Source organism: Pristiophorus japonicus, chromosome 3 (genome assembly GCF_044704955.1).
Source record: "Pristiophorus japonicus isolate sPriJap1 chromosome 3, sPriJap1.hap1, whole genome shotgun sequence".
Taxonomy (NCBI): Eukaryota; Metazoa; Chordata; class Chondrichthyes; family Pristiophoridae; genus Pristiophorus; species Pristiophorus japonicus.
The window spans coordinates 314510740-314654918 of NC_091979.1; the positions used below are offsets into that span (position 1 = coordinate 314510740).

The following is a 144179-nucleotide window of genomic DNA, read 5'->3' on the forward strand; positions in this document are numbered from 1 at the left end:
ATCTGCCATGTATTTGCCCACTCACCTAACCTGTCCAAGTCACCCTGCAGCCTCTTAGCGTCCTCCTCACAGCTCACACCGCCACCCAGTTTAGTGTCATACGCAAACTTGGAGATATTACACTCAATTCCTTCATCCAAATCGTTAATGTATATTGTAAAGAGCTGAGGTCCCAGCACTGAGCTCTGCGGCACCCCACTAGTAACTGCCTGCCATTCTGAAAAGGACCCATTTATCCCGACTCTCTGCTTCCTGATTGCCAACCAGTTCTCTATCCACGTCAGTACATTACCCCCAATACCATGCGCTTTGATTTTGTACACCAATCTCTTGTGCGGGACCTTGTCAAAAGCCTTTTGAAAGTCCAAATACACCACATCCACTGGTTCTCCCTTGTCCACTCTACTAGTTACATCCTCAAAAAATTCCAGAAGATTCATCAAGCATGACTTGTCAACCCTTTCATAAATCCATGCTGACTCGGTCCGATCCTGTCACTGCTTTCAAAATGGGCTGCTATTTCATCCTTAATGATTGATTCCAACATTTTCCCCACTACTGATGTCAGGCTAACCGGTCTATAATTACCCGCTTTCTCTCTCCCTCCTTTTTTAAAAAGTGGCATTACATTAGCTACCCTCCAGTCCATTGGAACTGATCCAGAGTCGATAGATTGTTGGAAAATGATTACCAATGCATCCACTATTTCTAGGGCCACTTCCTTAAGTACTATCAGGGGATTTATCAGCCTTTAATCGCATCAATTTCCCGAACACAATTTCCCGCTTAATAAGGATATCTTTCAGTTCCTCATTCTCACTAAACCCACTGTCCCCTAGTACATTCAGAAGGTTATTGGTATCTTCCTTTGTGAAGACAGAACCGAAGTATTGGTTCAACTGGTCTGCCATTTCTTTGTTCCCCATTATAAATTCACCTGAATCCGACTGCAAGGGACCTACGTTTGTCTTTACTAATCTTTTTCTCTTCACATATTTATAGAAGCTTTTGCAGTAAGTTTTTATGTTCCCTGCGAGCTTCCTCTCGTACTCTATTTTCCCCCTCTTAATTAAACCCTTTGTCCTCCTCTGTTGAATTCTAAATTTCTCCCAGTCCTCAGGTTTCTTGCTTTTTCTAGCCAATTTATATGCCTCTTCCTTGGTTTTAACACTATCCTTAATTTTCCTTGTTAGCCATGGTTGAGCCATCTTCCCCATTTTATTTTTACTCCAGACAGGGATGTACAATTGCTGAAGTTCATCCATGTGATCTTTAAATGTTTGCCATTGCTTATCCACCGTCAACCCTTTAAGTATCCTCTGCCAGTCTATTCTAGCCAATTCACACCTCATACCGTCGAAGTTACCTTTCCTTAAGTTCAGGACCCTAGTTTCTGAATTAACTTTGTCACTCTCCATCTTAATAAGGAATTCTACCATATTATGGTCACTTTTCCCCAAAGGGCCTTGCACAACAAGATTGCTAATTAGTCCCTTCTCATTACACATCACCCAGTCTAGGATGGCCAGCTCCCTGGTTGGTTCCTTGACATATTGGTTTAGAAAACCATCCCTAATACACTCCAGGAAATCCTCCTCCACCGCATTGCTACCAGTTAGGTTTGCCCAATCTATATGTAGATTAAAGTCGCCCATGATTACTGCTGTACCTTTATTGCATACATCCCTTATTTCTTGTTTGATGCTGTCCCCAACCGCACTACCACTATCTGGTGGTCTATACACAATTCCCACTAGCGTTTTCTGCCTTTTGGAATTCCGCAGCTCCACCCATACCGATTCCACATCATCCAGGCTAATGTCCTTCCTTACAATTGCATTGATTTCCTCTTTAACCAGCAATGCCACCCCACCTCCTTTTCCTTTCTGTCTATCCTTCCTAAATGTTGAATACCCTTGGATGTTGAGTTCCCAGCCTTGGTCACCCTGGAGCCATGTCTCCGTGATGCCAATCACATCGTATCCATTAACTGCTATCTGCGCAGTTAATTCATCCACCTTATTCCGAATACGCCTCACATTGAGGCACAGAGCCTTCAGGCTTGTCTTTTTAACACACTTTGCCCCTTTTGAATCTTGCTGTAATGTGGCCCCTTTTTTATTTTTGCCTTGGGTTTCTCTGCCCTCCACTTTTACTATTCCCCTTTCTATCTTTTGCTTCTGCCCCCCTTCTATTTCCCTCTGTCTCCCTGCATAGGTTCCCATCCTCCTGCCATATTAGTTTAACTCCTCCCCAACAGTACCAGCAAACTACTCCTGCACCTATTTTCTATGTTTCTATGATACATAGGATATGGGTTTGAAGCTCTGCACTGGGTCAAACAGGATGATAGGGAGGGAGCTTCAAAAGAGCAGCAATTTTGGCAGGGACCAATGAAAGGCTGAGGTCTTCATAACGTTCACTTTGAGAAAAGTTGCATAGAAAAAGAATGTTTGCATGAAATCTAATCAAAATAGAGGACCCTATCTCCCGTACAAAGGCTGGACTCTTCCATTTATATTAGCAGGGGGAAATGGGGCAAAACACTGAGAAATGTAGCACTACAGTGCCACTAAACAATGAGTGCGTCTTTCGCAAACTTCAAGTTTTGAGATTTAAATTTGTGTGCGAGAGACTGAGAACGGTGAATGCACAAGTACAACTTGCTTTAGGATAACACGGAAGTATGAACTCTATTGTTCCTCAGGCCCCTGTTTTATTCTCGACCCCAGCAAAGCACCTTTTAACTTTCTGGATCCTTGCTCAAGACAAGTATTTCAAAAGCAGCCTTGTTTCTTCACTTTTCCAAATGGCTGAGTAACTGGTTTCCTGTGTCTCCAGCAGCCGGCAATGACGTGGCTGGGTGTTAATATGCAGATGCATGGCTCTGGGGCTGGTAAGAAGGCAATGCTACGTGTCTGGGTGATTTAAAAAGCATTCGTAGCCTCCACCTCTACCCAGTCTCTTCCATCAAGACAGTCAGAGAGAGAGCGAGAGAGGGAGACCCGATCTCAAGCTTCCACATCTCAACATGTCAGGCAGCAAGGAGCCGAACACGGTAAGGCAAGGGGCGCAGTTCTGCATCGAAGTTGCAGTTCAGAGTCCGATGGCACGGAGCGGGTCCCGAGCGAACGCTCAGCTGTCAATTCTTAAACTTGAGTTCTGGTGAAAGTAGCAGCTTAAGATCATTGGAATGGAGTGACTATCCGTGCAGCACCGGTTACTGGTCGTCAGGCATGCCAGGTATTGACGGCACTCCAGCAGGCAGCGGCAGTCTGCTTCTGGTTATTTATGCCGAGAGCAGGCACAGGAAAGAGAAAAAGAGCAACTTTGAAAGGATATATATATATTAGCATAGCAGACGTGTTAATATAAATATATATAAGCACAATGTGAATATATACATAAGGATAGTATAAATGTGAATATATATTTCCACAGCAGAATAGTGTTAATGTGAATATTAATTTAAGTATAGCAGAATAGTGTAAATGTGAATATTAATTTAAGTATAGCAGAATAGTGTAAATGTGAGTATATATATATATATATATATATATTCATATAGCCACAGCAGATTAGTGTTAATATGAATATATATTTAAGTATAGCAGAATAGTGTAAATCTGAGTATATATATATTCATATAGCCACAGCAGATTAGTGTTAATATGAATATAAATTTAAGTATAGCAGAATAGTGTTAATGTGAGTGTGCACACAAACGGAACAGTATTCATTTACATTGCAAGGATTTTTTTTAAAGCACTTAATATTGTATGAATTTTTCAGTACAGCCAATGATCTGAATAGGTGGGTATTTTAGAGATTATGTAGGTGTTCATTACCTAGGGCTGACATAGTTGACACAAAGCTGCTCTTTTCAATACGCTCTAAGTACAGTATGTTCTTGTCTGAACTATGTAGGGTGTCACTTGTATGCCCATGCTGAGTGCAACAAACATTGATTGTGCATTATGAATAGTGGGTCATTCATGAATGCAAACTTTCACAGTGCTGTATGAAATCAGACCTATTCCCCAGTGATGCTGGTTCTTTTGGTATTTCCTTCCATGAATACTAAATAGAGATTGGCTGATGGCGAACTACCACCTGACATGGGACTCACGGAGGGGAAAAAAATGAAGAAACTACAAAAACCTATTGTTTTTAAAGGGAGGTACTGACGGTTGTTACAGTACGTGAATGTGGACAGTGTGACATTGTGGTGAAGCAGACAGACCTTCTGTCTGGTGAAAAACATCTGTAAAAAAAAAGTTTGCCCATTTACATGCAATGCACTATTCATATCTACAATCCTAACGTATTCTAGACGTTTCTTTAGTGCATTGCATCAGTCTACAGTTGAAATGTGTCTGCAATGTTTCCTTTCCAACTTACCTTGGTTGGAGTGAGGAAAATATGTTTTAATACAGCCACAATGAGGCTTTAACATCATTGAAGAGAATTTTCCATGTCATGATAAAACATTTCTGAGTCAGGCAAAGATGTTGACTTAATATGGCTTTTAACCTCCTTGATCAACTTTAATGCTGAATTAGAGAAGAACTCTCTTTCATTATGAGTTGGTCTTTTCAATTTAAACAGCGATATGAAATGAGCAAAATTGCTGAAATCTCTTTATTTTGATCCATCTATTTTTCACACGTTGCTGTAATACTATCAGATGATTGGAAGGAACAGTTTTAGAGCAGGTTAGTGTTCTTTTGCTCAGTTGGGTATCTGACATAGAGAGAAGCCGATCATCACCTTGCTTAAATGTCACCAAACTAAGCAACTGAAAATTTCAGCATAACACACTGAAATGGACATTTATAAACATATGCACAAATTATATCAAGACACTTAATGGGGCAATACATAAATAACGAAATCCATTGAATATTGAAAATTATAGTCCAACATTAACTGAAAAATCTTACTAATCTGTTTGAGTCTCTGCTTTTTTTTAACGTGTGGTGACCATTGCACACCAGCCACCACATGGGCTTGACAGAGCTAGGTCTTGGTCCAGTGGCAAGGGTTAACCAAGACGACTGGAGACCTGCTCTGCTGCACGGGCCTAGCGCGCACACATATCGCAGTGTGGGCTGGCCCGTGCTGCCCCTGGGCCCTCGCCTCTTCTGGGCTCCGTACCCTCATCTGCCGCACCTCCGCCATGATCCCTCGCCGCTCCTCCACCATAAACATTCACCGCATCTCGCCACAAACACTCGCCGCTCATCCGCCCCGACCTTCCCACTCCCCTGTACCTGTACTTTTAAGCTTTGGCCATGAACTGTCGATATAAAAGTTAACTCAGACACCTTTGATCCAGAAAAATTAAGCACAGAAGGAGGCCATTCGGCCCGTCGAGTCCATGCCGGCTCTCTGCAAGAGTGTCTCAGCTAGTCCCGCTCCCCCACCCTTTCCCCATAGCCCTGCAGTTATTTTTCTTTCAGGTGCTTAACTAACTCCCATTTTCAAGCAGTGATTGAGTCTGCCTCCACCGCCCTTTCAGGCAGTGCATTCCAGATCCTAACCACTCGCTGTGTACAAAAGTTTTTTCTTAAGCCTTTGGTTCTTTTGCCAATCACCTTAAATCTGTGTCTCGAACCTTCTGCCAATGGGAACAGTTTCTCTCTACCTACTCTGTCCAGAGCCCTCATGATTTTGAACACCTCTATCAAATCTCCTCTCAATCCTCTCTGCTCCAGGGAGAACAAACCCAGCTTCTCCAGTCTATCCACGCAACTGAAGTACCTCATCCCTGGAATCATTCGTGGGAATCTTTTCTGCACCCTCTCTAAGGCCTTCACATCCTTCCTAAAGTGGGGTGCCCAGAATTGGACACAATACTCGAGGTGAGGCTGAACCAGTGTTTTGTACAGGTTCATCATAATTTCCACTCTTTTACACTCTCTACCTCAATTCATGAAACCAAGGATCCTGTAAGCTTTTTTAACTGCTTTCTCAACCTGCCCTGCCCTGAAACGATTTGTACACACCCCTGGGTCTCTCTGTTCATGCACCCCCTTTAGGATTGCACACTTTAGTTTATACTTCCTCTCCTCATTCTTTCTACCAAAATGTATCACTTCACACTTTTCGGCATTAAATTTCATCTGCCACGTAGCTGACCGTTCCACCTTTGTCCTCCTGAAGTCTATCACTATCCTCCTCGCTATTCACTATACTTCCAAGTTCTGTGTCATCTGCAAATTTTGAAATTGTACCCTGTACACCCACATCCAGTCATTAATATATATCAAGGAAAGCAGTGGTCCTAGTACCGACTCCTGCGGAACACCACTGTATGTGGCCGATGTTCAGCCAGGCCTCCGCCCGCCCAAGTGCCATCTAAAATGCCGCCGATGGCCGCCAAGGTACCAGACGGTATTTTGAGCGGGATATTCAGGAAGAAGGCCCCTCGAAGGTCGGCCGGCGGCAAATGGAAGACTACGCCGCCAATCTGGGCGGCAGCGGGCGGGAGGTCGCATTCTCGGCGACAGAGGCGCTTGCCGCCCGAGGATGGAGTCGGGCCCACGGAGGGTCGAAGACCTGGAAAAAAAAACAACAGCAAAAAAAGAAAAAAAAAGTATCGGAAGACCTTCAGGGGACCCCACACAGGTAAGTCGCTGTTGAAAAAAAAGTATTACAATGTTCACTTACCTTTTTTTTTCAGCTTCTTCATGCTCACCGTCGGGGACAGACCAGCCTCCAGCCAGCGGTCCGCCCCCGTTCTGTCGCCGAGTCCCGCCCACAGGAATCTGGGAGCTCGGCGGACGGGAGGTCAGTTGCGCCACTCAGCGGGCGGTTCCCGGCAGCTCGCCCCTCCCGCCCGCTCCAGCCCACCCCGAAAGTGGCACTGGGCGGATCTTCAGGAGGAATGTCAGCGGGAGTGGGCGGCAGTCAGCGACAGCGGGCGGTGAGGTGCTGAAAATCGGCCCCCATACCTTTCTCCAATCTGAAAAACAAACGTTCACCACTACTCTCTGTTTACTGCCACTTAAGCCAATTTTGTATCCATGCTGCCACTGTCCCTTTTATTCCATGGCCTTCAAGTTTGCTGGCAAGCCTGTTATGTGGCACATTACCAAACACCTTTTGGAAGTCCATGTACACCACGTCAACTGCATTGCTCTCATCAATCCTCTCTGTTAACGCATCAAAGAACACAATCAAGTTGGTTAAACATGATTTGCCTTTAACAAATCCGTGCTGGCTTTCCCTAATTAATCCATACTAGTCCAAGAGACTGTTAATTTTGTCCCTGATTATTGTTTCTAAAAACTTCTCTATTACCGATGTTAAACTGACCTGCCTATAGTTGCTAGGTTTATCGTTACACACTTTTTTGAATAAGGATGTAACATTTGCAATTCTCTCGTCCTCTGGCACCACCCCCGTTCCTAAGGAGGATTGGAAGATTATGGCCAGTACCTCCACGTTTTCTTCTTTCACTTTCCTCAGTGTCCTAGGGTGCATCCCATCCGGTCTTATCAACTTGTCAACTTAAGTACAGCCAACCTTTCTAATACCTCATCTTTATCAATTCTTATCCCATCCAATATCTCCTCTACCTCTTTCTTTACTATGTTTATGGCAGCATCTTCTCCCTTGGTGAAGACAGATGTAAAGTACTCATTTAGTACCTCAGCCATACCCTCTACCCTCTACCTCTATGCATAGGTCTCCTGTTTGGTCACTAATCAGCCCCACCCCTCCTTTTACTACCTGTTTACTACTTATATGATTAAAAATGGATTCCTTTTATGTTGGCTGCCATTCTACTCTCATATCCTCTCTTTGCCCATTTTTTTTTTCACATCTCCTCTGAACTTTCAATATTTAACCTGATTCTCACATGTATTCTCGACCTGACATCTGTCATACGCGCTCTTTTTCTGCTTCATCGTACTCTCTATCTCTTTCATCCTCAAGGGAGCTCTGACTTTAATTGCCCTACCTTTCCCCCCAGTGGAAATGTACCTCAACTGTACCCGAACTATTTCCTCTTTAAAGGCAGCCCATTGTTCTACTACAGTTTTGCCTGTCAATCTTTGATTCCAGTTTACCCGGGCCAGATCCCTCCTCAACCCACTGAAATTTGCCGTCCTCCAATTACATATTTTAACTCTGGATTGCACCCTGTCCTTTCCCATAGCTTATCTAAACCTTATGATACTATAATCACTGTTCCCTAAATGTTCCCCTACTGACACTTGGCTCCACTTGACCCACTTCATTCCCCAGAACCAGATCCAACAATGCCTCCTTCCTCATTGGGCCAGAAACATACTGATCAAGAAAGTGCTCCTGATCACACCAGATATTCTTCCCCCTCTCTGCCCTTTACACTATTATTATCCAAGTCTATATTAGCATAGTTGAAGTCCCCCATTATCACTGATCTATAGTTCTTGCATCTCTCTGTAATTTCTCTGCAAATTTTCTCCTCCATATTTTTCCCGCTAGTTGGTAGCCGAGAGAATACACCTTGTAGTGTAATGGCACCTCTAATATTTCTTAACTCTAACCAAATAGATTTAGTCCTTCACTCCTCCCGGACATCCTCTCTCTCCAGCACTGTAACATTCTCCTTAAAAATACTACTACACCACTTCCTATCTTTCCTTCCCTATCTTTCCTGAATACTCTATAACCAGGAATATTTAATACCCAATCTTGCCCTTTTTTGAGCCAGGTTTCTGTTATTGCCACTGACATCATATTCCCATGTGGCTATTTGCACCTGCAGCTCGCCAACCTTGTTTAATATGCCTTGTGCATTCACATACATACACTGTAAACCTATCAGACCATCCTGTGTTCTCCCTTAGTCTGGCCCCAACTAATACCTTACTATTTCTTGCTTTAGTGCTATCCGTCTCTCCCAATCCTTTGTGCCCTTTGTTTCATCCTTTCTAATGCACCAACCTGATGCCCATCCCTCTGCCAGCTTTGTTTAAACCCTCCCCAAAAGCACTAGCAAATCTCCCCGCGAGGATATTGTTACCGGCTCTGTTGAGGTACAACCCGTCTGGCCTGTGCAGGTCCCACCTTCCCCAGAACCGGCCCCAATGCCCCAGGAATCTGAAGCCCTCCCTCATGCACCATCTCTCCAGCCACGCATTCCTATGCTCTATCTTCCTATTTCTATACTCACTCGCGCGTGGCACCGGGAGTAATCCAGAGATTATTACCTTTGGGGTCCTGCTTTTTAATCTTTTTCCTAGCTCCCTTAAATCTACCTGCAGGACCTCATCCTTTCTAACTATGTTGTTGGTACCAAAATGGACCACGACCTCTGGCTGCTCCCCCTTCCCCCTCAGAATGTTCTGCAGCCGCTCAGTGACATCCTTAACCCTGGCACCAGATGATGTACATTAAGTGCGTTAACAACCTTAACAAATGGTGCCCTCTAATATTACAAAAATGCAGTGTTACTAGGTTCTTGTTACATTGCAAGACTTGAAAGATAGGCATACAATTGTAGACAATCTGAAGAGACTTTAGTAAAAGGAGGCCGACCCAAAGGTTAGCAGATCAGGTTGTGTAATTATAATGTTCAGCAAGCTCCTGCAAACAGCAATGAGTTGAATGACCAGTTACAATTTGTTTTTAAAGAGGTAAATTTTGACCATCCCTCCTCTGCTCTTCTCCACGGGATCGTTTACATCCACCTGATCAGGCAGACAGATCTTCAGTTTAACATCTTATTCAAAGGGACAGCATCTCCAACAATGCATTACTGCCTTAGGCCTAGTTTTGTGCTCAAGTACCTGGAGTGTGATTTAAACCCATGATCTTCTGATTTAGAATTGAGAGTGGTACCACTGAGCCAAGCTAATATCGTTTAATATATTTCCCAAATTTTAAAGGGGACAGACAGACAGATTCTTTAAATTTTTTGATCCAGACATGCTTACAGATTTAGTGATATACAATAAAAGCGCAGCGATGTAATTAAGGGACAACATCATAGAGTACAACAAGATTAGCAGCTAAAAATAAAGAACATTTTTAGTCTATCGGTTTCCTGTACAGATACAGATAAATTACAGGGTAGTTTAAGATTCACAAAGATATTAACAAAACTCTTTCAAATTGGTCACCGAGATTATTGTTCAAAATTAACTTCCAAAGTTCAGTAACTTGCAATAGGGAACATGAAGATTGCGAAATTATTTTCGGTTGGACAGAGAAGCATTGTAATCAGAGTTTCAAATCAAAAGTTTTTGCCACACGTTTGTTCACACATTGCATTAGCTCGATGGATGCAGTTCTCAACTTGGGCTAAGCATTATAATAAATGTTGTAACGTTCCAATTGAATATTTAGTTTGTTGACAACATTGTCAGTTCTTTTACAGCAATTCCGGCTTCTGGGCAATTCCCTCGTCCACCCCAGCTGGCCAATGTCACATGATGATCTGGCCCAGGGGGCTTGATGTTCGAATTTTGTGTTTTTGGGGTGATAATGACGGCGGATTGGGGAAAGTTAGCGGCCGGGAATAGTTTGCGCTTTAGTATCGAAGTTTGGGCAGCTGGTCCCTGCGTCAGGGGGCGCGGTGCCAAGGGAGGTGCTGTACACCTCTCTTGGCCTAAGGATGGGAAACTCCCGAGCTAAAGAGCCGGGCCGGGAACGCTCCGAGAGAGACCTGGGGGCTGGGGGGGGTGCGTAAATGAAAAAAACACAAAAACATTCCTAAAACATTGCCCACGGCACCGCAACATAAATTGCACAAAAATTTAAAACAAAAAACACTCGCACTTACTTTTGTAGTACATTGCCTTCCTCTCTGCCGCCGGCATGGCTGGACCGCTCTGATTTCCCAAGCGGTCATTGCGGGCGCACTTCCAGGCGGACGGTTCGGGCAAAAACTCAAAACATGCGCCAGTGTCGCAACCAGGGACGTTGCACACGCCCCCCTGCAGCGCTTCCCGGAGGATCGCGGCGGGACGCTGGAGACCTCACCGGTGCCTTTCACACCGTTCCAGGGGGGAAACCCGGAGCGCAAAGGACCGGAAAATCCAGCCCCGCTTGACACAGCTCATGTCAATCGGAAGATCGCCCAATAGCCTGATAAAACCTGCCCTGGGAATCCACCTCTCGAATCGGAATTGAAATTTCCAGCTGGTTCAGTGCCACAACACTTAACATATTTAGTTGCTGGGTTTATCTTTACGTAAAATGATGTTAACCGATTTGAGCTAAGGCATCAACAGCCAAGTACAAGTAAAACTTCTTAAAGAAAAAGGTTAGAATATATTAAAGTTATATTTTTGGAAGGCCATAACATTGCCACATAAGACTTCTTCGGAGCTCTCTGGTACCAATTTTTAAAAGTTACACTAAATGTTGGAGTTGTACTGAGAAAGGTAAGTCACACTCTATACAAAACAGGTGTGCTGTCAGTAAAAGCCCAACCACCAAGAGACTCTTTTTTGAATATTGCGAGTAATCTAAAGCCGCAAGATTTAGTTATTACAAATAAATACAGTTTCTTTTCTTTTTCCCCGTTGCTATTCTTTCTGTGGTAGATGACAAATCTTTTTAATGTGTAGTGTGAGGCATTTTTCTTCTTGATGTCCAACTGCTTTATGTCACTGAATAAAACTCTACCTATAATCATAGAACGGTTACAGCACGGCAGGAGGCCATTTGGCCTGACGGGTCCATGCCGGCTCTCAGCTCTCACTAGTCGGCTAGTCTTACTCCCCTGCCCTTTCCCCATATCCCAGGTGACAATGACCTGGGTGCTAGTTCACAAGGAGACATATATATTCATGCAGCTTCTTGTGCCCAGATGTCAACTTTGCCAGCCCAAAGTTTTCTCACCTGTATACTTACATTTCCCAGACTACTTCAGATAAGCTACTATCTACCAAATGCTCCAGATCAATATGAGAAACTGCAGAATTCACTTCCAAGATTAGTGGAAACGATGTCAATATTCAAGATTAAATTGGATAAGCGGTTGAAGTCACATGGGGACAGGGAATGTGACTAGAACTATTTTCTCACAACACAGGCTGATTGGGCTGAATGGCCTCTTTCAATGTTGTAACTTCGAAGTATTGATATACCTGGTCTGCAAACTCCTATCTGCCTTGCTCACCATAGCTTTCCTTTCAAATAAATTTAAGGGCGAGGACACAGCAGCAGGATCCATGTCATTACATGATCTTGATGGTGCACTGGTCCTCTGCATTAATTAGTTGAAAATTGGATGAAATGCAAACTAAAGTAAGACAAGAATCTTTATTATATCTTCCTTTGAACAATTAGTAAATGGGTACCAAAAATTGACCATTATTAGAACTCCAGTGCATTACTGAGGGAGTGCTGCACTGTCGGAGGTGCCGTCTTTCGGGTGAGACGTTAAGTCTGCTCTCTAAGATGGCCGTAAAAGATCCCATGACCCTATTTCGAAAAAAAGCAGGGGTTTATCCCTGGTGTCCTAGCCAATATTTATCCCTCAATCAACATCACAAAAACAGATTATCTGGTCATTATCATATTGCTGTTTGTGGGAGCTTGTTGTACGCAAATTGGCTGGTGCATTTCCGACATTCATCATAGGCAGTCCCTCAAAACGAGGATGACTTGCTTCCACGCCGAAAAGGGATGAGTTCACAGATGTTTCAATGATGGACCTAATATTCCAGATCCAGAACTACATCCTGAAGGGTGGAAGATGCCTGTCCATGGATTTTTTTAACGTGGGGTGACCGTTGCACACCAGCCACCACACGGGCTTGACAGAGCTAGGTCTTGGTCCAGTAGCAAGGATTAACCAGGACGACTGGAGACCAGCTTTGCTGCACGGACCTAGTGCGCACACATATCGCAGTGTGGGCTGGCCCGTGCTGCCCCTGGGCCCTCGCCTCTTCTGGGCCTCGAACTCACACCTCTCCTGGGCCCCGATCATATCCCTCTACGAACTCTTGCCACTCCTTCGCCCCGACATCGCTGCTCCTGCTGTACCTGCTCGCACTGCAATCAGCCGTCGCCCTCCTACATTACAACAGTGACAACACGTCAAAAGCACTTCATTGGCTGTAAACCGCTTTGGGACATCCTGAGATATTGAAAGGCGCTATATAAATAAATGCAAGTTCTTTTCATCAACCCATGTAAGGCATTACAGAAGGAAAAGTTGTTAAATTCAGGGCGCGTTTATTTGTAACACCTAAAGCTCTTATTGGGTCCCCTTGATCACAAGACCTGATTGCTGATTGGTCCCCTTGAAGGATAAGCCCCACCCAGAAGTTTCTCTGGAATGTGGAATTAGAACCGCCCTGCCTCTGTAATCAGTGACACTGCCAAGTGTAATTCGAGCCATTCTGACTGCCGACTCCAGACGGAAGAGCGCAATTGGCATAGACAGGACTCATTCTCATGGATTAAGATTTTCTTCCACACCCAAACAAGTTACTTCCCCCATCCCCCACTGCCCGAGAACCTGACCTTCTCCCCTCCAAGTTTCTGCCATGCTCCCCCCACCCCCTGGGTTCCTGACCTTCTCTCCCTGCCCGAGTTCCTCCACCACGGATTCATGATGATCTCCCCCTCCCCACTCCCCGCAACAGGTTCTTGACCTAACCCACCACCCCAACCCCCCCGACCCCCCTCGCCATAGATGGGGCATTGTGTATGGGTCACGGATTGTTAACGGGTTTATTGGGTATGAAGTGAATAGTGACAGTGTTATGACTTCCAGATTTCGTCCACTCCAATGATGTCACTTTCCACACACGCAACGAGCTTTCCGAGATATCAACCAGGTGTAGGGGGAGGAAAGGGAGATCGTTGTGGTGTTAGAAGAGCGTGATCCATCTTACAATCTGGATCATGTTCACGCTCTCATTCCGCCCTCCCTTTAGATCTGGACCACGATCTTCCCCACCCCCACCGTGCTCTCCATTCTCTTTACCCCCATCCCCCACCACTGAGTTCCTGACCTCCTCTCCCTGAGTTCCCTCTCTCTCTCTCTCTCTCTCTCTCTCTCTTTCTCTTTCTCTCTCTGCCCCAGTCTCTCTCTCTCTGGCCCAGTCCCCCTCTCGCTCTCTCTGCCCCAGTCTCTCTCTCTCTGCCCCAGTCGCTCTCTCTGCCCCAATCTCTCTCTCTCTCCCTGTCTCTCTCTCTGCCCCAGTCAGTCTCTCTCTCTCTCTCTCTGCCCCGTCTCTCTCTCAATCTCTCTGCCCCAGTCCCCCTCTCTCTCTCTGCCCCAGTCCCTCTCTCTGTCCCAGTCTCTCTTTCTCTCTCTCTGCCCCAGTCTCTCTCGCTCTCTCTCTCTCTCTCTCCCTCTCCCTCTCTCTGCCCCAGTCTCTCTCTCTCTCTCTCCCTCTGCCCCAGTCTCTCTCTCTCTCGCTCTCTGCCCCAGTCTCTCCTCTCTCTCTCTGCCCCAGTCTCTCTCTCCCTCTCTCTGCCCCACTCTCTTTCTCTCTCTCTGCCCCAGTCTCTCACTCTCTCTTCCTCAGTCTCTCTCTCTGCCCCAGTTTCTATCTCTCTCTCTATCTCTCTCTCTCTCGCTGCCCAACTCTCTCTCTCTCTCTCTCTCTCTCTCTCTGCCCCAGTCTCTCTCTCTGCCCCAGTCTCTCTCTCGCTCTCTTCCCCAGTCTCTCTTTCTCTCTCTTTGCCCCTTTCCCTCTCTCTCTCTCTGCCCCAGTCTCTGTCTCTCTCTCTCTGCCCCACTTTCTCTCTCTCTCTGCCCCAGTGTCTCTCTCTCTCTGTCCCAGTGTCTCTCTCTCTCGTGCTCTCTCTCTCTCTGCCGCAGTCTCTCTCTCTCTTTCTCTCTCTGCCTCAGTCTCTCTCTCCCTCTGCCCCAGTCTCTCTCTCTCTCTCTCTGCCCCTGTCTCTCTCTCACTTCCCCAGTCTCTCTCTCTCTCTCTCTCTCTCTCTCTCTCTGCCCCAGTCTCTCTCTCTCACTCTCTCTCTGCCCCAGTCTCTCTCTCTCTCCCTGCCCCAGTCTCTCTCTCTCTCTGCCCCAGTCTCTCTCTCTCACTCTCTCTCTGCCCCAGTCTCTCTCTCTCTCCCTGCACCAGTCTCTCTCTCTCTCTCTGCCCCAGTCTCTCTCTCTCACTCTCTCTCTTTGCCTCAGTCTCTCTCTCGCTCTGCCCCAGCCTCTCTCTCTCTCTCTGCCCCAGTCACTCTCTCTCTCTGCCCCAGTCTCTCTCTCTCTCTCTCTCTGCCCCAGTCTCTCTCTCTCACTCTCTCTCTGCCCCAGTCTCTCTCTCTTTACCTCAGTCTCTCTCTCGCTCTGCCTCAGTCTCTCTCCCTCTCTTTGCCCCAGTCTCTCTCTCTCTCTCTCTGCCCCAGTCTCTCTCTCTCACTCTCTCTCTGCCCCAGTCTCTCTCTTTTTACCTCAGTCTCTCTCTCGCTCTGCCTCAGTCTCTCTCCCTCTCTTTGCCCCAGTCTCTCTCTCTGCCTCAGCCTCTCACTCTCTCTGCCCCAGTCTCACTCTCTGCCCCAGTCTCTCTCTCTCTCTGGCCCAGTCTCTCTCTCTCTCTCTGCTCCAGTCTCTCTCTCTCTCTCTCTCTCTCTCTCTCTCTCTCTCTGCCCCAGTCTCTCTCTTTCTCTCTCTGCCTCAGTCTCTCTCTCCCTCTGCCCCGTCTCTCTCTCTCTCTCTCTCTCTCTGCCTCAGTCTCTCTCTCCCTCTGCCCCCGTCTCTCTCTCTCTCTGCCCCAGTCTCTCTCTCTCTCCCTGCACCAGTCTCTCTCTCTCTCTCTGCCCCAGTCTCTCTCTCTCACTCTATCTCTGCCCCAGGCTCTCTCGCTTTGCCTCAGTCTCTCTCTCTCACTCTCTCTTTGCCCCAGTCTCTCTCTCTTTGCCTCAGTCTCTCTCTGCTCCAGTCTCTCTTTCTCTCCCTCTCCCCAGTCTCTCTCAGAAGGACACTGTGATATATTCACAGAGCACAGCACACACAGCTTCCTAACATGGCAGGCAGCTCTCTTGGAAGCCTCCGGAATCTGCCTGATTCTGTTTATTATTAACTCTGCAGGTGCAGTACACAATACGTCCACATCCACAGTGTGGAGTTACAAACATTACAAGCTTACAGACATTACACTTCTCCATCCTTAATGAAGAAGTTATTATGACAAACATCATACATAACTTTCATGTTTATACATAATACAGGATATAAACTTATTTTTTTTTCCATATTTACAAATTTAACTTTACCACTTGTTTTCTGTTTCGAAGAGGATGCCTTCGCTCTCGAACAAAACCAAACATGGTGTCGATTTCACACTCATTCGAGGGTCATCCTGAGGAACATTTTTCTCCACGGAATTTCCTTGATTTTCATTTGAACTCGCTCTAACTTCAGGCTCTTTGTTTTCCTGACTCGGACTCAGACTTTCATTCTGATTCTCTCCTGGATGTGTTTCCAGTACATTGGATTTAGGATTTGCTACTGGTGTGTCAAAACTATCTGATGAGTCAGAAATAATTGAATCATTCCCACCTTCAACTCCTTCCATGTCTGTAGGTAAAATATGATCAATATGAACAAACCTAACCTGTTCATTATCAAACATCATTACCAAGTATGTGCAAGGACCACATATCTTCACCACTCTTCCTGGTAACCACTTTAACCATTTATGGTGATGGTTCTTCACTCTCACCTTCTGGTTTAATTTCACACTTCTCTCTTTTACTCTACCTCTATCATGATTCTCTTTCTGTCTTAATTGTGTCTCTTCTACGGACTGTGCCAAATTTGGCTTTAACAATGAGAATCTGGTTCGTGGCTGTCGTTTGAGAAACAACTCTGCTGGTGTTCTACCAGTAGTTGTATGAGGAGTATTTCAATATGTAATCAAAAAATTAGCCAATTTCTGATCCAATGACAACTGTCGTTTCCTTGGATTTGGATCTAACATTTGTTTTATGAGGGCACGTTTTACAATTTATACAGTGCGCTCTGCTGCACCATTCAAAGCAGGGTGGTATGGTGGAACCTTGGTGTGTTTCACACCATTTTTCCTCGTGAATTGTGCAAATTCTTCTGAACAAAATTGTGGTCCATTATCCGAAACAATCTCTTCAGGGAGGCCAAATGAAGAAAATAATTTTCGTAAAATGTCCAATGTTGTTATTTTCCACGTTGGAAACACCTCAAACCCACTTCGAATGGCTATTAATCACAATGAACAATTGTTGTCCTTCTAACTCAGCAAAATCAATATGTAGCCTTTGCCACACCCTGGGAGGCCATTTCCATGGCTGTAATGGTACTGGTGATGGTTGCTTGCTTACCGATTGACATGTCGTACACTGACTCACGATGTACTCTATATCTTTATCAAGACCTGGCCACCATAAATAACTGCGTGCAAAACTCTTGATCAAGCACATTCCCAGATGCTGATCATGGAGGTCTCCTAATAATTTGGACCTGAATTTATTTGGTATACCCACTCTTGCACCCCACATGATACAATCTTTATCAACTGATAATTCATTCCTACGGACGAAGAATGGATGTGTGTCTTTGTCTGTTACCTGGTTTGGCCAATCATTTACAATATACTCATACACCTTTGACATCACTGGGTCATGTTTGGTTGCTCTACCAATCTCTTCAGCTGTGACTGGTAGTTCATCAATGTATGAAAAATAAAACACTTCTTCCCTATCAGGTGTAACTTGTGATGGGGAAGGCAATCTAGACAATGCATCAGCATTTCTGTGATTAGCTGATCGTCTGTATTCAATATCATATGTATATGCTGACAAAATCAAAGCTCATCTCTGCATTCGGGCTGCAGCTAATGTTGGAACTGGGGACTTTGGATGGAGGATTGCTGTTCGGGGCTTATGGTCCGTAATGATGGTAAACGTACGACCATACAAGTATTTGTGAAACTTCTTGACCCAAAAAATTAATGCCAAAGCTTCCCTTTCAATTTGCGCATAATTACTCTCACTGGTACTGCGAGTGCGTGAAGCTCCTCCCCACTACTTAATACATGAGAGATTACTGCCCAACTCCATATGGAGAGGCATCCCATGCTAGCTTAATCTCCTTAGATATGTCATAGTGAAATAACATGGTGCTCTCTACCAATTTGCTTTTACACTCTTTGAATGCTGTATCGCATTCTATTGACCACTTCCAATGGACCTGTTTTTTCAAAAGTTCATTCAGTGGATGTAATACTGTTGCCAAAATTGGTAGAAACTTCCCATAATAGTTCAAAAGACCCAAGAATGAACGAAGGTCAGTGACATTCCTGGGAGTGGGTGCATTTCTAATTGCATCTAATTTTTCCATGGTCGCATGTAAACCATCTTTGTCTACTCTGTACCCTAAGTACTCCACTGAGTTTTTAAATAACTCACACTTATGAGCAGACACTCGTACTCTGTGCTTCACTAGCTGTTTGAGGACTTCATTCAATATGTTATTATGAATTTGCCTATTTGTTGCTGAAATTAGTATGTCATCCAAATAACATACTACCCCTTCAATACCTTGCAAAATCTGGTTCATCACCCCTTGGAATATGACAGGGGCGGAAGACACTCCGAATGGTAGCCTATTAAATTGATATAGACCTAGATGAGTATTTATAGTCAAGCATGACTTGGACTCCTCATCTAGTTCAAGCTGTAAGTAGGCATTCGTAAGATCCAGTTTTGAGAAGATCTGACCACCTGTCAGTGTTGTGAACAAATCTTCTATATTCAGCAATGTATTGGGGACATTACCCTCTAGAACCTGGTTTACGGTTACCTTATAATCACCACACAATCTTACCTTACCGTCAGACTTAGATACAACAACAATGGGTGTAGCCCAATTACATCAATCTATCTTACAAATAATGTTCTCAGTCTCTAGTCTTTTGAGTTCTTACTCAACTTTCTCCTTGAGTGCATATGGTATGGAACGTGGCTTGTAGTAAACCGATCTAGCGTCCTCTGTACCCTGACACTCACCTTGAAGCCTTGGATCAGACTGCCCGTTTCGCAGAACACCTTCGGATGCTTCTTGATAACCTCATCCGTTGATGAAAATCTCACTTCCACACAGAAAATCTTACTCCAATCCAGCTTCAGTGAGCTCAACCAATTTCTTCCTGGTAAGGCAGACTTGTCTCCTTTCACTACTATTAGAGGCAAGTTCTGAAATTGATCTTTATATTTCACTGGTACGTTGATACGACCTACCGCAAGAATTTTCTCTCCCGAGTAGCCTCGCAGCTCTTTCTTGGATTTCTCCAGTTGAAAATAACGCAATTTGTCGCGGTACAGAGACTCCGGTACTACACTCACGGATGCACCCGTGTTGATTTCCATTGGTATCTTGAATCCCGCAACATCTATGTAGATTTTGATGCTTTACGAATCGCTGTCCGTTAACCTCGTGCTCCTGATGACATGTAACTCTAACATCTCTTCGTCCTGTTGTTCTTCCATGCTATGTAGTCTCTTGGGATTTCTACTCATAGCTTTGAACGCTGGACTCATAGCTTTAAAAACTGGTTTACCCTTCAGTCGGCATGTCTTCGCAAGATGCCCAGTCTTTCTGCAGAAGAAACACTCTGCCTTCACGTATGGACAACTTTGAGCAATGTGTTGTCCCAGACACCTATAGCACGACTTCGACGCTCTGTTAGAATTTCCAGTTTCTCAGACTTTGGGCCCCCACCATCTTTTACTTTGAACCTGCAGGTGATTTACCTCGGTTGACTGACGACCATAATTATTATTTAATTCTCGGGAATATTGTTCGGCCATGCCCATCGACCTCGCTGTCTGACAAGCAATCTCAAAAGTCAAGTCATCCGTCGTCAATAACTTCCTTCTGATCGCATAATTTTTCACCCCACAAACAAAATGATCCCCTAATGCTCGGTTTTGAAAGTTTCCAAAATTACAGTGCATCGATAGCTTTTTTAATGCTTCGATGTAATCACTGATACTTTCAGCAGTCTTTTGATTCCGAATCCCGAAATGATAGCTTTCAGCAATTTCTAACGGTTTGGGGTTATAATACTGCTCCAGCTTCGTTAAAATCTCCTTAAGCGTTGTGTCCTTTGGCTCGTCAGGCACAAGCAGATTTACAAGGGTTTTGTACAATGCCAGACCTGCCTCCGATAAGAAGATCGCTTTCTTATATTCCAACACAGCCCGGTTCTGGACTGCATTGTCTGGAACTTCGATTATGTTATTTGCAGTGAAATACATTTCTAGCCAATCCACATACGCTTTAAAACGTTCCCGGTCATGTCTATATTCCCCCAAATGTCCGATTACACCTGCCATTTTAATCTCTAGCTGTTCACACCATGTGCTGTATTTTACCTCGGATTTTGTAGCTTTTTTCCAAAGACAGAAACTTCCAAAGTCTCTCTGTCAGCTGGCTGAATCCTTCCCCAACAAAATTTAAGCTTTAAATCATCCGAAAAATCCCATCTCATCGCCAAATATGATATATTCACAGAGCACAGCACACACAGCTTCCTACCATGGCAGGCAGCTCTCTCGGAAGCCTGTGGAATCTGCCTGGTTCTGTTTATTATTAACTCTGCAGTTGAAGTACACAATACGTCCACATCCACAGTGTGGAGCTGCAAACATTACAAGCTTACAGACATTACAGACACAAAAATATTCGTGCAAATAATAACTCCATGAAATTCATGCCAACAGACGTATGAAGAGATCTGTGTTCCCTCCCCCAAGTGTTCACAATCCACGAGTCTTGACTTTCCATAGAAAATTGAAATTTTTGCATTGGAAATACTAAATCATGACCAATGTGGCTCCACATTATTCATGACTTCTAACTCAAGTGAGGTCTCTTTCCTCAATGGAAAGAATCCCAAGTGATGAATACAGAAAAAGCTCGAGGAGCAACACCTTATCTTTCGTTTAGACACTTTACAGCCTTCTGGACTCAACACTGGGTTCAACAATTTCAGATCATAACCTCTGCCCTGATTGTTTTTCCTGTTTTTTTTCTCTTTTCCATGGCAACTGTTGATGATTCTGCCATCCCCAATTACACCCTATCTAGAATCATCTTTTGTTTATTAACTTGCCCAATTACCATCTCCTTTTGCTTTGTCGCTTGGGGGCCGCAATTTAACCTCCCAATAAAGCCTCGGCGGCCATGCGGCAGTGTCGAATGGCCGCCGATTTTTCGTCGAATGTCCGCCGCTCACAAAATTATCCTATGGGGCAGTGACCATATCCGCCTCGCTCCCCCCATTTTCGCCCCGCTGCTGCCGAAGCCTCCTAAGTGCGTCATCAAAGCGTGCACCGCCCCGGAAGCGAAATTCAGCTGAGAAAGTCTTCCGGCCAGTGCCGCCCCGACAGTGTTTTCTGTCAGTGCACTGTGTTTGAAATGGCAGTGTATCTGCCGTTAAAGGGGAGGGCGCATCACCAGGGCCACCATCTTATTTTTTTTTGTCGGCCGAATTATGCCCAATTATGCCCCCGGGTTTGGCCAGGCCGCCAACAGGCAGCCTGGCACCCTCTCTTGGCGCTGATGACCGACAGAGGCAGACTCTTCGTCCCGCCTCCATTTCCGCCCGCCATTATGACAGTCGTTCCGTTTCTGCCCCCACTTCTGCCCCCATTATGACACCCTCTCTTGGGTGCTAGGCTGCTGGCCTGGCCGAAGCCCTCCCTGATGGCCCAGTGGACCTAACTTAAAAAGATGCAGAGCTTGCAGCTGGCCTCCCCTTTAACTAAAGGGGAGAAACGTTGTGACGCGCCAGCGCGATGATGTCACCAGTCCAGTGCTGATGACTGACAGCAGCGGAGACTTCGCCCGCCTCCATTTCCGCCCGCCATTATGACAGTCGTTCCGTTGCTGCCCCCACTTCTGCCCCCATTATGACCAACTTTCACCCCGCTCGAAAAAAAAAGGACAAAGAGCTGAATTTCGCAAGGTGGGCCACCGCATCCATTGCAGTGGCCAAACCACATCAAAAACAGTAGGTGCAACCCGTTTCTGTCAGGGGTGAATTTTGCTCCCTTGATCTCTTCTGCCTTCCATCCTGCCACAGATCTTCCCTTTTGTCTTTTCCTCCCCTCTGCCCATTCCCTGCCCCTACACTTGCTTAAAAACCTCTTACATCTCATACTTTTTCCAGTTGACCAAGGGTCATGGACCTGAAACGTTGACTCTGTTTCTCTCTTCACAGATGCTGCCTGACCTGCTGAGTATTTCAGCATTTTCTGTTTTTATTTATGATGAATACAGGGGTCCTCTTTTTAACCTTAACGGCAGCAGATTTACACAACACTGAACAGGGCTTGAGTAAAGTGAGTTTACAAAATCCGTTGAACGTGCGGGGTGAACAGTGAAAGAATTCAGTATTGCACAGTATTGGATTGCAGCGAAGGCTGAGAGCGTCTGCAGTCAATATATTTTTTTTAAGTTTTTCAAACACTGCTTTACTGTTTCACACACCTGGCACACCATAGTGTCAAACTGTTTTAAAATTATAGCAGCAGCAAGCTCTGCCAACAGGAACTGTTAGTGAAGTCATTGCTGCAGTTCTAGCTGATGCTGTAAAGAGGGGAATACCTCCACAGTTGGGTATTTTTTTTTTTACAAATGGAAGTTTTATAAAGTTCCTCACTGACATTTTCTGCTGGTTGTTTTTCCTGGAAGATTCAGTTTGAAAATTTTGCCCACAACTGAAGTTGTGACTCAACCGGCACAGAGATTTCCAAATGTAAATGACCCAGATCACCCATATTATCCTCAATACTGGTCTGCAAAGCTCTGCTCTTATAAGAACATGACGGGACTAAATTTTGCAACAGGCTCTTTAATTAAAGCCCTGAGTCGTTTAATGCCTGTTAAATCTGGGAGCCTTTGTCCATGCAAGAAAGAAAGAAGACAGAATGACTTGCATTTACATCGCACCTTTTACTACTACTGGCCCTCTCAAAGCGTTTTACAGGCACTGAAGTACTTTTGGAGTGTAGTCACTATTCTACTGTGGCAAACGCGGCAGCCAATTTGCGCACAGCAACTCCCACAAACAGCAATGTGATAATGACCAGCTAAATCTTTTTTTTTATTATGTTGATTGAGGGATAAATAATGGCCAGGGCACTGCTCTTCTTCGAAATACTGCCATGGAATCTTTTATGTCTGCCTGAGAGAGCAGATGGGGCCTCGGTTTAACGTCTCATCCAAAAGACGGCATCTCCGACAGTGCAGTCTCGATGAGTCAAAAGGATGCGGGTTCAAGCCCCAATTCCTACACTTGAGTACATAATCTAGACTGGCATTCCAGTGCCGTACTGAGGGAGTGCTACACTGTTGATAGGTGCTGTCTTTCAGATGAGAAATTAAACCAGGTGGTTCTCTCTCAGATGGATGTAAAAAATCCCATGGCACCATTTTGAAGAAGAGCAAGTGAGTTCGTCCTGGCTGATATTTATCCCTTAACCAATATCAAAAACAGATTATTTGAGAGCATAAGAAATAGGAGCAGGTTTAGACCATATGCCCTCTCGAGCATGCAATAAGGTCATGGCTGAACTTCTACATCAACTCCACGTTCTCACCCTATCTCCATATCCCTTGATTCCCCTAGTGCCCTAAAATTTATCGACCTCAGTCTTGAATAGTCTCATCAACTGAGCAGCCAAAGCCCTCTGGGGTAGTTAATTACAAAGATTCACAACTCTTTGAGTGAAGAAATTTCTCCTCATCCCAGTCTTAAATGGCCAACCCCTTACCTGAGACAATGACCCCTAGTTCCAGACTCTCCAGCCAGGGGAAACATCTCATTATCTTGTTGCTGTTTGTGGGACCTTGCTGTGCGCAAATTCACTGCTGTGTTTCCCTACATTACAACAGTAGCTACATTTCAAATGTACTTCATTGGCTGTAAAGCGCTTTAGGCCATCCCGAGCTCATGAAATGAGCTATTATAAATACAAGTCTTTCTTTATCAGTAGGAAAGTTTGCTCTTTTCCTCTAATTTTTCATAATGTCTCCCCCTAATTTCTACCAATTCTTCCATTTCTGCCCATCTCTCCAGATTTCTCTCTTCAAAGCTATTTCTCTGCAATTAGTGTTCCCAAAAAAATAATGAATGATGGTCAGTTCTTCAGCTGTAACTGTGACATGCTGGGAAAAATAAATCTGGGAATTTAGTCAGCGGATTTTCATTTTATGTTGCAAATTAAAAACCAGGTTCCAGATTGGAGAGGACGGTGTTCCTCAGGTAGAGTGGGAGTTGCATATTTGCAGAGTCCAAAAGCATCTTGAGACCTACAATGTGAAAAGATCAACTGAAGAATGCAAACGCCAGAGATGGAGCAGTAGGAGAAGCCAAGTGCAACGAGAGAGAGACTTCAAGGATTTTGATGGAGCGAAGGGAGCAGGGGCACATGCTCAGTGAATGTGAAGGGGGATGTTGGGGAGTAAAGTTTCACATGGGAGCAGTTACTAAAATGGTGGACAAGGATTAAATGAAGGGAGAAAGTGGGAAATGTTCATGGTGCACATAAAGTTGGTGAGTTTTTTTAGATTTAGTTGGATGTTTTTGGTATTTGATGGCTACCCATTCCTCTGCAGTGTCCGTAAAATGCCCATTTTCTTGCAATCTAGGTTTTTACCTTCCTGGATGTGAGCATCCTGGGCCTGACCAAAACGTAGCTCACTGACGGCGATTTGCACTCACTGGGGGTGCCTTGCTTCTCTGAGTCCAGTATCTCCACCCTTCCTTCTGCCATTAGTTTTGCCCTTAACATTAACTCACCTACTCACATCCATAGCCACCCAATGACCTGGCAGTCCTTTGATCTTACTCTCAGGTGAATACCTCCAAAGTCACAATTACTGACCACCATCTCTGGTCATTTCTTCATTTCTGCTCATCATCATGCGCATCACTCTTCCCACCTTTAATTCATCCACCTTCTTTTGCTGTCCCTGAAATGGAACTTCTTCACCTACAGTCTCTCCAACTTTCCCTCTGACAACGGCCCCTCAGTTACCCTGCTCAATAACTGCCGTACTACCATTTGAATACCCTTGTGCTTGCTATATCCTGGAAGTCCTCCACCCTCACTGCTCTCCCTGGTACAACAGACATCTCCGTGCTCTCAAGTCTGTGTGGCCAGATGCTACAGCACATGGATTACCTCAAATTTAGCTGCTCATTGACAAATTTATCTTCATCATCTCAAGCAGTCAGGCCTTTCGCTCTCTTCTTCTGGGGTAGTACTGAAGGGCAAGGAAAATCTCAAACTTCTCTATACAAGTACAAACCATCTCCTCTGACCTCTCCCCTATGCAACCTCCATCCTGACCGCTGTTTTAGATAGGAGGTGATCACGGACCTCTTTGTTTCCAAAATTGAGATCAGTGCTTGACCTGCCTCTCTTTCTCCCCACACTGTACTCTCACACTACTCACTTCTCCCAATCGTTCTCCCAACCTAACTCCCATCCTTACACTCAGCAATGTTTTCCCATCCCTCCCCAAGCACTCATTGAAATGTAATTCGTTTAGGGAGCCCGTGCATCTCTTTAAACCCATTTTCTCAGAACCAACTTTCTCTAGCCCCACACTCACTGATATTGTCAATCTCTCTCTTCAGGCATTAATTTCACCCTCTTATATATTATCATCTCCTGGTTAAAAAGGTAGACCCCACTATTGTCTCAACTGCTGTTTTATCTCTATCCTACCATTTTTCTCCAAGAAATTGAGCCCACCACCTGCTCTGTCAACCTTTTCAAGGCAATTTTCTCAGCAGTCAACGATGCACTCATCTGTCCTGTCACTTGCTGTTTGAAACCTTTCAATCCTTCCTCTTATCCCACAGCAGACCACTCTGGTCAAAGTAATCAAATACATCATATTTGACTGTAACAGCTCACTGTCCTTCGTCATTCTCCTCAATTTTTCCATCATTTTTTAACACCGTTCATTCCTGTTCACCACCTCTCTTCACAGTCTACCTCCTCAGCAGCTTGCTCTAGTTGCTCTATGGCTACCTGTGCCAACACAATCACTGCATCTCCTCACATAGTTTCTTTTTTTGTATCCGCATGGTGACTTCTGTTGCTCTCAAATGGTACCTTCTTGGTTCATCCCATTTATGATCTACCTGCTACTCCTTGATGTCTTCATCTGCAAGCATGGGGGCAAACGTAAGCTGATGATACCTATCTGTACCTCACTGTCACCACCATTGGCTCCAGGGTTATTATTGGACTTCCCGTCTGACATTAAGCCCTGGATTGGACAAAACTCGCTTAACATCAGCACAACTGAAGTCACCCTGCTCAGCTCTCACTGCCACCAATGAGCTTTGGTGCTGAACTCCATCAGCCTCCCTGCCTGCTTGCTGGACCTGAGGCCCTGCTGGTGCGTAAACTCCACATTCTGTTCAAACTTGAGCTGAGTTTTCTACAGCGTATGCAATCCATCACCAAAACTGATTTCTTCCACTTTTGGAATGTTGCCCATTTACATTCCTACCCCTCGGATGCTGAAGCCCTCATTCACATTTAGAGACCGCATGGATGAATTACAACAATTGGACATTCCTGTCTGACGTAAAAATAAAAAAGGGAAGGTGGCTCAACCGTGGCTATCTAGGGAAATCAGGGATAGTATTAAAGCCAAGGAAGTGGCATACAAATTGGCCAGAAATAGCAGCGAACCTGGGGACTGGGAGAAATTTAGAACTCAGCAGAGGAGGACAAAGGGTTTGATTAGGGCAGGGAAAATGGAGTACGAGAAGAAGCTTGCAGGGAACATTAAGGCGGATTGCAAAAGTTTCTATAGGTATGTAAAGAGAAAAAGGTTAGTAAAGACAAACGTAGGTCCCCTGCAGTCAGAATCAGGGGAAGTCATAACGGGGAACAAAGAAATGGCAGACCAATTGAACAAGTACTTTGGTTCAGTATTCACTAACGAGGACACAAACAACCTTCCGGATATAAAAGGGGTCAGAGGGTCTAGTACGGAGGAGAAACTGAGGGAAATCTTTATTAGTCGGGAAATTGTGTTGGGGAAATTGATGGGATTGAAGGCCGATAAATCCCCAGGGCCTGATGGACTGCATCCCAGAGTACTTAAGGAGGTGGCCTTGGAAATAGCGGATGCATTGACAGTCATTTTCCAACATTCCATTGACTCTGGATCAGTTCCTATCGAGTGGAGGGTAGCCAATGTAACCCCACTTTTTAAAAAAGGAGGGAGAGAGAAAACAGGGAATTATAGACCGGTCAGCCTGACCTCAGTAGTGGGTAAAATGATGGAATCAATTATTAAGGATGTCATAGCAGTGCATCTGGAAAATGGTGACATGATAGGTCCAAGTCAGCATGGATTTGTGAAAGGGAAATCGTGCTTGACAAATCTTCTGGAATTTTTTGAGGATGTTTCCAGTAAAGTGGACAAAGGAGAACCAGTTGATGTGGTATATTTGGACTTTCAGAAGGCTTTCGACAAGGTCCCACACAGGAGATTAATGTGCAAAGTTAAAGCACATGGGATTGGGGGTAGTGTGCTGGCGTGGATTGAGAACTGGTTGTCAGACAGGAAGCAAAGAGTAGGAGTAAATGGGTACTTTTCAGAATGGCAGGCAGTGACTAGTGGGGTACCGCAAGGTTCTGTGCTGGGGCCCCAGCTGTTTACATTGTGCATTAATGATTTAGACAAGGGGATTGAATGTAGTATCTCCAAATTTGCGGATGACACTAAGTTGGGTGGCAGTGTGAGCTGCGAGGAGGATGCTATGAGGCTGCAGAGTGACTTGGATAGGTTAGGTGAGTGGGCAAATGCATGGCAGATGAAGTATAATGTGGATAAATGTGAGGTTATCCACTTTGGTGGTAAAAACAGAGAGACAGACTATTATCTGAATGGTGACAGATTAGGAAAAGGGAAGGTGCAACGAGACCTGGATGTCATGGTACATCAGTCATTGAAGGTTGGCATGCAGGTACAGCAGGCGGTTAAGAAAGCAAATGGCATGTTGGCCTTCATAGCGAGGGGATTTGAGTACAGGGGCAGGGAGGTGTTGCTACAGTTGTACAGGGCCTTGGTGAGGCCACACCTGGAGTATTGTGTACAGTTTTGGTCTCCTAACTTGAGGAAGGACATTCTTGCTATTGAGGGAGTGCAGCGAAGATTCACCAGACTGATTCCCGGGATGTTGGGACTGACCTATCAAGAAAGACTGGATCAACTGGGCTTGTATTCACTGGAGTTCAGAAGAATGAGAGGGGACCTCATAGAAACGTTTAAAATTCTGACGGGTTTAGACAGGTTAGATGCAGGAAGAATGTTCCCAATGTTGGGGAAATCCAGAACCAGGGGTCACAGTCTAAGGATAAGGGCTAAGCCATTTAGGACCGAGATGAGGAGAAACTTCTTCACCCAGAGAGTGGTGAACCTGTGGAATTCTCTACCACAGAAAGTAGTTGAGGCCAATTCACTAAATATATTCAAAAGGGAGTTAGATGAAGTCCTTACTACTCGGGGGATCAAGGGGTATGGCGTAAAAGCAGGAAGGGGGTACTGAAGTTGCATGTTCAGCCATGAACTCATTGAATGGCGGTGCAGGCTAGAAGGGCTGAATGGCCTGCTCCTGCACCTAGTTTCTATGTTTCTATGTTTCTACATTGTCATCATCTTGAGTTCTAACTTTTCAAGTGCTCTCTAATCTAGCCTTGGTGCCTCTATCCAGGCTACAGCCAATCCCGCCTTCCTCAATTCAAGTTCGCTCCTGAACTATCACCAGGCCTAACCTCACCAAGCTCCAATGATTTGCCGATCCCCAGAAAATCTGGATCCCTGTCTTCATTTTAAAATCTCTTCACATTCTTGTCCCACCCTGATAATCATTTCCAGCCAAACATCCTGACCCAGCCCACATCCTTCACTCATCTGATTCCCAATCATTCCTTGTTCTCCGTTCCTACTGCCCCACATCAAACACTGATATTTCAATTATGTCCATACCCTCTGAAACATTCTTTCAAAACCATTTAGCCTCACTATTTCTTTCCCTATTTTCATAAGCCAGCTTAAAATCTCTCTTTTTAGCCTTGCTTTGGGTTCCTGTATGCCTCTTTTCAATTGTTCTATTTTCCCAATGCCTTGCCTCTTACCCTGGCCCTGTCAGCCTCCTTAGCCACTGTACAAATGTAAGTTCCTGTTGATGCTTCATATGCCTTTGATGTCCTGACTATTAATATTGTTCCACAGGTACTAACGAACACCCACTGAGCCATCATTTATAAATTGCGCCTGTTTAGCCACCTAGCATGCTGTGAAGACTGCATCATTTAAGAGCGAGCTGCAAAGAAGTTTTCATTGTTTTACTTCGGCACAGAGGTTGTTCAATTCCCCATCGTTATGTGATTTTTTAAATTAACCTAGTATAATCGCTGGCAGGCAGAAAGGACGGGAGTATTACTCTGGTTCAGTTGATGCCAAGACATAAGATTTACTGGTTTAAAATGTATTTCAGTTTCCGTTATGCTATGTCTTATTACCAGAATCTTTGCTGGGTTTCTGATTTAGGATTCGTGTTCCTATTAAAACTGGTGTAATAACATTAAATATTCACCAAAGTATTGTTGCCTAGTAAAATTATTCAGTTTGGTATGTTGTACTTGCTGAATTGAATTACTCAGAAAAAAACACACATAGAAGAAATAATAGCTTGATCTGAAAACTCTTCTTTCAATTATGCAAATATAAATTTAATTCCTTTACATCTTGGCCAGGGTGAAATTTATTTCCTGTCCTAATTTCAGTTGTCAGTCGCTACTTCTTGTTATTTTGCCATATTAATTGTCAAGAATAGGGCTCAATTTACAGTGATAGGCATGTGACCTAACTTTTGCAATGGTCCAATTAACAACATATGCAGCACTGTGGGCATGAATTTCAAGTTTCAAAGACAATGGCACAGTGTAAGATGAAACTTCCATAATTACTTAAGTAGCAGTCTCCATTCATGCAGTTCCTTTGTGAAAACTACCTTGTTGGTTGTGCAGTTTCCAGAGACTCTCGAATGAATGCCTCTATTTTGTTCATAGTTTTAAATGGAGCTTGTTTGACCAGCTGAACCTTCTTGAATTTCTAAAATTATGAAGCTGATACCAGGCTCCCCTTTATTTTCTGATGTTTCACTCTTGTTTGGCACTATTTCCCATCGGCATGCTGTCGACAGCTGGGGATTGCTACAGCAAGACATGCAAACGTGAATAGCACATTTCGAGAGGTGGTCACTGTCATGTATGTACTTTTGGGATCACTAACCACTAGATGGTGTCACTGTTGGATGCCATTGGGCTGCACGCACATGTATGCAACCCAAGTATAACAGGCCAGCCATTTTGTATATTAGTCACTTTGGGCCTTAATAAAGCAGAGCCAAGGTCGTACCTCTTGGAGTTAAACAGTACTCAGTCTAACAGTTATTGCATACACAACATTTGGCAACAAGGCAACAAGAACCTTTGCATGCAAAAATGAGCACTATTGGATTGTTGAGCGATTTGTGGAAGGAGAAGATTGGGCAGACTTTGTGAGCCGTTTGAGCCAGTACTTCGTGACCATCAAAATGGAGGAGGTCGGCGACGCAGATCGGCACCGGGCGGTGTTCCTCACGGTATGTGGTCCAAAAATTTATGGTCTGATAAAGAATCTACTCCTGTGAGTCCAACAGAGAAGACATATGAAGAATTGTGTACACTGGTACAGGACCACCTTAAGCCAGATGAAGGCATCATCATCTCGAGATACAGATTTTACATGCACGTTTGCTCAGAGGGCCAGAATGTGGCAGAATTCATTGCCGACCTGAGGCGTCTAGCGGGACCGTCTAAGTTCAAGGCTGTGTTGGCAGATATGCTGCGGGATTTCTTTGTAATCGGCATCAACCACGAGGTGATCCTGCGTAAACTACTGGCAATGCAGACGTTGGACTTGAACTGAGCCATCATGATCGCTCAGTCATGCATGACGACGGATAGAAGTCTAAAGCAGATATCAGTGAAAAATCAAAACTCAACAAGTACTGTAAATATTATTGATTCAGCAATCAGCAAAGTGACACATGGCAGGGCCTACCCAACTGCGATCGCAAAACCTGTGGCTGCCCAAAGTCTGCCAGCGGGAATGCATCCGATTTCTCCGTGTTGGCGTTGTGGGGGAAATCACCGGCACCAGCAGTGCCGATTTAAGCAATATAGTTGCAAAGGCTGTCTGAGAGTGGGGCATCTCCAGCGCAAGTGTCCGCAGATGAGCAAGCGTGCTGCGACACACCACGTGGAGGATGATGGTCAGACTATCATGGATCCGGATACACAATCCGAGATACCAGAGGTGGAAGTGTATGGACTGTACTCGTTCCAAACTAAAAGCAAACCGATAATAGAAACATAGAAACATAGAAAATAGGTGCAGGAGCAGGCCATTCAGCCCTTCTAGCCTGCACCGCCATTCAACGAGTTCATGGCTGAACATGAAACTTCAGTACCCACTTCCTGCTTTCACGCCATACCCCTTGATCCCCCGAGTAGTAAGGACTTCATCTAACTCCCTTTTGAATATATTTAGTGAATTGGCCTCAACTACTTCCTGTGGTAGAGAATTCCACAGGTTCACCACTCTCTGGGTGAAGAAGTTTCTCCTTATCTCGGTCCTAAATGGCTTACCCCTTATCCTTAGACTGTGACCCCTGGTTCTGGACTTCCCCAACATTGGGAACATTCTTCCTGCATCCAACCTGTCCAAACCCGTCAGAATTTTAAACGTTTCTATGAGGTCCCCTCTCACTCTTCTGAACTCCAGTGAATACAAGCCCAGTTGATTCAGTCTTTCTTGATAGGTCAGTCCCACCATCCCGGGAATCAGTCTGGTGAATCTTCGCTGCACTCCCTCAACAGCAAGTATGTCCTTCCTCAAGTTAGGAGACCAAAACTGTACACAATACTCCAGGTGTGGCCTCACCAAGGCCCTGTACAACTGTAGCAACACCTCCCTGCCCCTGTACTCAAATCCCCTCGCTATGAAGGCCAACATGCCATTTGCTTTCTTAACCGCCTGCTGTACCTGCATGCCAACCTTCAATGACTGATGTACCATGACACCCAGGTCTCGTTGCACCTTCCCTTTTCCTAATCTGTCACCATTCAGATAATAGTCTGTCTCTCTGTTTTTACCACCAAAGTGGATAACCTCACATTTATCCACATTATACTTCATCTGCCACGCATTTGCCCACTCACCTAACCTATCCAAGTCACTCTGTAGCCTCATAGCATCCTCCTCGCAGCTCACACTGCCACCCAACTTAGTGTCATCCGCAAATTTGGAGATACTACATTTAATCCCCTCGTCTAAATCATTAATGTACAATGTAAACAGCTGGGGCCCCAGCACAGAACCCTGCGGTACCCCACTAGTCACTGCCTGCCATTCCGAAAAGTACCCATTTACTCCTACTCTTTGCTTCCTGTCTGACAACCAGTTCTCAATCCACGTCAGCACACTACCCCCAATCCCATGTGCTTTAACTTTGCACATTAATCTCCTGTGTGGGACCTTGTCGAAAGCCTTCTGAAAGTCCAAATATACCACATCAACTGGTACTCCTTTGTCCACTTTATTGGAAACATCCTCAAAAAATTCCAGAAGATTTGTCAAGCATGATCTCCCTTTTACAAATCCATGCTGACTTGGACCTATCATGTCACCATTTTCCAAATGCGCTGCTATGACATCCTTAATAATGATCAACGTGAAATTCAATGGGGTGCTGATATCGATGGAACTGGACATGGGAGCGAGTCAATCGATAATGAGCCAAAGGGCATTCGACAAGCTGTGGGGTACTAAGGCTGTGAGGCCCAGGCTGAGTCCAGTCAATGCCAAGTTGTGCACGTACACCAAAGAACTCATAACTGTGGTTGGCAATGCCACAATTAAAGTGTCGTATGACGGTGCGGTTCACGAGCTACTGTTATGGATTGTCCCAGACAATGGCCCAATGCTGTTCGACAGGAACTGGCTTGAAAAAAATCAGATGCGATTGGAACGACATCAAGGCGTTGTCATCGGAGAAAGAAACAGGTGCCCAAGTACTGAGCAAATTCTCCTCGCTGTTCGAACCAGGCATTGGCAACTTCACGGGAGCCAAGGTGCAGATCCACGTGGACTCGGATGTAAGACCCATCCAACATGAAGCTCGGGTAGTTCCGTATATGATGAGGGAGAAGGTCGAAATCGAACTGGACAGACTCCAGCGTGAAGGGATCATATCACCGGTTGAATTTAATGAATGGGCCAGCCCCATTGTTCCTGTGCTGAAAAGTGATGGCACAGTCAGAATCTGTGGAGGCTACAAGGCTACGATCAACAGGGTTTCGAAACAGGATCAGTACCCGTTACTGAAGGCTGATGACTTGTTTGCAACGCAAGCTGGGGGGAAGTCGTTCACCAAACTGGACTTGACGTCGGCCCACATGACACAGGAGCTGGTCGAGACGTTGAAGATACTTACGTGCATTAACACACATAAAGGACTGTTTATTTATCACAGGCGTCCTTTTGGAATTCGCTCGGCTGCAGCAATATTTCAAAGGAACATGGAGAGTCTACTGAAGTCCGTTCCCAGAACCGTCATGTTCCAAGCTGACATCCTGATCACAGGTCGTGACTCTGAGGAACATCTGAACAACCTGGAAGAGGTCCGACATCATCTGGACAAAGTGAGACTCAGACTGAAATGCTCGAAGTGTTTCTTCATGGCACCAGAGGTTGAATTCCTGGGGAGGAAAATTGCTGCTGACGGCTTCAGGCCCACTGACGTGAAAACCAAGGCCATCAAGAATGCACCCAAGCCGCAAAATGTGACAGAGCTGCATTCGTTCCTGGGTCTACTCAACGACTTTGGCAACTAAATTGAACACCTTATTAAAACCACTGCACATGCTGCTAAGAAAAGGCGACAACTGGGTGTGGGGTGCGTCTTAAGACAGAGCTTTTGAGAAAGCCACTAATCTGCTCTAACAAGCTGCTGGTACATCATGACCATGTAAACGTTTAGTATTGGCCTGTGATGCTTCGTCATGTGGAATTGGTTGCGTAATCCAACAAGCTAATGAATCGGGTAAACTTAAGCCACTCGCGTATGCTTCAAAAAGTTTCTCTAAAGTGGAAAGAGCCTATAGCATGGTAGAGAAAGAAGCACTAGCCTGTGTGTATGAGATTAACAAGCTGCATCAGTACCTATTTAGTCTTCGGTTTGAACTGGATACAGATCACAAGCCGCTCATTTCACTGTTCTCTGAAAACAAAGGTATCAATACCAATGCTTCATCCCGCATCCAGAGGTGGGCGCTGACATCCACTTATGATTATGTCATTTGCCATAGACCAGGTACCGAGAATTGTGCCGATGCTTTGAGCCATCTGCCATTGCCCATACCGGTGGTGGAAACGCCACAACCAGTGGATCTATTGTTAGTTATGGATGCTTTTGAGAGTGATGGAACCCCTGTCACGGCTCAGCAATTTAAGACCTGGACCAGCCAGGATTTTATCGGTGGTGAAACATAGAAACAAAGAAAATAGGTGCAGGAGTAGGCCATTCGGCCCTTCGAGCCTGCACCACCATTCAATAAGATCATGGCTGATCATTCACCTCAGTACCCCTTTCCTGCTTTCTCTCCATACCCCTTGATCCCTTTAGCCGTAAGGGCCATATCTAACTCCCTCTTGAATATATCCAATGAACTGACATCAACAACTCTCTGCGGTAGGGAATTCCACAGGTTAACAACTCTCTGAGTGAAGAAGTTTCTTCTCATCTCAGTCCTAAATGGCTTACCCCTTATCCTTAGACTGTGTCCCCTGGTTCTGGACTTCCCCAAAATTGGGAACATTCTTCCTGCATCTAACCTGTCCAGTCCCATCAGAATGTTATATGTTTCTATGAGATCCCCTCTCATCCTTCTAATCTCCAGTGAATACAGGCCCAGTCGATCAAATCTCTCCTCATATGTCAGTCCAGCCATCCTGGGAATCAGTCTGGTGAACCTTCGCTGCACTCCCTCAATTGCAAGAATGTCCTTCCTCAGATTAGGAGACCAAAACTGAAAACAATATTCCAGGAGAGGCCTCAACAAGACCCTGTAGAACTGCAGTAAGACCTGCCTGCTCCTATACTCAAATCCCCTAGCTATAAAGGCCAACATACCATTTGCCTTCTTCACCATCTGCTGTACCTGCATGCCAACTTTCAATTACTGATGCACCAAGACACCCCCAGGTCTCGTTGCACCTCCCCTTTTCCTAATCTGCTGCCATTCAGATAATATTCTGCCTTCATGTTTTTGCCCCCAAAGTGGATAACCTCACATTTATCCACATTATACTGCATCTGCCATGCATTTGCCCACTCATCTAACCTGTCCAAGTCACCCTGCAGCCTCTTAGCATCCTCCTCACAGCTCACACCGCCAGCTTAGTGTCATCTGCAAACTTGGAGAGATTACACTCAATTCCTTCATCCTCAAAGGTGATTGGTCTGCCATACCCAAGCAAATGTGTGAGGAGACCAAACCTCACATTCGTCGCAAAGACGAACTGTCTATTCAGTCGGATTGTATATGTGGGGCAATTGTGTTGTTATGCCCAAGAAAGGGAGAGAGAAATTTGTACATGAGCTACATATCACACATCCCGGTATTGCAATGATGAAAGCCATCACCAGGTCTCATGTATGGTGGCCAGGAATTGATTCTGAGCTGGAATCATGTGTCCATCAGTGCAACACTTGCATGCAGCTCAGCAAAGTACCAGCGGAATCGCCGCTGAGTCTGTGGTCGTGGCCGTCCAAACCATGGTCCAGGATCCACATAGACATTTTCAGGTCCCTTCCTGGGGAAGATGTCTTTACTTGTCATGGATACATATTCGAAGTGGATAGAGTGTATAATCATGTCATCCAGCACATCTACAGCTACCATTGAGAATCTCAGTGTCATGTTCACGACACATGGTCTGCCTGACATTGTTATTAGCGACAACGGATCGTGCTTCACCAGTCAGGAGTTTCAAGAGTTCATGAAGCTAAATGGTATCAAACATGTAAGGTCAGCACCGTTCAAACCAGCATCCAATGGGCAAGCAGATTTGCTGTCCAAATCATAAAGCAGAGGATGAAGCGAGTAACCCAAGGGTCACTGCAGACCCGCCTGTCATGCATACTGCTTAGTTACAGGACAAGACCACACATGCTTACTGGGGTCTCACCTGCTGAACTAATGATGAAGAGCAGTTTTAAGACCAAGCTATCTCTTGTACACCCTGACTTGAATAATCATATTGAATATAGAAGACAAGGTCAGCAAGGGTAACATGATCGCGCAGCTGTGTCACGCGATATTTCTGTAAATGATCCTGTATAGGTTCTGAATTATGGTCAGGGTCCCAAGCTGGTATTGTCATGGCCAAGGAGAGCAACGGCCTATTTATTGTCAAGCTCAAAAATAGGCAAACATGCAGGAAACATATGGATCAGACAAAGCTGCGGCACACAGACGAACCGGAACAGTCGCAGGAAGAGACAATCAACAACCAACCAACCTACCCCCAATCATCAGAGGACTCAGTGGTCATCAGTGAATCAGGACTTTCAGTCACTGACATGTTCAATGAAAATGGACTTTCAATCCCTGACATGGCCATTGCCACTCCCACCAGGTCAGCCACCCAGCCACCAGTCACAACAGACTCTGAACACGCACCCAAGGCTGGAGTTGAACTGAGACGATCAACCCGGGAGCGTAAAACACCAGACCGTCTCAATTTGTAAAAGATTGTGTTAATATCGCAGAGGAGGGTATTGTCATGTATGTACTTTTGGGATCACTAGCCACTAGATAGCGTCACTGTTGGAGGTTATTGGGCTGCACAGACGTGTGTGCAGCCCAAGTATAAAAGGCCATCCATTTTATATATTAGTCACTTTGGGCCTTAATAAAGCAGAGCCAAGGTCATACCTCTTGGATTTAAACAGTACTCAGTCTAACAGTTATTGCATACACAACAGTCACCCCACAGCTAAAGAGTGTGTAGGCAGAGAGGAAGTGGGTGACCATGAGACAGAAGTGGAGGACTAGGCATGTAGTGCAGGAGTCCCCTGAGTCCATCTCGCTCTCCAACCAGTTTTCTGTTCTGAGTACTGGTGAGGTGGCTCAGCTGCATGGTGGTAGGAGGAAGAATGGAAGAGAAATAGTGGTAGGGGATTCGATAGTCAGGAGAACACACAGGCGTTTCTGCGGCCACAGACGTGATTCCAGGATGGTATGTTGCCTCCCTGGTGCCAGGGTCAAGGATATCACCGAGCAGCTGCAAGACATTCTGGGGGGAGAGGGTGAACAGCCAGAGGTCATGGTCCATATCGATACCAATAACATAGGTAGAAAGAGGGATGAGATCCTGCCGAAAGAGTTTAGGGAGCTAGGAGAGAGATTAAAAAGCAGGACCTGAAAGCTCGTAATCTCCAGGTTACTGCCGGTGCCACGTGCTAGAAATAGGAGGATAGAGAAGCTGAATGCGTGGCTGGAGAGGTTGTGAGGAGGACGCAAATAATCTACAAAGGGATATAGATAGGCTCAGTGAGTGGGCAAAAATTTGGCAGATGGACCATAATGTGGGAAAATGTGAGGTTATCCACTTTGGGAGGAGAAATAAAAAAGCAAATTATTATTAAAAGGGGGGCGATTACAAAATACTGTAGTACAGAGGGACCTGGGGGTGCTTGTACATGAAATGCAAAACGTTAGCATGCAGGTACAGCAAGTAATCAGGAAGGCAAATGGAATGCTGGCCTTTATTCCAAGGGGAATGAAGTATAAAAATAGAGACGCCCTGCTCCAACTGTACAGTGCATTGGTAAGACCACACCTGGAGTACTGCATGCAGTTTTGGTCTCCTTATTTAAGGAAGGATATATTTGCATTGGAGGCAGTTCAGAGAAGGTTCACAAAGTTGATTCCTGAGATGAAGGGGTTGTCATATGAAGAAAGGTTGAACAGGTTGGGCTTATAGTCTTTGGAGTTTAGAAGAATGAGAGGTGATCTTATTGAAACCTATAAGATTCTGAGGGGACTTGACAGGGTAGATGCTGAGAGAATGTTTCCCCTCATGGGGGAATCTAGAACTAGGGGACATAGTTTCAGAATAAGGGGTTGCCCATTTAAAATAGAAATGAGGAGGAATTTCTTCTCTCAAAGGGTCGTGAATCTTTGGAATTCTCTACTCCAGAGAGCTGTAGAGGCTGGCTCATTGAATATATTTAAAGTGGAGATAGACAGATTTTTGTATGATAAGGGAGTCAAGAGTTCTGGGGAGTAGGCGGGGAAGTGGAGTTGAGGCCAGGATCAGATTAGCCATGATCTTATTGAATGGCGGAGCAGGCTCGAGGGGCCAAATGGTCTACTCCTGCTCCTATTTCTTATGTTCTTATGAGAGATGGTGCAGGCGGGAGGGCTTTAGATTCCTGAGGTGAGGTATTGGAACCATTTCTAGTGAGATGGGACCTATACAAGCCAGATGGGTTGCACCTCAACAGAGCTGGGACTAGTCTCCTCACGGGAGGGTTTTCTAGTGCTGTTGGGGAGCGTTTAAACCAGCTTGGTAGGGGGATGGGAACCTGAGAATAGGTTCAGTGGGGAGAGAAGCAAAGCTGGAATTGGGCAGCAAAAAAGTAGAAAGTGAATTTGGAAGACAGGAAACAAAGGCTGGAAAATAGACAACAAGGGAGATTGGCAGTACTAAATGGTATATACTTCAATGCAAGGAGTCTAGGGAATAAGGCAGATGAGCTGAGAGCACAGTTTTAGACACTTGGGAGTATGATATTATAGCCATTGCTGAGACATGCTGACAGAAGGGCAGGTATGGCAGCTCAACATTCCTGGTTACAGGATTTTCAGACGGGATAGAGAGGGGGTAAAAAAGGGAGGGGGGGTCACAGTATTAATTAAAGAAACAATTACAGCTGTGAGAAGGGATGATATGTTAGAGGGGTCTTCAAACGAGGCCATATTGGTTGAATTGAAGAACAAAAAAGAGGCGATCACACTACTGGGAGTATATTGTAGACCCCCAAACAGTCAGAGGAAGATAGAAGAACAAACATGTGGGCAAATTGCTGCGAAATGCAAAAACTTTAGAGCTGTAATAGTGGGGGATTTCAAATACCCTAATATTAACTAGGAAAATAGCAGTGTGAATGGTACAGAGGGTGCGGAATTCCTAAAATGCATTCAGGAGAACTTCTTTAGCCAGTATATAACAAGCCCAACAAGGGAGGGGGCGGAACTGGACTTGGTTTTGGGAATGAAGAGGGGCGAGTGGAAATGAGAGAGCATTTTGGTGCTAGTGATCATAATTCAGTAAAATTTAGGATAGTTATGGAAAAGGACAAAGATGGACCAGGAATAAAAGGTCTCAATTGGGATAAAGCCAGTTTTTCTGAGCTGAGATGGGATTTTGCCAATGTGGACTGGAAACAGCTACTTGATGGTAAATCAGTGTCAGAGCAGTGGGAGGCATTCAAGGAGGAGATAGTGAGGGTACAGAGCAATATGTTCCCTTAAAAACAAGGGTGGGGCTAACAAATCTAGAGCCCCCTGGATGCCAAGGGACATACAGGGAAGATAAGGAAAAAAAGGTAAGCTTATGACAGATACCGAGAACCCAACACTGCAGAAACTCTAGAGGAGTATAAGAAGTGCAGAGGTGCAATTAAAAAAGATATCAGGAAAGCAAAAAGAGAGCATGAAAGAATGTTGGCAAGCAAAATCAGGAAAAACCCAAAGATGTTTTATAAATACATTAAGAGCAAGAGGCGAACTAGAGAAAGAGTTAGAGATCATAAAGGAAATCTGTGTGTGGAGGCAGAAGACTTGGGTATGATTCTTAATAAATACTTTGCATCTGTTGTCACAAAAGAGAGGGTTGATGCAGCCTTTGCAATGAGGGAGAGGAGTGTGAAATATTAGATGAAATAAACAGAGAGAGAGGAAGTATTAAGGGGCTTAGCAGCTTTGAAAGTGGATAAATCCCCAGGCCCGAATGAAATGTATCCTAGGCTGTTAAAAGAAGCAAAAGAGGAAATAGCAGAGGCTCTGACCATCATTTTCCAGTCCTCTCTGGCTACAGATGTGGTGCCAGAGGACTGGAGGACTGCTAATGTTATACCTTTGTTTAAAAAGGGAGAAAGGGATAGACCGAGTAATTACAGGCCAGTCAGCCTAACCTCAATGGTGGGAAAATTATTGGAAAAAATCCTGAGGGACAGGATATATCTTCATTTGGAAAGACATGGATTAATCAAGGACAGTCAGCATGGATTTGTTAAGGGAAGGTCGTGTCTGACTAACTTGGTTGAATTTTGCGAGGAGGTAACCAGGAGGGTCGATGAGGGCAGTGCGTATGATGTAGTGTATATGGATTTTAGCAAAGCTTTTGATAAGGTCCCACATGGCAGACTGATCACAAAAGTAAAAGCCCATGGAATCCAAGACAAAGTGGCAAGTTGGATCCAAAATTGGCTCAGAGGGAGGAAGCAAAGGGTAATGGTTGATGGGTGTTTTTGTGACTGGAAGGTTTATCCAGTGGGGTTCCGCAGGGCTCAGTGCTGGGTCCCTTGCTTTTTGTGGTATATATCAATCTTGGACTTGAATGTTGGGGGTATGGTTAAGAAGTTTGCAGATGACACTAAAATAGGCCGTGTGGTTGATAATGAAGAAGAAAGCTGCAGGAAGATATCAATGGACTGGTCAGGTGGGCGGAACAGTGGCAAATGGAATTCAATCCGGATAAGTGTGAGGTAATGCATCTGGGGAGGTCTAACAAGGCAAGGGAATATACATTAAATGGTATGACACTGAAAAGTGTAGAGGAACAAAGAGATCTTGGAGTGCAGGCCCACAGATCCCTGAAGGTAGCAGACCAGGTAGATAAGGTGATTAAGATGGCATATGGAATAATTGTCTTTAGTAGTCGAGGCATGGAATACAAGAGCAAGGAGGTTATGCTTGAACTGTATAAATCACTGGTTAGGCCGCAGCTGGAATACTGTGTGCAGTTCTGGTCACCATATTACAGGAAAGACGTGATTGCACTGGAAAGTGTGCAGAGGTGATTTACAAGAATGTTGCCTGGACTGGAGAATTTTTGCTGTGAGGAAAGATTGGAGATGCTGGGTCTTTTTTCTTTGGAACAGAAGAGGCTGAGAGGAGACCTTATTGAGGTGTATAAAATGATGAGGGGCCTGGATAGAGTGAATAGGAAGGACCTGTTTCCCTTGCAGAGGGGTCAACTACCAGGGGGCATAGATTTAAAGTAATTGGGGGGAAGGTTTAGAGGTGATATGAGGGGAAATTTCTTCACCCATTGGTGGGGGTCTGGTACTCACTGCCTGAAAGGGTGGTAGAGGCAGAAACCTTCACCATATTTAAAAAATACTTGGTTGTGCACTTGAAGTGCCGTAACCTACAGGGCTACGGATCAAGGTGTCATGGTACATCAGTCATTGAAGGTTGGCATGCAGGTACAGCAGGCGGTTAAGAAAGCAAATGGCATGTTGGCGTACATAGCAAGGGGATTTGAGTACAGGGGCAGGGAGGTGTTTCTACAGTTGCACAGGGCCTTGGTGAGGCCACACCTGGAGTATTGTGTACAATTTTGGTCTCCTAACTTGAGGAAGGACATTCTTGCTATTGAGGGAGTGCGGCGAAGGTTCACCAGACTGATTCCCGGGATGGCGGGACTGACATATCAAGAAAGACTGGATCAACTGGGCTTGTATTCAATGGAGTTCAGAAGAATGAGAGGGGATCTCATAGAAACATTTAAAATTCTGATGGGTTTAGACAGGTTAGATGCAGGAAGAATGTTCCCAATGTTGGGGAAGTCCAGAACCAGGGGTCAGTCACAGTCTAAGGATAAGGGGTAAGCCATTTAGGACCGAGATGCGGAGGAACTTCTTCACCCAGAGAGTGGTGAACCTGTGGAATTCTCTACCACAGAAAGTTGTTGAGGCCAATTCACTAAATATATTCAAAAAGGAGTTAGATGTAGTCCTTACTACTAGGGGGATCAAGGGTATGGCGAGAAAGCAGGAATGGGGTACTGAAGTTGCATGTTGCATGAACTCATTGAATGGCGGTGCAGGCTCGAAGGGCCGAATAGCCTGCTCCTGCACCTATTTTCTATGTTTCTATGTTTCTAAGAGCTGGAAAGTGGGATTAGGCTGGATAGCTCTTGGTCGGCCGAAATGGCCTCCTTCCATGCTGTAAATTTCAATGATTCTATAGAGTCGTTTGGTGTGTGGAACACCACTGACCGGAACTATTTCTGAAAAAGTAAGCAGAAAATACGCTAGCAAACATTGACTGAGGAATCAAATAAAGTGGTTATAGCTACCACAACTTGCAATTATATAGTGCCTTTAATGTAGTGAACCATCCCAAAACGCTTCACAAGAACATTATCAGACATATAAGGAGACATTAGGACAGGTGAGCAAAAGCATGGTCAAAGAGGTAGGTTTTAAGGAGCATCTTAAAGGAGGAGAGAGAGGTGGAGAGGCGGAAAGGTTTAGGGAGGGAACACCCAAGTTTAGGGCCCAGGCAGCTGAAAGCACGGCAGCAATGATGGGGCGAAGAAAACCGGGGATGCACAAGAGGCCAGAGTTGGAGGAGCACAGAGATCTTGGAGAACTGTAGGGCTGTCATCACTCATCTTCTGCAGCTATTTCAAAGCAAGACACCAAGGTATTTTCACACCCTGCATCCAGACAGAATACTGCCAGTGGCAAATATGAATGGACTGCTGCCATTTGTTGTGGATATCATATTCCTTTTGGTAGGGTGATTAAATTAATCATAAATTTAGCTTTCACATTGCTGGCCTGTACAGACCTTCCCCGTAAACCAGGTGCAGACCAGAGGGCCAGAAACTTAAAGTCACAAACATAACTTAGGAGCAACAGAGCTGCTGTAAGTAGTTTCCCTTGGGTGTTTTCGACGCACCCCCATGTTACAATAGTTCTAGACCTGGGAGTGATTACTGTACTGAGCAGATGAATGCGTTACGGACAAATATCCTGGTGTCAACCAGCAATGCTTTATTCAAGTTAAAACACACCTGCACCCTGGTAGTGTAAGAACACACCCTGGTAGTGTAATACAAACAAACATAGTACAACACATAGTCTGGCCTAACTAGACAGGCCCCTATCGCAAAGTATCCAACATCTAAAACCTCTCCCTTAAAACCCTTACTAAGATTTGGTTGGGAGAACACGTGATACCCCCTCACACTGTGGCTGTGATCTTAAAATTGCGTGGGCAGAGATGATGCTCACCGATTCGTTGGCTTACTCCTGCTTCTCCTGGTGAAAATGTGTCTCTTCTGGATTCTTCCCTCTGTCCCATGTGGAGTGCTCGGTTCTTGTAGAGGCGAAGCAGCGAGAGCAAAAGAGAGAGAGCTATGGCCACATGGCCCCTTTTATATCCCCACACTGTTTGCCTTTTCAGGCCAAATAAAGTTTTTCCTTGTTTCGAGGCCTCCTGTTTGTGTGGCTTCTTCTGGCCCAAGAAAATTTTTTTCCTTGTTTCGAGGCTTCCTGTTTTGAGTCAGTGATGGGTTTTCGCTTCCAACTGGTCTGGGGCTCAATGGTTTTCTATTGTTCTGGTTTCTCACCTCTCAGGGTTATCTCATCCAGATAATGACTTGCTCACTGACCAGTTCATCTGATCTAACTCTGATGAGTTCACATTGCTTAACAATGGACCCTTCATTTGCCCATTACCTGTGGTGAGTTGCCTTATCCTGGCCGTTGTCTTCCCAGAACACCCCTGCCCATCAGGTGTGGATTTCAAGTACACCATGGGAAAGTACCTGGGCCCCTCCCGCAAACAGGCTTCCAGTTTTTTTCTGCAGTGAGAAAATATTAAAACGCAATGTCCAGATAATCCTTGGGGGCTCAATGATTATACAGCTGCAAGATTTACTCGATGTAGCTCTGGAATATAAATGGGATCCGAGCTTTAAATTTTGTGTCATTTGTGTTGTGGTAAAAAAAAATTACAGAACAAAGAACATGTCCTATTCATCACCTTCCCCCACCTCCGCCCCCCACTCCCCTTAATGTTGTCCATGGGGTATCTTCTGGAGTGCACTGCATCACAAGCTCTGTCTCATTCATGTTGAGATGAACGACTCACAATGGAGAATGCACAATGGAGTGCTGCAGTTCTTCCATCAAGTATTGGCTACAAATTTCAATAAAATGTAAAACTTACATATACCTATTGAAAAATATTTCTATTACCTTTATTTTTAATCATCGGGGCCTGCAGAATTCTTGCACACTGACACTACACAAGATATCAAGATTTCTTACCTTATAAATACATAATTCAATATGCCCTTTATTCTATCTCTTGAGGCCTTTATTGATACACTATTAAATGTAAGAATTCGAACGAAAGATGGAGCAGTCAGTCAAGGTAAACAGACAGAACAAACTAACTTGCATTTATATAGCGCCTTTCACAGCCTCAGAATGCCCCAATGCACGGCCAGTGAATTACTTTTGAAGTAGAGCCACTGTTGTTGGCAAACACGGCAGCCATTTTATGCACAGCAAAGTCCCATTCAAAACCCATAAAAACAAACTTGTAGTAAAAGTGGGCATGACGCTAGACCACCTAGGAACTCAGATAGACAATCCCTCCCTCCCCCCATTACTACGTTGCACTTTGAACCATCATTCTGCACAGGATGTGAATCCAAGATTTGATCTCCCTTGATTTGCTGCAGTATAAATTGGGAGACACACAGGGAAGTGAGGTTTATTGGAGGCATTGCTATAAGGAGAACTCAAGCTGTAAAGTATTTTCAGTCTTGGTTGAACTTGTATTGCTGTACACCATTTACAGACAGTGGTTTGATTCTAGAAAGCTGCAGGGCTTTAATTATTGCATTGTGCAAAAGCACTGATGCGATGACTTAGAAATTAGTGTAGAAACACAATGTAAATCCATATAGATGTCATTGAAAGACTGCTTCTTTGTGAATGAATCACACAATTAACCAGAAGCCCTGTTGTTTCAGAATGGAATTAGTGAATAACTAATTAGTGCCAATATAAGCTTGACTGAATGGTGCCACAGTATCAGCTTAACCTGTCAGCATCCTTTCTTCAAACTTGGGAAAGTTTTACATTTGGAAATCTTCAATTTCCAACTAGCAGGATGACAACAGCTCAATTTATGTTTATAAGACCGCTAGCTAAAATCTAATCAACACATGCGCTAAGATAACTCTAGAAGAAGGACAAACTGTGAAAGGAGAGTGGGGATGCCTAGACAGACTTGCTACATCACTTGCCTCAATGTTGAATGTCTGCAATGTTCTAGTCAAGAAAGAACACTGATAATAGACTCGTAACTCATAATTAAACACAATTGCAAGCTAATCCGTGATGTACACCAAACATATCACATTTGATCTTCTATTATGCATCACAAAGCAAATTAATATTAACTCAGAAAAGAGAACTTTTGGAGGTTTTATATTTGTGTCTGGTTTGCACTCCCACTAACAGGTTGGTCATAATCCAGTTCTTCTTTTGTGCAAGATCGCAAAGTTTAGAATTTGTGGAAAGGGCTGCTTTTAATGTACTGCATCCTGTTTTTGTTAATCTACTAGGACGTGAGTTTAAATAAACACACATCCTCAATCATTCTTTTCCCAGTATCATCCATTAAATAACAGCACAATGTGTGTTTCATTTAATGCTCATTTGATTTATTTATAAAGGAAAAGAAAAAGAAAGACTGGTGGTCAAAGACTGGTGCATTTACTTCGCTCCTTTCATGACCACCAGATAGCCCAAAACGCTTTACAGCCAATGAAGTACTTTTTGAAGTTTCGTCACTGTTGGAATGTAGGAACATGTGACCCCACGATCAGTGACAGTTGTATCTGTTATGCTCATTTTTATATTATTTTCAACAAAAACAATTATATATTTCTGGGACTCATCAAAAAGACAGAAGTAGTTTTAGCATCTATGGACAGTTCTAGGAATTGAAGTTGTCTAAAAATGCCCTGTTTAAATCCCCCATGTAAGGGTAATGCTGGCGATCCCCTGGGTTTTGGAGTCAGCTCCATTTATAGTACAGGGCAGACTTCAGATCACCATTGACAACACACACAATGCTGCAGGTTAAAGGTCATTATGCCAGAGGGAGGGAGAAAATATCATTGGCTGAGTTAGGCCTAGCTGCTCCTGTACACCTGCTCGAACCACATCAAGAATCCCACTAGCAGAGTCCTAGAAGTAGCCTACTTGTTTGCCGTTCCAGTCCAGAAATGGGGGATCAGGTAGCTGGGGGCCAAAAGAAAGGGATGACAAAATACGAAGCAGAGATGTCAATGACAGATTCTTAGCTCAACAACCACAACCAGATGACACGTGGTAAACTTTCTTTTATTTACGTTCTTGTGTTTCTTCTATTGCATGGGAATACTGAAAAATTGGGCACAGTAAATTTCTTTACAGTAAAATATTCTGTCAGAAAATTGCTAACAATTAACACTTTCTCTTCTCACAGGAAATTAAGAAATCCACCAATGTGATCTATCAGTCCCATCATGTCAGTCGAAGCAAGAGAGGCCAAATTGTTGGTACCCGCAGTGGCTTCCGTGGTTGCACTGTCTGGCTGACAGGTAACATCTTAACCAAGACTATTTAGTATCACATGCAAATCCTTCAACATAATTATAGTAAAGACAACGCACACCCCACTCCAGAACTTGTCGTTAATCTTGTCATTGCCCAAGCAATAATCATAGTGCTCTGTGCTCTTTCAGCAGGTTTGTGCTTGCAAGTGCAATACTGCTCCTGCTACCCAAATTGTGGCTAGTCTGCAGGAGCAGAATTGGGGAGGGGATAGGTAATCCCAGATTACAGTAGCAGTAGGGATCAAAATAACAGATTGGGGAAAGCTGCCAGATCTGGAGCGATGGTGCTGGTACCATCGGCTTTCATGGTGGGCTTGTGAGGTAATACAGAAATGTTATAGGAGCTAGAGAGACAGCACACCATTCAGAAACTTCCCAGACAAGCCGATGGTACAAGCATTGCTACCTTTCCCACTCCCAATTTTGACTGCAAGCATTCCTCTCAGCAATTTTTCAATCAACCTCACTGGTGGTTGGACCAATGATTCTTTCTTTCTTTCCTTTCGTTCTTACTCTCTTTCTCTTTTTATCTCTCTCTTCCCCCCCCCCGCCCTCTCAATAATGTTATGCCACAAAACTATTCTTTCAAGTGAGGCTGTTCAATATGAAACTTGATGTGTTACTGTGAACATTAAATGTTAATTTGTCATCAGTAAGGCCTGAGAATTTTAGAAAGCTCATTCCAACTAAATTTATGTCAATATTTTCTATTCAGGTCTGTCAGGTGCTGGAAAGACAACGATTGGGTTTGCACTGGAAGAGTACTTGGTCAGCCATGGTATTCCTTGTTACTCTTTGGATGGAGATAACATTAGACAAGGACTGAACAAAAACCTGGGCTTCACCTCTGAGGACCGTGAGGAGAATATACGCCGTATTGCTGAGGTGGCCAAACTGTTTGCAGACGCTGGACTTGTCTGTATCACTAGTTTTATCTCTCCATTTGCAAAGGTAAGTTCATTAGAAAGAAAAAAACTGTTCATCCTTGACATGGGCATGGTGCCGGAGGATTGGAGGACTGCTAATGTAGTACCCTTGTTTATGAAGGGAGAAAGCTACAGGCCGAGTAATTACAGGCCTGTCAGCCTAACCTCAGTGGTGGGAAAATTATTGGAAAAAGTCCTGGAAGACAGGATAAATCTGCATTTGGAAAAGCAAGGGTTAATTAGGGACAGTCAGCGTGGATTTGTTAAGAGAAGATCGTGTTTGGCTAACCTGATTGGATTTTTTGAGGAGGTAACCAAGAGGGTCGATGAGGGTAGTGCGTACGATGTAGTATATATGGATTTTAGCAAGACTTTTGATAAGGTCCCACATGGCAGACTGGTCATGAAGGTTAAAGCCCATGGGATACAGGGCCAAGTGGCAAGTTGGATCCAAAATTGGCTTGGAGGTAGGAAGCAAAGGGTAATGATTGATGGGTGTTTTTGTGACTGGAAGGATGTTTCCAGTGGGGTTCCACAGGGCTCAGTACTGGGTCCCTTGCTTTTTGTGGTATATATCAAGGATTTAGATTTGAATATAGGGAATATGATTAAGAAGTATGCAGACGACACTAAAATTGGCTGTGTGGTTGATAATGAAGAAGAAAGTCATGGGCTGCAGGAGGATATCAATCTACTGGTCAGGTGGGCAGGGCAGTGGCAAATGGAATATAATTCGGAGAAGTGTGAGGTTAATACACTTTGGGAGGGCTAATAAGGAAAGGGTATACACATTAGGTGATAGGCCACTTAATAGTGTAGATGAACAAAGAGACCTTGGAGTGCTTGTCCACAGATCTCTGAAAGTAGCAGGCCAGGTGGATAAGGTGGTTAAGAAGGCATACGGAATGCTTGCCTTTATTGGCCAAGGCATAGAATATAAGAGCAGGGAGGTTATGCTTAAATTGTAAAATATTTCGGTTAGGTCACAGCTGGAGTACTGCGTGCAGTTCTGGTCGCCATAGTATAGGAAGGACGTGATTGCACTAGAGAGGGTGTAGAGGAGATTTACCAGGATGCTGCCTGGAATGGAGAATCTTAGTTATGAGGACAGATTGGATAGGCTGGGTTTGTTCTCATTAGAACAGAGGAGGTTGCGAGGAGACCTCATTGAGGTGTCCAAAATATTGAGGGGCCTGGACATAGTGGATAGTAAGGGCCTATATCCATTGGTGGAGGGATCTATAATGAGGGGGTATAGTTTTAAGATGGTTGGTGGAAGGTTTAGAGGGAATTTGAGGGGGGGCTTCTTTACGCAGAGGGTTGTGGGAATCTGGAACTCGTTGCCTGGAAGAATGGTGGATGCAGAAACCCTCACCACTTTTAAAAGATGGTTGGATGGACACTTAAAGTGCCATAACCTGCAGGGTTACGGACCTAGAGCCGGTAATTGGGATTAGACTAGATTACCTTTTGTTGGTCGGTGCAGATATAATGGTAAGTACTGCAGGGAATGGAATTCGGCCAGGGTGATCTCCTGGACTAGTTTCGATCGTCTGGATGGGTCAGAAAGGAATTTTCCCAGATTTTTTCTCCCTAAATTGGCCTGGGTTTTTATCTGGTTTTTGCCTCTCCCAGGAGATCACATGGCTCCGGTGGGGGTGGAGTGTAGAATGTTTCGGTATAAGGGGTGTCGCAGTTGTGGTGAGGCGGACTGGTTGGGCTGGGTGCTCTTTGCCGTTCTGTCATTGTTCATAGGTTTATATGTAACCTTCAGGGCCGCTGACCAAGGGCCGTGCGGCTCTTTGTCGGCCGGCACGGACACGATGGGCCGAAATGGCCTTTTTCTGCGCTATAAATTTCTATGTTTCTATGTTTCTATGTTCCATTTTGTAAATTCATTCCAGCCTCTATTCTCTAGGTAGATGGGCAGATGATCTATATCAATGTCTCTGACCATCATCCTCTTAAAACAACCTCTTCCACACGGGAGCATTGAACTGTAAATAATTTGAATCTCAATCTTGACTACCTGTTTAAGGTTTCTGTAAACTGTAACTATTGGGCAGGTTCTCTGGAGTGGAGGAAAACCCCATCTGGGAAAGGTATCCCAAGAAATTGGTCTCCTGGGCATCAATGAAGGAACAGCATTTATGGTTGTGTGGAATTGTTTACAGAATGGGTTATCCCAGCATCCTAACCAAAGAGGATGTAGAACAACAACCTGGGCCAGAAACCAGGGCGTGGGGAGAGGGGGGCTAAATCTTTAAAAAAAAACACAGAAATGCTGCAGTCCTGCCATACACAGTTGTGAGTGATTGATCTGAGTGTTGCTGTTGAATATTGGAAGTTAAATAAGGAACATGCTACAGTTCCTTTTCCGTAGAAAAGCCATGATTTTTTGCATGATTGGCTCTTTATGGAACCAACTGGTATCTTTCTGCAATCTGAAAGATCAACATTTCTTAGAAATATTTTAATAAATGTGGGGCTCAACCTTTTCATTGACCTTTGCATCTTGAGTCCCATATTTAATAAATGATGGTATATCGGAAGAGATTTGATTGATGGATGAGTAAGTACATTATACTCTTCATAATTGTGTCAATAAAAAAGCCCTTTGCCCAATGCAGGAAGAAGCAGTTTGATAGTTATAACGTTATTTTGAAAGGTTTGTTCAAGGTTATTTAAAAGGCGGACAATTCATTTAATGACTTCACTGAAATTGACGATTTCATTATTAAAACCATCACGAACTGTTGTATTAATGTGTTATAAGTAAAGGCTGAGGAAATGTGTAAAATACATCCAATGAGATTATTATAGAGAACACTTTCAGCTGGCTTGGAATACATTTGCATTTTATTAACGAGCATGTTTTATCAAAGACATTTAAACCATCTACTGTCAATAGTGACAGGATCAAGGGGTCCCAGTGAGATCAGACAGTGTGTAACCCGGGGTCCCAGTGAGATCAGACAGTGTGTAACCCGAGGGTGGACCCAGTGAGATCAGAAAGTGTGTAACCCGGGGGTGGGCCCAGTGAGATCAGACAGTGTGTAACCCGGGGGCGCAGTGAGATCAGACAGTGTGTAACCCGAGGGTGGACCCAGTGAGATCAGACAGTGTGTAACCCGGGGGTGGGCCCAGTGAGATCAGACAGTGTGTAACCCGGGGGCCCAGTGAGATCAGACAGTGTGTAACCCGGGGGCCCAGTGAGATCAGACAGTGTGTAACCCGGGGGCCCAGTGAGATCAGACAGTGTGTAACCCGGGGGCCCAGGGAGATCAGAGAGTGTGTAACCCGGGGGCCCAGTGAGATCAGACAGTGTGTAACCCGGGGGTGGGCCCAGTGAGATCAGACAGTGTGTAACCCGGGGGCCCAGTGAGATCAGACAGTGTGTAACCCGGGGGCCCAGGGAGATCAGACAGTGTGTAACCCGGGGGCTCAGTGAGATCAGACAGTGTGTAACCCGGGGGCCGAGTGAGATCAGACAGTGTGTAACCCGGGGGCTCAGTGAGACCAGACAGTGTGTAACCCCGGGGTCCCAGTGAGATCAGACAGTGTGTAACCCGAGGGTGGACCCAGTGAGATCAGACAGCGTGTAACCCGGGGGCCCAGTGAGATCAGACAGTGTGTAACCCGGGGAGGATGGGCCCAGTGAGATCAGAGAGTGTGTAACCCGGGGGCCCAGTGAGATCAGACAGTGTGTAACCCGGGGGCCCAGAGAGATCAGACAGTGTGTAACCCGGGGGCCCAGAGAGATCAGACAGTGTGTAACCCGGGGGCTCAGTGAGATCAGAAAGTGTGTAACCCGGGGGTGGGCCCAGTGAGATCAGACAGTGTGTAACCCGGGGGTGGGCCCAGTGAGATCAGACAGTGTGTAACCCGGGGGCCCAGTGAGATCAGACAATGTGTAACCCGGGGGCCTAGTGAGATCAGACAGTGTGTAACCCGGGGGCCCAGAGAGATCAGACAGTGTGTAACCCGGGGGCCCAGTGAGATCAGACAGTGTGTAATCCGGGGGCCCAGTGAGATCAGACAGTGTGTAACCTGGGGGCCCAGTGAGATCAGACAGTGTGTAACCCCAGGGCCCAGTGAGATCAGACAGTGTGTAACCCGGGGAGGATGGGCCCAGTGAGATCAGACAGTGTGTAACCCGGGGAGGATGGGCCCAGTGAGATTAGACAGTGTGTAACCCGGGGGCCCAGTGGATCAGACAGTGTGTAACCCCAGGGCCCAGTGAGATCAGACAGTGTGTAACCCGGGGGCCCAGTGAGATCAGACAGTGTGTAACCCCAGGGCCCAGTGAGATCAGACAGTGTGTAACCCGGGGGCCCAGTGAGATCAGACAGTGTGTAACCCGGGGGCCCAGTGAGATCAGACAGTGTGTAACCCGGGGGCCCTGTGAGATTAGACAGTGTGTAACCCGGGGGCCCAGTGAGACCAGACAGTGCGTAACCCGAGGGCCCAGTGAGATCAGACAGTGTGTAACCCGGGGGCCCAGTGAGATCAGACAATGTGTAACCCGGGGGCGCAGTGAGATCAGACAGTGTGTAACCCGGTGGCCCAGTGAGATCAGACAGTGCGTAACCCGAGGGCCCAGTGAGATCAGACAGTGTGTAACCCGGGGGTGGGCCCAGTGAGATCAGACAGTGTGTAACCAGGGGGCCCAGTGAGATCAGACAGTGTGTAACCCGGGGGCCCAGTGAGATCAGACAGTGTGTAACCCGGGGGCCCAGTGAGATCAGACAGTGTGTAACCCGGGGGCCCAGTGAGATCAGACAGTGTGTAACCCAGGGGCCCAGTGAGATCAGACAGTGTGTAACCCGGGGGTGGGCCCAGTGAGATCAGACAGTGTGTAACCCAGGGGCCCAGTGAGATCAGACAGTGTGTAACCCAGGGGCCTAGTGAGATCAGACAGTGTGTAGCCTTGGGGCCAAGTGAGATCAGACAGTGTGTAACCCGGGGGCCCAGTGAGATCAGACAGTGTGTAACCAGGGGGTGGGCCCAGTGAGATCAGACAGTGTGTAGCCTTGGGGCCAAGTGAGATCAGACAGTGTGTAACCCAGAGGCCCAGTGAGATCAGACAGTGTGTAAACCAGGGTCCAGTGAGATCAGACAGTGTGTAACCCAGGGCCCAGTGAGATAAGACAGTGTGTAACCCAGGGGTGGGCCCAGTGAGATCAGACAGTGTGTAACCCGGGGGTGGGCCCAGTGAGATCAGACAGTGTGTAACCCGGGGGCCCAGTGAGATCAGACAGTGTGTAACCCAGGGCCCAGTGAGATCAGACAGTGTGTAACCCGGGGGTGGGCCCAGTGAGATCAGACAGTGTGTAACCCGGTGGTGGGCCCAGTGAGATCAGACAGTGTGTAACCCAGGGGTGGGCCCAGTGAGATCAGACAGTGTGTAACCCGGGGGCCCAGTGAGATCAGACAGTGTGTAACCCGGGGGCCAGTGGATCAGACAGTGTGTAACCCCAGGGCCCAGTGAGATCAGACAGTGTGTAACCCGGGGGCCCAGTGAGATCAGACAGTGTGTAACCCGGGGGCCCAGTGAGATCAGACAGTGTGTAACCCGAGGGTGGACCCAGTGAGATCAGACAGTGTGTAACCCGGGGGTGGGCCCAGTGAGATCAGACAGTGTGTAACCCGGGGGCCCAGTGAGATCAGACAGTGTGTAACCCGGGGGCCCAGTGAGATCAGACAGTGTGTAACCCGGGGGCCCAGTGAGATCAGACAGTGTGTAACCCGGGGGCCCAGGGAGATCAGAGAGTGTGTAACCCGGGGGCCCAGTGAGATCAGACAGTGTGTAACCCGGGGGTGGGCCCAGTGAGATCAGACAGTGTGTAACCCGGGGGCCCAGTGAGATCAGACAGTGTGTAACCCGGGGGCCCAGGGAGATCAGACAGTGTGTAACCCGGGGGCTCAGTGAGATCAGACAGTGTGTAACCCGGGGGCCGAGTGAGATCAGACAGTGTGTAACCCGGGGGCTCAGTGAGACCAGACAGTGTGTAACCCCGGGGTCCCAGTGAGATCAGACAGTGTGTAACCCGAGGGTGGACCCAGTGAGATCAGACAGCGTGTAACCCGGGGGCCCAGTGAGATCAGACAGTGTGTAACCCGGGGAGGATGGGCCCAGTGAGATCAGAGAGTGTGTAACCCGGGGGCCCAGTGAGATCAGACAGTGTGTAACCCGGGGGCCCAGAGAGATCAGACAGTGTGTAACCCGGGGGCCCAGAGAGATCAGACAGTGTGTAACCCGGGGGCTCAGTGAGATCAGAAAGTGTGTAACCCGGGGGTGGGCCCAGTGAGATCAGACAGTGTGTAACCCGGGGGTGGGCCCAGTGAGATCAGACAGTGTGTAACCCGGGGGCCCAGTGAGATCAGACAATGTGTAACCCGGGGGCCTAGTGAGATCAGACAGTGTGTAACCCGGGGGCCCAGAGAGATCAGACAGTGTGTAACCCGGGGGCCCAGTGAGATCAGACAGTGTGTAATCCGGGGGCCCAGTGAGATCAGACAGTGTGTAACCTGGGGGCCCAGTGAGATCAGACAGTGTGTAACCCCAGGGCCCAGTGAGATCAGACAGTGTGTAACCCGGGGAGGATGGGCCCAGTGAGATCAGACAGTGTGTAACCCGGGGAGGATGGGCCCAGTGAGATTAGACAGTGTGTAACCCGGGGGCCCAGTGGATCAGACAGTGTGTAACCCCAGGGCCCAGTGAGATCAGACAGTGTGTAACCCGGGGGCCCAGTGAGATCAGACAGTGTGTAACCCCAGGGCCCAGTGAGATCAGACAGTGTGTAACCCGGGGGCCCAGTGAGATCAGACAGTGTGTAACCCGGGGGCCCAGTGAGATCAGACAGTGTGTAACCCGGGGGCCCTGTGAGATTAGACAGTGTGTAACCCGGGGGCCCAGTGAGACCAGACAGTGCGTAACCCGAGGGCCCAGTGAGATCAGACAGTGTGTAACCCGGGGGCCCAGTGAGATCAGACAATGTGTAACCCGGGGGCGCAGTGAGATCAGACAGTGTGTAACCCGGTGGCCCAGTGAGATCAGACAGTGCGTAACCCGAGGGCCCAGTGAGATCAGACAGTGTGTAACCCGGGGGTGGGCCCAGTGAGATCAGACAGTGTGTAACCAGGGGGCCCAGTGAGATCAGACAGTGTGTAACCCGGGGGCCCAGTGAGATCAGACAGTGTGTAACCCGGGGGCCCAGTGAGATCAGACAGTGTGTAACCCGGGGGCCCAGTGAGATCAGACAGTGTGTAACCCAGGGGCCCAGTGAGATCAGACAGTGTGTAACCCGGGGGTGGGCCCAGTGAGATCAGACAGTGTGTAACCCAGGGGCCCAGTGAGATCAGACAGTGTGTAACCCAGGGGCCTAGTGAGATCAGACAGTGTGTAGCCTTGGGGCCAAGTGAGATCAGACAGTGTGTAACCCGGGGGCCCAGTGAGATCAGACAGTGTGTAACCAGGGGGTGGGCCCAGTGAGATCAGACAGTGTGTAGCCTTGGGGCCAAGTGAGATCAGACAGTGTGTAACCCAGAGGCCCAGTGAGATCAGACAGTGTGTAAACCAGGGTCCAGTGAGATCAGACAGTGTGTAACCCAGGGCCCAGTGAGATAAGACAGTGTGTAACCCAGGGGTGGGCCCAGTGAGATCAGACAGTGTGTAACCCGGGGGTGGGCCCAGTGAGATCAGACAGTGTGTAACCCGGGGGCCCAGTGAGATCAGACAGTGTGTAACCCAGGGCCCAGTGAGATCAGACAGTGTGTAACCCGGGGGTGGGCCCAGTGAGATCAGACAGTGTGTAACCCGGTGGTGGGCCCAGTGAGATCAGACAGTGTGTAACCCAGGGGTGGGCCCAGTGAGATCAGACAGTGTGTAACCCGGGGGCCCAGTGAGATCAGACAGTGTGTAACCCGGGGGCCCAGTGGATCAGACAGTGTGTAACCCCAGGGCCCAGTGAGATCAGACAGTGTGTAACCCGGGGGCCCAGTGAGATCAGACAGTGTGTAACCCCAGGGCCCAGTGAGATCAGACAGTGTGTAACCCGGGGGCCCAGTGAGATCAGACAGTGTGTAACCCGGGGGCCCAGTGAGATCAGACAGTGTGTAACCCAGGGGCCCAGTGAGATCAGACAATGTGTAACCCGGGGGCCCAGTGAGATCAGACAATGTGTAACCCGGGGGCGCAGTGAGATCAGACAGTGTGTAACCCGGTGGCCCAGTGAGATCAGACAGTGCGTAACCCGAGGGCCCAGTGAGATCAGACAGTGTGTAACCCGGGGGTGGGCCCAGTGAGATCAGACAGTGTGTAACCAGGGGGCCCAGTGAGATCAGACAGTGTGTAACCCGGGGGCCCAGTGAGATCAGACAGTGTGTAACCCGGGGGCCCAGTGAGATCAGACAGTGTGTAACCCAGGGGCCCAGTGAGATCAGACAGTGTGTAACCCGGGGGTGGGCCCAGTGAGATCAGACAGTGTGTAACCCAGGGGCCCAGTGAGATCAGACAGTGTGTAACCCAGGGGCCTAGTGAGATCAGACAGTGTGTAGCCTTGGGGCCAAGTGAGATCAGACAGTGTGTAACCCGGGGGCCCAGTGAGATCAGACAGTGTGTAACCAGGGGGTGGGCCCAGTGAGATCAGACAGTGTGTAGCCTTGGGGCCAAGTGAGATCAGACAGTGTTTAACCCAGGGGCCCAGTGAGATCAGACAGTGTGTAAACCAGGGTCCAGTGAGATCAGACAGTGTGTAACCCAGGGCCCAGTGAGATAAGACAGTGTGTAACCCAGGGGTGGGCCCAGTGAGATCAGACAGTGTGTAACCCGGGGGTGGGCCCAGTGAGATCAGACAGTGTGTAACCCGGGGGCCCAGTGAGATCAGACAGTGTGTAACCCAGGGCCCAGTGAGATCAGACAGTGTGTAACCCGGGGGTGGGCCCAGTGAGATCAGACAGTGTGTAACCCGGTGGTGGGCCCAGTGAGACCAGACAGTGTGTAACCCAGGGGTGGGCCCAGTGAGATCAGACAGTGTGTAACCCGGGGGCCCAGTGAGATCAGACAGTGTGTAACCCGGGGGCCCAGTGGATCAGACAGTGTGTAACCCCAGGGCCCAGTGAGATCAGACAGTGTGTAACCCGGGGGCCCAGTGAGATCAGACAGTGTGTAACCCCAGGGCCCAGTGAGATCAGACAGTGTGTAACCCGGGGGCCCAGTGAGATCAGACAGTGTGTAACCCGGGGGCCCAGTGAGATCAGACAGTGTGTAACCCAGGGGCCCAGTGAGATCAGACAATGTGTAACCCGTGGGCCCAGTGAGATCAGACAATGTGTAACCCGGGGGCCCAGTGAGATCAGACAGTGTGTAATCCGGGGCCCAGTGAGATCAGACAGTGTGTAACCCAGGGGAGGGCCCAGTGTGATCAGACAGTGTGTAACCCGGGGGTGGGCCCGGTGAGATCAGACAGTGTGTAACCCTGGGGCCCAGTAAGATTAGACAGTGTGTAACCCAGGGCCCAGTGAGATCAGACAGTGTGTAACCCCGGGGGCCCAGTGAGATCAGACAGTGTGTAACCCGGGGGTGGGCCCAGTGAGATTAGACAGTGTGTAACCCGGGGGTGGGCCCAGTGAGATCAGACAGTGTGTAACCCGGGGGTGGGCCCAGTGAGATCAGACAGTGTGTAACCCAGGGGTGGGCCCAGTGAGATCAGACAGTGTGTAACCCGGGGGCCCAGTGAAATCAGACAGTGTGTAACCCAGGGGCCCAGTGGATCAGACAGTGTGTAACCCCAGGGCCCAGTGAGATCAGACAATGTGTAACCCAGGGGCCCAGTGAGATCAGACAGTGTGTAACCCCAGGGCCCAGTGAGATCAGACAGTGTGTAACCCGGGGGCCCAGTGAGATCAGACAGTGTGTAACCCCAGGGCCCAGTGAGATCAGACAGTGTGTAACCCGGGGGCCAAGTGAGATCAGACAGTGTGTAACCCGGGGGCCCAGTGAGATCTGACAATGTGTAACCCGGGGGCCCAGTGAGATCAGACAGTGTGTAACCTGGGGGCCCAGTGAGATCAGACAGTGCGTAACCCGAGGGCCCAGTGTGATCAGACAGTGTGTAACACGGGAGCCCAGTGAGATCAGACAATGTGTAACCCGGGGGCCCAGTGAGATCAGACAGTGTGTAACCCGGGGGCCCAGTGAAACCAGACAGTGCGTAACCCGAGGGCCCAGTGAGATCAGACAGTGTGTAACCCGGGGGTGGGCCCAGTGAGATCAGACAGTGTGTAACCAGGGGACCCAGTGAGATCAGACAGTGTGTAACCCGGGGGCCCAGTGAGATCAGACAGTGTGTAACCCGGGGACCCAGTGAAACCAGACAGTGCGTAACCCGAGGGCCCAGTGAGATCAGACAGTGTGTAACACGGGGGCCCAGTGAGATCAGACAATGTGTAACCAGGGGGCCCAGTGAGATCAGACAGTGTGTAACCCGGGGGCCCAGTGAAACCAGACAGTGCGTAACCCGAGGGCCCAGTGAGATCAGACAGTGTGTAACCCGGGGGTGGGCCCAGTGAGATCAGACAGTGTGTAACCAGGGGACCCAGTGAGATCAGACAGTGTGTAACCCGGGGGCCCAGTGAGATCAGACAGTGTGTAACCCGGGGGCCCAGTGAGATCAGACAGTGTGTAACCCGGGGGCCCAGTGAGATCAGACAGTGTGTAACCCGGGGGCCCAGTGAGATTAGACAGTGTGTAACCCGGGGGCCCAGTGAGATCAGACAATGTGTAACCCGGGGGCCCAGTGAGATCAGACAGTGTGTAACCTGGGGGCCCAGTGAGATCAGACAGTGTGTAACCCGGGGGCCCAGTGAGATCAGACAGTGTGTAACCCGGGGGCCCAGTGAGATCAGACAGTGTGTAACCCGGGGGCCCTGTGAGATTAGACAGTGTGTAACCCGGGGGCCCAGTGAGACCAGACAGTGCGTAACCCGAGGGCCCAGTGACATCAGACAGTGTGTAACCCGGGGGCCCAGTGAGATCCGACAGTGTGTAACACGGGGGCCCTGTGAGATTAGACAGTGTGTAACCCGGGGGCCAAGTGAGACCAGACAGTGCGTAACCCGAGGGCCCAGTGAGATCAGACAGTGTGTAACCCGGGGGCCCAGTGAGATCAGACAGTGTGTAACCCGGGGGCCCTGTGAGATTCGACAGTGTGTAACCCGGGGGCCCAGTGAGACCAGACAGTGCGTAACCCGAGGGCCCAGTGAGATCAGACAGTGTGTAACACGGGGGCCCAGTGAGATCAGACAATATGTAACCCGGGGGCCCAGTGAGATCAGACAGTGTGTAACCCGGGGGCCCAGTGAAACCAGACAGTGCGTAACCCGAGGGCCCAGTGAGATCAGACAGTGTGTAACCCGGGGGTGGGCCCAGTGAAATCAGACAGTGTGTAACCAGGGGACCCAGTGAGATCAGACAGTGTGTAACCCGGGGGCCCAGTGAGATCAGACAGTGTGTAACCCGGGGGCCCAGTGAGATCAGACAGTGTGTAACCCGGGGGCCCAGTGAGATCAGACAGTGTGTAACCCGGGGGCCCAGTGAGATTAGACAGTGTGTAACCCAGGGGCACAGTGAGATCAGACAGTGTGTAACCCAGGGGCCCAGTGAGATCAGACAGTGTGTAACCCAGGGGCCCAGTGAGATCAGACAGTGTGTAGCCTTGGGGCCAAGTGAGATCAGACAGTGTGTAACCCGGGGGCCCAGTGAGATCAGACAGTGTGTAACCCGGGGGTGGGCCCAGTGAGATCAGACAGTGTGTAGCCTTGGGGCCAAATGAGATCAGACAGTGTGTAACCCAGGGGCCCAGTGAGATCAGACAGTGTGTAACCCAGGGCCCAGTGAGATCAGACAGTGTGTAACCCAGGGCCCAGTGAGATCAGACAGTGTGTTACCCAGGGGTGGGCCCAGTGAGATCAGACAGTGTGTAACCCGGGGGTGGGCCCAGTGAGATCAGACAGTGTGTAACCCGGGGGCCCAGTGAGATCAGACAGTGTGTAACCCAGGGCCCAGTGAGACCAGACAGTGCGTAACCCAGGGGCCAAGTGAGATCAGACAGTGTGTAACCCGTGGGCCCAGTGAGATCAGACAATGTGTAACCCGGGGGCCCAGTGAGATCAGACAGTGTGTAACCTGGGGGCCCAGTGAGATCAGACAGTGTGTAACCCAGGGGCCCAGTGAGATCAGACAGTGTGTAACCCGGGGGCCCAGTAAGATCAGACAGTGTGTAACCCGGGGGAACTGTGAGATTCGACAGTGTGTAACCCGGGGGCCCAGTGAGACCAGACAGTGCGTAACCCGAGGGCCCAGTGAGATCAGACAGTGTGTAACACGGGGGCCCAGTGAGATCAGACAATGTGTAACCCGGGGGCCCAGTGAGATCAGACAGTGTGTAACCCGGGGGCCCAGTGAAACCAGACAGTGCGTAACCCGAGGGCCCAGTGAGATCAGACAGTGTGTAACCCGGGGATGGGCCCAGTGAGATCAGACAGTGTGTAACCCAGGGGCACAGTGAGATCAGACAGTGTGTAACCCAGGGGCCCAGTGAGATCAGACAGTGTGTAACCCAGGGGCCCAGTGAGATCAGACAGTGTGTAGCCTTGGGGCCAAGTGAGATCAGACAGTGTGTAACCTGGAGGTGGGCCCAGTGAGATCAGACAGTGTGTAACCCGGGGGTGGGCCCAGTGAGATCAGACAGTGTGTAACCTGGGGGCCCAGTGAGATCAGACAGTGTGTAACCCGGGGGTGGGCCCAGTGAGATTAGACAGTGTGTAACCCGGGGGCCCAGTGAGATCAGACAGTGTGTAACCCGGGGGGTGGGCCCAGTGAGATCAGACAGTGTGTAAGCCGGGGGTGGGCCCAGTGAGATCAGACAGTGTGTAACCCGGGGGTGGGCCCAGTGAGATCAAACAGTGTGTAACCCGGGGGTGGGTCCAGTGAGATCAGACAGTGTGTAACCCGGGGGTGGGCCCAGTGAGATCAGACAGTGTGTAACCTGGGGGTGGGTCCAGTGAGATCAGACAGTGTGTAACCCGGGGGTGGGCCCAGTGAGATCAGACAGTGTGTAACCCAGGGGTGGGTCCAGTGAGATCAGACAGTGTGTAACCCAGGGGTGGGTCCAGTGAGATCAGACAGTGTGTAACCCGGGGGTGGGCCCAGTGAGATCAGACAGTGTGTAACCCGGGGGCCCAGTGAGATCAGACAGTGTGTAACCCGGGGGCCCAGTGAGATCAGACAGTGTGTAACCCGGGGGCCCAGTGAGATCAGACAGTGTGTAACCCGGGGGTGGGCCCAGTGAGATCAGACAGTGTGTAACCCGGGGGCCCAGTGAGATCAGACAGTGTGTAACCCGGGGGTGGGCCCAGTGAGATCAGACAGTGTGTAACCCGGGGGCCCAGTGAGATCAGAGAGTGTGTAACCCGGGGGCCCAGTGAGATCAGACAGTGTGTAACCCGGGGGCCCAGTGAGATCAGACAGTGTGTAACCCGGGGGTGGGCCCAGTGAGATCAGACAGTGTGTAACTCGGGGGCCCAGTGAGATCAGAGAGTGTGTAACCCGGGGGTGGGCCCAGTGAGATCAGACAGTGTGTAACCCGGGGGTGGGCCCAGTGAGATCAGACAGTGTGTAACCCGGGGGCCCAGTGAGATCAGAGAGTGTGTAACCCGGGGGCCCAGTGAGATCAGACAGTGCGTAACCCGGGGGCCCAGTGAGATCAGACAGTGTGTAACCCAGGGCCCAGTGAGATCAGACAGTGTGTAACCCGTGGGCCCAGTGAGATCAGACAGTATGTAACCCGGGGGCCCAGTGAGATCAGACAGTGTGTAACCCGGGGGCCCAGTGAGATCAGACAGTGCGTAACCCGGGGGCCCAGTGAGATCAGACAGTGTGTAACCCGGGGGCCCAGTGAGATCAGACAGTGTGTAACCCAGGGCCCAGTGAGATCAGACAGTGTGTAACCTTCGAAACAGTTAAAGCAACTTGATTTCTTCATCAGCTGAATAAATGGCATCACATTGACTTTAACACAATATATCTTTGGCTGACAGGGTCACAAGATAGCCTGGCAGAAATATTTCAGCAGGAATTAATGCGTGTCAGTAGCCTCCAACAACCTGATCCATCGCAAACCAATTGTGTTAATCTTGTATGTTTCTTTATACTTTTAGGATCGTGAAAAGGCAAGAAAAACTCATGAGATCTCCAAACTTCCGTTTTTTGAAGTCTTTATTGATGCTCCTTTAGATATCTGTGAAAGTCGTGATGTGAAAGGTCTTTATAAGAAGGCCAGAGCAGGAGAGATCAAAGGTATAAGTATCACACTATCAGCAGAAGAGTTTGTGATAATACGATCAGCGACACAATCTCTGATAACGGGAGACCTATCTCCACCACTGCAAATTGTAGCTTTCAGGATTGTTGATGGCTATCAGTTAATTGAAGAGATGTTACAGGTGTACTTGTCTGCACAGTGAACTTGCAGCTCCATTTTGTGCAATAATGTTCATTTAACATGGTTATCAGTGAGAAGTGAGAGAAAAACCAACGTCTAGGGGCAGCGTTGATATTCCACTGCTTATCTACAGAATGCCCTTGCTGTATCTCTGCAAAGGTTATATAGAAACTTCAAACAACTGCAGTAAAAGCTGCACTGATTTTGGATGCCCAGCTGAAAGAAAATGGAAATTTTAGGGATTTATTTGTGATGAAAAACCCCTCCTATGCACCCTGTGGTAGAGAGTTCAACATTCTAACCACTCTCTGAGTAGAAAGGTTCCTCCTGAATTCCTTATAGGATTTATTAGTGACCATCTTATATTTATAACCCCACAAGTGCCCCACAAGTGGACACATCTTCTCTATGTCCACCATAGCAAACCCTTTCATAACTTTAAAGACCTGTCTGAGGTTACCCCTTGGCCTATTCTTTTCTAGGATCATGGATGTAACTCTGGTCCAATCACTCTAGGTGCGTGTCGCGAAATTGCACAGCCCCCTTCCTTAAAATGAATGGATGGAAAATAAAGTCTGAGAGTCCCAAGTTTTCTAGCCCACCCTCATAGCTCAATCATGTGCACCACTTCTAGGGCTTGGTTCCTTCTCTTGTGGTGGGGGGGCGGTCACTCATGCAAACCTGGAGAGACTGCGAGATTGCTGAAAGCATCGCAGTCAAACCTGATGGTGTTCTTAACCAACACCCACCCATAGGCCTCAAGTGGGAGCTAAACCTGTGCTTTTTCTGTCCCCCTAGCCCAATGGTTCTGAGGTCAATTGTAGTGCTCCTACTGCTGCCATGACTGGGATCAGTTCACTCAGCACAAGGACCGTTCTGATCTGTGCAGCACAACACCAAAGACCCTGTTATCCACTGGGCCATAGGAAGAGTTGAATGAGCCACCCTTTACAATGTTAGAAAAGCTGTTTTATTTGAAATTCTTTTTAAAGATCATAAAAGGCATGCTAAAACCGAAACACATTTCTTCATTTCCCACAATAAGTTCCACTGTTTTATTCGGTTCGTTTTATTTCTTTGTACAGGATTTACTGGTATTGATTCAGACTACGAGAAGCCTGAAAGTTCTGAGCTGGTGCTGAAAACAAACCTCACGTCTGTGAATGAATGCATCCAACGTGTGGTGGAGCTTTTAGAGGAGGGGGTAAGTGAACTGTCCCAGTCTCGTTGGAAATTATAAGTGGGTTTCTGAAAAGAAAATGGCAACTTGAAAGACAGACAGCTGCTAATGATGCTATTATGTATTTTTTTGATATTCCTACAAAGATAGGAACAATGACGGACAGGAACGGAAAGGACCCTCTGGTCCAGCCAGCCTGTCCCACAAAGCTGCGATGCCTTGGGCATCATACTATATACACTCCCCCCACATCATCCAAAACCAGGTGATCGCTGGGAGAGGCGAAAACACAGATACAAACCCAGGCCAATTTGGGAAAACAAATCAGGGAAATTCATCTCAGGCCCCCATGGCAGGGCACCATTGACTGCACCCACATTGTTTTGCGGGCACTGCATAACAGTCCTGAGGTATTCCGTGACCACAAAGGCTACCACTCATATAATTTGCAGTTGGTGTGCGGCTACACACACCGAATCCTCATCGTCAATGCACGCTATCCTGGCAGCAGCCACGATGCATTCATCCTGCCCCAGCACTGTTTCAGCCACCACATGAAGCTTGCGGCTGGCTGCTGGGAGACAAGGGCTATCCGTTCTCCACCTGGCTTATGACTCCCCTCCGCAACCCCAGCACTCATGCCTAGCACTCTTATAATGAGAGCCATGCTGCTACCAGGAACATCATTGAGCAGACCATCGGAGTGCTCAAGCAACGGTTCTGCTGCCTTGACCGCTCGGGAGGAGTCCTCCAGTCCTCAGCTGAGCGCATGCCCCTTTTGGTCATTGCCTGCTGTATCCTGCACAACCTGGCCAGCATGAGGGCGCAGCCATTGCCACCAGGAATAGCTGCACCACCTCAGGAGGTGGAAGTGAGAGGAGGAGGGCGAGGACGAGGAGGAGAAGGGACAGGAGCACGAGCAGCTATGACGGAGGAGGCAGCCACTCAGTTGGCCTTGCGGAAAGTCGGTCTGTGACCGCCTCATCAGACTTCGGTTCCAATGAATTCGAGGCCACATCTTGGTTGCTCAGCACATCCCCATCATTCTATGAATTTCTCATTCCATATCGCAACACAAAGCTTAAATGAGACACAGCACTAAATCTGCCACATTTCATTCATAAATTTATCCAAATTCAGTAACCACATATATACAACAACAATATTAACTAATCAACCTTGTGGAAACCCTTACCTCCCCTCTTTCAGTGCCTTTTTCGAAACTAATGCTGCTACGCAGTGTCTCCCCAGTGGCTGCACCAGGGCTGGTGGAAGGCTGCTGTGTGTCGGTGCCAGAGACTACAGGTGGTCCTGAAAGACGCCCTCGACCAGCTCTGTGCCTGGAAGGCCCGTCTGTGGACTGCACCACCTCAGGCTGGGCAGTAGGATGACAGACAGCGACAAGTACAATGGCAGAGTGGCAGTGGTGGGATCAGGAATGCTGTCATCCTGAGAGAGCACAGCAGGTTCCTGCTCCACTGACATACTGCCATTCCCCCAGGACAGCATCGCAGCATTCCCCGCCCCCCCACCCCCCCAATCTACTGGAGCACAGATTGGCGACCTGCTGCGAAACCAAGAGATCTGCGGTGGACTGTGGCGGACCCCACGACGATGGGCAGCAGGCAGAATTTGCGTGGCACCAAGCTGAGACTGCATAGAGCAGTCTGAAACACGATGCCACCAACCATTGACTGCATTACAGCACCAAGACGCTGCATGACTTCTGCCTGTGCTGCAATGGATGCTGCCACATCGACCATGGCATGCGTCATGAGGGCTCCAGGGTCTCTCTGGGAGTCTACCATCCGCTGCAGAGTGGAAATGATGGGCTCCATGGTGTGCACAGCTCTGTGCAATGTTGGAGGTGGACTCCTCCACGCTCTTTGCTGAGAGGGTCTCGGGCACCCTTGCCGTTGCTCCTAACATCTCCAAGTGCATGGCCATCACCCTTCTTGTGAACATTTCCCCGTCGAGGTCCTCATCTGAACTCACCCTCCAGGGAGCTGGCTCCCGAACACTTTCCCCCTGACCTTGCTGCAGCCCGCTCGTCCCCAGTGCATCATACAGTACAGATCCCTCGACTAAACTTGTCTCCAGGTATCTGATGTGGTGCCCGCGGGTGAGAGATGCAGTCACGCGGTGCTTTGTTCCTCCTCTTCTCCCGCCTCACCCTCACTGGGAGGCTCAAGGACAGGCTGGTCATCTGCTTGCTGATGATCTGAAAGCATAAAAGGCGCAAGACTCGTGTTAAGGTGAGGGCAGGGGGGGGGCCGAAATGGAACAAGAAATGTAGACGTTATCAGGAGCTGAAAAGTGAGAAAGGCTTCGAGTGTGAGGGGGAAGTGGGATGAGAGAAGGAGAGGGGATGAAGATGCCATTGTTGCCTCCGAGGGGATCGACATCGCCAACGGCCACGGTGCCCACCGCCTGGTGCACAATGAGTCCATCTGTGCATCACCTCCGCCTGCTTTCTGCTCCTCCCTCCTACTGTGGGCCATCTTGGCCTGCAAGAGAAACGAATGTGTGGGAGTGAGCATGCAGCTATGTGTTTGGGAGATGTGCATGCCGTAGTTGGACACATCCCTCTACATTGCCTGAAGACCTGGTGCAATGGCCTCCTTCCAGTGGTCGGGAACAGCACTGCCCTCCTTCGTTCCACTCCCGCGACCAATGCCTCCAATGCCTGGTCGCTGGAATGGTGAGCTTTCTTCCTGGATCAGCCATGAGAATTACAGTTGCTTGCAGGTCACCTTCACAGCCAGAACTGTTGATAATGAGGATCTGCACAATGATGAAACCTCCCCTTTAAGAGCTGGAAGGAGCCAGTGTGAATGATCGTTCCCGATTGCAGTGCACCTGAAATTCATTATCGCTTTGCTGGTAGAGCCCCTGTGGTGCCCTCGTGAGGTCATTAGCGCTTGATCTAGCACTCCAGTTCTTTCTTGGAGCGCTAACAGCCAATTTAGTGAAAGCTCGGAATCATTTGTGCCTGCCGCTACTTTTTCAACATTTTAAAAATGAATGCCCATTTGGGGCGCTATCAAATTTCTAGCACCAAGGCTTTTAAAGGCAGGAAGGGAGATAGAGAGAGGAAGGACATTGCAGAGATTAGGGCTAAGGTGGTTGAAGGTTCTGCCAATAATCTAATAGTGACAGAACATCTGGCAAATAGTGACCATAATATGATTGAATTTGATATTAAGTTTGGGAGCCAAATGGGAGAATCACAAACCGAGGTTATAAATTTAAGTAAGGCAAACATCGAAGGGATGAGAAATAAATTGACCACAGTAACTGAGCTGAACTGTTAATGGGCAAACCTACAGACAAACAGTGGGAAGTATTCAAAGAAGCTTTTGGTACAATACAAAACCAGTACATACCGATAAAAGGCAAGGGGCCGAAATTCGGGGGGGTAACCGAAGCGAGGGGGAATTTCCTGCACCAGATGCGGAAGTTCCGTCGCGGCAGCGAAATTGGGGTTGTCGCCCCTGAGAGGAAGTGGAGTGCAATGTCGCACGCTCCACTTCCTCTCCGAGGCAGGACTGGGCGCTGATCTCGGGTACGTGCCAGAGCTATGCGGAGTGCCGCATAGCGCTGGTGGGAGCACAGGGCCCCCCTTCCGTTAAAGGAGAAGGCAGGCAGCGAACTCTGCAATGGGGCGAGAGGCCACCACTTCACCAGGGAGTGGTGGGGGCCATAGCAGCAGCCTGGCACAGAAGCAGAGTGCCGAGCTACAACATCGCGGCATGGAGCTCGCGAATTCGACAAGGAAAGGCTGCAACCGGTAAGTCGGCCATTGTAACAAAATTGCGCGCGTCACCTGCCTTGTAATTTTCGCCCCACGGGTGGAGTGCGGCCTGGTTCGCGACCCGCGAGGCTGGTGCAGTCATCATCCGCAGTGGCCCCATGGAACGCTACCGACGTTTCGCTCCGGGCATTGCCGGCGTCGTGGCCCGGGGAGCTACCGGCAGGCATGGTGCACTACCAGTTTGTGGCTCCACTAACTCCCGTGGAATTTCGCAGGAGTCAGTCGCAGCCCCGTGACCCGGGCAATAAAGTCGTCTGTGCCCCATTAGCGCCCCCCGGGGGTGCTAACGAGAGATGCAAACTACGCAATTTCTCCCCCAACATCTCCACGTGTGGATGAGCAGCCATGGTCAACACATGAGGTAAGTGACAGTATCAAACTAAAATAAAAGGCTTACACAAATGCAAAGAAAAGTGGAAATCCAGCAAACTGGGAGAGCGAGAGAAAGAACCAAAGGGATACATTAAAGTAAGAAGAGATATAAAAGAAGAATATGAACAAAAACTTGCAAGGGATATCAGCAAAAGTTTTTTAGGAATGTATTAAGAGAAAGAGGGCAGTAAGGGGAATGTATCATACTTGTTGCTATGTTCTTAAGTTCCTCCGTAGATAACAAGAGTAGAGGGGGAATATGCAGCAGGCCAGAATATTGACCGAGACAGCATGGGGAGGTGCATGAAGGTTGGAAAAGAATGCAGAAGATGAGGCCATGTAGGAGTTTGTAGATTCATTAGCGGATGGAAAATCACGGGGAGTGCACCTGAATTCCTGACTCCACTTCTAGGGGGGTGAAGCGATGCTTTGGGCACAGAAATTCGCAAAACTACCCCTATTAAGTCTTTATGCTCCCTCCTACCAGTCCATGGTAGTGTTTACAAGTGAGTGTGTGTGAGCATACACGCATGTGTGCCTGCATGCGTAGATGTGCACGTGTGTGTGTGTGTGTGTGTGTGTGTGTGTGCGCGCGCGGCAGCGAGCTGGGGAGAAGTCGGTTGGAAGCTCCAGTCACAAGATCAGCATTCCCCCCCTCCTCTTCCTCCCATCGTTTTGCTGCTGTTTTTCGCCTCTCCACACTGCCCCCCGCCCACCCCTCCATGTTTACTTTTTGTTTTTTTACGTTTTCGCTGATGAAACGAAGTAAGGAAAAGTTTTTGCGAAATAAAGGGACGAGGGAAAGCCATGAAGAAACATAGAAACATAGAAAATAGGTGCAGGAGCAGGCCATTCAGCCCTTCTAGACTGCACCGCCATTCAATGAGTTCATGGCTGAACATGAAACTTCAGTACCCCCTTCCTGCTTTCTCGCCATAACCCTTGATCCCTCGAATAGAAACATAGAAAAGAGCACTATCCCAAAGGTGAGGTGAAGACTGCTGTCAGTTCAGAATCAATAACAAGCTGCAGTATTCCTCAATGTAAAAAGACACCTTGGAGAGCTTTACAATAAGAAGCATCGAGAAAACCTAGGATGGGGAACAAGGCACAGTCTCAGAGGAGGATTTTCGGGAGGTTTTTGACAGCAGGAATGTAGTTAGCAAGGTGGAGGGAACAGGATAAAAAAATTGCAAGACAGCACACCTTGGCCATGTAAGATCCCTGACAGAGCGTGGACGATGTCCCGACAAAAACCACGGAGTACCTGCAACCAATGCAGCAGGCCGGGGTCATTAGAGGGAGCAGCATGCGAGGGCATGCCACTGCAGGGAGCAGCGCGGGCTGCTGCAGGAGGGCGACGGCTGACTGCAGTGTGGGGCAGGTACAGCAGGAGGGGCAAGGTCGAGGCGAAGGAGCGGCAGGAGTTTGTAGAAGGATGTGATCGGGGCCCAGAGTAGGCGAGGGCCCAGGGGCAGCACGGGCCCAGCCCACACTGTGCGATATATGTGCGCGCACTTGGTCCGTGCAGCAGAGCAGGTCTCCAGTTGTCTTGGTTAACCCTTGCCACTGGACCAAGACCTAGCTCTGTCAAGCCCCGTGTGGTGGCTGGTGTGCAACGGCCACCACAGGTTAAAAAAATCCACGCACAGGCATCTTCCACCCTTCAAGATGTAGTTCGGGATCGGGAATATTAGGTCCTTCATTGAAACACCTGTGAACTCATCCCTTTTCGGCGTGGAAGCAAGTCATCCTCGTTTCGAGGGACTTCCTATGATGATGAGTATGTGTGTGCGTGTAGTAAGCCACTAAGAGCTATATCAGAAGGAGCAGGGAGGTCTTGCTGCAGTTGTACAGGGCCACACCTTGAGTATTGTGTGCAGTTTTGGTCTCCTAATCAGAGGAAGGATGTGCTTGCTATTGAGGGAGTGCAGCGAAGGTTCACCAGACTGATTCCAGGGATGGCAGGACTGACATATGAGGAAAGACTGGATCGGCTAGGCGCGTGCTCACTGGAATTTGGAGGAATAAGGGGGGATCTCATTGAAACGTTTAAAATTCTGACGGGATTGGACAGGTTAGATGCAGGAAGAATGTTCCCAATGTTGGGGAAGTCCAGAACCAGGGGTCACAGGCTAAGGATAAGGGGTAAGCCATATAGGACCGAGATGAGGAGAAGCTTTTTCACTCAGAGAATTGTGAACCTGTGGAATTCTCTGCCACAGAAAGTTGTTGAGTCCAATTCGTTGGTCATATTCAAAAGGGAGTTAGATGTGTCCCTTATGGCTCAAGGGATCAGGGGGTATGGAGAGAAGGCGGGAGTGGGGTACTGGAGTTGCATGATCAGCCATGATCGTATTGAATGGCGGTGCAGGCTCGAAGGGCCAAATGGCCTACTCCTGCACCTATTTTCTATGTTTCTATGTTTATGTTTGAACCAGGCTGACTTGTTTTTCAATATCTGCTCTTTCCTTCCTCACCTCTGATCAGCCGCTTATCCAGATAGTGCAGCTGAACTTAAGTCACTTTGTCCCAGCACACTATGACATGGTACGGTGCACAAATGCATCATCAGTTCACTAAACTGGCACTTAATTACTAATAGTCAAACGTTTCCACTTCAGTGCTTGCGCTTATAGCAAATTAGAAAGCCACTCACTCATACCAGGGTGAGGGGATCGAACAGCACAGGAACATGTTTGTATCAATTCACTCTGTAACAAACATGAAGGGAAGGTCATGAGTTACAGTATGTCCACATGAGAGGACAGGCCACAAGCAGCACAGGTGAGAATGAGTTCAGGTGCCTTAAAGCAGCCAAGGAACATCTGCAGCTCCCCGTCACAGGTGAGATATTGCGATTGTGGCTCTGAAGCGCTGTAATGTGAAACTTGCTGCAGAAGCTGACATTGATTTTCAAGTGAATTCTGGTGCTGTACCAGTGATGTTAGTTAGGGCTCAGGTACAGGTTATCAGTTCTGACTGTTAGACTGTGAGTGGCGTAATTGCCAACGTTAGACAGGCTCACGCCAGAACTAGGACATGTTGGGAACTCACCCTGACAGGAGAGTTAACGAGTTACATTCTCACTTTCTGGGAGACAGGCCAGCAGAGTTTAGAGCTGATGGATTTATTGTTACTCTCAGGGCATTGTTCCACTGAATGCCAAAGAAGAAGTGAAAGAACTGTTTGTCCTCGAAAACAAGCTGAACTTGGCACGTGAAGCTGCCCAGATTCTGCCCACACTGCAGATAACACAGGTAACACTCTACTCTTAAAATACTTTGCTTACGTGACACTGCGATTAAACAAAAAAACAGGTTGCTGATGTTTTCCACAACTGTACATTATTGAACAATTATTGAGGCCTAACTCCTGTAGAGTGACTGTGGGCCCAAGTTTCCACAAGAAAAAAAACGGGCGCCCCTCCGAGCTGGGCGCCCGTTTTTCGCGCCTTAAACGGTGCCTAAAAAAATCCTCGGTATTCTCCACCGACTTACAGGTCCTCTGGCCCTCGGCGCAGCCAGCACGAGCTGTGGGGGGGGCGGAGCCAGGTCCCTGCGCTGAAAACAGTGCCGGGACCTCTGCACATGCGCGCTACAGTCGGCACGCAAGTGCAGTAGCTCCAGGCGCCGAACTGTGTGGGAGGGGCCCGAAGCACGCAGCCCCTAGCCCTGGCTGAATGGCCTCACTGGGGCTGCATGAATGAGGCTCCTCCCACAGCCAGCTCCTGCTCCCCGCCCCCGACCCGACACCCGCTCCGCCCCCCCCCCCCACCCCCCGCTCGACCAGACCCGACACTCGCTCCCCCCCGCCCCCCCCCGCCAACCAGACCCGACCCGACACCCGCTCCCCCCCCCCCCCCGCCCCGACCCGAGACCCTAGACCCGCTCCCCCCCCCCCCGACTGACCCGACCCGACCCGCGCTCCTGTTCCCCGACCCGACCCCCCCTCTCTTCCCCCCCTCGCTCTCTCTCTCTCTCCCCCCCCGCTCTCTCTCTCCCCCCCGCTCTCTCTCTCCCCCCCCCGCTCTCTCTCTCTCCCTCCCTCCCCCTCTCTCTCTCTCCCTCCCTCCCCCTCTCTCTCTCTCTCCCTCCCTCCCTCTCTCTCTATCTCTCTCTCCCTCCCTCCCTCTCTCTCTCTCTCTCTCTCTCTCTCCCTCCCTCCCTCTCTCTCCCTCCCCCCTCTCTCTCTCTCTCTCCCTCTCCCTCCCTCTCTCTCCCTCCCTCTCTCTCTCCCTCCCTCTCTCTCACTCTCTCTCTCTCCCCCTCCCGCTCAGCGGCACGAACGGCTGCAGAATTCTTCCTGGCTGAAGCACTTTCACACAGGTAGGAAGATGGTTTATTTAATCTTTTCTTGGCTTATAAATGTTTATTCAGGTTGGATTTATTTGTATAATATTTGTAGAAGTATAAATAAGGATTTATTGTAGAATTTAATGAGTTCCCTTCCCCCCCTCCCCCCCACCTCGTTCTGGACGCCTAATTTGTAACCTGCGCCTGATTTTTTAATGTGTAGAACAGGTTTTTTCAGTTCTACAAAAATCTTCACTGGCTCCATTCTACTTTAGTTTGGAGTACATTTTCACTGTGGAAACTTTCAAATCAGGCGTCAGTGGTCGGACACGCCCCCTTTTGAAGAAAAAATTCTGTTCTAAACTAGAACTGTTCTACCTGACTAGAACTGCAGAAAAAAAAATGTGGAGAATTGCGATTTCTAAAATAGTCCATTCTCCACCAGTTGCTCCTAAAAATCAGGCGCGAATCATGTGGAAACTTGGGCCCTATAATGCCGACAAAAAGGAACCAGACTCCCTTCCCCCAGTAGTTTCCCATCAAGAGGCCTTTTCTTTAAATATATTGCTGTCTGCAGGATTGAAGCATCTTTAGGTGAAAGGTGTCATCTAGTCGGGAGCAATTAAGTTTTGTAGACTATCAAGATGCTTTGCCTTGCTGAGGATATGGCATTCGAAGAGTGTTGTTCAAGCCTGTGTCTAGTTGTGCGAAATTGGAAGCAGGGAGAGACTATAGCTCTCCTCTTTTTAGTGATTTATATAAAATTCCTATGAGGGAGCATTATTCCTGTGGATAACTGCTCACCCACCCAGATAGAGAAAAGCCCCTTTATCTAACAAAGATAGAGATAAGCCCCTTCTATCTTCAAAGTTAATAGGCGTAAAATCGTTAGCAGAATTTGCAATAAGTGCTCCACCCAAACCGGGCACTGAAGAGGAATTTCTGTATAAATAACTGAAAGTTGATGATATCACCTCATGAGACAGGCGTGACATTAGTCAGGAATTTGGTCCGTCAAATTGGAAACCAAATCTCGTTAACAGTTGAGAAGAGTTGTTCAACAGTGCGGGTACACATTTTGTGGCACAGTACAAGAGAATTATGGACATTGTACACAGGTCAGAGGGTTATCATCTACCAAAAGGAGAGAAAAAAGTACTTAACTTCAAACAAAAGTCAATAACATCAACCGATTTTAAACTTCATTTGGATATTGTGGCAGTTTCTAATATTAAATCCATGCCTAGATATGTATTATTGAAAGAAATTTGAACTCTAAAAGAATCATTGTATTGATATTTGTTGGGTGTTCAGTGAGGTGGTAGCACATTGAATTCACCCAGTGAATTGTTCTCTCTATAGCTGGATCTGCAGTGGGTGCAGGTCTTGTCCGAAGGCTGGGCTACACCACTCTCAGGCTTCATGAGGGAGAGGGAGTTCCTGCAGGTTCTACACTTTGGAACACTCTTGGATGGTAAGAATCACTAACTGCAAATTCTTCAAACTGTATCTGTGATAATCATGGTCCTTCATGTCTCCATTGTATTCATTATAGTTTTTTTTGGTATAAAATGTTTCCGATCCTCACAGTGAGGCAGGATTGCATGCATTGCATCGCCTACTTATGGCAGTTCTCAACACCTTTAGGGACCAGCTGATGTTCTGGACAGTTTCCTTGCTATTTTGGGTACCACTTTCATTGCCGCTATATTCAGCTTCCATGCTATTTGAAGGTTGCCCAGTCTTCTGTTGGCACTTTATTTACCGACATGGAAAAGCTATCTAAAGTAAAAATAAGCTGTAGATAAGTGGTAATTTTCACAGACTTTATTGTATGGTGGTCATATCGTTGCAGTGAATAGAGTATCTGATAACATCCTCCCTACATCGTCACTGCCTTGAAATGAAGAATCTGAAGGTACCACATAAGAGACATATGAATATGAAGGCACATGATATTAAAGAGTGCAGCTGCAGGGATGTGTGATGGCTAGAGGACTAAAATCAGAGTGTGCATATATGGAGGTCTTACTGATTGGCTAGTGATGTGTCTCCAGAGATTTGTGCTGAGATCTGTTTTGCTTTGCATTTATATAAATGATTTGCACAGAGGCACAAGAGGCATGACATTGAAGGATGTTTATGACATCAAGTTGGGGATAATGGCTAACTGTGAGGAAGAAGATAGGAACACATAAGTTAATGGAGTGGGCAGTTAAGTGACAGATGCAGAAAAAGCAAAGAACAATGTAAGAAACAATATCCTAAATGCTAAAAAAAGAAAGACCTGCATTTATATAGCATGACCTCAGGGTGTCCCAAAGTGCTTTACAGCCAATGAAGGTCTTTTGAAATGTAGTCACTGTTGTAATGTAGGAAACGCGGCAGCCAAATTGTGCACAGCAAGCTCCCACAAACAGCAATGCGATAATGACTAGTTAATCTGTTTTAGTGATGTTGGTTGAGGGATAAATATTGGCCAGGACACCCGGGATAACTCCCCTGCTCTTCTTCGAAATAGTGCCTTGAGATCTTTTACATCCACCCGAGAGGAAGACAGGGCCTAAGTTTAATGTCTCATCCAAAAGACTGCACTTTTGACAGTGCAGCACTCCCTCAGCATTGGACTGGCACGTCAGCCAAGACCTTATGCTCAAGTCTCTGGTGTGGGCCTTGAATCCACAACCTTCTGACTCAGATACATTTAAGGAGAAGATAGACACATGAGGGAGAAAGGAAATGAGAAGGTTTTGCTGACAGGGTTAGATGAAGAGGGGTGGGCAGAGGCTTGAGTAGAGCATAAACACCAGCAGGAACCAGTCGAACCAAATGGCCTATTTTTGTGCTGTAATTTCAATGTGTCTATAAAATCTGCTGTCTGATTCGATGTAACTGGTTAAATCCACTGTGCCATAGCTGATACCTAAGATTCTTAGTAGAGTGTAGAAATAGATCTAGGGGAGCAGACAAATAGATCTTTAAAGGTGCAATGTCAAGGTAGACTTATTATACTTAGTATATACATGCCGAGAACTCAGATCAGATGTATAGAGTGGTTTGTCCACATTGTTAGACCTTCTACATCCATTACAGAAGGTTTGGCATCAGGAAATAAAGTTACAAATGCAACTTTCGATCAGCTGCTTGTTGCCGTTGCCGCTGTAGAATCCATCCTGCAGTACAAATAGGGTAAGCAGGCACTGTGAGCTAACGGTATCATCCTAAACCAGTTACATTGAATTATATAGTGGATTTTATAGACACATCAAAATTACATCACAGAGACAGGCCATTTGGCTCAACTGGTTCCTGCTGGAGCTTATGCTCCATTCAAGCCTCCACCCACCCCTCTTCATCTAACACTATCAAGAAAACCTTCTATTTTCCTTTCTCTCTCATGTGTCTATCTTCTCCTTAAATGCATCTATACTATTCATCTCAACTATTACATTGATAAAAAGTTCCATATTCTAACCACTCTCTGGGTAAAGAAGTTTCATCTGAAGTCTCATATTAGTGACTGTCTTATATTTATGATCCCTAGTTTTGGTCGACCCCACAAGTGGAAACATCTTCTCTACATCAGCCCTATCAAACCCTTTCATAATCTTAAAGACTTTATAAACATAAGTGGCTTGGGGTTCCAGTCAGCTACCTTGCAGTGAAGCAAAGAAGTATGGGATAGGGTAGAAACACGTGAGCCCTGAATTACTGCGGGGTCCTCCCCAAATCCAGGTGTGTCTTCAGCAGGATATTAGGGGAACACACTGGGAAATATCTGGGGCTTCCTCCAAACACTTGGACCCCCCATGGAAATTCTAGACAGTGGCATTCTTAAGTCGTGTGATTACCTGTCGTCTGCTTTGGAATTAGTAACTGACCGGAAGTTATAGCACAAATCCCAATATCGTAAGAACCACTTAACCCGTTTCTCTCTGGCTGTGCATGTGGAGGATGCAGTGAGATAAATGGATAAATTATGCCTGACTGAAATTCTAATATTTGGAGCTTAGCTGTTAGACTAATATTTTGGTCACCTGCATTTTGATAGTTCTATCACAAGATAAATGTTATTCTTTCCTAGAAGCGAGCACTCCCTCCTGTCTTGTTGCACACTGAGGCACACATTCCAGCTATTTTGGTGAGGTGATGTGATTCCGTGCCTTACTGTTAGAGCTTAACTCAAACAATTATAAAAATGCCCTTGGAATTTTCTCAGTAGATATTTTGACTTTTCAGCGATGTGCACAAACCAGTAAGTCTTGGTTAGATGGGAATTAAAGTGATCGAATTCTATTTGTCAGATAAAACAGTATGTGTGTACAAGCATTTACTTGTAAACCCCGGAGAAAGCATAAACTGTACCTTGTGTATATGAAAAACAAGTTTATCAGAGATATATGAGCCAGAATTTGGTTTGAACTGGAATCGACATTTCACGAATAGACAAAAAAAGTTTTTAAAACGCGGATGATTAAAAAATGCAGCATAAAAAATTCAGATGAAATATTAGGAAAAACACAATGCCATGAAAAGTTAATTGGCAATCGCTTTTGGGAGATGGGAGATAAAGATCAGTAACATTCAGAAACAGGGAGCTCTAATTATGATTGACACACCTGGATTCTCAAAAGTAGATCAGACAGGAATTGAAACTAGTACCAATGTTAACAGCCAATTCCAACCAACCAAGAACACAGAATGTAATATATTTTAAAAGGACGATGCCTAAAGAGAAGAAAAGCTTTGCCTCCGTTTGCCGGGATCTTTATTTTTCTATCAAGAATCATCTTCCAAACACCCCACCAGAGGCAGCCTGCAGCAGGCCATAATTTGTGGGGTGGGGAGGGGGTGCGGAGGGTGATATTATGTAAGAGACAACAGCCCTTTAAGACGTTTTGTGATTGAATGGCCATAATTTGTACCTGCAGGCCCAATGGGAGCGGAGGGGTGCGGATGGGGGGGAGCGGAATATGTCCGAGAGCAGTGGATAACCAGAAGTCTGGGTTTCCCCCACATGCTGTGGAGATTTAATGCTTGTTTCATAACCATCAGCCTACCCATCTAGCACCTATCATCTAAAATAACGTCCAAGGCACGTTAGGAATAGAGGCAATAAAGTGAAACAAGCACCAGGCTCGGAAAGGAAAGGTCAGGAAAGGCAATCCAAAGCTCAGTTGAAAGGATGGGGTTTTGAGAAGTTTTCTCTAAAGATAGAGATTTGGGAGGGGTTAGGGAGAGAATTCCAGAGAGCAGGGTGGAGGTTGTTATAGACTCCGCCAACAGCAGTGTGGTAAAGAAATAAAAAGGAAAGGAAAGATTTGGATCTATATAGCGCATTTAATGCCCACCAGGCAACAACAACAACAACTTGCATTTATATAGCACCTTTAACGTAATAAAACGTCCCAAGGCACTTCACAGCAGTGTTACAAGAGAAAACAGATAAATTTGACACAGAGCCACAACAGAAGAAATTAAGGCAGATAACCAAAAGCCTGGTTAAAGAGGTAGGTTTTAAGGATGTCTCAAAGCACTTTACAGCCACTGAAGTACTTTTGAAGTGCAGTCATTGTTGTAATGTGGGAAGCCAATTTGCGCACAGCAAGCTCCCACTAACAGCAATGTGATAATGACCAGTTCATTTTTTTAAATTATTATATTGATTGAGGGATAAATATTGGCCAGGACACTGGAGATAACTCCCCTGCTCTTCTTCAAAATAGTGCCATAAGATCTTTTATGTCCACTTGAGAGAGCAGACGGGGCCTCGGATTAACGTCTCATCTGGCAGATAGCACCTCCGACAGTGCAGCACTCCCTCAGCACTGCACTGGAGTGTCAGCCTAGATTTTTTGTGCTCAAGTCCCTGGAGTGGGACTTGAACCCACAACCACAAATGGACGAAGGGAAGGCACAGAAGGCCAGAGTCACAGCAACAGATTTCACAACTCCTGGGTTGTCAACTCTGTTTGGATGTATTACTGGAGATTTCATCACATGAGCTCCTGCCACCAATCGTCCTGCCCAGTCAAACAATCAATGAAAAGAAAACACAATTTTTTAACTTCCCTATGATTTTTCTACCAGGCTACTTGTAGCAGTGTCCAGGAGATGTAATCTTTAATTCCTAGAGACTCCAGGAAAATCCTGGAGGATTGGCAACGCTAGAGTGAAAGTTTAGATTTCCATGCTGTGGAAAAAATAAACTGGTACTTGGAGGAAGGCACCGAGTGTAACGTAGCGAAGTTTGCCGACGATACAAAGATGGGAGGAAAAGCAATGGGTGAGGAGAACACAAAAAATCTGCAAAAGGACATAGACAGATGGAGTATAATGTTGGAAAGTGTGAGGTCATGCACTTTGGCAGAAAAAATCAAAGAGCAAGTTATTATTTAAATGGAGAAAGATTGCAAAGTGCCGCAGTACAGCGGGACCTGAGGGTACTTGTGCATGAAACACAAAAGGTTAGTATGCAGGTACAGCACGTGATCAGGAAGGCCAATGGATTCTTGGCCTTTATTGAAAAGGGGATGGAGTATAAAAGCAGGGAAGTCTTGCTCCAGTTGTACAGGGTATTGGTGAGGCCACACCTGGAATACTGCATGCAGTTTTGGTTTCCATATTTATGAAAGGAAATACTTGCTTTGGAGGCAGTTCAGAGAAGGTTCACTCGGTTGATTCCAGAGATGAGGGGGTTGACTTATGAGGGAAGGTTGAGTAGGTTGAGCCTCTACTCATTGGAATTCAGAAGAATGAGAGGTAATCTTATCGAAACGTATAAGATTATGAGGGGGTTTGACAAGGTGGATGCAGAGAGGATGTTTCCACTGATAGGGGAGACTAGAACTAGAGGATATGATCTTAGAATAAGGGGCCGCCCATTTAAAACTGAGATGAGGAGAAATTTCTTCTTTCAGTGGGTTGTGGATCTGTGGAATTTGCTGCCTCAGAGAACTGTGGAGGCTGGGACATTGAATAAATTTAAGACAGTAGTAGACAGTTTCTTAAATGATAAGGGGATAAGGGATTATGGAGAGTGGGCGGGGAAGTGGACCTGAGTCCATGATCAGATCGGCCATGATCGTATTAAATGGCGGAGCAGGCTCGAGGGGCCTTATGGCCTTCTCCTGCTCCTATTCCTTATGTTCTTATGTGCCGTCAGATCTTTTATGGTGTGTGGAATTGGGAGAAGTTACAAAGGGAAAACTTTGCCATTGTCGCAGCGTAACAACAAAAACAACAACTTGCAGTTATATAGTATCTTTAACCTAGTGAAACATCCCAACGCGCTTCACAGGAGTATTGTAAAACAAAAGATTTGACACCAAGCCACATAAGTAGAAATTAAGGCAGCTAACCAAAAGCTTGGTCAAAGAGGTCGGTTTAAAGGAGGAAAGAGAGGTAGAGAGGCGGAGAGGTTTAGGCAGGGAGCTCCAGAGCTTGGGGCCCAGGCAACAGAAGGCACGGCCACCAAGGGTTGAGCGATTATAATCAGGGATGCTCAAGAGGGCAGAATTAGAGGAGTGCAGATATCTCGAGGGGTTGTAGGGCTGGAGGAGATTACAAAGATTGGGAGGGGCGAGGCCATGGAGGGATTTGAAAACAAGGATGAGAATTTTAAAATCGAGGTGTTGCTTAACCAGGAGCCAATGTAGGTCATCGAGCACAGGGGTGATGGGTGAGTGGGACTTGGTGCGAGTTGGATTCCCATGCTGTGGGATAACATCACAGAAGGTCTGAAAGGGAGGATGCTCCATATATAATTTAATTCTCAGACTATGTGCCATGCTGTAGATTTATTCCGGTGGTGTATGGAGGACGCAGTCTTAGATTTTATCAAAATGAAATTGTAAATTAGCAATTTATTTTAGAAAGACGCCCCACAAGAACTCCGCAGAGGTATCAAATATTATAAAGAACATAAGAACATAAGAAATAGGATCAGGAGTAGGCCATTTGCCCCTCGAGCCTGCTCCTCCATTCAATAAGATCATGGCTGATCTGATCATGGACTCAGCTCCACTTCCCTGCCCACTCCCCATAACCCTTTATACCCTTATTGCTCAAAAATCTGTCTATCTCCGTCTTAAATATATTCAATGACCAGTCTCCAAAGCTCTCTGGGGCAGAGAATTCCATAGATTTATAACCCTTTGAGAGAAGAAATTTCTCCTCATCTCTGCTTTAAATGGGCGGCCCCTTAGTCTAAGATCGTGCTCTCTAGTCCTAGGTTCCCCCATCAGTGGAAACATCCTCTCTGCATCCACCTTGTCGAGCCCCCTCATTATCTTATATGTTTCGATAAGATCACCTCTCATTCTTCTGAACTCCACTGAGTGCAGGCCCAACCTACTCAACCTATCTTCATAAGTCAACCCCGTCATCTCCGGAATCAACCTAGTGAACCTTCTCTGAACAGCTTCAAATGCAAGTATATCCTTAAATACGGAGACCAAAACTGTACACAGTACTCCAGGTGTGGCCTCACCAATAACCTGTACAGTTGTAGCAGGACTACTCTGTTCTTATACTCCATCCCCCTTGCAATAAAAGCCAACATTCCATTTGCCTTCCTGATTACTTGCTGTACCTGCATACTCACTTTTTGTGTTTCATGCACAAGGACCTCCCAGGTCTCTCTGTACTGCAGCACTTTGCAATTTTTCTCCATTTAAATTATAATTTGCTTTTCTATTTTTTGTGCCAAAGTGGATAACCTCACATTTTCCCACATTATACTCCATCTGCCAAATTTTTGCCCACTCACTTAGCCTGTCTATATCCCTTTGCAGATTTTTTGTGTCCTCCTCACAATTTGCTTTCCCACCCATCTTTGTATCATCAGCAAACTTGGCTACATTACACTCGGTCCCTTCATCCAAGTCATTAATATAGATTGTAAATAGTTGAGGCCCCAGCATCTATCCCTGCGGCACCCCACGAGTTACTGTTTGCCAATGACCCATTTATCCCGACTCTCTGTTTTCTGTTAGTCAGCCAATCCTCTACGCATGCTAAAATATTACCCCCAAACCAGGAACCTTTTATGTGGCATCTTATCGAATGCCTTCTGGAAATCCAAATACACCACATCGTTGGTTCCCCCTTATCCACCCTGCTTGTTACATCCTCAAAGAACACCAGGAAATTTGTCAAACATGATTTCCCTTTCAAAAAACCATGCTGACTCTGCTTGATTGAATTATGCTTTTTCAAATGTCCCACTACTGCTTCCTTAATAATGGACTCCAGCATTTTCCCAATGACAGATGTTAGGCTAACTGGTCTATAGTTACCTGCTTTTTGTCTGCCTCCTTTTTTAAATAGCAGCATTACATTTGCCGTTTTCCAATACACTGGGACTGTCCCAGAATCCAGGGAATTTTGGTAGATTACAACCAATGCATCCATTATCTCTGCAGCCACTTCTCTTAAGACCCTTGGATGTAAGGCATCAGATCCAGAGGACTTGTCCGCCTTTAGTCCCATTACCTAGTACTACTTCATTAGTGATAGTGATTGTATTAAGTTCCTCCCTCCCTATGACCCCTTGATTATTGGGATGTTTTTAATGTCTTCTACCGTGAAGACCGACACAAAATATTTGTTCAATGTCTCTGCCATTTCCCTGTTCTCCATTATTAATTCCCTAGTCCCATCCTCTAGGGGACCAACATTTACTTTAGCCATTCCTTTCCTTTCTATGTACCTGTAGAAACTCTTGCTATTTGTTTTTATATTTCATGTTAGTTTACTTTCATAATCTATCTTCCCTCTCTTTATCATTTTTTTAGTCGTTCTTTGCTAGCTTTTAAAAGTTTCCCAATCCTCTGGCCTCCCGCTAGTCTTGGCCACATTGTATGCCCTTGTTTTCAATTTGATACTCTCCCTTATTTCCTTAATTAGCCACGGATGGTTATCCTTTCTCTTACAGTCTTTCCTTCTCATTGGGATACATTTTGTTGCGAGTTATGAAATATCTCCTTAAATGTCTGCCACTGCTCATCAACCGTCTCATGCTTTAATCTATTTTCCCAGTTCACTTTAGCCAACTCTGCCTTCATACCTTTGTAGTCTCCTTTATTTAAGATCAGGACACTGGTTTAAGATCCAACTTTCTCACCCTCCAACTGAATTTGAAATTCAAATATGTTATGGTCATTCATTCCTAGAGGATCCTTTACTTGGAGATCGTTTATTAATCCTGCCTCATTACACAGTACCAGATCTAAGATAGCCTGCTCCCTGGTTGGTTCCGCAACGTACTATTCAAGGAAACTATCCCAGATTCACTCTATGAACTCTTCCTCAAGGCTACCCTGGCCAATTTGCTTTGTCCAATCAATATGAAGGTTAAAGTCACCCATGATTATTGCCGTTCCTTTTTTACAAGCCTCCATTATTTCTTGATTTATACTCCGCACAACAGTATAGCTACTGTTAGGGGGCCTCGAGACATTTCCCCCTTATTATTCCTTATCGCTACCCAAACTGATTCAACATCTTGATCTTCTGAGCCAATATCGTTTCTCACTAACGCACTGATCTCATCCTTTATTAACAGTGCTATCCCACCTCCTTTTCCTTTGCACTGCCTGAAAGGGCGGTGGAAACAGATTCAATAGTAACATTAATTTATAAAAGGGATTGGATAACTAATACTTAAAGCCATTTGCATATTTAAATGAGGACTCCACTGCCTTCCAGCGGGTGTCCCGACATCTGCTCAAAAGAACACGTTACAATAACAGCCTGTGGGAATGCTGAGGGAACAGAGAGGATATGTTGCCATGGGCTACCACGACTGAAAGCGAACTGTAACCTTGCATTATAACAATTGTAACAGAAGGGAACCGGATAAGGTTCATCCTCAATGAATCAATAGTGAATGAGAGTCAGCCGCTCTTTGGAGTTTAACTACATAGACCTGATTCTTGGGCTTAGCGTGTTAAATTACGAAGACACGTTACATAACTTGGCTTGTATTCCCTAGAGTATCGGAGAATGAGACGTGATCTGATCGAGGTGTTTAAAATATTAAAATGATTTGATAGGGTAGATACAGATTCTGGTGGGAATCAAGAACAAGGGGACATCATCTTGACATTAGAGCTAGGTCATTTTGGAGGGAAATCGGGAAATGCTTCTTCACACAAAAGATAGTGTAAGTATGAAATAATGTCCCCCAAAAGGCTATGGATGCTGGGGGTCAATTGGATCTTGCTTGAGAGCCATAGATTTTTGTTGGGTAAGGGTATCAAGGGATATGGAGCAAAGGCAGGTAAATGGAGTTGAGATAAAGATCAGCCATGATCAGACAGAGCTGGCTCGATGGGCTGAATGGCCTAATTATGTTCCTTATATGAATAATGTAGTGATAAGAATTACTGCTGTTTTGAAATATCCCTTGTAGTAAGGGATTCTGTCCTGTCAGGTAATCGTGCTTGTTATCTACAGATGGAGTTATCAATCTGACCATTCCTATTGTCCTGCCGGTAAGCACGGAAGACAAAGATCGCTTGGGTTGCTGTTCGGCCTTTGCCCTCGCGTACTCAGGTCACAGAGTGGCCATACTTCAAAACCCAGAATTTTATCAGCATAGGAAAGAGGAACGCTGTGCGAGACAGTGGGGAACAAACTGTGAGAAGCATCCCTACATTAAGGTACGTGACACTGTCTGATTCATTGAACAAATGCCAGTACTAAATCCTTGGATTACTTGGGTCTCTACTGGATTGGTTTGGTTGGGGTTAGCAACCCTAACTTTGCACTGACCTCTAACCTCACATTGACCTCTAACCTCACTCTGACCTCTAACCTCACTCTGACCCCTAACCTCACTCTGACCCTTAATCTCACACTGACTTCTAACCTCACGTCGACCCTTAACCTCACATCGACCTTTAACCTCACACCGACCCCTAACCTCACACCAGCCCCTAACCTCACACTGACCCCCTAACCTCACACTGACCTCTAACCTCACACTGACCCCTAACCTCACACTGACCCCTAACCTCACACCGACTCCTAACCTCACACTGACCCCTAACCTCACATTGACCCCTAACCTCACACTGACCCCTAACCTCACACTGACCGCTAACCTCACATCGACCCTTAACCTCACACCAACCAACCCCTAACCTCACACTGACCCCTAACTTTTCACTGACCCCTAACCTCACATCAACCCCTAATTTAACACTATGCCAGGAGCCTTCCTCAGACGTCTGAACCAATCCGAATTGCATGATGTAGGAAAGTCGCTTTCGGGTCAGTGTGCCTCTTCGAGCCAGTTTTAAAGCACCGATGCTCTGTATGATTCAAATATCTAAGATGAAAACTAGATTAAGAACTGGCGCCACTATATGAGGGATTGTGAGGAAGGAAGATGTGTGAGCCAAGAAAGTTTAACGACTTGAAGTGCAGAAAGAGTTGCAGGAAGAATGCTTCAAGACTTAAATATGGATGGCTTGTGCCACCCATTACCGCCATGAAATGGCAAGAAACGGCGGTCAGCGCTCCTCCGCCAGCTGCTGGCGGGTCCCATGGTGGCCACCATTTTTGGCAGGTCGGCAGAGCTGGCATTGCCTGCTATTGACGAGAGTATTTTAATGAGTTCGTGCAATGCCGAGTTAACGCCAGCTCATGCATTTCTGAGTTCTCTGCTCACATTGCCAGTGGTGCTATGGGGGGCTGTGCCACGGGTTGGTGAGTCTCCCAATCTCAGCTGTGTCTCTGTGGGGAGCATCTCAGAGAGGGCCAGAACCATCCTCCAAATAAGATCCCGTGGCGCCTCCTGGCAGCCATTTTGGAGTAGTGTTGGTGGAGTCGAGTTGCCAACTTAGGTTGGACGTACTCCTGGAGGTTTCATCGTAGGACTCACTGCCTCAAAGTGCCCCGCTCACTCAAACAGCTTTTTCTTCCCCATCTCCAATTATTATAGCGAATAAAGAAAAGTGTTCAAAGAAAATGAAAAAAATATACACCATTATTTTAATGCCCCTATGATTTTTCTCCTGCGTTACATGCAGCAGTGACAAACCTAGAGGGTTGGCAACCCGAAGGTGGGGGCTGGAGCTCAGTCACTTGCTCTTACCCAAAGTAAAATTCAGGTGATTAAAGGAGGTTGTACCTAGAAAATCTCTGAAAGCACCTTTTTTTAATATTGATATCAAAAACTGTCAGCTGTAAATAGCCATGTAAATGAGTAAGATTGAACGAGATTGTGTCGCCTAGAAATTGGGGAACGCTGGAAACCTGCCGGTAATATTGGCAGACAAGAATAATGGTCGCCGGCCAAGAGAGCGCAGGCAGCCATTATCATCAGCGTGGCAGTGGTTTTCTAGTGCAATGTGCTCTTCGCAGTGCCTCAGTCTCCCACTCGAGTGTCGGGGAGGGGGGAAGGAAGGAGCGACTCGAACAGTTGCCGTTCATGCTCCAAAAAAATTAGCTGCCTCCCGATGTTTGTCGATTTTTTTTGTTTGTTTATGACATGAATGCAGATAAAAGAGATCACAGATCATCTTCAATCATTGCAACGGAGCTCACCCATTGATTTACTGACCCACAAACACTGAAGGACTCCCGGAAAGCTGCGACAAAATGCAACTCCACCCCCGCCCTGGCCAAATACGGGCAAAAAATGAAAGTTTAAAAGATGAATCATGGCAAAGGAGGCCTTTAAAGTTCTGGTGTCCATCCTCATAAGTCCTGCCATACTCCTCATGGCCCGTAACACTGCTGAAACACCTTTTAGCGACAGCAAATCCTGCCGCGATTTAATGAGCTGACATGTCTTGCTGACTGGATGTCTGAATGATTTTAAGTTAGGCACTGGTGTAGCCAGGGAAGCTGAGTCCCAGCTGATGGTGCTGTTGCCACCTGCACAAGCAGCAAAGACTTTCCTTAGTAAGAAGAGCAGACCCAAAGTGTTGCGGTTTATAAATAAGTGCAAAGGTTAATCGTTCCTGGAGGTGGTGAGGGGATGTTGAAACTATCGTCCTTTCATAAATGCTGCTATAAAAATAACTATTTCAGATGGTGATGGAAAGTGGAGACTGGCTTGTTGGAGGTGATCTTCAGGTACTAGAGAGGATTCAGTGGAACGATGGCCTGGATCAGTATCGTCTAACTCCCCAGGAACTCAAGCAGAAGTTTAAGGACATGAACGCTGGTACAGTTTCTCTACTCCAACTAAATCCCCCGCCAGCAACTTAGCAACCATAATGGGGCCAAATGAATTCACTCCATTGTTGCTTGTTCTGACCTAGCCTGGCCGTTTCAGTCATTTCCATTCCTTTCTGTGACAAGTCACTCTTGACATTGTCTATCCAATATTCCCTTGGTCTTTCTCTGCCTCTTGTTCCATGCACCTCTGTATACAGGGCCATGAAAGGTTCTTCTAGCTGTTCCCATTCTTGTCGCAGTCACCCTTCTTGGATCTGCTGTATAAGCGTTGTTTCTTGTCTAAGCCATGTTGTTATTGTATCATTCTTGATTTCTCTCGTACTAATACTTCAACAATTACAAAACATGCTGTAGTTCCTCGTGGATTTCAGTGCAACCATGAAAACGTACTGAAAATTACTGAGAGCAGGGCAATGGGATCAGTTTTGGATTGCTCTAGCCAAGAGACAGTACAGACATAATGGGCCGAATGGCATCCTGCTCTGTAAACCGCTATGGTTCTGCAATAGGGTCTTTGCTGCTAGCTATCATCATCATCATCATCATAGGCAGTCCCTCAGAATCGAGGAAGACTTGCTTCCACTCCTGAAGTGAGTTCTTAGGTGGCTGAACAGTCCAATACGAGAGCCACAGACTCTGTCACAGGTGGGACAGATAGTCGTTGAGGGAAGGGGTGGGTGGGACAGGTTTGCCGCCACTCTTTGCACTGCCTGCGCTTGATTTCTGGATGCTTTCGGCGATGAGACTCGAGGTGCTCAGCGCCCTCCCGGATGCACTTCCTCCACTTAGGGCAGTCTTTGGCCAGGGACTCCCAGATGTCAGTGGGGATGTAGCACTTTATCAGGGAGGCTTTGAGGGTGTCCTTGTAACGTTTCCTCTGCCCACCTTTGGCTCATTTGCCCTGAAGGAGTTCCGAGTAGAGCGCTTGCTTTGGGAGTCTCATGTCTGGCATGCGGACTATGTGGCCTGCCCAGCGGAGCTGATCAAGTGTGGTCAGTGCTTCAATGCTGGGGATGTTGGCCTGGTCGAGGACGCTAATGTTTGGTGTGTCTGTCCTCCCAGGGGATTTGTAGGATCTTGCGGAGATATTGTTGCTGGTATTCACTGCCCACCAGTCATCAAGATCCACGGCGCGGCCCTGGACAATATGGACCACTTCCCATATCTCGGGAGCCTCCTATCAACAAGAGCTTCTAGCTATAACATACAACTAACTGTTGTGTTAAGATGTTTGAGCAGACCTTTAGGAATCCCCTTAAAAGTAGTAAGATTGCATTTTTGGAACAATTAAACAGTAGACCTTTCTCAACTATTTAACTCCTTTGCCTGTATTTCTATAGAAGCATGCACAAATGGTCTGCTGTTGTTTTTACAATGATGCCTTGGTGTAAAAATGCTCCTCTTCAGAACAAACATAGTGTTATGTATGCAACACCTTGTAACCAGCATTCTACCACCACCAGAGGGCGCATCTGTTGGAGTCCCAAGAGATCCCAGCATCCCTTGGGAGCACTGTATATAAGCAGGCCTCCGATGCTGTACCAGCACTCTGGAGTCAGAATAAAGAGACTAAGGTCACACTTAGTCAAGTCTACAGTACCCAGTCACATTGCTTTATTTGAGACATAACACATAGGACTGCAGCTTTGGAAAAGCCACTTGGTAGTGCTAGCAGTTGACCATTTGTTACCAGACCGGTTTGTGAGATTGAAACCTACCTCAACTTCTGAGTTCACTGGTGTTCATTTGATTTAATTTGCATGAGAGTGGAGTGCACCATCTCAGAGAGAGGGACATCTGTCAGCACCAGCCCACACTGCAGAAGTACAATTGGATAAAAAGGGATATTTGATAACAGGGTATGACTATTCAAAGGTTTCTACCCTATAGCAAAGCTTGTGATTTAACCCTTCAGGCATCACAGCAAATAGGTTTGAACTCAATGATTGAGACTTCTATCTCTGACAAAGCTTTTGGTCAACTGTCCTAATGTCTTCTTTATGTCAGATTTTGTCGCTTTACGCTCCTGCAAAGTGCCTTGGGATATTTTACAACTTTAAAGGCACTGTATAAATGCAAGTTGTTGTTGTTATTCTTCATAGAATGGGAAGGCATCAACTTATCAATTGGAAAGTGATGAAGACAATAAACTGATCAATTAGTCACAAACAAATTATGTGCAGTAAAATAGCCGATAATTTTTTCCCCCACAAGGTAAAAGTGATCCTTTCCTCTGTTTGTTGCAGACGCCATCTTTGCATTCCAGCTTCGTAACCCTGTTCACAATGGCCACGCCCTCCTGATGCAGGACACGAAACGGCGGCTTCTGGAGCGAGGCTACAAGCGGCCCGTGCTGCTCCTGCACCCGCTCGGGGGCTGGACCAAAGATGACGACGTTCCGCTGGAATGGCGCATGAAGCAGCATGCAGCAGTTCTGGAAGAGGGGGTGTTGGACCCGCAGTCGACCATTGTCGCCATCTTCCCGTCACCCATGATGTACGCCGGGCCAACAGAGGTTCGTAAGAGCTCAAAGAAAGGGAGGAAGCAGGCGGGCAGGTTAGGGCTGCTCTCCTCCTGAGAGCTGCAGGCGCAAGACCATTTAGTGTTTCATCATCATCATCATCGGCAAGTCCCTCGGCATCGAGGAAAACTTGCTTCCACTCCTGAAGTGAGTTCTTTGGTGGCTGAACAGCCCAATACGAGAGCCACAGTCTCTGTCACAGGTGGAACAGATAGCCGTTGAGGGAAGGGGTGGGCGGGACTGGTTTGCCTCACGCTCTTTCCGCTGTTTGCCCTTGGATTTCTGCGTTGAGACTCGAGGTGCTCAGCATCCTCCCGGATGCACTTCCTCCACTTAGGGCGGTCTTGGGCCAGGGACTCCCAGGTGTTGGTGGGGATGTCACACTTTATCAGGGAGCCTCTGAGGGTGTCCTTGTAACGTTTCCGCTACCCACCTTTGGCTCGTTTGCCCTGAAGGAGTTCCGAGTAGAGCGCTTGCTTTGGGAGTCTCGTGTCTGGCATGCGGGCTATGTGGCCTGCCCAGCGGAGCTGATCGAGTGTGGTCAGTGCTTCAATGCTGGGGATGTTGGCCTCAACGAGGACGCTAATGTTGGTGCGTCTGTCCTCCCAGGGGATTTGTAGGATCTTGCGGAGACATCGTTGGTGATATATCTCCAGCAACTCGAGGTGTCTAGTGTACATGCTCCATGTCTCTGAGCCATACAGGAGGGCGGGTATTACTACAGCCATAACACAGATGTAGTCTTTGCCCCGAATTTCTTTGCCACTTTCAGCATTTTCCCTGTGAAAGATTGAAGCCTTGTTTTGGTTTGGGCAGCAAACTGGGATGGAGTCCGTTTCCGCTGACTTTTTGTCCCAAAGTTGATTCATTCCCTCCTCTCGCACCCACCTCCGCCGAGTTTCCGAACATGGATTGACCCTTCCCAATGATCCCAAGCCAGCTCATTCTAATATATGATAATCAGGAGCGGCAGCATTTCTGCTCGCAATGCACGAGGGTGATTTAGAATGTGATATATAAGGTGCAGTTCGTATCGGGATCAACTGAGATAGGCAAAAATGAGGAGTCTTTGAGTGTAAAGAGTGTGGAGAGGTTGAGTAGTAATTACCGTGGCTGGAAATAATTTTTTTGGGTGTTCAGCCTTGAACTTGCTTCAGACAATGTGAGACCATGGTGAGATTTTGACCGACAACCCCCATCTCCTCCACCCCCTCCACCGCATGCCACCTTAGTGAGGGCGTCTCAGGTGCAGGAATAGCATTCCTGATGGGCATACTTTTGTATGTCCTTATAATGGACAGCATGGGATGGATGAGAGAAGAATAAAGCCACTTTTCAGATTCACCCCACCAGATTACCCACTCTGAGCAAAATGCAGGCAACACATGTGCTTTGAGTATCTTAATAAGAAGATGTATATTAAAGGAGAGCGCTCTCCTGCCTAGCCTCCCATCTTCCACCAGCCATAAACATGAGCTCATCCAAAACTCTGTTGCCCATATCGTAACTGGCAGCAAGTCCTGTTTGCCCATCCCCCCAAGTACTCACTGACCCACATTGGTTCCCGGTTCCCGAACCCCTCTATTTGATAACACTCCTGTGACGTGACTTGGGATGTTGAACTATGTTAAAGGTGCTATTTAAATGCAAGTTGTGGTTGTTGTTCATCAAAGAAGAAATAGGGTAGGCCTGCCACCTCCTGCATGAAGGCCTGCAGCCACTCTCGCCTGCCCGCACAACTCTCTGTGGCCGTGAAGGTGACTTCCAAACCCATATTTTCTGACACTGGTTTATTTCAGGCAGCCAGAGGAGACCTCTGTAATATCAGCGAAGGTGCTGTACGGGCCTGTATTCATAAGGTGGCTGACCCACTTTTACAGGAGATCTGGGGAGTTCATCCACTTGGACAACAACCACAACACAGGGCTGGTTTCCCAATCGGACACTCCCAGCACAATGTGGCACTTGCAGCAACAGCTTCTTGCATTTTTATACATCCCAAAATGCTTCACAGGAGCATAGAAACATAGAAATATAGAAAATAGGTGCAGGAGTAGGCCATTCGGCCCTTCGGGTCTGCACCACCATTCAATAAGATCATGGCTGATCATTCACCTCAGTACCCCTTTCCTGCTTTCTCTCCATACCCCTTGATCCCTTTAGCCGTAAGGGCCATATCTAACTCCCTCTTGAATATATCCAATGAACTGGCATCAACAACTCTCTGCGGCAGGGAATTCCACAGGTTAACAACTCTCTGAGTGAAGAAGTTTCTCCTCATCTCAGTCCTAAATGGCTTACCCCTTATCCTTAGACTGTGTCCCCTGGTTCTGGACTTCCCCAACATCGGGAACATTCTTCCTGCATCTAACCTGTCGAGCCCTGTCACAATTTTATATGTTTCTATGAGATCCCCTCTCACCCTTCTAAACTCCAGTGAATACAGGCCCAGTCGATCCAGTCATAATCAGACAAAAATTGACATCGAGAAAAAGACACCAATGTAGGGACAAGTGATCAGAAGTTTGGTCAAAGAGGGTTTTAAAGAGGGTCTTAAAGGAGGAGAGAGATATGGAGACGTTCAGGAATGGAACTCCTGAGCTTAGGGCCGAGACTGCAGAAGGCACGGCAACCAAATATGGGCGATGGGAGTGGGGGATGTAAAAGAGGCCAGAGTTGGAGGAACACGGAGATCTTGGAGGGTTGTAGAGCTGGAAGAGGTTACAGAGATCGGGAGGGGCCAGGCCATGAAGCAATTTGAACACGAGGATGAGAATTTTTAAATTGAGGCTCAGTGATGGGTGAATGGGACCAGAGGCAAGTTAGGATACAGGCAGCAGAGTTTTGGGTGAGGTTTATGGAGGGTAGAAATGGGATGCTGACCATGAGAGTATTGGAATAGTTGAGTCTGGAAGTAACATGCAGGGAATACTAATTGAGAAATCAAGGGCCTATAGTCATTGTTTCTCCATCCTCCTAAGTTAATGGACAGAAGATCAGGGGCCCACATCTGTAAAATTGGGAAATAGCTGTTAGTCATAATTTAAATCACGTGTATTCCACAGTTTCAATCACCTCCTGCTTTGTTAAGAATGTCCTAAAGCTCACAAAACTTTACATCTGTAAATGTATGTACCTGTGAGTATGCTGTTGAAAGCAGCTGGTGGACGCCATGTTGTGGTACCGGCTGGTCACTTTGACCCCTCCCCCTGCGTTTGTCGCCAAGATACAGAAGAAGCTGGTCGACTTCTTCTGGAACAACAGGAAGCACTGGGTCTCTGCCGCGGTCTTGAGTCTCCCGCTTGGGGAGGGCGGTCAGTCGTTGGTGTGCGTCAGCGCCCAGCTCGCGACTTTCCGTCTTCAGACCCTGCAGGGATACCTTTACGTCGAGCCCCCTCCAAGATAGTGTGTGCTGGTGACGTATTTCTTCCGCCAGCAGTACAGCCTCAATTATGACACGCAGCTCCTGTGTGTGAGCCTGGGGGGGTGTCAGGACCGTCATGCGGGGGCTGCCTGTCTTTTACCAAGAACTCATCAGGGTCTGGAACAAAGTCGCTACCGAGCGCAGCTCTCCCCCGTCTGGAGTGCCGGCTGTCCTTCGGGAGCCGCTGCTCAGGAATCCGTACCTCCACGACCGCGGTTTTAGGTGGCAGGCGGACGAGAGGGCTGTGGCTGGCGAGGTGACCAGGGTCAGGGACCTGCTCGATGGCGGAGGAGCGGGCTGGATGGCGCCAGAGGAGCTGGCACGGCGCCTATCCTGGGCCGACGTCCGGTGCGTGGCCAATGCCATCGAGTCGCGAAAAACAGCGCTGGGCCCTGACACCGTTAGGTGTGTCGAGGAGGCTCAAGCACGTGGAGCGATCCCGTCCGAACCGACCCCCATCCGGACGGAATTCCTCATCGGCGCCAAGCCCTGAAACCTCCCTCGGCAGCCGGCACCTCATTACTTGAGCCTCCTCGGGAAAATCCCTCCGTGCCTTTCAGTTCTGCGCAGAAGGAATTCCTGTACGGGCTGCTCTTGCACATTCTCTCCACGTTGCCATCCTCGTCTGCCGTCCGGACACGCCATGGTGCACCATCTGCCATCCGGAGGAATCGGGGGTCCCCAATGGAGTGCACTCTACGCGGGAGTCCTCCCTCTATTTATTGGGGACTTGGCAATAAGTTTTTAAGCCGGTTCACGGGCTCCCAGGCCGCCTGCAATTTCTGTGGTCTGGAAGAGTCCGTGTTCCACATTTTATAGAATGTGCGAGGTTGCAGACCCTCTTCCAATATTTGAAGGGGCTGCTCCTCAAATTATGGTTGCACTTCAGTCCCACACTCCTGATCTTTGGGCACCCTGTGCGGAGGGGAGCGGGCAGGTCGGAAGTCCTCCTCGCAGGACTGCTCCTGGGCACGGCCAAGGGGGCCATCAGCCGGTCCAGGCAGCGGGCGGTCAATGGGGTCATTCAGCCCGACTGCCTGCCTCTCTCTTCCGTGATTACGTCTGAGCCAGGGTATCCCTGAAGATGGAGCACGCGGTATCCACCGGTTACGCTCGTGGCCTTCCACGAGAGGTGGGCGCCAGAGGGACTGGAGTGCATTATCACCCCCTGCAACCAATTTTAATTTGAACCATATGTTTAAAGTTTAATTTGTCTAGGTTTGTCGGTTTTAGTGCCCCCCACCCTCCCTTTTAGCCAGGGGGCACTTGTATAATTTGTGTTTTTGGTGCCCTCAAAAAAAAAACAAGGGGGCACTTGAAAATATTTTGGAGTGTGACCCCCCTCTCCCCCTCCTTTAATCAGGGGGCACTTGTTTAATGTTTACAACAAAATAGTTGTCGAGTTGTTGAAGCCAGCTGGTGGCCGCTATGCTGTGGTCGTGGTTGGTCACTTTGACCCCTCCCCCTGCGTTTGTCACCAAGGTACAGAAGAAGCTGGTGGACTTCTTCTGGAACAACAGGAAGCACTGGGTCTCTGCTGCGGTTCTGAGTTTCCCGCCTAGGGAGGGCGGTCAAGCGTTGGTGTGCGTCGGCATGCAGGCTGCACCTTTCCGTCTTCAGACCCTGCAGAGATACCTGGACATCGAGCCCCCTCTTAGATGGTGTGCGCTGGCGACGTATTTCTTCCACCAGCAGTACTGCCTCAATTATGACACGCAGCTCCTGTTTGTGAACCTGGGGGGCGTCAGGACTGCCATGTGGGGGCTGCCTGTCTTTTACCAAGAATTCATCAGGGTGTGGAACAGAGTCACCACTAAGCGCAGTTCGCCCCCATCTGGAGTGGCGGCTGTCCTTCGAGAGCCACTGTTCAGGAATCCGTTCCTCCACAACCGCGGTTTTAGATGGCAGGCGGACGAGAGGGATGTGTTTGGCAAGATGACCAGGGTCAGGGACCTGCTCGATGGCGGAGGAGCGGGCTGGATGGTGCCAGACCTGCTGGCACGGCACCTATCCTGGGCCGAAGTCCGGCGCGCAGCCAATGCCATCGAATCACTAAAAACAGCGCTGGGCCCTAACTGCGTTCGGTGTCAAAGATGCTCAAGCACGTGGAGAGCTCCCATCCAAACTGACCCCCGTCCGGACGGAATTCCTCATCAGCGCCAAGCCCCGAAATCTCCCTCGGGAGCCGGCGCCTCACAACTTGAGCCTCCTGCAGGAAGTCCCCTCCGTGCCTTTCAGTTCTGCGTGGAGGGGATTCCTATACGGGCTGCTCTTGCACACTCTCCAAGTTGCCAACTTTGGCTGACGTCTGGACACGCCATGATGCACCATCTTGCCGTCTGGAGGAGGCGGGGGTCCCCAATGGAGTGCTCTCTATGCGGGAGTCGCTCACGGCAACCAAATTTTAATTTGATTTAAGTTTACGGTCAAAAGTTTAATTTGTTTAATGCGTCGGTTTAGTGCTCCCCTTTAATCAGGGGGCACTTGATTATGGTTCTACCAAAATAATTGTGGAGCTGTTGAGTTGGGAGTGGCTTAGCCAGTCACGTGATGTTCACAAGACTCAATAAAACCCCAGCCAGTTGGATTCAGGGGATCCACGATGAGGCAGGTGGTTTTGAGCCTGGTGGATGAATTGATAATGTGTAGTGTGATTGTTAAACTTTGCTCATGAACCAACTAGTTCTTAATAGCAATGTGTTGCTATGAATTCTTAAGCAAAGAACCCATGAAGCAAATATATTACAACATCCTTTTAAATGCTCTAGTAACTGTGAAGAACTTTGGCACATTAAAAGTGCAAACGCAGCAATTAGTGATTGAAACTGTACTAGACTAATCCTGCTACGGGAAGTGGGTTTTAGTTAATTTACAGCTGAAGCCTCTCGGTGTGTAATGAACCATGTTTCACCTTTTGATCTGAACAGAGTGAAACACACGTTTTACGCACTCAGAAACCAAAGTTATTGGCAGAACTTGAATAGGAAAATTTCTATAAAGGTGAGAATAATGAGATGAATTGTTACAGATGTAATGGAACAATGGGTGATCTTTAAGGTGGAAATTTTTCAGGTACAGGTAGGGCAATCAAAGCCATGGCTCCTTGGATGATGAGGGAGATAGGGAATATGATGAAATGCATGTCAGGTGAATTCTTCAAGTGAGAACCAGGCCAAATGCAATAAGTTAAGAGGAGAAGTGAAGAGGAAAATAAAACTGGCAAAGAGAGAATATGAGAATAGAATGACAGTTAACATAAAAGGGAATCCAAAATTCTTCAACCTGCATGTAAATAGTAAGTGGGGAGTAAGAGGTGGGGTCGGGCCTATTAGTGACTGTTAAGTTCAGAATAACTCCACGAGACTGTGTTGTAAGCTCAAACCATTGTGACCTTGGTCTCTTTAATCTAACTCCAAAGTGAGGCAGTAGTGTAGTGGACTGCGTTTTATACCTGCTTGCTCCAGGTTACACAGGTGACCTGTAGGTCTCCCACAGGTGTACCCCCTAGTGGCAAGTCTTACACACAGGTGAGGTTCACATACATAACAGTGACATATATGCTTAGAGGTGCAGGGCAAGGCTAGAATGCTTAATGAGTACTTTGCATCAGTGTTTACTAAGGAAGAGGATGCTGACAAAATAGCGGGAGAAGTGGAGATGGTAAAGGTAATGGATGGGATGAAAATTAATAGGCAGGATGTACTGGAAAGGCTGGCTATGCTTCGAGTGGATTAGTCGCCTGGTCCGGATGGCTTACATCCCAGGTTGCTAAGGGATGTGGGGGTGGAGATAGCGGAAGGGCTTGCCATAATCTTCCAATCTTCCCTCGGTGTGGGGGAGGCGCCAGAGGATTGGAAAGTGGCAAATGTGACAGCCTTGTTCAAGAAAGGATGTAAGGACAATTTTAGAAACTACAGGCCAGTCACTTTAACATCAGTGGTGGGTAAGGTTTTAGAAACAATAATTAAGGGAAAAATTAACAGGCACTTGTAGAGGTTTAAGTTAATTAAGGAGAGCCAGCACGGATTTGTAAAAGGCAGATCATGTTTGACTAATCTGATTGAATTTTTTGATATAGTAACAGAGAAGATTGATGAAGGGAATGCAATGGATGTTGTCTGTATGGATTTTAAGAAAGCGTTTGACAAAGTACCACATGAAAGGTTGGTTCACAAAATTGAGGCTCATGGAATCGGAGGGTGAGTGTCAGCTTGGATAAGAAATTGGTTTAAGGATAGAAAACAGCAAGTCATGGTGAATGGTTGTTTTTCAGACTGGAGGAAGGTAAACAATGGTGTTCCCCACGGGTCAGTGCTAGGACCACTGCTTTTTTTGATATATATATAAATGACTTGGATATTGGAATACAGAGTAAGGGCCCGAATTTGATGGACTCACGGCCCACTGTCACCGACTGCCGCCCAATGCCACCGACATACCTGCGGGTTCTGCCCAGTGCCACTTTCCATTTGGGCTGGAGCGGGCGGGAGGGGAGAGCCGCCGGGAACCACCCGCTGACATCAGCGGGCGGCCGAGTGGTGTAAGTGGACCCCCCACCCGCTGAGATGCCGTATTCATGCGGGCGAGAGTCGGCGGGAATCGGCCCTAGAACGGGGGGTTGACCGCTACGAGGAGGCTGGTCCGTCCCCAACGTAGGTACGAAGATCCTGAAAGAAAAGGTTAGTAAACTTGTTTTACATTTTTTTCTCACAGAGACTTACCTCAGTGGTGTCCCCTGAAGGTCTTCCGATGGATTCTTTTTTTTTTTCTGATGATTTTAATTTGCAGCTCCTCGACCCTCCGTGGGCCCGACTCCATCCTCGGCGGCACTTGGGCGGCAAGCCCCTCTGCCGCCGAGAATGAGAGCTCCCATCGGCTGCCGCCCAGATTGGCGGCGCGCGTCGCAGATTTGCCGTCCGCCGACCTTCGAGGGACCACGGTGATGAAAACCCCACCCAAAGGGACCTCGGTGGCCATCGGCGGACCTTTGAGCGGCACTTGGGCAGGCGGGGGCCTTCATCAAATTCGGGCCCTACAATTTCAAAATGTGCCGGTCATTCCAAATGTGGAAGTGTGGCAAACAGTGAGGATGATACCAATCGACTGCAGTAGGACTGCAGAATGGGCAGACACATGGCAAATGGAATTTAATACAAAGAAGTGGGAGGTGATGCATTTTGGCAGAAGGGGGAGGGAGCGACATATAGACTTAATGGTACAGTTCTATAGAGTGTGCAGGAACAGAGGGAACTGGGGGTTCATGTGCATAGATCTTTGAAGGTGGCAGGACATATTGATTGAGTGGCAGGCAGTGACTAGTGGAGTGCCGCAAGGTTCTGTGCTGGGGCCCCAGCTGTTTACATTGTACATTAATGATTTAGACGAGGGGATTAAATGCAGTATCTCCAAATTTGCGGATGATACTAAGTTGGGTGGCAGTGTGAGCTGCGAGGAGGATGCTATTAGGCTGCAGAGTGACTTGGATAGGTTAGGTGAGTGGGCAAATGCATGGCAGATGAAGTATAATGTGGATAAATGTGAGGTTATCCACTTTGGTGGTAAAAACAGAGAGACAGACTATTATCTGAATGGTGACAGATTAGGAAAAGGGAAGGTGCAACGAGACCTGGGTGTCATGGTACATCAGTCATTGAAGGTTGGCATGCAGGTACAGCAGGCGGTTAAGAAAGCAAATGGCATGTTGGCCTTCATAGCGAGGGGATTTGAATACAGGGGCAGGGAGGTGTTGCTACAGTTGTACAGGGCCTTGGTGAGGCCACACCTGGAGTATTGTGTACAGTTTTGGTCTCCTAACTTGAGGAAGGACATTCTTGCTATTGAGGGAGTGCAGCGAAGGTTCACCAGACTGATTCCCGGGATGGCGGGACTGACCTATCAAGAAAGATTGGATCAATTGGGCTTGTATTCACTGGAGTTCAGAAGAATGAGAGGGGACCTCATAGAAACGTTTAAAATTCTGACGGGTTTAGACAGGTTAGATGCAGAAAGAATGTTCCCAATGTTGGGGAAGTCCAGAACCAGGGGTCACAGTCTGAGGATAAGGGGTAAGCCATTTAGGACCGAGATGAGGAGAAACTTCTTCACCCAGAGAGTGGTGAACCTGTGGAATTCTCTACCACAGAAAGTAGTTGAGGCCAATTCACTAAATATATTCAAAAGGGAGTTAGATGAAGTCCTTACTACTCGGGGGATCAAGGGTTATGGCGAGAAAGCAGGAAGGGGGTACTGAAGTTTCATGTTCAGCCATGAACTCATTGAATGGCGGTGCAGGCTAGAAGGGCTGAATGGCCTGCTCCTGCACCTATTTTCTATGTTTCTATGAGTGGATAGCAAAGCATATGGGATCTTAGGCTTCATAAATAGAGATATTGAGTACAAAAGCAGGGAAGTTATGCTTTGAATAGACAGAGTTCACGGCTGGTCGTTTGTTTGATTGGCTCATTGCCACTGGAATCTGTGGAGAGAGAAACAGAGTTAATGTTTCAGGTCGCTGACCTTTCGTCAGAACTGTGGTTTGTTTGCAGGTTCACTGGCACTGCTGGTCCCGAGTGATTGCTGGAGCCAATTTCTATATTGTAGGTCATGATCCTGCTGGCATGCCTCATCCTGTGACCAACAAAGATCTGTTCGAGCCAACACAGTTCTGATGAAAGGTCATCAACCTGAAACGTTAACTCTGTTTCCCTCGCCACAGATGCTGCCTGACCCGCTGAGTATTTCAGCATTTTCTGTTTCCATTTCAGATTTCCAGCATCCGCAGCATTTTGCTTTCGCGTTTGTGCCGGTGGAATCTGTTCAGAACTGTTGTCCACCAGCAGCTTGTCGTTCATTTATTCGGTAACTGTGTGGTTTGTTTGCAGGTTCAGTGGCACTGCAGGTCCCGAATGATTGCCGGAGCCAATTTCTACATTGTCGGCCGTGATCCTGCTGGCATGCCTCATCCTGTGACCAAGAAAGATCTGTATGAGCCAACACACGGAGGGAAGGTTCTGACCATGGCACCAGGTCTAACATCTGTGGAGATCATACCCTTTAGAGTTGCTGCATACAACAAGGATAAGAAGTGCATGGACTTTTACGATCCAGAAAGGTGAGATGTTGCAAGAACACGCTTTCAAGTCTGATTTATGAATCAAATCTAAGGAACTGTGACCGCTCACCCTTTAGTACCATATGCTGAACCCCTGGCATTCCAACCAGTCATGGCCAGCCAGTTTCTTAAGAGTCCCCGTCACTGCCTGAAGGCCGTTTTGCCACTATTCAGCCAGCCCACTAAATGGATGTCCCGAAAGATAAAGCATTCACAAGCATCCCATTTGCCAGCCAATGATAAAGTAGCAATAATAGAGCAGCTGATAATCAAGAATGCCTTGCTCTTCTGGATGTGCAAGGCTTTGTCGTCCAAATAAGTAGGAGCAGCAAAAGAGGAAATCACAAATCCCAGCCATTATTACACATATGCTCCAAGTGTGACAATTATGGAATTTGATTTTGCAACTGATCATGTCAGAAGGGAGCATGACTCTTCCACAAAACTCTTAATTGTAAAAATGAACCTTTACTAAGCTGTGTTCCTCCCAGTCATGATATCATAGAATTGACAAATTGTAAGTGATGTTATAAGGTCAATGATTCAACTCATGTTTTCTGGAACCACGTAACACATTCAGGCTGTGATATTGTTAGGTATATCTTCACAAGCTCGTTCAGAGAAACATTTCCTCGAACTTTACAATGTCCCCCTCCCCCACTCCAGTTATCAGTTCTATAGACGGCCGAACACAGATAATTTAGTGCAGACTTTGCCACTACATTGCGCGAGTGATAGACACAAGACTCCAACGGTACAGCAGTCCTGACCTGGAAGCTTCAAATCACACATTATTTCCCCATTTTGTGGTAACTCTGGAGGATGCTGGCCCCACACCTGTACTGTTTTGGTGCTGACAAAAACCTGCAATTTTGCATTTGAAAACATAGAACCATAGAAATATAGAAAATAGGTGCAGGAGTAGGCCATTCGGCCCTTCGAACCCACATAAGAACATAAGAATTAGGAACAGGAGTAGGCCATCTAGCCCCTCGAGCCTGCTCCGCCATTCAACAAGATCATGGCTGGTCTGGCCGTGGACTCAGCTCCACTTACCCGCCCGCTCCCCGTAACCCTTAATTCCCTTATTGGTTAAAAATCTATCTATCTGTGACTTGAATACATTCAATGAGCTAGCCTCAATTGCTTCCTTGGGCAGAGAATTCTACAGATTCACAACCCTCTGGGAGAAGAAATTCCTTCTCAACTCGGTTTTAAATTGGCTCGCCCGTATTTTGAGACTGTGCCCCCTAGTTCTAGTCTCCCCAACCAGTGGAAACAACCTCTCTGCCTCTATCTTGTCATCCCTTTCATTATTTTAAATGTTTCTATAACCTGCACCACTATTCTTCTAAATTCTAAATTCCAGTGAATATAAGCCTAATCGATGCAGTCTTTCTTCATATGTCAGTCCCGCCATCCCGGGAATCAGTCTGGTGAACCTTTGCTGCACTCCCTCAATAGCGAGAACGTCCTTCCTCAAATTAGGAGACCAAAACTGTACACAATATTCCAGGTGAGGCCTCACCAAGGCCCTGCCCTGTACAACTGCAGTAAGACCTCCCTGCTCCTATACTCAAAACCTCTCGCTATGATGGCCAAAATACCATTTGCCTTCTTCACCGCCTGCTGTACCTGCAAAAGCAACCTTTTGTATCCTCCTGCACAAAAAATAGGTGGCATCATTTCTGGCCTCTACAAATAAACAACTTGCATTTATAGCATTTTTCATGGCCTCAGGATGTCCCAAAGCATTTTACAGCCAATTAAATACTTTTGAAGTGTAGCCACTGATTTAGTGTAGGAAATGCGACAGCCAATTTGCACACAGCAAGCACCCACAAACATCAATGTGATAGTGATCAAATAATCTGTTTTAGTGATGTTGGTTGAGGGATAAATATTGGCCAGGACACCGGAGAGAACTCCCATGCTCATCTTCAAAAGAGAGCCATGGGATCTTTTACATCCACCCGTGAGGGCAGACAGAATCTCAGTTTTTAAGAAAGGAGGGAGAGAGAAAACGGAGAACTACAGACCAGTTAGCCTGACATCAGTCGTAGGGAAAATTCTAGAATCTATTATTAAGGACGTGGTAACAGGGCACTTAGAAAATAATAATAGGATTGGGCTGAGTCAACACGGATTTATGAAAGGGAAATCACGTTTGACCAATCTGTTAGAGTTTTTTGAGGTTGTAACTAGTAGAATAGATAAGGGGGAACCAGTGGATGTGGTGTATTTGGATTTTCAGAAGGCATTCAATAAGGTGCCACACAAGAGGCTATTAAACAAAATTAGGGATCATGGGATTGGGAGTAATATACCAGCACAGATTGAGGATTGGTTAACGGACAGAAAATATAGAGCAGCAATAAACGGGTTATTTTCTGGTTGGCAGGCTGTAACTAGTGGGGTACTGCAAGGATCAGTGCTTGGACCCCAGCTATTCACAATCTATATCAATGATTTGGATGAGAGGACCAAATGTAATATTTCCAGGTTTGCTGATGATATAAAGCTAGGTGGATGCAAAGAGGCTTCAAGGGGATATAGTCATAGGCAGTCCCTCGGAATCGAGGAAGACTTGCTTCCACTCTTAAAATGAGTTCTTAGGTAGCTGTACAGTCCAATACGAGAACCACAGTCTCTGTCACAGATGGGACGGATAGTCGTTGAGGGAAGGAGTGGGTGAGACTGGTTTGCCGCACGCTCTTTCCGCTGCCTGCGCTTGATTTCTGCATGCTCTCGGCGATGAGACTCGAGGTGCTCAGCACCCTCCCGGATGCACTTTCTCCACTAAGGGCGATCTTTGGCCAGGGACTACCAGGTGTCGGTGGGGATGTTGCACTTTATCAGGGAGGCTTTGAGGGTGTCCTTGTAACGTTTCCGCCAACTCCCTTTGGCTCATTTGCCGTGAAGGAGTTCTGAGTAGAGTGCTTGCTTTGGGAATCTCGTGTTTGGCATGCGAACTATGTGGCCTGCCCAGCAGAGCTGATCGAGTGTGGTCAGTGCTTGAAGGCTGGGGATGTTGGCCTGTTCGAGGACGTTAATGTTGGTGCATCTGTCCTTCCAAGGGATTTGTAGGACCTTGCGGAGACATCGCTGGTGGTATTTCTCCAGCAACTCGAGGTGTCGACTGTATATGGTCCATGTCTCTGAGCCATACAGGAGGGTGGGTATTACTACAGCCCTGTAGGTCATGAGTTTAGTGGCAGTTTTGAGGGTCTGGTCTTCAAACACTCTTTTCCTCAGGCGGGTTAACTGAAATGGGCAAGAACATGGCAAATGGAATATAATGTGGAGAATTGTGAAGTTTCCACTTTGGTCAGAAAAATAGAAAAGCAGAGTATTTTTTAAATGGTGAGAGATTGGGAAATGTTGGTGTTCAGAGGGACCTGGGTGTCCTTGTACACAAATCACTGAAAGATAACATGCAGGTACAGCAAGCAATTAAGAAAGCAAATGGTATGTTAGGCTTTATTACAAGAGGATTTGAGTACAAGAGTAAAGATGTCTTACTGCAATTATATAGGGCCCTGGTGAGACCACACCTGGAATATTGTGTACCGTTTTGGTCTCCTTACCTAAGGAAGGATATAGATGCCATAGAGGGAGTGCAACGAAGGTTCACCAGACTGATTCCTGTGATGGGGGGATTTGTCCTATGAGGAGAGATTGAGTAGACTGGGCCTACATTCTCAAGAGTTTAGAAGAATGAGAGGTGATCGGATTGAAACATACACAATTCTTACAGGGCTTGACAGGGTAGATGCAGGGAGGATGTTTCCTCTGGCTGGGGAGTCTAAAACCAGGGGTCACAGTCTCAGAATAAGGGGTCGGCCATTTAGGACTGAGATGAGGAGAAACATGTTCACTCAGAGGCTGGTGAATCTTTGGAATTCTCTAGCCCAGAGGGCTGTGGAGGCTGGGTCTTTGAGTATATTCAAGACAGAGATCGATAGATTTTTGCATATTAAGGGAATCGAGGGATATGGGGATAGTGTAGAAAAGTGGAGTTGAGGTAGAAGATCAGCCATGATCTTATTGAATGGTGGAGCAGGCTCGAGGGGCTGAATGGCCTACTCCTGCTCGTAATTCTTATGTTCTTATGTTAATCATCTCGAGGCCGGAATTCAGCCTCCCAATGAGGTCTGTTACCGCGGCAGCTACTGATGTTTTGTCGAATGGCCGCCGCTGGCGAAATTCTCCTCAGTGGTTTTTCCGGCGGTCCCCACTTCTGCCCCGCAGCTGCCGAACCCTCCTAAGTGCATCATCAAAGTGCGCACCGCCCATCTCTCTCACCGCAAGCAAAATTTACCGATAAAAATCTTACGGCCACCGTGTGGTGCCCCCGACAGTTTTTTCTGTCGGTGCACTGTGTGTTTGCAGTGTGTGTAAAATGGCGGGGCGGCCGCCATTAAAGGGGAGCGCGCACTGCTGCGGCCGCCATCTTATTTTTTTTCGTTGGCCATTTGCCAGGTCGGCCCAACAATTATGCCCCTGGGTTTAGCCAGGCTGCCAACAGGAAACCTGGCACCCCCTCTTGGGTGCCAGGCCGCTGGCCCGGCTGAAACCCTCCCTGGTGGCCCAGTGGACCGAACTAAAATAATCGCAGAGCTCGCAGCGGCCCTCCCCTTTAAGTGAAGGGGAGAGACGTGGTGACGCGCGAGCAGGATGATGACTGACAGCTGCGGTCACTCTTGCCCACTTCTGCTCCTCTTGTGACCGATCTTCTGCTCTCTGCCCCACTTTCACCCCCATTGTGACTGACTTCCACCTCGCTTGAAAACAAAGCAAAGAGCCGAATTTTGTGCAACCGGCCACCGCCTCCACAGCGGCGGTGAAAACACAGGAAAAATGGTAGGTGCGACCCATTTCTGGCAGAGATGAATTTCTACCCTCTCATCTGAAGGACGGCATCTCCAATAGTACAGCACTCCTTCTTCACTGCACTGGAGTGACAACCTAGATTATGTGCTCAAGTGTCTGGAGTGGGACTTGAACCGACAACTTTCAGGCTCAGAGTGCTACCCACTGAGCCACGGATGAAAATTAAATCATGCTGCCAATATCACTCAGTTTATAGGAGGTACATAAAAAATGTTCAGGATGAGTTACCTCCCTCTGTCCCTCTGGGGATTCAACTTCTCTGCAGTGCCTCTATTGGCATAAGCAAGGTTAAAAAAAAGGAGCATTCATATAGCACCTTTCACATCCTCAGGAAGTCCTAAAGCACTTCACAGCCTAAGTGCACTCACTGTCATAAAGTAGGCACAGCAAGGTTCCACCAATACATAATCTGTTTCAGTGGAGCTGGTTGAGGGATAAATGTCGACCACACCAACTTCCCTGCTCTTCTTTAAATAGTGCCATGGGACTGTTTCACATCCAACCAAGCAGGTAGAGCCTCCATTCAATGATGGCACCTCAGGTAGTGTAGCGCTCAAGTGTCAGCATAGATTATGTGCTCAAGTCTCTGGACTGGGGCTTAACCCACTAACATGTGAATCAGAGGTGAGATTGCTCGTGCTAATCTAAGATTAACATTTGCACTTAACATCTTTCTCCCATCTCATCCCACTCATGTCAGTTCACTTTGTTAGAAACATAGAAACATAGAAAATAGGTGCAGGAGTAGGCCATTCGGCCCTTCGAGCCTGCACCGCCATTCAATAAGATCATGGCTGATCATTCACCTCAGTACCCCTTTCCTGCTTTCTCTCCATAACCCTTGATCCCTTTAGCCGTAAGGGCCATATCTAACTCCCTCTTGAATATATCCAATGAACTGGCATCAACAACTCTCTGCGGTAGGGAATTCCACAGGTTAACAACTCTCTGAGTGAAGAAGTTTCTCCTCATCTCAGTCCTACATGGCGTACCCCTTATCCTAAGACTATGAGCCCTGGTTCTGGACTTCCCCAACATCGGGAACATTCTTCCTGCATCTAACCTGTCCAGCCCCGTCAGAATTTTATATGTTTCTATGAGATCCCCTCTCATCCTTCTAAAGTCCAATGAATACAGGCCCAGTTGATCCAGTCTCTCCTCATATGTCAGTCCAGCCATCCCGGGAATCAGTCTGGTGAACCTTCGCTGCACTCCTTCGTTGAATCAAAGCAATGAGCTGCTGCATCACCCAGGATGAAATTTATTGTGGAAAACCCGAGTCATTTCCTTTTGTGAACTTTAGAAAGTCCAGCATTAACGGCACACTGTGCTGACAGTTGCGTTGAAAGGTGGATGCAATCTATTGGAGTGTAATTTATCTTGTGCAAAAAGCTGACATCAAACCGGGAGCCCGTTTTCCTCAATGGAAAAGAAAATCAGGCAGAGTGTAAAATGGGTCACCGGTTCACTCATGGCATTTTTGCCTTACCACCCGAGATGAATTTTATCCCATCAGTTTAATATGATTGTCATATTTTTCCATTCATATCTGATGAGAATTGTAAATGCTAAATTGCTAACACATCTCATGATTATTAATCTTAGAAAGCAAAGTTTTGATTTCATCTCTGGCACACGTATGAGACAGCTTGCTCGTGAAAATAAAAATCCACCTGATGGCTTCATGGCTCCCAAGGCTTGGAGGGTGCTGACCGAATACTATTCGTTGCTGGAAAAGAACAATTAAAGATTTGCTCTTCACAATACAAAGGGCAGTCTGTGGAATATGAAGCTAGCTGTTTCCTTACTTGCAATTTTTCTTCTTTATGTTGTCTTAATTCATGCAATTATTAAATCTCAATTCGATTTGATTTACGCTTATTAACTATTGGTTTCCAAATGACAGAACAAAGACCTAGCTGGAAAAATAGGTTATTGTTCATTCCGCTTTCTAAAATGCCGATTTATTCTTTCCTTAATGTGTTTAAATAAATGTAAAGCTTTTTCGGTCCTTTGCTGTAGCCATTAACTTCATATATATATATATATAAAGTAACAATCAAGCATTAATGGGAACAATTTGGGATACTTTAATGTTATACGGGGTTTCTTCTCAAAGGTGCCGAGTGCAACACTGTTTTAAGTGTTTCCCGTTGGTGGTTTGCACTAATATGAATTACCTCAAATGTAGACAAACTGCTGTGTGACGGGACATGTTTAGTGCAATCTAGTTTTAAAGAGTCAAATTGTTGCCGGATCCCTTGTCACCTTGTATAGAATGTGAATAGTAAAATTTGTAGCAATTACAAGTCATTTTTTTCCCTGAAATTCTTTACAAAATACCACACATGTTTAGTAGAATTTTACCTTTGCCATCTGTATTATAGATAGGTACTGAGATGCTTTGAAGTCGTTTTACATTTATGTCTTTTATCAGCAGCTCAGGATTTAATGGGCTGCTAATTATACATTAGAATTCTGATATGATGAAAGAAAATTTGTCCTGGCCATTGTTTTTGATAGTTGTGCTCATGATCTGCTCTCTTACAATTGTAAATAATTGCCTTACCTTTAATAACCCCTGCCCCATACTCCACGTTAAATGTTGATTTTATAACTTATTGAGTAGGTGAAGGAACAGAGACAAAAGCAACAGAGACAAGTCACAGACACTAGGAAGAACATGCCTTTTAATGATAATTGTTCCAGTCATCACAGAATCCCTAAATAATTTGTTCCCCGCAAACAATTTTAATTGTATTTTTCTAACAGGAAGCTGATGCACTTACTTCACAGCAGTGTTTCTATCTTAACCATTCTTGTCGGTGCTATCTTATAAATGCTGCCACACTGAACACACTTGTAATTAAAGTAACGTTTAAAATCATGTCTGTCCTGGTGGAGAATGGGCTGTCATTTTTGTTTTCCAGCATTACATTAGCCTCAAAGCATTACATTTTTGTAGCAATATGTTCACACTGGGAATAGTATCAGACCCAATCCAAATAAAGCTTCCACCCATCAGAACATCAGAGCATCCATACTTTAATTTTCATTAGCACCAGCTGAGAAGTTCAGTTTGTGACGCCTAGCTAAAACGTTTATAATTCAGATCCCAGAGGTACTGGTCACTCCTGCTCAGTTAGGTGAGTTTGATTGTTCATTAGGCAAGAGTCAGACAACAGTGAAACATTCTATCTTGGGAAAGTGAAAACTGGACGTTTCAATTCATTCTCCTTTGACTGTGCCTCTTGTCGATGGATCACAGAACACTATGGACACTAGATTTGGGCAGGTCCACAAATTATCATGTCCCTTGTAGCCAGGTGAGGAAGCGAATATGGACAGGGGCACCCCTGGTGAGAAATCAAGGAAGAATATGAGAACAGGAGGATAAACTGAGTTATCTAGTTTAACTGAGTTATGAGTTAACTGAGTTATGTAGTTTCCAGCACCAAGAGCATCACTCAGGCTCATATAGGTCGGAACTAAATGAAGGAACTTTTCAATGTAATTTTCACCTGAGTTGCCTTCTAATAAAGAATGCGGTACACTTCAAAAGGTGTTCGAGAGGTTTTAAATTTACTTTCAATATGAATAATGGCTACAGCAAAATACAAAACAGTTAATGCAGCAGAAGGTATATTTAGCTTCTAGAGAATACTGCTTAAGCTTTAATCAACGGTATCCATTAGTGCCTTTCCATCAAATGACCAGAAATATATATTTATTTTTAGATATGGAATGGCTTTTACATCGTGCCTTAACCAATACAAGCCTTCAATGCCTTTCATATATATGGTATACCTGCATCTTCATATTAATATAAACTTCTGTTTATATGAATAAATATTCATTAATCAGCATTATCTGTGTCTTGCGTTTGTACACATTTCTTATTGCTACTGTTAGTTGTTTAGTGTGAGTCCAATCCGACATGTTTCACCGACACAGTCACCATGTGCCACTCTTCCCTAGAAATGTTTACAAATGATTGGACACGACTTTTCTATTCTACCTTTTTATTTCAGTAAAAGCCCCAGTAAGTTGCCCCAATGAATAAGTCATTTCACCCCCATTTATATAAGACAGAAACCACCACCTGAAAGTGTGAAATAAAAGCAGGAACCGGCGAAAATACGCAGCGAGTCCGTCAGCATTTGATTTGTGAATAGGAAGACGAGGGGAAAGATACTTCCATTTAGGTGTAATTTATCACCTCCTCAGCAGGTCCTAAAGCGTCTCAGGACCAATGCATTACTTTGGGCGTGCAGTGACTGTCAGTATGTACACGAGTGAGTCAGGCGGATGGTCTTCAATGAAACTTATCAGGATTAGGTTATTTTTGTCTTTACGGTTGTTGACACAACTGCTGTGTATTTCCATAATTTTCTGAATTTTTAGTTCGGATTCTGAACATTTTGTATTTTTTTTTCATCAATACTTGATTTACACACCGTGTTTTACGATTAGAATTTTGAAAGCAGCTGGAATAATACTTGGGGGGGCGAATTTTCCCCTCCAAAAATGACCTCAGGCCACCTAAATATGGCAGCCATGGGGCGGAGCAGAATGGCCACCAACTTGTGGCGGACGGACCGACGTTCGCGGAATTGCCCTCAGGGCCTTTTGCTGCGGTATAAGGATCTGCCCCGCCCACCCCACTTCTGCCCCACTCCTGCAGATGGGTCCTTAGCAACGTCATCAGAGCGGGTAGCACAGCAGCTCCGCCCCGGAAGGAAAATTCACCTCAAAAACTCTTCCGGCTGCCTGTCGGTGGCCCCAACAGTTTTTTGGGTTGGTGCACAGAGCTGGCTCAAGACTGCCAGCGGACTTTAAAGGCGTGTTGCGTGTATCTCCGTTTTTTTTCAGCTGAGCATTTTTCGGCATTCTCACAAGCTTGTCAGCTGCCCTTTTCAGAGTGGCATTGAGTGCTAATGGGCTGGGGTCGTTAAACTCGACAACACAGAGGCCTCGTTGTGGAGGTTGTGTTTGCGGAGGCAATGGGCTTAGTGCTGGCAGCGGAACGCCTCCTGCGCATTGTGAGCCGCAGAGAGGCACTCAGGAGAAGGCAGCGCCGTCTCCCAATGGCTCCAGAGGCAGCGGGCAAGGGACGCAGCACACATGGCTGCCCAACATGCTGATGGCCCTGGAAATGGTGGCAGGCATCAACCCAGAGAGATGGCCCAGGAAGGGCCTGCCGATGGGAGGAGGGTCAGGTGCACTGACCTCCCGCACCAGATAGTGGGCGAAATCGAGAGAAGGCAGGATGAACAGGAGGCAGATGCTTGCCAGCAGCAGGCCGCAGAGGGCGAGGAACAGCAAGAGCATGAGGGAGAAGGCAATGAGGCATAGACGTTGTAGTGTATGGAGAAAGAGTCAGACTGAACACTGTGAGCTCAAAGTAATGTGTGACCATAGTCTTTTATTGCAGGTCTCCAGAGTGCGTCTCCAACCTGTGAAGCACTCTTATTAGATCACTTGGGAATACAGGGAATGAGCCCTCTGGTGGCTGTACAGAGTATATACAAGTCCAGATACATAACAACATTCCCCCCTAAAGTCAATAGTGTAACTATTTACAATGTGAGTCAATCTGGGGCCCTTCTTGCCCTGGTTGATCGTCTCAGTGTGAAGGCTGGTGTTGTTGAGTCATTTGTTGGGCCCTCGCTGGGCTGCTGTGCAGCTGGCCTTGCTGGGCTGCCTGGTGTGTTGGGCCCTGCAGGGCTGCTGTGGATGATGGGTTCTGCTTCGTGGTCAACCATGATATCGGTTGCCACTGGTGTGAATGTTGGGGGATCAAAAAAGGTAGGGTCCAAGGTGGGTTGCTCAGGGTAGTCCATGAATCTGAGTTTGATTTGGTCCAAGTGTTTCTGGTGAATGAGTCCATTTGAAAGTTTGACCCGAAACACCCTGCTCCTCGCTTTGACCACGACAGTGCCGGGAAGCCACTTGGGACCTTACCCATAATTTAATACAAATACAGGATCATTGACTTCAATCTCACGTGACACATTTGCGTTTTCATGGTATGCACTTTGTTGAAGCCGTCTGCTCTCTACCTGTTCATGTAGATCAGGGTGAACTAACGAGAGCCTTGTCTTAAGTGCTCTTTTCAGAAGCAGTTCAGCAGGTGGGATCCCAGTGAGTGAGTGTTGTCTCGTGTGGTAGCTAAGCAGGACTAGGGATAGGCGAGTCTGCAGTGAGCCTTCAATTACCCTCTTCAAGCCTTGCACTGCTCTCTCTGCCTGACCATTGGACGCTGGTTTAAACGGGGCAGATTTGACATGTTTGATCCCGTTACGGGTCATAAATTCTTTGAACTCAGCACTGGTAAAACATGGCCTGTTGCCGCTCACGAGGACATCGGGTAAGCCATGTGTGGCAAACATGGCCCGCAGGCTTTCATTGGTGGCAGCGTACGTGCTAGCTGACATTATCTCGCATTCAATCCACTTGGAGTGTAGTCTACAACCACAAGGAACATTTTACCAAGAACGGGCCTGCATAGTCGACGTGTACCCTAGACCACGGTTTGGAGGGCCAAGACCATAAACTTAGTGGCGCCTCCCTGGGTACATTGCTTAACTGCGAGCATGTATTATATCTGTGAACGCAGGAATCTAAGTCTGCATTGATACCGGGCTACCACACGTGGGATCTGGCTATCGCTTTCATCATTACGATGCCTGGGTGGGTACTGTGGAGGTCATTGATGAAGGTGTCTCTGCCCTTCTTGGGGACCACTACTCGATTGCCCAACAGAAGGCAGTCTGCCTGTATAGATATTTCATTTTTGCGCTACTGGAACGGCTTTATCTCTTCCTGCATTTCCACTGGGACACTGGACCAGTTCCCGTGAAGCACACAGCTTTTGACTAGAGATAATAAGGGGTCCTGGCTTGTCCAGGACTTGATCTGCCGAGCAGTGACGGGTGATTGCTCACTCTCAAATGCTTCCATAACTATGGCTAGATCTGCGGGCTGTGCCATTTCTACCCCCATGGTGGGCAATGGCAGCCCACTGAGAGCATCGGCGCAGTTTTCTGTGCCTGGCCTGTGGCGGATGGCGTAGCTGTATGCGGACAACGTGAGCGCCCATCTCTGGATGCGGGCCAATGCCTTGGTATTTATCTCTTTGCTCTAAGAAAACAGGGATATAAGTGGCTTATGGTCAGTTTCCAATTCAAATTTTAGCCCAAACAGGTATTGATGCATTTTCTTTACCCCATAGACACACGCTAATGCTTCTTTTTCAATCATGCTGTAGGCTCTCTCAGCCTTAGACAGACTCCTGGATGCATAAGCAACCGGTTGTAGTTTCCCGAAATCATTGGCTTGTTGCAATACACACCCGACGCCATATAATGACGCATCACATGCTAGTACCAAACGCTTACATGGATCATACAACACAAGCAATTTGTTTGAGCATAACAATTTTCTCACTTTTACAAAGGCATTTTCTTGGCTTTTGCCCCAAACCCATTCGCCCCCTTTTCGAAGTAAGAAATGTACTGGTTCTGGCAGTGTGCTGAGACGCGGTAAGAAGTTACCAAAGTAGTTCAAGAGTCTCAGGAATGACCACAGCTCCGTCACGTTCTGTGGCCTCGGTGCGTTCTCGATTGCCTCCGTCTTTGCGTTGGTGGGCCTGATGCCAAACCTCCTTAACAAGAACTCCACTTTAAGCACCTTCGAACATTTTAACCTGAGCCCCACACAGATGAGCCGACTAAGAACCTCCTCCAGGTTCTGCAGATGCTCGACTGTGTTCCAAACCGTGACCAAGATGTCGTCCTGGAAGACCACGGTGTGCGGGACCGATTCCAGTAAACTTTCCATGTTTCTCTGGAATATCACCGCTGCTGATCGGATTCCAAACGGGCATCTGTTATAAACAAACAGACCTTTGTGCGTGTTGATGCAGGTGAGGGCCTTCGATGATCCCTCCAGTTCCTGCGTCATGTAGGCTGAAGTCAGATCCAGCTTTGTGAACGTCTTTCCTCCCGCCAGCGTTGCAAAGAGGTCGTCAGCTTTTGGAAGTGGGTATTGGTCCTGCAGGGAGAAACGATTGATAGTTACTTTGTAATCGCCACAAATTCTGATGGTGCCATCTCCCTTCAGGACTGGGACAATAGGACTGGCCCACTCGCTGAACTCGATCAGTGAGATGATGCCTTCTTTTTGTAGCCGGTCGAGCTCGATTTCTACCCTTTCTCTCATCATGTATGGTAATGCTCTTGCCTTGTGATGGATGGGTCGCGCCCCCGGAATTAGGTGGATCTGCACCTTTGCTCCTTGGAATTTCCCAATGCCTGGTTCGAACAGCGAAGGAAATTTGTTTAAGACCTGTGCACACAAAGCGTCGTCAGCGGGCGATAGCGCTCGGATGTCGTCCCAGTTCCAGCGTATCTTTCTCAGCCAGCTCCTGCCGAGCAGTGTGGGAACATCGCCCGGTACCACCCAGAGAGGTAGCTTGTGCACCGCTCCATCGTAGGAGACCTTTACGGCAGTACTGCCGATTACAGGAATCAGTTCTTTTGTGTAAGTTCTTAGTTTCGTGCGAATTGGAGTTAAGACTGGCCTTGAGGCTTTGTTGCACCACAACCTTTCGAAAGTCTTTTTGCCCATGATGGACTGGCTCGCGCCCGTGTCCAGCTCCATTGACACCGGGAGTCCATTTAGTTCAACCTTCAGCATTATCGGGGGACAATTCGTGGTGAATGTGTGCACCCCATGTACCTCTGCCTTGTCTATCAGAGGTTCTGTTTCGTCGTGATCCCCCGTGGATCTGTCCTCCTCTGCAACGTGGTGGTTTGCAGGTTTACCAGGCCTAGCAGCTCGCCTGCACACTCGTTGGAGGTCCCATTGTTCCACAGCCCTTGCAAACATACTCTTTGAATCGGCATGAATGGAAACACGATCACCCCCGCAGCGCCAACAAGGTCTTAATGGCCTTGCATTCATTACCCTTGATGGTGGACTCTGAGGCATCTGTGGATGTGTAGCTGCAGGTATGTGTGACCTGCCCTGTCCGTTACAATTTGAAAACAACATCACTTTGTACACAGTACTTGTAGCAGCACTTATGTGCTGAGAAATTTGCTTCGTATTGTCACTGGTGGCAATGAACACCTGGGCTATCGCTATGGCCTTACTCAAGGTTGGGGTCTCTACAGTCAAAAGTTTGCGAAATATGGTTTTGTGGCCAATGCCAAGTACGAAAAAGTCTCTGAGCATGTGCTCCAAATGTCCTTCAAATTCACAATGTCCTGCAAGGCGTCTTAGCTCTGCTTGTCGGCAATGGCGGAGTGACAGGTCTGGGGTCAGGACTGCTGTGATCCTGAGAGAGCACTTCATCAGGAGCCAGGAGCGAGGAGCCCGCGCCACTCCCTGGGGGCAGCACCTCACCATCGCCACCAATCAGAGGGAGCACAGGTTGATGATGTGGCATGACACCGGGTAGGTGCCCCGTGGACCGAGGTGGAGCCAGCCGTGATGGCAACAGTCAGCTCTAGCGTGGCATCCAGCTGAGACTGCATGAGAGCAGACACAGTCTCGATGCCACCAGGCACGGCAGCAGTAAGATGCTCCGTGGCCTGTTGCTCAGAGTGCATGAGAGCATTCTGAGCTTCCAGGGCTGTGGCCATCCTCTCCAATCCAGCACTCAGACAATCGTTCCCTTGCACCTGTGCTGTAATGGCAGCTACCACATCGCCCACGACACGCGACATCACAGCTGGATCCACACAGTCACTCGAGGAGTCCACCATCGTCTGCACACTGGCAATGATGGGCTCCATGGAGTGCGCAGAGCTGTCGACTATGTGCGAGGCAGACTCCTCCACACTCCTGACCACTTGCAACAGGCTCTCAGGCACCCTTGCCATCGCCCCCAACATCCTGGAACGCATGGCCTCCACCCTTCTCTCGTAAGCCCCAACATCGATGGGCTTGTCTGACTCTTCAGCAGAACTCGCGTGCCACCTCGCCCCCCCCTGGAGAGATGGCACCTGGGTTCCCTTTGCCCCTTACCATGCTGCAGCCCGCTAGGCCCCTGTGGAGACCCCGCTGCTAAGCCTAACATTCCTGACCGCGTTCTCCCAGTATCTGAGCTGGCACGTGCGAGTGTAGGAAACAGTGACGCAGTGCTGACACCTCAAGGCTGTCATCCTAGCTTTGGCTCATACTTGGGGTCTCCTCTGCAATCATAAAAGGCACAAGGGCTCCCGTGAGGGTGAGGTAGGGCATTGCGCCATGCAGCCTACAAATAACCATAAGCAAGTGCGTGGTAGGCGCTGGCACTTTCAGGGACAGGTGGCATTAAAGGAAGGCCTTCACCTACTGATGCTGCTCCCAGCGGGATTGGCATGGCCGGCGGCCACAGGGAAGGCAACTTGTGGTCCCAGTAGCCTTTGAACCCTTTCTTCCAGGTGAGTGACCAGCAGTGCTCTGTTGCTCAATACGGTTGTGAGAAACCTTCACCTGCAAAGCAAATAAGGCTTGTTCAGTAGCAGAGTCATGAGGCTTCGGCAATGAGTGGAAGTGTGGGTCCATTACATGCAGCTGTAACTCTGTCATGAAACGCAGCCTCCATTGCAAGAACGCAAACATTTATATACAGGCCTCCACAATCAAATGGTGCTTCAATGACTATATAGTGAAGGTGGGAAATAAGGGGTGAAGGAGAGGCTCGCAGGTGGAAGGTGAGGAGTTGTGGGAACGTGTACTCACTTTCACCAGTCGAATTATGTCGTTGAGCCTTTTGTTGCATTGGGTGGCAGAGCGGTCATGAATGGAAGTCCCCTAGACCTCCACAGCTATCTCCAGGCATTCATGAAGACAACGCGAGTTGGTCTGCTTGTATTGGGGTAGAGAACGCATCTCCTTCCCTCCACCGCCTCAATGAGGGTCTCCAGTTCCATGTCTGAAAATCTGCTGGCCCTCCTCGCTCATCCTGGATTTGCCCTGCCCTCGATTCAAACTGCTTCCCTGCTCAGGGCCAAGCTGCAAACCCTGCCCTTTAAGAAGGCCAGGGAGCAGCTGGCTTGTTAGCAGGAAATCAACACCAGCTGAATTGCGTGGCCCAATCGTCGACTCTGCACCCACACCGCTGCAAACAGCCCATTCCCGCCACCAATAGCGCTCCGCTCATTTTTTTCAGCAAAAATGCTGAATTTTGCTCAAATGGCCGCCGCATCCATTGCGGAGGTAATGACCAGCAAAAAGCAATAGGTGCACCCCGTTTCAAGCGGAGGTGAATTTCTACCCCTTAACATCTTAACTGGGCTCACCCGAGTACAAAAACTGAACTCATGGCCACCTTGATATTTAAGTATTGCAGAGCACTGCTCCCAACAGCACAATCAGAAATTCCTAAAATTAACACAAATGCCACCTACCTCAGCACTTGGAACACAATCAGATAGTTTATTCAGTAAGCTATTACAGTACCTGAATCACTGCTTCATATTGTACATTAGTCATTTGCTAATGCATAATGTATTTGTGCCATGTAAATCATTATATATTATAGCCCAGAGATTACACAAAAGAATGTTTTAAAATCCAATCTTGTCAAGGATGTCATTCTCTACACTTTATAGATAATATTACAGAATTTTCCCCCTATTTTTAATGTTATAACTGGCCCATGAGATTCTTACGGCATAAACATTGAAAGGTTACAGGGCGCGGCGCTGGTGAGGGTAAGCAGAACCTCTTTAGGGTTGAGTTGGCATCAAGGTGATGCAGATGATAATGGAAGATTGGATTTAAGTTGATTCTTTGTGACAGCCTTCAAAGACCATCATTTGAGAGAGGCAGGTCTGCAGGGTGATGATGATGACTGACTTTATGGGCTAAATTTTCCACTATTTTTGCAACGATACTGCCCACTTAATGTCCATTTTAATGCTGAGATGAGCTATCGCCCATTTAGGCAAAAAATGAAAAATAACGGCGACTTATCGCTCACTTATCGGCCAGCATTACATTCGGCGTGTACTTAACGGCGAGAAATAATAATATCGTCCGCCCAATTTTTTTTGCCGTAAAGATCAGAATGGGCGAAACTAACGCCCAAAATATCGCCGGGCGTTACTTTCGGCACCTCGCACACATATCGCTGAAAATATTTATCGCCGAAAAAACCGCTGTGAAAAAGTTGCTCTCACCTGAACTAAACCCAACAGTATGAACACCATTTTGTAAATTGCAGGTCGCTTCATTTAAAAGGCTGCTTCATCTTCGGGGGTGGGGGGAGTTTGGATGTACTCTGGAGGCTTTTTAAGGTGATTTGAACATCTGAACAAACATCTTATCATACTGTGGACGATTGGAATTTAGTTTAGGTGTCTTAGTGAGAAAAGTTATTGTTTGTGAACGATAGGTATAATACTGATTGTTGTTGTAATGGGGCCTGTCATTTCTCAGCCTGTCTTGATGACTGCGCACATGCTGCAGACTAGAGATGGCAGAAGATATATTCCACAGCATTATGTGCCAAATCAAAGATGTGCCAGACTGCTGAGGAGGACGAGACCTTACATCCCACGCACTTACAGGGGGAAGCGGTCTTACCTGAATTTGTCCAAAACATGTGCCTTAGGAGACTGCGCTTCCACAAGGAGGTTATCAGTGAGATATGCCAGCTCATCAGGAGAGATCTGCAGTCTGCCAGCACCATCAGGACAGCACTGTCCATCGAGGTCAAGGTCACTGCGGCACTTTCATTCTACGCATCCGGTTCCTTTCAGGCCTCAGCTGGCGACATTTGCGCTACATCTCAGCATGCCACACATTGCGGCATTAGACAGGTCACTGAAGCCCTTTATACATGCAGGATGGACTTTATCAGCTTCCCTATGACCAGGGAGGCTGAGACTGAGAGGGCTCTAGGTTTCTACCGAATTGCAAACTTCCCCAAGGTGTAGGGAGCGACAGACTGTACGCATATCGCCATGCGGGCACCTTTTCAGGATGCAGAGGTTTTTCGGAACCAAAAGGGATTGCACTCCCTGAATGTGCAGCTCGTTGTCGACCACCAGCAAATTATTATGGCAGTAAATGCTAAATTTCCAGGCAGCATCCATGATGCTCACATCCTGCGTGAGAGCACTGTCAGCCACAAGGTCAATGCTGGATGCTTGGTGACAAAGGATATGGCCTCGCCACCTGGCTGATGACCTCCCTGTGTAACACCCAGACAGAAGCCAAGAGGTGATACAACGAGAGCCACATAGCCACACACAATATTGTCGAGAAAATCATTGGAGTGTTTAAGCAGCGGTTTAGATGCCTGGACCACTCAGGAGGCGAACTATAATACCACCTTGAGCAGGTAGCTCAATTCGTGGTGGTGTGCTCCATGCTGCACAACTTGGCTATCAGGAGGGGACAAAAATTGCCAGAAGGGACTGACGGTCCACCTCATGAGAAAGAGGAAGAGGAGGATGAGGAGGTGGACGCTGACCTCGGGCCAGACAATCAGGTTGATGATGAAACCATGACCCCGCCCCCCTGTAGACCACAGGAAAGGGCCCGTGGTGGTTACTGTAAAGTCCTGTCCCTGCAGTACAGACTCACACGAGGCACATGCTGAAGTCAAGGTCACTCAGGACCTGCACCTTTATTGCACAGCTCTCGAATGCCACACTTGCCTGAGACCTGTCTTTATATACCTGTGTGGAACAGGTATCCAGTGTCTCCTGCAAATGCACCCTTGGTGGTAAGGTATGCTTGTGATTACAGGTCATCTCTAGTTACAGTCATGTATAGCATGATAAGATACAGTTATGTCCAGTAGTGTGAGATACATGACATCACCCTCCCCTAAGGTCTTATTGACTTTATAGGTTCAGTCTCTCAGGTGGTCTACGCTCTCGCGTGGAGCATCGTAGTTGTGGTTCAGTTGTTTGCCTTGGTGCCTGTTTTTCTTTCGGGGTGATTGCTGGTATCTCGCCTGGGCTGTCTGTTTCGTTCAGTATGATTGCTGTATCTCACCTGGGCTGTCTGTTGAGATTGCCCTTTCCTCAGGTTGTGCCCTCTGTCTGTCCACCAGGTGTGGTGTGAGTTCCACATTGTAGTCTGCCTCTGGTTCAGCAGTGTTGTTGGTGAATCTGCTTTTGACTTGGTCTACATGCCTCCGGCAGGTTTGGCAATTGTCCATTTGTACCACCAGTAGCCTGTTTCCTTCCTTGCCTGCTACTGTCCCTGCAAGCCATTTGGGACCCCTGCCATAGTTTAGCGCAAACACTTTGTCCCCTATCTCATTCCACCTCCCCCTCGAATTTCGGTCATGGTACTCAGTTAGCTTACGGCGCTTTGCCTCAACGATTTTGTGCATGTCTGGGAGGATTAATGAGAGCCTTATCTTTAAGGTCCGTTTCATCAACAGTTGCGCGAGGGGAACCCCAGTCAATGAATGCGGACGAGATCTGTATGCCAGCAGCAGTCGCGACTGGCGGCCCTGCAGCGTGGTACCTTGGATTTTAAGCATGCCTTGTTTAATGATTTGCACTGCTCGCTCCGCCTGGCCGTTAGAGGCCGGCTTGAATGGTGCCGTCTTAACGTGATTTATGCCGTGGTCAACTATGAAATCTTGGAATTCTGCGCTGGTGAAGCACGGACCATTATCACTGACCAATATGTCAGGAATTCCATGCGTTGCAAACATGGTTCCAAGGCTCTCCACAGTGGTGGAGGTGGTGCTTGAGTTTAAAATGGTGCATTCGATCAACTTTGAAAATGCATCTACAACTACGAGGAACATTTTGCCCACGAATGGGCCTGCATAGTCTATGTGCACCCGCGATCATGGTTTGGTGGGCCAGGGGCTCAGGGGGGCCTCCCTGGGGGCATTACTGAGTTGGGCACAAATGGTGCACCGTTGGACGCAGAGCTCCAAGTCCACGTCAATGCCAGGCCACCAAACATGGGATCTGGCTATGGCCTTCATGAGAACGATCCCCGGGTGCTCGCGGTGGAGCTCCCGGACAAATGCCTCTCTGCCTCGCAGAGGCATAACTACTTGGCTGCCCCACGTCAGGCAGTCTGCTTGTAGTGATAGCTCATGCATGCACCTGTGAAAGGGTTTGATCTCCTCAGGGCAGGCATCGCGAGCCTCTGCCCAGTCACCAGTTAAGACACATCTTTTGACTAAGGATAACGTGAGGTTGCTGGCCGTCCAGGCTCTGATTTAGCGAGCCGTCATGAGCGAACATATGGACTCAAAGGCATTGATTGCCATGACCATCTCACAGTCCTGTTCGTCAGACCCTTCTGTGGTTGCCAGGGGTAGTCTGCTAAGCACGTCGGCACAGTTGTCTGTGCCTGGTCTGTGCCTTATTGTGTAGTCGTAAGACGCCAGCATGAATGCCCACCATTGAATGCGCGCCGAGGCGTTGGCGTTTATTGCCTTGCTCTCGGTTAGCAGGGATGCGAGGGGCTTGTGGTCGGTTGCAAACTTGGCCCTGAAAAGGTATTGGTGCATCTTTTTGACACCGTACACGCACGCGAGCGCCTCCTTCTCTACCATTCCGTACCCGCGCTCCGCCCGCGAAAGTGACCTGGAGGCATAAGCTATGGGTTGTAATTTACCCGCATCATTGCCATGCTGTAAAACGCACCCGACCCCGTACGCTGATGCATCGCATGTGAGAACTAGCTTTTTACCTGGATCAAAAAAAGCCAAAACACTGTTGGAACATAGAAGGTTGCGTGCCTTGTTGAAGGTGCGTTCCTGGGCGTCCCCCCAAAACCAATCGCGCCCCTTTCTGAGTAGCACATGGAGAGGCTCCAGCAGCGTGCTTATGTTCAGCATAAAGTTCCCAAAGTAATTGAGCAGCCCGAGAAAAGCGCGCAGTTCCGAGACATTCCGTGGCCTGGGTGCCAGGCGAATTGCTTCTGTTTTGGACTCTGTTGGGCGGATTCCATCAGCAGCAATCCTTCTGCCCAAAAATTCAACCTCAGGTGCGAGAAACAGACACTTGGATTTCTTGACTCGTAGGCCTATCCGATCCAACCGCTTTAGTACTTCCTCCAAATTGCGGAGATGGGAGTCGGTGTCCCTGCCCATGATAAGTATGTCGTCTTGAAATACAACCGTCCCCGGGATAGACTTGAGCAGACTCTCCATGTTGCGCTGGAATATAGCAGCTGCCGACCTGATGCCGAATGGGCATCGATTGTACATGAAAAGGCCTCGATGTGTGTTGATGGTGGTGAGTAGCTTAGACTCTTCAGTCAATTCTTGCGTCATATACGCAGATGTGAGATCTAGTTTCGAGAAAAGTTTTCCTCCAGCCAATGTGGCAAATAGGTCCTCCGCTCTGGGCAGCGGGTATTGGTCCTGTAGGGAGACTCTGTTTAGGGTAGATTTGTAATCCCCACAGATTCGTACAGACCTATCAGGCTTCATGATTGGGACGATGGGACTTGCCCAGTCACTAAATTCCACAGGTGAGATTATGCCTTCCCGCAGAAGCCGGTCCAGTTCGTGTTCAATCTTTTCCCTCATCACATAGGGCACAGCTCTAGCCTTGTGATGGACTGGTCTAGCATCCTGTGTGATGTAGATTTTGACTGTAGCCCCTTTGAAGGTGCCCACACCTGGCTGAAAGAGATGTTCAAATCGACTTAGAACTGTTGAGCAGGAGGTCCATTCCTCTGACGACATGGCGTGAACATCATCCCATTTCCAATTTAGTTTAGCCAGCCAACTTCTCCCCTGCAGTGTTGGGAGATCTCCGGGGACAATCCACAGGGGAAGTCGGTCACTGTCCCTTTGTGTTTGACTGAGAGCATGGCGCTGCCAAGGACTGGGATGATTTCTTTGGTATAGGTCCTTAGTTTAGTGTCGACCCTTGTCTGTCTCTTTTGTGTGGCCACAGCTGTTCAAATTGTTGAGCGCTCATGAGAGATTGACTCGCTCCCATGTCCAGTTCCATGTTGACGGGTATCCTGTTGAGTAGGACCCTCATCATTATTGGAGGCGTCTTGTTGTAAGAACAGTGGCCATTGATCGTGTTGACCCACTGTACCTCGGTGTCCTGGGTACTGTCCCCACCGTCTTCTGGTCCGCTTTCCAACCCTTCCGATTCGTATACCAGCCGAGCTGTTGTTTTTCTGCACATGTGGGCCAGATGCCCTGTATAGTTGCAGTTTCTGCAAACAGCATGCTGAAATTGACATCCTCTTGATGAGTGCCTTCCCCCACATCTCCAGCACAGACCGCTTCCATTGTTTCCGAAGGATGAGCTGCGTCTGGCTGATCTCTTTTGAGCTTCTCTCAGTCTGTAGTTGATTGCTCACATTGTGGATTGATGAGGTGTGAATGGCCATTCATGTGGACCTTGATGGCTTCTGGCACCACTGCCTGCTGTTGAGGGCCTGCTCTCCTGCCTTTGTCTGTGTGTGGGGGTAGCGGCTTGTTTCACGCTGTGAACCCCTTGTTCCGATGTTTCATTAGTTGTCGTACCCGCAGTGTAGATCAACCTCGTTTCTTCTTCTCCTGCCAAGAATGTCTGTGCAACCGGTGCTGCTGCCTCTAAAGTCAAGTTCTTGGTCTCTATGAGCTTTCGGAATATGCCTGCGTGGCCTATTCCTTCAATAAAAAAGTCTCTCAGTACTTCTCTCCTTAGTTCATCAGAGAACTCATATAAACTAGCCAACCTCCGAAGTTCCGCCACAAAGTCGGGTATGCTCTGGCCCACACAGCGTCTGTAGTTGTAGAACCTGTGTCTGGCCATGTGTAGGCTGCTCGCTGGCTTCAGGTGGTCTCTTACCAGTGTGCTCAATTCTTCAAACGACTTGCTTGCTGGTTTCTCGGGTGTCAGCAGGTCCTTCATTAAAGCGTATGTTTTCGAGCCACAGCTGGTCAAGAGATGGGCTCTTCTCTTGTCTGCCTTATCATCGCCTAAACAGTCTTTGGTTACAAAGCCTTGCTGGAGTCTTTCTATAAAGTCCTCCCAATTATCTCCAGCATTGTATTTTTCATCTGAACCATTGGTCGCCATTCTGTGGATTCTGTAATCCCGTAACTCGTCGCCACTGTAAAGTCCTGTCCCTGCAGTACAGATTCACACGAGGCACATGTTGAAGTCAAGGTCACTCAGGACCTGCACCTTTATTACACAGCTCTCGAATGCCACACTTGCCTGAGACCTGTCTTTATATACCTATGTGGAACAGGTATCCAGTGCCTCCTGCAAGTGCACCCCTGGTGGTAAGGTATGCTTGTGGTTACAGGTCATATCTAGTTACAGTCATGTATAGCATGGTAAGATACAGTTATGTACAGTAGTGTGAGATACATGACAGTTACATAGCTGCAAGACTCTTTAGTCAGCAGTTCATAAATGAGCACTTTGCTTGAAAGAACATTGTTATTATTTACAAAACTGCAACACTGCTGGGTGTGCAGGTCATACATCAATGGTGTGCATCACCTTGGTGACAGTCAAAGTTTATGTTGATTGAAGTTAAGTGTAATTATACCCTTTCAATTTTAAGGAATCACCAGTGTATAATGGTGCAGCTATCTGAGACAATGCGCAACAAGGTTATATTAAATAAAAAAACATTTAAGCCGAACATTTGTGTGAAATCATAATTATAACTGTAAAAAACACCCCACCCCACGTCAACCCCACCCCACAACAAATTTATCGCATTTATATCATTCAATTGGTCACCATTTCCTGCAACACAGAACGCAAATGCAAACCAGCAAGGTAGCCCCCCTCCCCGCTTCCTCCAAACCTCCCAACAAAATAGCACAAACAGCATAAAAATATGACCAAGACAACCTCTCCACCTCTACCCCTTCACCTTCCCCTCCTGACTCCAAGCCGCCTGGCCGAGGAGTACCTCAGGCACTGCTTCATTTGGGGGGATTGAGGCAGAACCGCTGGTTGGATGGATATGGAAGAGGATGGTCACAAGGTGGGAAAGTGCCCCGAGCCAGAAGCAAGATCTTCCTCAAGATCCACCTTGGGGTGCAGTGCCGTGCTCCGGGACCACTGGGAGGCCTCTGCCACCAGTGTTTTTGGCCATCACCTCTCGGGCCTCCGCCATCCGCGGCACATACTCCGTCATGGAGGCAGACATGCTGATCAGCTGGAGGGGTATGTCCCCCATTGTCTGGAGGATCTGCTGACCTATCTCAACACTCCTCCTGGACAAGCCGACCATGTCCCCGCTCATATCTGCCACATGTGGAGCAGACCTGCCGCGTCGAACTAACCTCCGCTTGGTCGGCGCCGTCCTGGAGACACATGGGGTGTCCTGTGGCAAGGTGCTTGGGCCCGGTACCTCCACGGTGGAGGTGGGAATGGCCACAGAAGCACTATATATTTTTGGTGTGGACTGCCTTATGGAAGTTGGCGATGCAGGCTCCTCAAAGTCGGCGCTGTCACCCGTGGAGAAGGGACCCAGCAGATCCACGGGCGAGAATCGGGCTCCTCAGCACCAGACGGAGGATCGTCCGGCAAGTCCGGCCCCACACCCCCACCTTCTGGGCTCGGTGGTGTTGCATGAGGCCACGTTGCTGGCTGAGTTGCAAAACATAAATGAGGTTATTAGAGGAGAAGGGGGTGCTAGGGTCAAAGGTGATTCCAGCGCTACACACAGCATATGCACAACAAAAGCAACACCGCTCTCAAAATCATCTCAGACATCACATTTCATGACCATCAGCACATTCTGCATTGCAATGATTCCCATGAGGCCATCATTATTTAGAGAACACTTTCATCATTCATCTATCATATATTATTGGTCGAATATGAGTGGGTGTGGCATCTATTGACTTTACATCACGCAATGGTGTATACTTTACTCAGGTGTCATCACATCAGATTCTGCAGCTGCATGGGTGGCCGACCGGGGGTGGGTCCCTACTCATGCCAGCACCCGCTCCTCTATATCGGTGATGTTGATGATGTCTGCTCGGCCCGATTCTTCGAAAGCTTCTTCAGTAAAACGGTAACACCAGCACGACATGGCATGAGATCATTGTGTGAGATCATTGCTGGGTACTGTCACAGAGACTGATACAACACATAACCAACAGATGTAATCATGATTATTATGAAAATTATCATTCTTTACCTAAAGATGTACACCGTGAACGCAGGCTTTGAGAAAAACACTCCCGCTATAAGTGCAATACATCACATCTGATTTTAATCACTCATTACACTTACAATCCAAATTATATAAATATATAAGTACATGTAAATAAATGTAATACTCTGGTGGATCCGACAAGGTCGTTCCAGCGCTTGCCGCACTGGTTGCCCTCACGCACCTCATTGGTCACCGACGAGACGACCTCGGCTATATCGGCCCATATCTTCTGGTACACCTTTGGAGTGGGCTTCCCACGCCCACCCTGGGTCAATTGACCCCAGCGAGATTTGGCGTCCTGCAGGAGGGAGGCATTTGCCTCGTCCTTGCTCTTTTTCGTCCTCCCAGTTGTTTCTCTCCCATCTCACTGCTTTTGCCAGCATCAGTCTCCACAGCGTGTTGTGTCATCTCCTCCATCCCTTCCATTGTAAAAAAAAAATTTCCGTAAAAAACTCGGTGGGAACAACGTTATTTGTGCTCTGAATTCTTTTTGCTGCTGGAAAATCTCCCTCCTGCCTCCTGAAACAGCCAAACAAGCACACACCACACCAACACACACTTTCAGTTCCTCTCTGCTCCCTCGCTCTCTCTCTCCTCTTCTGCGCATGTAATGATGACCCCTGACCTCCTGAAACACAGGAAACAACAGTTTCCATGGTGTTGCTATGGACAGCAACACCGGCAGAAGGTCAAAAGTTTTAACACTAACACCCATTTCAGATCGTTCACGGTAACACCTATAAAATGGAAAGTTGGGGTTTTGAAAATGGGCGATCATCCGGCAATCTCAAAACCCATACTTAACGCCAACACTGGAAATAACGCCAATTTTTGGGCGATCTGCACAAAAGTGGAAAGTCTAGCCCTATAATTGATGGTGGGTAAATGGAGTTGAAGTACAGATCAACCATGAGCGAATTAAATGGCGAAGCAGGCTCAAGGGGCTGAATGGCCAACTCTTATTCTAGTAACCAGCCAGCTTAGCTCATTAATGGAATGTGGAAGGTGGAGACCTATTTCTGGGGTACTGAGAATCAGGCCACCTTGCAAGTCAGGCAAGGTTCATATCGGTACCAACGATATAAGTAAAAAATGGGATGAGATCCTACAAGCTGAATTATGGAGTTAAATTAAAAAGTAGGACCTCAAAGGTAGTAATCTCAGAATTGCTACCAGTGCCATGTGCTAGTCAGAGTAGGAATCACAGGATAGCTCAGATGAATACGTGGCTTGAGGAGTGGCGCAGAAGACAGGGATTCAAATTCCTGGGACATTGGAATCGGTTCTGGGGGGAGGTGGGACCAGTAGAAACCGGACGGTCTGCACCTGGGCAGGACCGGAACCAATGTCCTAGGGGGAGTGTTTGCTAGTGCTGTTTGGGAGGGGTTAAACTAATATGGCAGGGGGATGGGAACCTATGCAGGGAGACAGAGGGAAGTAAAATAGGGGCAGAAGCAAAAGATAGAAAGAAGAAAAGTAAAAGTGGAGGGCAGAGAAACCCAAGGCAAAAATCAAAAAGGGCCACATTGCAGCAAAATTCTAAAAGGGCAAAGTGTGTTAAAAAGACAAGCCTGAAGTCTCTGTGCCTCAATGCGAGGAGTATTCGTAATAAGGTGGATGAATTAACTACACAGGCAGCAATTAATGAATATGATATAACTGGCATCACGAAGACATGGCTTCAGGGTGACTAAGGCTGGGAACTCAACATCCAGGGGTATTCAACATTCAGGAAAGATAGATAGAAAGGAAAAGGAGGTGGGGTAGCATTGCTGGTTAAAGAGGAAATTAACACAATGGTAAGGAAGAACATTAGCCTGGATGATATGGAATCGGTATAGGTGGAGCTGCGGCATACCAAAGGGCAGAAAACGCTAGTGAGAGTTGTGTACAGACCACCAAACAGTAGTAGTGAGGTTGGGGACAGCAGCAAACAGGAAATTTGGGATGCATGCAATAAAGGTACAGCAGTTATCATGGGTGACTTTAACCTACATATAGATTGGGCTAACCAAACTGGTAGCAATACGGTGGAGGAGGATTTCCTGGAGTGCATTAGGGATGGTTTTCTGGACCAATATGTCGAGGAACCAACTAGAGGGCTGGCTATCCTAGACTGGGTGATGTGTAATGAGAAAGGACTATTTAGCATTCTTGTAGTACGAGGCCCCTTGGGGAAGAGTGACCATAATATGGTAGAATTTTTTATTAAGGTGGAGAGTGACACAGTTAATTCAGAGACTAGGGTCCTGAACTTAAGGAAAGGTAACTTCGATGGTATGAGACGTGAATTGGCTAGACTAGACTGGCAAATGATACTTAAAGGGTTGACGGTGGATAGGCAACGGCAAACATTTAAAGATCACATGGATGAACTTCAACAATTGTACATCCCTGTCTGGAGTAAAGATAAAATGGGGAAGGTGGCTCAACTGTGGCTAACAAGGGAAATTAAGGATAGTGTTAAATCCAAGGAAGAGGCATATAAATTGGCCAGAAAAAGCAGCAAACCTGAGGACTGGTAGAAATTTAGAATTCAGCAGAGGAGGTCAAAGGGTTTAATTAGGAGGGGGAAAATCGAGTGTGAGAGGAAGCTTGCCAGGAACATAAAAATTGACTGCAAAAGTTTCTATAGATATGTGAAGAGAAAAAGATTTATGAAGACAAACGTAGGTCCTGTTAGCGCAAATGTTTTCCTGCAAGAATCACTCGACACTCTGAGTCGGTTCCAACGCTAAAACGGCCTTTATTATGCCGGCGGGGAGAGAGCCTCTGGTCCAACTCCAGGCACTCCACTCCGCTGAACAAAGTAATTCATCGATATTTATATGTTTTACAACAGTTCATTCCAGTTACTCAGCCCATGTCGGCTGGACACAATCCAATCATAACGACTATAAATTACAACTTGATTCCACTGGGCCAATGAAATTGGCCCCCAGGCACCATCTCATGTTTTAGCTGGGGCTTATTCATGGCCTCGTGATATTCTCCAGACCCCCTTATCTCTACTGTCCTTGGGTTCTGCTTGTGCCTAACCTCCTTATCCTCACACAGTCACAGGAATTTCTTTGTTCAGTATTCTGCTAGGACATCTTGCCTGTGGTTTGTTGATTAAGGACGTTCTGCTGAGCTCACCCTTTCCAGTGTTCCTGTACACGGAACTGCAGTGTCATCAGCTACCCAAAATGTAGTCAAGCTAACTGTTAGCTGAATTCCCCTAGTGCTTTGTGGAATCCCTGGCAGCCATTTTATATCTGGCTATCATTTTACACATACATACATGTATACATATATTCAGCAGGTGCCTTTACCTTTGAAAGTGCCCTACAGCAATCCCCCCTTTCGGTAAGGGACTAATCCTCGTCCCCTTTAACCGACAACATAATTTGTTATTCTATTTATATTTTTATGTACCTCCCGGTACTCCCTGCCTCAACGTGCTGGCCAGTCACGTGGTTTCAGAAGTCCAGGTTGCTTAGATCAAATTGATATAGTTCAGATTCCCCTGTCCCTCTGCTGGAAAAATCTCTTTACTTACTTGAACCCTGGTTCTGATACTCCTTTGTCGCGCATAATGCCTGTAGGATCAACATTCCATGGTGCCCCATGTTAGTGCTAAGACCAGCTGTATCCCTACCAGTATGTGTGATATTATTCAAATCCAGGGGTGGATGTTTATGTTCATCCCCCAGTCCCAGACCCTCCTCCACCAACTCTGGCTTTGTAACTCTTGGTCAGTATCCTTCTCCAGTGTCTTTGTCTGTAGTTGGTGGTAGAGTCTGACAGACTGGCCTACTCTGAGTCTTTGTTCCCTTAATACTTCAACTAAATGTGGGCTAGGGGCCTGCTCTGGCTCGTCATAATCCTGCAGCTGATCGTGGAGCTGATCGATGGCGTTAATGTCTAACCTGGATAATGCGGGCTTGTCCTATTGTGACGGGTCGTAGGGGTGTGAAGCAAAAGTTTGGTTGCGAGATCTGGCATTGTAAACCATTGTACCGATATGAATGTGCCGTGGTAGAGACACAGTATTTCCCTTTGTCCCCGTAACCTGCTCTGGCAAAATGTGTGGGAGCAGGTACTATTTCCAATACGCATCCATCGGTTGGATTAAATCCACACTCATCTAGTTCTCCCTGTCCCACCGGGTGAGGGCACACCGTAATGTCACCCATCTGCTTGCATCCCATTAGGGAGATTCCATAAAGTGCATTGTCCCTGAAGATAGCAGAGGTTGCGGTCAGATAGTAATGGAGGGAGGTGTTCTCCCGCATGATCCCGATATTCTCCAGGTGATAAACGAGAAACGGCCCTGAGCCTTGTGTGACTATAGGTATCATCAGGACTATTCCCACTCTGGCAGCTTTGCCCATTGGGCAGTTTGGGATCACTGGGTATACTCTGGTTAGTCCCTTCAGAGTGCAATTATCCAGTGTCCCCTTCAGTTTGGCCAACTGAGCCAGATGTGGGCTGTCTATCCAGTCTGGCAACTCCCCCCTTTGGATATGATCGAGGTTGTGTTGTATCTGTCCCACCATCCATAGGCCATAAGCGTGACAGAGTTGCCCCTGTCTAAGTTTTCCGGTATCTTCTCTCTCTCTGTCAATAAGGTGATTGATTGTTTTTGCATGAGCTTCCAGGATCGAGATGCCATCCAATTGGATTTCGGCACCCTCTCTTCCCAGTTCGGCTTGATCTTCCTGATTCCGCTCTGCCCATTCCAATAATCCCTTCATCACCCCTTTAAGCTGCTCCACCCTTTCATTGAGCCGTTGTATCTCCAGTGAGTTTACTATGGAGGTTCCGGCATTAAAACCGGTAGCGACATCATTAACTATTTCCATCTTAGTCCTATGAACTGGCTCCTGCCCTCGGAATCTACGGGCACCCATGGCATCGGCAGCTTGCTGCATTACAACTTTACTAAATACATTATACATTTTTCTTGCCTGCTCTGTACAATATTCTGGCATCTGTATACCTGAGGTATTGATCAGGACAGGCACGATTTCATGCTTAACATTATCATACAATAGTTCACCCTCGTTGGACAGCATGATCCCATTTTCCGGTCCCCTTGTAATTGTTAGACATGGCAAGTCCATGGGCAGTGTGGTGGTTCTTATGGGGCGCGATGTCGGAGGGGGTGAGAAGCATACATACAACGATATTGCGGCAGCCTCTACCTCCTCATAGTATCCATACAGCCCCACCTCCTTTTTGTGGGTGACTAACGGTTGTGGTTGGGCAGGAGGCGCGCAAATTATTCCAAAGGTACATTCATCGGGCACCCCGGCCTCCCTTCGTCTAATGCAACTGCTCCTTGTACCCGTGGAGCATTGCACACATACTCTATTCTTATCCGGATTCACTTGCAGCCACGCGTTAAAATAAGTTCTGTCCTTGCTCCAGTCCTTGGCTGCTGGAATGCATATTCCGTCAGTAAAAGTAAACAAAACCCCATAGTTCATGTAGTTGTGTCTTTCCTGCATGTGCTGTATCTCTCGTAGTCCGTCTGTATTACCCAGTGCTTGCGTGGGCCTTAAGGTTCCCAGTATCATGAGTCCCCAGAGTCGAAGTCGCCATTGCGGTCCCACCTCGGTGAGTGTTTTATCTGCAAATTTTAAACAGACAGCCTGGTCATCACCAGGTGTTAGGTTTTGGTCTACTTGTGTCGTGGTCACTCTGTGGGATCAGAGATAAGGATTAGGTTATCCATATTCTTTATAATCGTACCATCTCTATCACTTCATGTCCCTGTCTGGGCTGCCGTCGGTTTTGCGTTTGAGCCTGCTGTGCTCGAGCCTGCACGATGACCCACCTAAATATTATCCAAACTCCAATCAACACCAATGCTACCACTATTCCTCCAAACACCCCAGTCTGCTTTACTGTTAGGTTGGGTTTGTGGACTACACTATCCACCGTGGGGTACATTGGCTCTATTGCCATAGCTGATGGTGCTATGACTGTGCACTGCACTATCTGTCTGGTCCAGTTTTTAAAAAAATCTCTTCCAGCCTGTTTATCTTAGCTTTTAACTCTTGACCAGTTAGTTCTGTTTTATTTTTTATTCTGACTACCCCACCATTTCCTCTGTCTGTCAGGTAAGTCTTCTTTATTTTATTAAGAAATTTAAATTAGTAAGGTCCAGTGTAAAACAGCTGTCAATGGAAAGGGTTAACTCCTTTACAGGTTTGTAAGAAGGCCTGATGTTATTACATGGCTTTGCGTAATCATCCAAATCTTTGTGCCTTCAAAATTTGCTTAGAAATTAGGAATCTGTTAAATCAGCAAAAATCATTAGTAAAGTGGTCATAATAAAACTCTTCTCATCGGGAAAGACAGCATTTTAGATTAAACTCCAATTTTTTCCTTAACTTCTAATTCAAGTACTTGCAAAAGAATTTTTTTTAAATGAGAGCACATATTTTTAATAGTTATTTTGTTTACTGAAATCCAATTTTCACACAAGCTGTATACATTCCAACATTTCGTTTTTTTTTAACGGTCCCATTCACTGGACAAATCTTGTGTTTTATTTCTTTCTCTGCTGAGTTTGCATAGCTTAGATCTTTTCTCCTCGTTATTTTCAAAACTCTCCTGCTTGTTTAGACTGTTCGGGATTTTTCTTGACAAACCATGTCTATTCTGGAAATCTTTTCAAACTGCAGTGAAACTTTCTCATAATTTAAAATTACTATCAATGTCGAGTGTCTTTTACCTCCTCCAAATTTTTTTTTCTTCTCCCAATTAAACCAATATCTTTTTCACAGGCAATATCAACTAGTATTTAGTAAGTTATGTCTTTTTCCATCGCAAACACTTTTTTTCAGCACTTATTTAGTACATTATGTCTTTTTTCAAACCTTTTAGTTTTATTTTTTTGAAAAGAGATCAGATTTAACTTTTTATTTTAAATGCATCGCATTTTGTTGTGCCTTTTCTTAACCAGTGGTATTTGAAACCTTCACAACAAAATTAACTCTTCACTGTTCCCATCCTAATTTCTGCTCCCCTTTTGTAGAATTTGTATTTATTGTTGAATTACAAAATGTCAAATATGGTAATATTGGGGGTTTTTTTGTGCCTAACTTCTGTTTTAGAAGCTGATCAAAAACTCTAATCTTTTGCTCTGTAACTTCAATTTTGTGGTGCTATATCTCATAAATTACATCTTTTTTAAGCTTCAGCTTCTGACGCAGTATGTGTACTTTTATTAAAAAGGCTTCCAAACCCAAGATTTTCTAATACAACCAAAATGTTTATCAATGAGAATCACCTGAAATATCTCAAAATCCCAATTCAAATATTGTACTGCCAATCTTTTATTTAAAAACCTCTTTACTGAGCTAGAAGCTTTCGCATCAAGGTTTTATACAAAGGAAAAATGAGAGTGTACTTCCCTAGCCTGCAGCCGAGAGACACCCACACAGGCTTCTTTTTTAAAAGGCATTACAGCTTCCCTTCTCCATTCTTTATCTCATTCCTAGACAGACATTCACAAAAGTCTCCTTTCACTCAACAAAGTTTATTGTTTAGCTGGCTCTATTCTTGGATCCATACTTCACTTAAGATAATCACTATCAGGTTTTTTTAAAATTTCTTACATATTGATTAACTTCCTCTGTTAATTTTACTTGGGCTCGAAGAATCAAGACCACGGCTTTCTCATCTTTATCTTTCTTTTCCTTCTCCCACCATTCCCGCTGATCTACTGGCAGGTCCTGGGGGCCCCATCCTGACTTAATCATCTTCTCAATTTGTTTATTTTGTTTTTCCACCAGGTGGCGGGTAAGGAACCCTTCTGATCCACACTCGAGGTTACTTGCTTTATTGGCCATTCCTGGGTAGGACTAGAACCGTTAGGAATCTACTCTCAGAGGTCCGCTTTCTACCGAGCGTAACTTGTAGTAGACCGTCTCCTGGCTACTGTCAGGTCACAAGTTCTGCTATTACACAAACTTATACAATTCTTAAAATGCGTTTAAGCAATTCCCGCAGTGCCCCACGCCTCCTTAACGATTACTTACCAGCATTTTGTCTGTTGGCCCGACCCTGTTCACAGGTTTGGTTTCCGTTGGTCGCTGTGCACCACCTGGTCTCCGGGGTATATTTTCAAATCACACTACTGGGTCCGGGAAGTGTCACTCGGTATCACGATCCCACGGTCTAAGTGTGTTCCCTACACCTACTTAGTTCCTGGCCGTCACGTGGGACAAAAGTCCTCTTAATTCAGGCTCAGGCTCGGTGTTTGAGATATTAGACCGTCTCCTCATGTTGATCAACCAGCTTCCACCTCCCACACCCTTAGTAATTAAACATTTTTTATACTCAGCCGGGTTTTTCCAAGGGCGTCCAGCGACTCCGGGAAATCCTGCCGACTACGCCACTGTTAGCACAAATGTTTTCCTGCAAGAATCACTCGACACTCTGGGTCGGTTGCAACACCAAAACGGCCTTTATTACGCCGGCGGGGAGAGAGCCTCTGGTCCAACTCCAGGCACTCCACTCCGCCGAACAAAGAAATTCATCGATATTTATATGTTTTACAACAGTTCATTCCAGTTACTCAGCCCATGTCGTCTGGACACAATCCAATCATAACGACTATAAATTACAAATCGATTCCACTGGGCCAATGGAATTGGCCCCCAGGCACCAGGGGACTGCGTGATCATCTCATGTTTTAGCTGGGGCTTATTTATGGCCTCGTGATATTCTCCAGATCCCCTTATCTCTACTGTCCTTGGTTCTGCTTGCACCTAACCTCCTTATCCTTACACAGTCACAGGAATTTCTTTGTTCAGTATTCTGCTAGGACATCTTGTCTGTGGTTTGTTGATTAAGGACGTTCTGTTGAGCTCACCCTTTCCAGTGTTCCTGTACACGGAACTGAAGTGTCATCAGCTACCCAAAAATGTAGTCAAGCTAACTGTTAGCTGAATTCCCCTAGTGCTTTGCGGAATCCCTGGCAACCATTTTATATCTGGCTACCATTTTACACATACATACATGCATACATATATTCAGCAGGTGCCTTTGCCTTTGAAAGTGCCCTACAACAGGTCCCTTGCAGTCAGATTCAGGTGAATTTATAATGGGGAACAAAGAAATGGCAGACCAGTTGAACAAATACTTTGGTTCTGTCTTCACGAAGGAAGACACAAATAACCCTCTGGAAGTACTAGGGGACCGAGGGTCTGGTGAGAAGGAGGAACCAAAGGATCTCCTTATTAGGCGGGAAATGGTGTTAGGGAAATTGATGGGATTGAAGGCCAATAAATCCCCGGGGCCTGATAGTCTATGTCCCAGAGTAATTAGGGAAGTGGCCCTAGAAATACATTGGTGATCTTTTTCCAACAGTCTATCGACTCTGGATCAGTTCCTATGGACTGGAGGGTAGCTAATGTAACACCACTTTTTAAGAAAGGAAGGAGAAAGAAAATGGGTAATTATAGACGGGTTAGCCTAACATCAGTAGTGGGGAAAATGTTGGAATCAATTAATAAAGATGAAATAACAGCACATTTGGAAAGTAGTGACAGGATCGGTCCAAGTCAGCATGGATTTATGAAAGGGAAATCATGCTTGACAAATCTTCTGGAATTTTTTGGGGATGTAATTAGTAGAGTGGACAAGGGAGAACCAGTGGATGTGGTATATTTGGACTTTCAAAAGGCTTTTGACAAGGTTCCACACAAGAGATTGGTGTGCAAAATTAAAGCACATGCTATTGGGGATAATGTACTAACGCGGATAGAGAACTGGTTGGCAGACAGGAAGCAGAGAGTCGGGATAAATGGGTCCTTTTCAGAATGGCAGCCAGTGACTAGTGGGGTGCCGCACAGCTCAGTGCTGGGACCCCAGCTATTTACAATATCCATTAATGATTTGGATGAAGGAATTGAGTGTTATGTCTCCAAGTTTGCAGATGACACTAAACTGGGTGGCAGTGTGAGCTGTGAGGAGGATGCTTAGAGGCTGCAGAGTGATTTGGACAGGTTAGGTGAATGGGCAAATGCATGGCAAATGCAGTATAATGTGGATAAATGTGAGTTTATCCACTTTGGGGGCAAAACCACGAAGGCAAATATTATATGAATGGCAGCAGATTAGGAAAAGGGGAGGTGCAACGAGACCTGGGTGTCATGGTACATCAGCCATTGAAAGTTGGCATGCAGGTACAGCAGGCGGTGAAGAAGACAAATGGTATGTTGGCCTTCATAGCTGGGGGATTTGAGTATAGGAGCAGGGAGGTCTTACTGCAGTTGTACAGAGCCTTGGTGAGGCTTCACCTGGAATATTGTGTTCAGTTTTGGTCTCCTAATCTGAGGAAGGGCTTTCTTGCTATTAAGGGAGTGCAGCGAAGGTTCACCAGACTGATTCCAGGGATGGCTGGACTGACATATGAGGAGAGACTGTATCAACTGGGCCTTTATTCACTGGAGTTTAGAACGTTGAGAGGGGATCTCATAGAAACATGTAAATTCTGACGGGACTGGACAGGTTAGATGCTGGAAGAATGTTCCCGATGTTGAGGAAGTCCAGAACCAGGGGACACAGTCTAAGGATAAGGGGTAAGCCATTTAGGACTGAGATGAGGAGAAACTTCTTCACTCAGAGAGTTGTTAACCTGTGGAATTCCCGACCGCAGAGAGTTGTTGATGCCAGTTCATTGAATATATTCAAGAGGAAGTTAGATATGGCCCTTATGGCTAAAGGGATCAAGGGGTATGGAGAGAAAGCAGGAAAGGGGTACTGAGGTGAATGATCAGCCATGATCTTATTGAATGGTGGTGCAGGCTCGAAGGGATGAATGGCCTACTCCTGCACCTATTTTCTATGTTTCTATGTTTCTATGTAGTCCTAGCTGGATAAGCCACGAATACTTGCCAGAGCTCTATGCTGGTAAACCACAATGTCGATGCATGGGGTGTGTGGATTGGGGATAGGAGGATCCCTAAGATTTGGCTCTTGCTTGCTAAGGAGATTGAGAGAGAGAGAGTGAGAAAGAGAACACCGAATGAAGCAAATGGAATCTATCTGTCATGTATGTAACCACAATGTAACACCACTGTATTACTGTATACATTCAACCTAGATGCACACCTTGACCACAAGGGGTGAACTTGTGGGAGACACTCCTTACCTGATCACACAGGTATAAAAAGGGAGGTCCCACGCAGGGTCACGGTCTTTGGAGTCCTGTGAATAAAGAGTTAAGGTCACAGAGTGACCTTGTCCCCAGAATGTGTCTCGTGTGGTTTCATACTGTAGAGTAAGGACTTTAAATTGGCGACGAGAAACAGGAATTCTCGACCCACGAGAATGGCCGCCGGTAGCACAGAGGAAGGTACTGTGTTGGAGAAGACTGGGACGATTTTGTCGAGAGGCTTCAGCAAAGCTTCGTTACGAAAGAATGGCTGGGGGATGCAGCGGCCGACAAGCGAAGGGCTCAGCTTTTGACCAGCTGCGGACCAAAGACTTACGCGCTCATGAAGGACTTACTAGCACCCGAAAAGCCGGTGGACAAAACATTTGAAGAACTCAGCAAATTGATCGGGGAGCACCTCAAACCGGCGAGTAGCATACACGTGGCCCGACACAGATTCTACACCCACCAACGTTGTGAAGGACAGAGCATACTGGACCTCGTAGTGGACCTCTGGCATTTGGGCAGCCTCTGTAAGACGCCTGCAGCGGGGAGATGCTAAGGGACTTCTTTATCGAGGGCATCGGTCATGCGGGAATTTTCTGCAAATTAATTGAGACCAAGGATTTGACCTTGGAAGCGGCTGCGTTGTTAGCTCAAACTTTAATGGCAGGGGAGGAAGAGACAAAAATAATATACGCGCGCAATTCTGCCTCTAATGCGGCGATGGATCTGGGAGTCAACATCATCAATGCGACTCAGAGCCCCGCAGGCAGGCAGGGGCAGTCCGACACTCCCCAGGCAGCAATAGACCCCAAAGTAGGACTTCAACAGAGACAATGGCAGGCTGAACGGACATTCACGCCATCACAGTGGACAATGCGGCCCGGGATGGGGCCATTGACACCCACCAATAGGATACTTAAGAGCAGTCAAAGGGACAGTCAGCGCGGAATGCCTGGTAATAGTTCCTTTTTTCCCAGCAATGGAAACTTTAACTCATGCTGGAGGTGTGGGGGAAAACACTCAGCTAGATCTTGCAGATTTCAACAGTTTGTCTGCAGGAACTGCAATCTCAGTGGCCACTTAGCTCGAATGTGCAGCAAGTCTGCAACCAGACTAATATATGAGGCGTATGGACCACAAGAGGATTCTTTGCGGCAGGATGACTTTTGGGGCAAATTGATGGACGCCGGGACCTGGACACTGGGGCCAGCCAGTCACTCATGGGCGTTCAGCAATTTGAGAAGCTATGCCAACTTAAAGCCAGTGGACCCAAATTAGCACGTATTGAGACACAATTACGGATTTACACTAAAGAAATTATTCTGGTGCTAGGCAGTGCAATGTTGGCTGTCACACACAATGGATTAGTGAATCGGCTGCCGCTCTGGATTGTCCCGGGCAATGGTCCCGCACTGTTGGGGAGGAGCTGGTTAGCCGAGATGAACTGGAAATGGGGGAATGTTCACGCAATGTCATCTGTGGAGCGAAGTTCGTGCTCACAAGTCCTACAACAATTCGATTCACTATTCCAACCTGGCGTCGGGATTTTCAAAGGCACTAAGGCACCGAACGCCAGATCAGTACACTACAAAGCCAGAGTGGTGCCGTATGTGATGCGGGAAAAGATCGAGAGCGAATTGGACCGGCTGTTAAGAGAGGGCATCATCTCGCCTGTTTAATTCAGCGACTAGGCGAGACCCATCGTTCCCGTCCTAAAAACGGATGGCTCTGTCAGGATCTGTGGCGACTACAAGGCCACCATCAATCGGGTGTCACTACAAGATCAATACCCGCTCCTGACAGCGGAGGACCTCTTCGCCACGCTGGCAGGCGGCAAACTGTTCACCAAGTTGGACCTCACTTCAGCCTATATGACCCAGGAACTGGCCAACGAATCTAAACTACTGACCACCATCACCACGCACAAGGGACTGTTCATTTATAACGGGTGCCCGTTTGGCATTCGATCAGCGGCTGCGATGTTTCAACGTAACATGGAAAGCCTGCTTAAATCCATTCCTGGAACGATCGTATTCCAGGAAGACATCCTCATCACGGGTCGAGACATAGAGGAACACCTCCACAACCTGGAGGAGGTGCTACGCTGACTGGACCGGGTAGACCTTCGACTCAAGAAGTCTAAATGTGTGTTCTTAGCTCCTGAGGTTGAGTTTCTGGGCAGGCGGGTTGCTGCAGATGGAATTCGGCCCACCGAATCCAAAACAGAGGCGATTCGACGAGCACCCAGGCCCTGCAACACATCGGAGTTGCGTTCATTCCTGGGACTGTTGAACTATTTCGGGAACTTTCTGCCGACCTTGAGCATATTGTTGGAGCTGCTACACGTGCGATTGGTTTTGGGGGGACTGTCAGGAACGGGCTTTTGATCAAGCGCAAAACCTACTTTGTTCAAACAAGTTGTTGGCCCTGTACGACTCCTGTAAAAAATTGGTTCTGACATGTGATGTATCGTCCTATGGAGTTGGGTACGTGTTGCAGCAGGGCAATGCTGAGGGTCAACTACAACCTGTGGCTTATGCCTCCAGGTCGCGCTCTCAAGCAGAACGGGGATATGGGATGGTCGAGAAGGAAGCACTTGCATGTGTCTATGGCGTAAAAAAAAATGCATCAGCACCTCTTTGGTAGGAAGTTTGAATTAGAGACGGACCACAAGCCATTAACATCCCTGTTGTCAGAAAGCAAGGCTATCAATGCCAACGCATCAGCTCGCATACAGCGATGGGCTCTCACGCTGGCTACTTATGGCTACTCCATCCGGCACTGGCCCAGCACTGAAAATTGCGCTGACGTGCTCAGCAGGCTTTCACTGGCCACCACTGAGGGGGCAGCGAAGCAAAGCGCCAAGATGGTCATGGCTGTCGATACCTTTGACAGCGCAGGCTCCCCATCACAGCCCGCCAGATCAAAATCTGGACAAACAGAGATCCCCTCCTATCCCTGATTAAGAAATGTGTCCTGACTGGGGATTGGGCGCCCGCACACGGAGCATGCCCTGAGGAGGTCAGACCGTTCCACAGACAGATGGATGAGCTCTCCATCCAAGCCGACTGCCTACTATGGGGCAGCCGGGTAGTTATGCCCCAGAAGGGCAGGGAGGCATTCATCAGGGAACTCCACAATGAGCACCCAGGCATTGTGCTGATGGAGACCATTGCCCGGTCACACGTTTGATGACCTGGAATTGATTTAGACCTGGAACACTGTGTTCACAGGTGCACGATGTGTGCCCAGCTGGGTAATGCCCCAGTGAGGCCCCACTCACCCCGTGGCCCTGGCTCACCAAGCCATGGTCATGCATTCATATTGACTACACGGGCCCGTTCATGGGTAAGATGTTCCTTATTGTGGTAGATGCGTACTCGAAATGGATTGAGTGCATCATTCTGAATTCATGCACGTCATCCACCACCATGGAAAGCCTACATGCACTCTTTGCAATCCATGGCTTGCCGGACATCCTGGTTAGTGATAATGGCCCATGTTTCACAAGCTACGAATTCCAAGAGTTTATGTCGGGCAAAGGCATCAACCATGTCAGGACTGCGCCGTTCAAGCCGGCCTCCAATGGCCAGGCGGAACGTGCGGTCCAAATCATTAAGCAAGGTATTCTCAGGCTTCAAGGGCCCTCCCTACAATGCCGCCTATCGCATCTCCTGCTGGCCTATAGATCCGGACCGCACTCGCTCACGGGGTCCCGTCCGCAGAGCTACTAATGAAACGGACACTCAAAACTTAATTGGCCCTCATTCACCCAGTCCTGACCGACATAGTTGAGGGCAAGCGCAAGTCACAAAACGAGTACCATGACCGTAATTCGAGGGGGAGATGTAGAGAAATAAATTATCCTGTATTCGTCCTCAATCACGCCATGGGGCCCAAATGGCTTGAGGGTACTGTAATTGACAAAGAGGGGAATAGGGTCATCGTGGTAAAACTCAACAATGGTCAGATATGCCGTAAGCATCTGGACCCAGTAAAAAAAAGGTTCAGCATCGACACAGAGCAACCTGAAGAAGACCATGAGATGGAGCTCACAACACCGCCAGTGAACGAGCAACAAGAGCAATCAGAAGAATGCACAGTCCCTGCGGTCAGCCCGGACAGGCCGGAATCACCACAGGTGACAGACACTCACGTCAGTGTTCAATAACCAGAGCCCCAACTGCGGCGCTCCACGAGGGAGCGTAGACCACCTGCAAGACTAAACCTATGATCCCAATAAGACTTTGGGGGGGGGGGGGGGGAGGTGATGTCATGTATGTAACCACAATGCAACACCACTGTATTACTGTAATACACCCAACCTAGATGCATACCTTGACCACAAGGGGTGAACTTGTGGGAGACACTCCTTACCTGATCACACAGGTACAAAAAGGGAGGTCCCACGCAGGGTGATCATCTTTGGGGTCTTGTAATAAAGAGTTAAGGTCACAGAGTATAGAGTAAGGACTTTACACTATCTATGTCAATTTCTTTGTAGTTTAGATTGGGGATTCTAAAGCATGGTGGTGGGTTGAACCCATGTCAGACACACAGCTGGCCAAAAAGAATTGTAGTAAAGATCAGACAGGCAATCTAGTCAAAGGTTGGTGCTCTTGACCAGATTACAAGGAGATGTCAAATAGCGGAACAAGCTGATTCTAACTCTGATTATTTACTGAGGACATTTGCTAGCTATTTCTCCCCATCCCTTCCTCTCAGGGTCTCTCTTTGTCTTCACCCTGTCCCCATGACTGAGATTAAAGACTCACCATGTGGGGTTCACAACTCCAAACCTGCATCCTATTATGCTGTGTTACACCAGCTTTACCCTGTCTCTAGTAATGGAAAGAAATAATCGATTAATTTCAGTAACACAGCAGTAAACCACTGCATCATTCCTGGACTGCAAATGTTCTCATGGTACCAGTTCAGTCTTTGTTGATAGCTGAATGACTTCTATCACCCTATAGGTCAATCCAACCAGTGCCAGGGTGTCCTGCGCTCGCTCCACCATCTAAAATCAATAAACTGTTCAGTACAGATAATAAATAGACGTCTTTAACACTGCAATCTTTTTTACCAATGGATCATTGGAATGAGATTCCAAATGGAGAGCTCATGCTTCTCATACTGGGGGAGTGGAAATCAATGGGGAGTTATTCCTGGCCACTTTGATGGAAGGCTCCATTTTCCGCACTCTATTGAGTTCTCAATCTCAACTGAGCTATTATGGGGCATGCCATGCAAATTGTAAAGTAGTACAAGTGTATGACCCAATAAAAGATTTGTGCTAGCTAAATATCAAGGCCAAGGACTGAAGCATATAAATCAAACAGGTGCGATTTCTATCCACTAAAGAAATGTAATCCTATTGCAAAACATTTTTTACGAAGAATTAGTGGACAAATCCCCCACCGTCGAGATCAAACCAGACCCAGCATACTGCCCCTTGTCATACCTGTGGATTCAAACATGAACAAGCTTGCAGGCTTCTTCCTAACCACAGCCCATCTACACATAAATTCACTCATTAATATGGAGAATGACTGCAATGAAGAGCACACAGAAACAACAACAACTTGTATTTATATAGCACCTTTAACGTAGTGAAACGTCCTAAGTCGCTTCACAGGGGTATTATACGCTAAAAATTTAACACTGGGCCGCATAGGTAGAAATTAGCGCAGGTGACCAAAAGCTTGGTCAAAGAGGGAGGTTTTAATGAGCATCTTGAAGGAGGAAAGAGAGGTAGTGAAGCGGAGAGGTTTAGGCAGGGAGTTCCAGAGCTTGGGGCCTAGGCAACAGAAGGCACGGCCACCAATGGTGGAGCGATTACAATCAGAGATGCTCAGGAGGGCAGGAGCACAGACACCTCGGTGGGTTGCGGGGCTGGAGGAGATTACAGAGATAGGGAGGGGTGAAGCCATGGAGGGATTTGAAAATAAGGATGAGAATTTTGAAATTGAGGCGTTGCTTAACCGGAAGCCAATGTAGATCAGCGAGCACAGGGGTGATGGGTGAGCGGGATTTGGTGTGAGTTTGGAGATGGGCAGCCAAATTTTGGATCACCTCTAGTTTACGTAGGGTAGAATGTGGAAGGCCAGCCAGGAGTGCGTTGGAATAGTCAAGTCTAGAGGCAACAAAGGCATGGATGAGGGCTTCAACAGCCAATGAGCTGAGGCAACGGCAGAGATGGATAATGTAATGCAGGTGGAAATAGCCAGTCTTAGTTTTGCTGTGGATATGTGGCTGACAGCTCATTTCAGGGTCAAATATGACACCAAGGTTACGAACAATGTGGTTCAGCCTCAGACAGGAGTTGGGGAGAGGGATGGAGTCAGTGGTTAGGGAACGGAGTTTGTGGTGGGGTCCGAAAACAATGGCTTCAATCTTCCCAATATTCAATTGGAGAAAATTTCTACTCATCCAGAACTGGATGTCGGACAAGCAGTCTGACAATTTAGAGACCGAGGAGGGGTCAAGAGACGTGGTGGTGAGGTAGAGCTGGGTGTCATCACCGTACATGTGGAAACTGACGCTGTGTTTCCGGATGGTATCACCAAAGGATGACATGTAGATGAGAAATAGGAGGGGACCAAGAATAGATCCTTGGGGGACACCAGAAGTAATGATGCGGGGGCGGGAAGAGAAGCCATTGCTACGATTAGATAGATACGAATGGAACCAGGCGAGTGCAGTCCCACCCGGCTGGACAACAGTGGAGAGGCGTTGGAGAAGGATAGAGTGGTCAACCGTGTAAAAGGCTACAGGCAAGTCAAGAAGGATGAGGAGTCACAAAGGATGTTATTTGTGACTTTGATCAGAGCCATTTCGGTACAGTAGAAACAATCTTCAGGGTCATCTCTAAGGCCCACACTGTACCACACCAACTGTACACTGCACAGTGTACAACAATGCGTGCAATCAAACAATTGCAATTGACAAATTAGAGAATGGGGTTATAAAGAGACAATGGGACAAAAAAGTTTTTGGGGGCAGAAATTCCACTTTGGCACAGTCCATCCTCTCATTATCCCTGTGTTAGACCGATTGAGTGGGGAATTGGGGGCTGGCAAGAACAGGAAAGCAATTTCTGCCCCTCCAACTTCAGAAGATGTTTAAGTAAAAAACAAAAATCTACCCATCACAGAGAGTTGCTGCAAGATGAATAAAAGCTCATTTCAGTTATTAGTTGATGTGATCAATCAGTAAGAATGCACGGAGCAATAGACAATTCATACAGTAATCTGCCAGTTTATTGATCATTTAGCTTAGCGTGGGGTGGGTGAGGTGGTAGGGTGGGGTGAGGGGGTAGGGTGGGGGAGGGCAGGGTAGGGTGGAGTGGGGCAAGGGATAAGCTAGGGTGGATTGGGACGAGGGGGTTAGGGTGGAGTGGAGCGAGGGGGTAGGTGGGGTGGAGTGGGTTGAGAGGGTACGGTGGGGTGGAGTGTGGTGAGGGGATGGGTGAGGGTGTAGGGTGGGGTAGGGTAGGGTGGAGAGGGGTGAGAGGGTAAGGTGGGGTGGAGTGTGGTGAGGGGATGGGGTGAGGGTGTAGGGTGGGGTAGGGTAGGGTGGAGTGGGGTGAGAGGGTAAGGTGGGGTGGAGTGTGGTGAGGGGATGGGGTGAGTGTGTAGGGTGGAGTAGGCTAGGGTTGGGTGGAGTGGGTTGAGGATGTAGGGTGGGGCGAGAGGTAGGATAGGGTGGGGTGGGGTGAGTGGGTAGGGTGGAGTGGGGTGATGGGGTTAGGGTGGGTTGAGGGGGTAGGGTGGGGTGAGGTGGTAGGGTGGAGTGGAGTGAGGAGGTAGGGTAGGTTAAGGAATCAGGGTAGGCTGAGGGGGTAGGGTGGAGTGGGGTGATGGGGTTAAGGTGGGTTGAGGGGGTAGGGTGGGGTGAGGTGGTAGGGTGGAGTGGAGTGAGGAGGTAGGGTAGGTTAAGGAATCAGGGTAGGCTGAGGGGGTAGGGTGGAGTGGGGTGAAGAGGTAGGACGGGGTGTAGTAGAGTGAGAGCATAGGGTGGTGTGAGGGGTAGGGTAAGGTGGCGTGGGTGAGGGAGTTAGGTGGGTTGAGGGGTGGGGTACAGTGGGGTGAGCTATAGGGTAGCGTGGTTTGGGGCGAGGGGTGAAGGTGTAGGGTGGTTTGGGGATAGCGTAGAGTAGAGTCGGGTGAGAGGATAAGGTTGGGTAGAGTGTGGTGAGGGGATGGGGTGATGGTGTATAGTGGGTGTAAAGTCCTGTCCCCTCAGTACAGATTCACACGAGGCATGTACCCCTGGTGGTAAGGTATGCTGGTGGTTACAGGTCATATCTTATTACAGTCATGTATAGCATGTTAGGATACAGTTATATATAATAATGTAAGATACATGACATCACCCTCCCCCAAGATCTTATTGTCTTTATAGGTTCAGTCTCTCAGGTGGTCTACGCTCTCGCGTGGAGTGTCTGAGTTGTGGTTCAGTTGTTTGCCTTGGTGTCTGTTTTTCTTTGGGTGTGGTTGCTGGTATCTTGCCTGGGCTGTCTGTTTCGATTGGTGTGATTGTTGTTGACTCGCCTGGGCTGTCTGTTGGGATTGCCCTTTCCTCAGGTTGTTCCCTCTGTCTGTCCACCAGGTGTGGTGTGAGTTCCACATTGTAGTCTGCCTCTGGTTCCGTAGTGTTGTTAGTAAATCTGCTTTTGACTTGGTCTACATGCCTCCGGCAGGTTTTGCCATTGTCCATTTGTACTACCAATAGCCTGTTTCCTTCCTTGCCCGTTACTGTCCCTGCAAGCCATTTAGGACCCCTGCCATAGTTTAGTACAAACACTTTGACCCCTATCTCATTCCATCTC

General features: G+C 47.3%; 1 protein-coding gene across 1 annotated transcript; it reads left to right on the plus strand.

Moving 5' to 3' along the window:
• The first annotated feature begins 2804 nt into the window (after positions 1 to 2804).
• On the plus strand, positions 2805 to 107884 carry papss2b (3'-phosphoadenosine 5'-phosphosulfate synthase 2b). Its single transcript, XM_070876891.1, has 12 exons — positions 2805 to 3058; positions 46687 to 46801; positions 47532 to 47767; positions 61963 to 62101; positions 63332 to 63450; positions 70759 to 70872; positions 73270 to 73381; positions 83368 to 83573; positions 85954 to 86089; positions 88350 to 88618; positions 98930 to 99159; positions 105658 to 107884. Exons 1-12 carry the CDS (start codon positions 3032 to 3034, stop codon positions 105797 to 105799), a joined length of 1845 nt encoding a protein of 614 aa, XP_070732992.1. The 5' UTR covers positions 2805 to 3031; the 3' UTR covers positions 105800 to 107884.
• Positions 107885 to 144179: the final 36295 nt, after the last annotated feature.

Coding starts and splice junctions, on each gene's coding strand:
- papss2b (XM_070876891.1), top strand. CDS start 3,032: ATGTCAGGCAGCAAGGAGCCGAACACG. Junction 46,802..47,531: donor TTGCACTGTCTGGCTGACAG/GTAACATCTTAA, acceptor TTTTCTATTCAG/GTCTGTCAGGTGCTGGAAAG. Junction 63,451..70,758: donor TGGAGCTTTTAGAGGAGGGG/GTAAGTGAACTG, acceptor TGTTACTCTCAG/GGCATTGTTCCACTGAATGC.